General features: G+C 30.3%; 13 protein-coding genes across 16 annotated transcripts; 9 read left to right on the top strand and 4 right to left on the bottom strand.

Annotated features, from left to right (window-relative positions):
* The first annotated feature begins 16,803 nt into the window (after window positions 1-16,803).
* LOC130968671 (ubiquitin domain-containing protein 7SL RNA1-like) lies at window positions 16,804-17,646 on the top strand. The gene has a single exon (XM_057894066.1). The coding sequence runs from the start codon at window positions 16,804-16,806 to the stop codon at window positions 17,644-17,646; it is 843 nt and encodes a 280-aa protein (XP_057750049.1).
* Window positions 17,647-26,156: 8,510 nt separating this feature from the next.
* LOC130968670 (polyubiquitin) lies at window positions 26,157-27,877 on the top strand. The gene is made up of 2 exons (XM_057894065.1): window positions 26,157-26,341; window positions 26,735-27,877. The coding sequence occupies exon 2, from the start codon at window positions 26,735-26,737 to the stop codon at window positions 27,650-27,652; it is 918 nt and encodes a 305-aa protein (XP_057750048.1). The 5' UTR covers window positions 26,157-26,341; the 3' UTR covers window positions 27,653-27,877.
* Window positions 27,878-28,288: 411 nt separating this feature from the next.
* On the bottom strand, window positions 28,289-31,937 carry LOC130968669 (nucleobase-ascorbate transporter 6-like). The gene is made up of 14 exons (XM_057894064.1): window positions 31,489-31,937; window positions 31,207-31,304; window positions 30,912-31,088; window positions 30,730-30,830; window positions 30,438-30,513; window positions 30,272-30,331; window positions 29,973-30,157; window positions 29,777-29,873; window positions 29,477-29,563; window positions 29,321-29,379; window positions 29,153-29,244; window positions 28,973-29,050; window positions 28,721-28,881; window positions 28,289-28,638 (listed from the first exon to the last, which is right to left on the bottom strand). The coding sequence occupies exons 1-14, from the start codon at window positions 31,589-31,591 to the stop codon at window positions 28,420-28,422; spliced, it is 1,593 nt and encodes a 530-aa protein (XP_057750047.1). The 5' UTR covers window positions 31,592-31,937; the 3' UTR covers window positions 28,289-28,419.
* Window positions 31,938-36,430: 4,493 nt separating this feature from the next.
* LOC130967375 (uncharacterized) lies at window positions 36,431-41,130 on the bottom strand. Its single transcript, XM_057892201.1, has 4 exons — window positions 40,721-41,130; window positions 40,517-40,597; window positions 37,726-37,849; window positions 36,431-36,947 (listed from the first exon to the last, which is right to left on the bottom strand). The coding sequence occupies exons 1-4, from the start codon at window positions 41,029-41,031 to the stop codon at window positions 36,897-36,899; spliced, it is 567 nt and encodes a 188-aa protein (XP_057748184.1). The 5' UTR covers window positions 41,032-41,130; the 3' UTR covers window positions 36,431-36,896.
* Window positions 41,131-51,478: 10,348 nt separating this feature from the next.
* On the bottom strand, window positions 51,479-53,701 carry LOC130970301 (probable serine/threonine-protein kinase PBL28). Of its 2 annotated transcripts, none has more exons than XM_057896339.1 (7): window positions 53,229-53,701; window positions 52,967-53,154; window positions 52,655-52,853; window positions 52,416-52,579; window positions 52,223-52,327; window positions 52,022-52,144; window positions 51,479-51,943 (listed from the first exon to the last, which is right to left on the bottom strand). In XM_057896339.1, exons 1-7 carry the CDS (start codon window positions 53,296-53,298, stop codon window positions 51,707-51,709), a joined length of 1,086 nt encoding a protein of 361 aa, XP_057752322.1. In that variant the 5' UTR covers window positions 53,299-53,701; the 3' UTR covers window positions 51,479-51,706. The 2 variants fall into 2 exon arrangements, with proteins under 2 accessions (XP_057752322.1, XP_057752323.1); XM_057896340.1 differs by having other exon boundaries at window positions 52,967-53,144.
* A 539-nt stretch (window positions 53,702-54,240) lies between these two features.
* Window positions 54,241-61,649, top strand: LOC130965279 (cytochrome c-type biogenesis ccda-like chloroplastic protein 2). 3 transcript variants are annotated; one of them, XM_057890020.1, is made up of 15 exons: window positions 54,261-54,481; window positions 54,790-55,044; window positions 55,121-55,191; window positions 55,287-55,371; window positions 56,080-56,199; window positions 56,735-56,769; window positions 57,212-57,342; window positions 57,468-57,553; window positions 57,631-57,662; window positions 59,228-59,389; window positions 60,056-60,128; window positions 60,216-60,316; window positions 60,854-60,946; window positions 61,058-61,104; window positions 61,210-61,648. In XM_057890020.1, the coding sequence occupies exons 4-15, from the start codon at window positions 55,287-55,289 to the stop codon at window positions 61,280-61,282; spliced, it is 1,038 nt and encodes a 345-aa protein (XP_057746003.1). In that variant the 5' UTR covers window positions 54,261-54,481; window positions 54,790-55,044; window positions 55,121-55,191; the 3' UTR covers window positions 61,283-61,648. The 3 variants fall into 3 exon arrangements, with proteins under 3 accessions (XP_057746002.1, XP_057746003.1, XP_057746001.1); XM_057890018.1 differs by lacking the exon at window positions 54,261-54,481 and adding an exon at window positions 54,639-54,676 and having other exon boundaries at window positions 54,790-55,191; window positions 61,210-61,646; XM_057890019.1 differs by lacking the exons at window positions 54,790-55,044; window positions 55,121-55,191 and having other exon boundaries at window positions 54,241-54,481; window positions 61,210-61,649.
* Window positions 61,650-62,175: 526 nt separating this feature from the next.
* LOC130969578 (MLP-like protein 423) lies at window positions 62,176-63,829 on the top strand. Its single transcript, XM_057895364.1, has 2 exons — window positions 62,176-62,557; window positions 63,450-63,829. Exons 1-2 carry the CDS (start codon window positions 62,368-62,370, stop codon window positions 63,725-63,727), a joined length of 468 nt encoding a protein of 155 aa, XP_057751347.1. The 5' UTR covers window positions 62,176-62,367; the 3' UTR covers window positions 63,728-63,829.
* A 1,018-nt stretch (window positions 63,830-64,847) lies between these two features.
* On the top strand, window positions 64,848-67,218 carry LOC130967139 (uncharacterized). Its single transcript, XM_057891961.1, has 2 exons — window positions 64,848-65,487; window positions 65,600-67,218. The coding sequence occupies exons 1-2, from the start codon at window positions 64,848-64,850 to the stop codon at window positions 67,216-67,218; spliced, it is 2,259 nt and encodes a 752-aa protein (XP_057747944.1).
* Window positions 67,219-72,513: 5,295 nt separating this feature from the next.
* Window positions 72,514-73,813, top strand: LOC130967138 (MLP-like protein 423). Its single transcript, XM_057891960.1, has 2 exons — window positions 72,514-72,703; window positions 73,536-73,813. Exons 1-2 carry the CDS (start codon window positions 72,514-72,516, stop codon window positions 73,811-73,813), a joined length of 468 nt encoding a protein of 155 aa, XP_057747943.1.
* Window positions 73,814-77,590: 3,777 nt separating this feature from the next.
* Window positions 77,591-79,105, top strand: LOC130969406 (MLP-like protein 423). The gene is made up of 2 exons (XM_057895106.1): window positions 77,591-77,794; window positions 78,526-79,105. The coding sequence occupies exons 1-2, from the start codon at window positions 77,602-77,604 to the stop codon at window positions 78,801-78,803; spliced, it is 471 nt and encodes a 156-aa protein (XP_057751089.1). The 5' UTR covers window positions 77,591-77,601; the 3' UTR covers window positions 78,804-79,105.
* A 2,267-nt stretch (window positions 79,106-81,372) lies between these two features.
* Window positions 81,373-82,541, top strand: LOC130967137 (MLP-like protein 423). The gene is made up of 2 exons (XM_057891959.1): window positions 81,373-81,593; window positions 82,261-82,541. The coding sequence occupies exons 1-2, from the start codon at window positions 81,401-81,403 to the stop codon at window positions 82,539-82,541; spliced, it is 474 nt and encodes a 157-aa protein (XP_057747942.1). The 5' UTR covers window positions 81,373-81,400.
* Window positions 82,542-90,630: 8,089 nt separating this feature from the next.
* On the top strand, window positions 90,631-91,784 carry LOC130969407 (MLP-like protein 423). Its single transcript, XM_057895107.1, has 2 exons — window positions 90,631-90,868; window positions 91,316-91,784. Exons 1-2 carry the CDS (start codon window positions 90,679-90,681, stop codon window positions 91,591-91,593), a joined length of 468 nt encoding a protein of 155 aa, XP_057751090.1. The 5' UTR covers window positions 90,631-90,678; the 3' UTR covers window positions 91,594-91,784.
* A 1,105-nt stretch (window positions 91,785-92,889) lies between these two features.
* Window positions 92,890-98,061, bottom strand: LOC130969236 (transcription factor SRM1-like). The gene is made up of 3 exons (XM_057894880.1): window positions 97,815-98,061; window positions 95,590-96,257; window positions 92,890-93,811 (listed from the first exon to the last, which is right to left on the bottom strand). Exons 2-3 carry the CDS (start codon window positions 95,973-95,975, stop codon window positions 93,325-93,327), a joined length of 873 nt encoding a protein of 290 aa, XP_057750863.1. The 5' UTR covers window positions 95,976-96,257; window positions 97,815-98,061; the 3' UTR covers window positions 92,890-93,324.
* Between the last annotated feature and the right edge of the window lie 20,393 nt (window positions 98,062-118,454).

The raw sequence follows: 118,454 nt of genomic DNA, 5'->3' as shown, positions 1-118,454 counted from the left end.
ATATTTTAAAGAAAACATGCCACTAGTTTACAATATAAAGAATTGTCCTCGTACTGTTCCACTTGAACATTAGAAGATTCTTGTTCAATTTTGGAGCCTAAATATGATTAAGGTATATTAATTCTTAGCATGTAATTTCCATGACATTATAATTAGTTATACTATCTAATTTTGCTTGTTTGTGTATTTTTAGGCTTAATCATTCAATTATGTTTTTATGATTTTAAAGGAACAAAGCAAGAAGAATAAAGCTAGTAGAGCAAAGAATACAAGTCAGCATACAACAGGATCAAAAGCATTTGCTGATGAAATACGTGAAGAGGAGGTAGAATTAATCTGTTCACACTTATCTTATTTGTATTTATTTTTTTAGTTGATTGTGCTTTTTCTTAATAGGCAATGAAAAATTCTGATAGAAGAGAACCATCTCGGGTGAACATGTTCTTTTTAACACACAAGCCAAGAGATGGAAAATCAATGAGTGAGGGAACAAGCAAAATTTTTGTAAGATATGTATTTCTTTTAATATATATTTTTTGTGATATAGATTTTTTGTCATAGATTAATGTAGTTTGAATTTGGATTTTAGTCTGAGCTTGAGGATGCCATAGTTTCACATCCTGAAAAATTAGAAAGCACAAATCAAGATGATATACTTTCCCAAGTATTAGGAAAAGATCAACCCAGTCGTGTCCGTACTTATGGTAGAGGTGTTGTAGCTTCAGATTTGTGGGGATCTAGATCTCAAGTTGAGACGGAGAGGTTAATTAAAGAAGTTAAAGAGAATGCTCAAACAGAAATTCAGAATATACAACAAAAGATGCAAGAGGATATGGAAATAAAACTTCAAGAAAGAGTGGAGGACATGAAGTCACAGATGTTGTGTGGATTTAATGTGTTTTTGAATCAACTACAGAAAAATCTTCCAGGAGTAGAAATTCCAAATCTCTCTTTTCTGTCAACTACTTTAAATACGAAGGAAGTAGAAGCTACTGCAACAGCAAATCATGAAGTTTTTACTGCTGAAAAAGAAGTATTTATATCATTCTTTATATTTTTTCTTAATAATAATTTATAAAATTTACTTTTTATAGTGTTAAATGTATTCAATCATTTAATCTACAATGAACCAATCTTAGCGTGTATAGACTAATCGTATCATTTGCATTCATTCCGAATTCAAAGAATGATATTTAAGTCTATAATTTTCTGTTTTAGATTTAAGCTACCCTCAAAGTATTTGTACATCAGTACTCAAGCTATATTATATCTGTTTTATATTTAAATAAATATTAACTACTTCTTTTCTTACTAAAATATTGGTAACTAGTATTTTCTTATCATTTTATTTTGTTCAATAATTTTTAACTTGTTTGTAAATTTTCATTTTTCCATAGTGGGCTGATGCACGCCTTAGGACATGTCTTAAGATTTTTTAAACCTTTACATTTCTAATGCGTTTGTTCATTATATTTTGATTCTGGTTTAATATATCTCTTGTTTTTAATTCCTTTATTTTTTATCTTCACTTTACAAACACATGCAATTTGAATCAATATTATTATTTTCTATTTTATTTAATAACCAAAAACTATAACGATAAAACTTCTTAACAAATTAATATGTGAATTGAATATTAAAAAAATGTAGCCATAAAACAAACAGAGTCCTGCATGCACTTTTAAGTGCCCCTTTATTTTTTCTTTCCCTTTCTTATTATGAGTGGTTTAATAATATTTTATTTTTCTTATATTTTAGGTTCCAAGTAAATTATCTACTATAACAGAAGGTGTTTCTAAATCTCATACTAAGTCATTATCTCAAACAAGGGAGAAGAATGTGATTCTTTCACCTAAAAAGAAGCAGGTATATTTATACCTAAAATTGAAGAGTTTAAAATAGCATTTATAATTCATGCTTTATAATAATCATATTGAGATTTATTATAGAAATATTGGTATTAGTGTCTTAAAATAGTTATTTTTTTCTAGGCTTTTTGTTCTTCTCTTACTCAAGAGGTTCTTGACTTGAAATTGGAGAAAATGAAGCATGACCAGCATAAGAAAAGATCAAAAAAGAAGAAAGTGGTGTGCTTATAATATTGAGATGAATTTGTGAATTTGTGAATTTAATGAAAGAGACAAACTTATACAATGATTATTGATTAAAGAGGCTATAAAAATTTCATTTTGTGAATTTGTGTATTTAATGAAATATTTCATGTTGTAGTAATTAATTTTAGTATATTTATATTGTGTATAATATAAAATAAAAAATAGTATAATAGAACTAAAAAAATATTACGAAAGATCTATTGTAACATTTTATAAGTGTTAAAAGAAATATTATGGTAATATTTTTTTAAGTGTTACAAAAAATATCTATGGTAACATTTCTTTAAATGTTATAAAAAAATATTTATGGTAACATTTTTTAAGTATTACAAAAAACATCTACGATAATATTTTCCTAAGTGTTACAAAAAATATCTACTGTAACATTTTTCTAAATATTACAGAAAATATCTATGGTAACATTTTTTTAAGTGTTACAAAAAATATCTATTATAACATTTCTCTAAGTGTTATCAAGAAATGTCTATTGTAACATTTCTCAAAATATTACTATAGAATATCTTTTGTAACATTTTTACTAAATGTTATTAAATCTTTAAAAAAATGTTAGTAAAACTCTTTAGTAACATAGGGTATATTTAACATTTGTTAAAATATTACTAATATACATAGGTAACATTTTAATATGATTTGGTAACATTTTTTAAATATTAGTAAAAGTCAAGTATGTAGTAGTCACTACAACATTTCTTAGCTATTGCAACATATATTACAAATAACACTTGAAAAGTGTTGTCTAAACCAATTAAACACAACACTTAATATTTGTTACATAAAAATAAAGCTGTTGCAACTCTTTTTTAACAACACATCATAACTATTCCTTTTGATAAATTAAAAGTACAAGTAAGAAGTGTTGCTTTTGTAAATTAAATAAGCAACATTTATGATATTTATATATTATACTTTATAAGTGTTATTCTTAAATTTTTAATAAACTTCTTATTATAAATGTTGCCAAAAATAAATTAAAATTTTCTCCTTAAATTTTTGACCTACCTTCTAAATATTTTAACAAAAAATATTTTTTCCTTCTTTTAACTTAATACAAAATACATCTTTATAATTTATATATTATTTACTGATTTACTGATTCAAATTCTTATAGTTCAAAACAAAATTGGAAGTCCTATTTTCAATTAGAAACCCTAACTCCAACAATTAGAAACGAAGAAAGAAGAAAGGGGGGAATCCGAGGGAGAAGGGAGATCGGGAAGGGAGGAGGGACCGTGCTGCGTCCTGCCGCCGCCATCACCGGAGAGAGAGAGAGATCTGGGGAAAGCAGAGGAGAGCGGAGAAGAAGATCGCACCAGCGTGCTGTGCCTCACCGCCGCCGTCGCGTCGTTGTCGGACCGTGGAGAGAGAGAGAGAGCGCGTTCGCGGAGGGAGCCATGGGAGAGAGTGACGAGCGCAAGCCAGGACTGGGAGGGAGAAGGCACCGTCGTGCATCCTCGTTGCCGTCGCTGGAGATCTGGTCGTCGCCGCCGATCGTCCTTGAGCCGCGTCGGAAACAGAACTGCGAACGGAAGGGAGCGCGAACCATAGCCACGGTCGGAGAAGAAAGAGCGCGCGCGGAGGAGGTGAAGCCGTCGTTGTCACCGTCGCGTGTGGAGTCGCCGCCGCGCCTGGTCTCCGTTGCTGCTGAGCTTCAACCGCCGCCGTCAAGCCTCGGTTAGCACCGCCGAAGCTCCTGCCACCACTGTCGTTGAGGAAGCTCACTGGAGTTGCTGTAGGCTGCCGCCGCTCTATCTGGTTCTGTTTTGAGTTGCGCAGCCGTGTTCGTGGCCGCCGAGGACAGTGTTGTGGCTGCCAGGAGTACCAAGGACATTTGGTTAGTGATCTGCAGCGAACCACTTTAAAAATTTGTGCTGATTGTTCTGAGGTCAATTGTTATGCTATTGAGACTTACCCCCGCTTAAGGAAAACTTGGTTTCGCCTTCCCATTCTTGAAACTCATTTCAGTTTACTCCATAGAACATTTTCATCTGCTGCTTCGTGAGTTTCTTACTGTAACAATATTATCTCTTAATATCAACTGGTAACATACACATTGATTTTCGAGTTGAAATCACAGGTTGTTTTATCCTGCATTGAAGGCAGTCCAGCTGCTCGTGCTGGTATTCATCAAGGGGATGAGTTGGTTGAGATAAATGGTATCAAACAAATATCTGATTTGCATTCTTTTCTTTTTGATGAAGCTATTCATTTAAAGATGCCAGAATTAGCAAGCTTATAGCTTAGATGTTCCCTTATATAGAATCCTGGGGTTGTTTCTTTATGCTGCTAAACATTTTCTTTCTGATACGACATTTCATCAAATTTGGGCTTGTCTAAGTCTATTTTGGGGATTAAACTATGGGTCTGAAGAGAAACAACTGATTTGTACTAATAGGAGCTTCGGAAGATACTCTAATGCTTGCTGAACCTATGGCTGGTAGTTGTGCCTGCTCATACAAATTTGGTCTTTATGTGATGTGCTGCTGCTTGTTTCAAATAATATTATGTAGATAAATGTTATTTAAAAGTAGTTTGCCTCCTTGGCTTGCACAGCACAACTGATCCTACTACTGGATTCATATCCAAAGAGTTGCCAAGTGAATAGTGGCTATTTTATGTGCTGCTCCAAGGAAGCCTTTCAATATTATCATATTTGCAACAATTTATTCTTTTAGTTTTCTAATCAGTGAAACAAGTTTTTAACGTTATCATTTCAATTTAAGAACATCCCCCCGCCCCCCTTCCCAAAATTTCAAGAAATTTATAAATATACATTTTTTTATATTGTTGTATGATGCAACCAGTGAAAAATGAGTCAAGTTTGTTAATATTGCAATTTGAATTTTGAAGCTTATGATGAGAATTTTGTATCAACTTTATTGAGGTGAAGTTTGGCATGTTTTTTGTTTCTTCAGAGTACTGACCAGAAAGCTTTGAAGAAGATATTGGTAGCTGCACATGACAAGTCTCAAAAGAAGGTGAGATTTCCATTATTTCTTTAAAAAACAAATCAAATATAAATGTTGAGAGAGATTATGTCGGAGAGCAAAGTTAACTTGTGATGCCAGTATAATGAGTTATTCTTTCTTTTCCAATTTTCTGTGTTATTGAACTTAATCAAACCTATCTCTTTTCAAATTTTTCTGACTGTTTGTGTGTACACTTCTTTGATAGGTTGATAAAGCTATAGAGGACATACAAAAAGATGAAGGCAGGGATACAAAGTGAAGGAAGGCAAGCATGTGTTTCCACACATGTCAGAATTGTGGATTTGATTAAGCAGACATTGAAGCTGTTAACTCCCTTTGTTCTTCATGTTTATCGCATGCAGCTGTGTGAATCAGACATTGAAGCAGTAGAGGAAATTAACTTTTCAGTTTCTGAAGTGAAGAGCAACTACAAGGTAAGATTTTCCCTTTCTCTTGTTTATTTGATGACCTAGTAATGGCTTTAGTGTCTAATGGTGAAAAACTGAGAGTCTATCATGTTTATATTGTTATGGTCTTAATTCTTATCCTCTTAACTATTTCTATATTTCTCTATTTTTTTTGGCTCTTCCTAAAATTGCTGCATTTGATTTTGATGGGTGTCTTGCAAAAACTGCTGTGAATAAGTATGCTTGAATCTGAAGTCTAAGATTTGCTATTATATTTATTGATGCTGTTGGATTTAATATCTTTTATAAATTACAACCTTTAAGGTTTGTTTAAGGTCTTCTCTAACCAATATATCCAACGGGATTGGCTTTAGAATTAGTGTGGTGATAAAGATATGAGTAGTCCGCAGAAAGTTCCTATAAGTTTAATAAATCTGCTTCTTGTTGTTACATTAGAGAAGGTTAAAAAAAAAACAATGCATGAGTCCATGGTAATTTCTGTTCTTGTAGCTTCCCTTGTCCAATACAGATTATAGTATCTTATTAATTGAAGTTTTGAAGCTGCATGATATAGTGAACTCAATCATTCATGTTCAGTGTTTTAAAATATCGGTTATGGCGGCGCCATGGCGGTATGGCGTGGCGGAATTTGGCCTCGCCGCCATACAGAGGCCTCCGCAATGTGATTTTCACGGCGGATGAAAAGGCGGCCGCAATTGGATTTTTTGAAAAAAATTGGGGGTAATTGGGTAATTTAGGAAACCCTAAGTGATACCTGTAACCTTAATTAGCCTCTGTTGTTCAAAAACTTCTCTTCCTCTCTTATTCACGTAAAAAACGGCTCTCCGTCTCTCTTCACTCTTCTCTATGCCTGCCGTCGGCGCCGTTGGTAGTCGCCATCCGTCACCGCTGGTGGTTGCCGCCGCTCATCACCACAGTTCCCTCTTTTTCTGGTTCATAGTTACATACATTCCCTTTTTTTTCTTCGTTGTTCATTCAGTCCATCGTCTCTTTCTCTTCCCTCATAAACCTCTCTTCCTCCAATTTTTTTCTCGTTCAGTTTAGTTCACTATGTCAACTTCCAGACCAACCCCTGATTCTAATACCCCTGCCCCTGTCCCTGCCTCTGCCTCTACTGGTCATGCTGCTGGCACTGCTCCTGCTCATACTAGGAGAAGACAACAAAATAGAAAAAGAAAACAACCTGCAGCTCCAAAGGGGAAACCAAGTTGATGAGAGCTAGAATTTAGATGGTTTATTTCATCATTCTTTAGTTTAAAGACATGATGAGATAATGGCTTTGGTCTTTCTTTTAAGTTTTTAGTTTTTATGTTCTATGTCTTATGTTTATTTGCTGAATTTTCTATTATATTTGCTGCATTAATTGGATGTCTTATGACTAGAAAAATGATTATATAGATTAGATTTTATAGTTTATTATATTTGCAGTTTTTCTGCATGTTTTTTTGTACATATATATGCATTTTTTAGGTAATCCGCCATTTTCGCCATTTTCCGCAACGCCATCCGCCATTATTTTATGGCGGATTTTTGGCTCACTGCCATGAGCCGCCATCCGCAATCAAAAACTATGTTCATGTTTGCTTTCCACTGGATAATGACATTTTTATCTGGGAGTTAAGGCTGCGCGATGGGATGCCTTGGCCCTTGGGTTATTTCTCTTAACCGGAAAAAGATTTACAATATTAAGTTTTCAACTTATGTCTTAAATTATGTACTATTATAAATTCTCAGTGTTGATTACACTTGTTGTGGGTAGGAACCCTTTGTCAACATCCCAGAGGGTACTATTTGAGAAGCTTTAAAAGTAGTCCTAGGTATTACACACTCTTTAACTTCTTTACTACAATGTTAACCCTTAGCACAACCTGTTGAGTGATATATTAATCTAACGTTATTTGCTTGCATCAGATGTTAGAAACCACCCCGTGCTAATTCATTCATTGTAAACGAGGGAAAGTAATTTGATAATTATGGTCTCAAATGAGGTCAACAGGACTTCTCCGGAGATATTTTTAAGTTCACAACTATTTGAAACCTGTACTATTTGTTGTAATTTGTGTTTGAGTGGCATGTTTTAATTTGTTTTGCTAATTTTAAACATGTTTTAATTTGCTTCTCCTCTCGTATAAAGATCCTAAAGTATGAGCTGGTAATTTGCTTTTATATCTATAGTATTTAATATCATAAAAAAATTTATTATAATTTTTCAGTTTTAATACTATACTTTTTTGTTGTGTATTATTTGCAGATTTAGCATATGAGACAAGTCAAGCATGGATATAAAATATGCAAGTAAATTGATATTTTTTTGATAAATATTACTTACTATTTTGTTATGACAATTATTGTTAGACAAGAATTTTATTTTGTTGAGAATTATTGATGAACATGTATTTCAAATACTAATTAAACCTTTTAATATCTATTTTAATTAGAATTTTATTATTAGTTATTTTGTCTCTTTTATAAATTTTATTATTAGTTATTTTGTCTCTTATTTATTAAATAATTTATTTTTGTGTATTTTTATTAAAAAGTAACTTTTATTTTTACCAAAGAGGCAACCCTTCTATTAGTTGCATATTTTGAATATTAGACAACACTTGTATGGTTCCATATCCAAAAGAAAAAATAACACTTGTATAGGTTGCATATTCAAAAGAAAAGGCAACACTTGTATAGGTTGCATATCCAAAAGAAAAAGCAATGCTTTAAAGGGTTGCATATTCATAACTAATAGGCAACACTTTAAAGTATTGTGAATTCAAACTTATAAGCAACACGTAAAAGGGTTGCATTTTATTGCAAATAAGCAATACTTTTTAGAGTGGCCAAAATATAAGAGAAAAGACAACACTGAAAAAGTGTTGTCTCAAACACACCTTTGAAGTGTTGTTGCTTTTCAACCAAAGGCAACACTTACCAAGCGTTGCTCTCAAAAGCATTGCCTTTGAAACAAAAAAGTGTTGCCTTGATCTAAGGCAACGGCTGCATATGCAACGCCGCCCAAAAACGTTGCCTTAGGTCCAAAAGTGTTGTCATAGATCAAAAGTAACTTTTTATCAGCTTTTAGGCAACACTTTTTAAATGTTGCCTCAACCTTAAAATGTTGTAGTGAGTGTCATTATTATAAGAAAAAATTTCACTCTCTTTTTCAGAGAGATACTAAAATGACACTCCCCTCTATTTGTAAAATGTACACTTCTCTCTCTTATCACTTTTAAAAATCTCTTTTTTAATCTATTTTAAATTTTTTGTGTTAACTAATGTTAAGTTTACTCATTTTTTAAGAAAAATAAATTATGTTTTTACAAAAATATCCTTTAATAAAAATTTTATTTTTTATTAAATTTTATTTACCAAAATACTTTTTAACAAATTATTTTTTTTATTAATTAAATTATATTTTTACTAAAATATTCTTTAATTTTTTTAATAATTAAATTATTTTTTACTAAGATACTCTTCAATAATTTTTTAATTATTAAACTATGATTTTACCAATATTTTCGTTAAGAGTATTTTTGTTAAAAAATAATATATTTTTTCTTAAAAAATGAATATAGTTAATGTTAGTTAACAAAAAAAAATTAAAATGGATTAAGAGGAAGTGTTTTAAAAGTAACAAGAGAGGGAAATGTACATTTTATAAATAGAGGAGAAGAAAGTGTCATTTTAGTATCTCAAAGGAAGGAAGTAGAATTTTCTCATATTATAATAAACTGTGAATAACCTAAGAAATTTATTTATTCATTCATTCAATTCTCTTGACCAAGGTTTTATTTTTCCCAATCATTATAATTATAGAGTTTAAACTCTTTATCAAGAGTTGATAGATTTTTTATTGACTAATAATTAATTCTACAAGTATTTAAATCATATCCAATGTCCATTTAACTAGCACCCTAGGGTATTAGATATCCAGAATTAAAGTATATAAATATATTGTTAATTATTATGACAGTTATAGATAAAAAAAATTTATTATGATGTTCATCTTGAAAATATCCTATTGACAAATATGCAGTAATTATAACCATTAAAAATTGTCAAGGTGAGTCCGTTCATTGGTCATATCTCGATATGCATTATCTATATATATAATATAATAAATAAGATCTATTAATCTTTGGCTTAGTTTGGTAAAACTTTTCGAAGAGGTGCTTGTGCTTTTAAAAGCTCAAGTTCCTCATTTTGTATTTGGTAAATAAGAAAGACCATGTGCTTGTGCTTGCAGCTTTTAAAAAATTTGGATACTTTTGAAAGCACCTAAGATAGAGCTTTTTAAAGTTGGTTTGTGCTTTTTAAAATTTAAACGTCTAATATAACCTCATATGTTAACTAATTTTCAAATTTAATACTTGCATTTATGTCTATTATAATTTTTTTAAATTTTAAAAAGTATTTTACTAAATGTAATTGTTGTTATTTGTGTTTATTGAAAGCTATTTTTAATTTGATTTACCAAACATAAATGCTACAACTTTTAAAAAGCAATCTTTTAAAAATCTACTTAATATACTAAAATTGAATTTTTCCCCAGCTAATAAGGGTGATGTATCGATCTCTCGTGAGTCTGTTTTCCCTCCAAAACATATCTTCATTATAATTATATCAAATCAATATTTAATGCACTATTAAACTACTTATCAATTATAATGCGTAATTACTGTACATAATAAAAAATTGCCTTAATAATAAGTAATTTACATATTTATTTTTGTTTTACTAAGGTCTATAAATAGTGTTTTTCTGTGATACATGAATCTAAGTTTGAGAGTCAGCTCATAATTTTATATTTAGTATTTTTTTTACTACTTCATAGAATAAGAATATATTCTTCATTTTTTTATTGAAGTTGATCCTTTTAAGGTACAATTTACAATTTTTTATAATATTTTTCATATACTCATTCTATTATATTATTCTTTTAATAATTTATTAATTGTTATTACTCTAAGTTATTCTTATCGTCTAATGTTCCAGTTCGATTGTTTTTTACCACAATCGTTTACAATGCATCACATCCATGAAATACCTCATCGAGTTGTCTTCACTGATTCAAGTTCTAACTACATGGATGTAAGCGTTCAAAGAAGGGGTAATAATCTCTAATTTATCGAAGGATGGTTGGATCTACTCACCTATTATGATCAACCTAATGGAATGTGTTTAAAGTTAGCTTTCTTGGAAGGAGCTCGATTTTTGATTGAGGAATTGCATCTACGGAATTTTATAGGACAAATTCAAGTTCCATCCCCTCCACGCTTTTTACGTCTGCCCGAAAATCTTCAAAGTGGAGCACATAATGAGATTGAATTCTCTCAGTTTAAGTTCAGTTTTGCTAAATTCGTGACAAACTCGGATATGCAATTTCAACGATTGGTAATATATTTAAATTTTCTTATTTTAAGTTATTCATTATTAGAATAATTTTATAACATATTGTGATTTTTTTCACAAATTACCGGCTTTCTTTTGCATGCATGCAATGCCATTGAGAGGAATAAGAGTTAGTTTGGTTTCTCGGTGTGGCAATTCTATACCTTACCGCATTGCATGGATAGCGGATGATGAAGCTTATTTAACAAGAGAATGGTTTGAATTTGCATGAATTCTAAATGTTGATATTTACGATGTTATTTCAGTTGGTTATCGTTACGAGAATGACTCTATATTATACGTGAATAAGAACTAGAATAAATTCAATATTGTTTAAGTAATTTAGTTTTAATATTAGTATTTGATTAAATTATAATTAAAAAATTTTAAATTATTGTCTCAATTTATATATTATGAGTATTTTTCGTGGATGTACTATTTTTAAATAATTTAATAATTAATAAAATGAAGTGGTGTCAGATATATTATTTAAGTTTATTTTTATCCTTTTATTTCTTTATTTGTATTTTTATTATATTTGACAAAAAATCTCTACCTAAACATATAGTTTTCGTTGACCTAAACACAATTTAGTTGTCAATAAAAATCGATTTTATCTATAAAAAATAATGAAACATGTATCTTTTGATATTATATTAATATAGTAAGTAGACATTATGATATAATAATATCTTTAATTGTATTATAAGCAGCTCATAAATAATGTATGATTATATTATTTTAGAAAATTTTTTTCATTATAATTATATCAAATCAATATTTAATTATGATAAAATATGTTAATTATAATTATATTATAAAATTATACTAATTATGATAATTATGTTATATATTTTAATCATTTATGTAAGTAAATAAACTAGAAAACAATCAAATTAAATCATGACGGTAAATAAATAATATAGAATAATATTATACATTTAATTACATTATAATTAGCTCATGAATAATGTATGATTATATTATTTTAGGAAAATATTTTTATTATAATTATATCAAATTAATATTTAATATATTATTTAAATCTATTTTTTATATAACAATAATATTATATATATTTATATATCACTTTTTTAAACTCATTCTTATAAATATTGGCATATAATTAATATAGATAACATATATACTTAATAAATATCTTTATTAAATTAATTATAACGATTAATACAAGATAATCTCATAAGTATAACCTAATTATAGCAAGAATTTTCATAAAAATAATTGACTACTAATTTAAATATAATTGATATAGTTAAATTGATACAACCGATAAGATTGAGAATATGTAGTAATTATAGTAATTATTATATCAATTATAATAATAATTCACGTGACTTCATATACAGTAATTTTTGAATTATAATTGTCACATAATTATACTTGAATATTATTTAATTTTAGATGTTTTATAGGTAATATTCATTATCACATGAATTATCATCATTACTCAATAATAATAATAATAATAATAATAATAATAATAATAATAATAATAATAATAATAATAATTTTGAATTTATATAATTAATATAATTAATATAGTTCTAATTCTCATTTGTATGTAATAATTTTATTCGTATGTATTCACAATTTTAATCAATATATAATAATAATAATATTATATAGACATAAAATTAATTAGTTAACAAATTAAATTTAGTTTATGGATTTTTATTTTCTACTCAAATTTTTAATCATTAGTGATTTTATTTTTTATATTTACAATAAATTTTGACTATAAAAAAATTAGTTTTGATTGTTTCCTATTTTATTTATTTACAATCATAATTAAATTTAATATAATTATAGTAATATAAAACTGCTTCATATATAGCAATAATATTATAAAAAATATTATTGCACGATTGTAGAATAAAAAATAATCATATATATAAAATGAAATAATTATAACAAAAACAATTAATACATGTGATTTAAATGTTTTTAATATATATATATATATATATATAGAATTATTTAATAAAATTAATATATACGTATATATAAATAAAAAAATTATTATAATTTCTGAAAATTATACATGAATTTTTTTCTCAAATAAATTTATTTTAATTATATTACAATTAGCTCATGAATAATGCATGATTATATTAATTTAAGAAAATATTTTCATTATAATTATATCAAATTAATATTTAATGCGTTATTAAACTACTTATAAATCATCAATATTTTTAATCATTCTAATTATATCAATTGATATAGTTCTAATTCTCATTCAAGTGCAATAATTTTATTAGGAGATAATTGATGCACACATTAATAGTGACCCATTTAATTTGATATCAATTAGTGCATAATAATAATAATAATAATAATAATAATAATAATAATAATAATAATAATAATAATAATAATAATAATAATAATAATCATCATCATCATAAAGTCTACACGGTACATGTATTATATTTTAAAAAGGTAAAATATATTTTAAAAAATTAGAGTATTAATAATCAATTATGATTAATATCAATATCAATAATTAATTTTTATAATTATTTTTTGTACTACTAAAGGTTACATATAGTGTTTTTTTTTTGTAAAATAAAAAAGATTGTGATTCATAACATTTTTGTAAAGTTATGTCGTATGGATACAAGATTAATTAGATAACAAATTGAATTTTAATTAATATGTTTTATTTTCTGCTCATATTTTTTCATTAATTATTTTACTTTTTATATTTACAGTAATATTGAATGTAAAAAAGAAAAAAATAATATTGAATGTTATCTATTTTATTTATTTAGATTCATAATTAAATTTGATATAATTATAGCAAGTATCTAGGATTAATAATAATATAATAGTATAATTTTAAGTTGTATAACATAATAAAAAAATGTAGCAATTTATGTATGTTTCCTATATAGCAATAATATTATATATATTTATATATCTCCTCTTTAGCTCTTTCCTAAAAATATTGGCATATAATTAATGTCGATAACATATATATTGAGTAAGTATCTCCATTGAAAATATTTGTTAACTATTACCGTGTATAATTAGTGTGTGTATATATATATATAAGGATTAATAGTGAATTGTTACAATTATTTATCATCTAGAAAATTTGTATCTCAGACATAGAACTTCTTCTGTTTATTATTTTTGCATACTTAAAGGATACTAACTACGATTCTATCAACAGTATTACCTATGATAGATTATGTAATGAAAAAGTTTGAAAAATAAAGGCAAGAAATATAAGGTTATGAAAAGTCTCATCCAAATTTGACAAGAACAACCCTACTTACATAGAAATGGTTCTTATGGATGATAAGGTGAGTTGATTATTTTCCATGATTCTTTCAAGTGATGCTAGGTCCATTTTATAAATATTTTTTTGTTTATTTTTTAAGTTTATTTGATAAATAAACCCTTGCACGAATTAAAGACAGTGCGATTTTATAGATTTATAAGTGCGTGCTAATAGCATTTATATTTAATTTGTTTTAGAGTGTGATAATAGCCAATATGTTTGTGGGTAGATTTAACTATTACTATATTATTTATTATCACATTCAGTATATATGTCTGATTTATTGAAGAAAATAGATTATTAAAATCGATTAATAACTATTTTAGAGTTGATCTAATTAATACTAAATTTAAAAAAAAACAAACAATGCATAACATATTAATTTTTTATTAATCAAATTATGATAATTTAAATTAATTTTAAAAAATAATTTAAAATTATAATTTCAATCTTATCACGTGCATGGCACGGGTAATTATACTTGTTAGCTTTTATAAGTTACTTTTAAAAAATAAAAACTTTACCAATCATCCAATAAAAACCATTATATATATATTGATTTTTTTAAATTATTATTGTCCTTTTTAATAATTCTATAACTAAGAACAATTTAAGTTAAACTACAAAAAATTTATCTCTCAATATTATGATCACTATTACCATGATAAATCTCTATATTTAATCAAAGATTTTATTATAATAACAATAATATATTAAATTGTGGTCATACTATTTATTCTCAATAATTTCTCACTTGCACGAGAGCTAATAATAAATTAGTTTTTTGGCATACTATTATCTCAATATTTTTAGCTACAAAAAAAAAAAACGAATTGAAAATTGAAAATGGAGAACAATTTCAAACGTAACATAAATTTTTGTTTTTTTTTTATACCTAGGAGGAAATGTATATAGTTTGAATGACACCCCTGTATATTACATACACATGAGACCCAAGTGTATAAATATATTATAATTTTTTTTTGGTTGTTTATAAGATTATAATTAAACTTGTTATTGGAGAAGTATAAGCATTATATATACGAACGATATCTCTAATAAGATGTTCATCCCTAATTTCCTCATTCTTCTTTGAGTTTTCAATTTCTATTTTGATTTTTTTTACCTTTATTTTAGTTTTTTTTTTTTTGCTGGAACACGTTAAGGAAATTGGATACATTAAAAAATTTAAAAATTATAAAATTTATGACTTATATATCTTATTTTTATAAAATTTATGGACTACAACGTAATAAAATTTTCTTAAAAACAAAAATATTCCATATGAAATTTTTTAAGCCTATTTAAATATATACTCCATTAATAATTATACTAGTTAGCAAAAGCTTGGGGATCAAGAAGGATCGGCTATAGCTCTCAGTCTTTTTAAAAAAAAAAAAATTATTATTTTCTGTGGACCGAAGCCCAGCTAAATAATGATTTTTTTCCGTCATTAAAAAGAAAAAATTATCATCTTTAACTCAGATCCAAAATGAAGCCCAAACTGAAAAAGATCAGATAGAAAAGTAAAACAAAAAAGTGACCAAAAGCAACCATTTTTCCCTTTCAAAAATATAATTTTTTAATATTCTTTTAAGAACAATCTTTTATTAGAAAAATAAATTTTATATTTTTTTGGTATATAATTCATCATTTTTTAAAAATTTTATTTTTTCTAGAAAGTAATGTATTACATGCTTAAAATAGAATAAGGTTTTTATTGTTTAGTGAAAGTAATTTTCTTTTCAAAAGAATTGTATCCATATTAATTATATAAAAATATATTTTTAATAAAAAAATAGTTCTTTTCTTAAAAAGAAATATCAGTCCAAATCACCCAATATTTTAGGGTGTATTTGGTTTAGCATTGAGAGTTTTAAGCTTGCGTAGTAGCTCACATTCATCCAAAACTAAAAATTATAATTTTTTTATTCATTTTTGTAAGACTATTAGTTAGAAGATTTATTTTCTATCTACAAAATTTTTGCCCTTCATTTTTTATATGGTGAATTTTATTATTTTTTATAATATTTTTTTTAATATTCTCTCATGCATGTTATTATTTTTTCTAAACTTCTTATTATTTTAGTTTGTATGAAATTTTTTCCTTATATTATAATTTTATTAATCCCACTAAAAAGATTAAATTAAATAAAAAACTAACATAAAAAGAATATTATAATTATAAGTAGTGAAAAATTATATTTAAAAGAGTACTAAAAAGTATTAAGAATACTAAAAAAATATAAATTTAAATAATATTTAATTTATTACAATATATTTTAATATAAAAATTATTAAATATAAATTACTTTAATACTAATACACTTTTAATTAAAATCAAATTTACACAAATTTTTGTTTTTAAAATTTTAATCCAATCACATATTTAATTGTGTATTGTGTTAATCAGTAATCGTTGAATAACGCTTAAATATAGGAAACTGAATAAGTCACATCAGCATGAAGTTAGAGCATATCAAAATTCTGTTAGAGATTTATTCTATTGTCAATTTGACTCGGCCAAAAAAACAACACATTACCATTAACAAATTTCATTTACTCTTTCACCAAACAGTATGGATGTGTATTTTGATATCCAAAGAGGGAGAACCTTTTGCATTGAAATTGGATACTTCGATAGTGTTCTTGAGATCAAAGAAAAGGTGCACAAGTATCAAGGCATTCCCGTTGCAAAACAAACTCTCTTTTTCAACGGCCATATTCTCCAAGATGATGGCGACGTTTGGAAGTACGACATTCTTAACAATTCGCACATTCAACTCGTCGTTGCGGACTCAGACAAGTCGCCCGTTGCTGGTATGATCAAGATCGAAGATGTATCAGCAATAAGGAGCGACTTGTCTCCCACTGTCATCAAGGTCCATCTCAATTTGAAAATCGCTTCATTTAAAGCGCATGTTCCCGTGGAAATGAACGTAACGGACAGCGTTTTGAAACTGAAAGAAAAGATTCAAGAAATGGAAGGCGTATCGACAAACAAGATTCTCTTACATGCAATAGGAATAGAATTACACGATCATCAGCTACTGAAAGATTGTGACATTTCAGACAAGTCTGAAATCGACGTGAGTCTGAGACCATCGCCTACAACTTCAGCTGTGGCTAGTAGCCGCGGCAGCGGTAGTGGCAGTGCTTCGAAGAAGCTCAAGCTAATGGTGTTGCCAAATACAGAGACCAATAAGATACCTGTGGAAGTGAATGCATCAGATAACGTTAGAGAGTTAAGGAAAGAATTGCAAAAGTTGCATCAGAATTTGCAATTTCATTTACCACAAGAAGATTATTTCTTCATTTACAAGCAGAATGTTATGGATGACAATATGTCTTTTCGATCGCACGATGTTGTTCAAGGTGATACCATTGAAATTTTCAATGGTAGTGTCACGGGTGGTTCATGAAAAAAATACTCTTAATAATTTCGGAAGAGTATTCATCAATTTTGCATAGGCCTCAAATTTTTAGGACAAGTTTAAAGTAGGTATAAAATCATTAATAACAACTACTCTTCTTTTGCAATTTTAAATGTAACTACAAGACATAGTGACATACAATCATTCTGGTTCTTCGTAGAATATTTATTAAACTTATTTTTGCAACCCTCTTAATATACGTCATGATACTCATATTTTGTTAATAATTTATACATGTTTTTTTATTAATTAAAAAATTAATCTATCTACATTATTGTTAATTGATAATAACTAAACTTTTTATTCCAATGTCTAAATACATTATTAATTAATAATAACTAACTTTTTTTGCAATATCAAGAGTATTTTTTTGGCTAATATCAAGAGCATTTATTATACTAATAAAATTTCTTTTTTATTATTAATAAAATAATCATATTAAATATATATTAAAATTAATTATTAATATAAAATACATATTAAAATATAAAATATATATTAAAAATTAATTATTAATATATTATATTAGTGGCTAAAATTTTTTGTGTGCACATGAGATTTTTATTAATAAAATTGAAGGTATTAAGGTATTGAGTGTTGTTAAGATTAGATGCCTTGGATGGGAACTATGGTATTTTTTCCTGAGGTTTCCCATTTGTCAAGTTCTTATCTTAACAGAGAAGGAGGGACTTTTTAGTTTGACATGTTGCAATGTAATGTTTGTTTCTCTCTCATTTTCTTTAATCAACACCTACGAATCAATAGTCAAACTGATCCGTGAAAGATCATTCGATTTTTAAATTGATCTCTAGAAAATTAAATTAATCAAAATTATTTTTAAAAAATTTAAAATTAATTATGTTAGTTCTTTCATCTATTCTGTCACTAATAATATTAAATTTTACTGATGTGGCACGTTAGCTTGATAATCCAACCTGAATCCGGATTATACTCGCATCAAACCAAACCCAAATCGAACAAAGAATAGTATTTCTTTCTTCCCACATCCTGCAGCTTCTTCGTCTTCTACCTGATGCTCCACCATGCCGCCACCTTGCAAGGTGTCGCCGTCGGTCCCTGCACGTTCCTCTACCACAACACTGCCGGTCCTTGCCCGCAGTTGATCTTTGGCGTGAGTAGGTAGCTGCTGCTTCGCTAAACACCCTCTGCCCAATGTCGCAAAGATCGTCGTCGCTGTGCCGTCCAACTCCTCTCCACCCTCTTCTTCAGTCACCACCGCAGGATTCTGGTGGAACGTGGTCTCTTCTTCCGCTGCAACTTGCACTGATCTGCTCTGCTTGTATCGATCTTCCATGGATGCTGCCAAATTGGAACAAAGACCATTCAATCGAATCTTGCCAAATCAAGGGCACCCTGCCATTAAGTTAATAAATTTACAAATTTGAGCGTTTATTGTTATTGAACAAAATCTTCGCTCCAAAAAAAAAATCAAATTTTGATCGGTGGGTGATTCTATTTTTTAGCTATTACTATTACTGGTATCTGGATTGAAGTCTCTTAGAGGGTTTTATTGAGAATGAGCATCATAAAGTCATTGGATCATTGGAGGAGTTACTTCAGGTCTTGTTCATCTTCTTCTGACATGTTTGAGAGTGGCGGCTTTTGATTCCCCTAAGGAGTTTAGGTTGAGAAGGGACCGTATTGTTGAGATGCTCTTCTCTTGCAAGCAAACAAGGTGCGTGGGTTGTGACAGGGTTGAGCTCTCCTTGGTGATAGTGCTGATGGTGATGATGATGATGGTGTCTATAAGAGTAGTAGTTTTCATCACGATCGGGATGGTGTTGTTGAGTTTGAAGCTAGGACAAGTAAGGAGATTAAGGTGAATAGCTCAAGGGATGATATTGATGATCATGGTGACATGGATGTGATAGGGTCCTTAACAATTATAGCATTGATGAAGCTGAGGCATTGACTGATGAAATGGAAGAACAGTCGGATGCAATATTGTTTGAATCACTGAGGAGGCCGCAACTGATGGAGGCAGCAGCTGTTGGAACCGGCATAGAAGCTGAGATGCGTAGAGGAGAAGGAGACTAGGAGAGTATTTGACTGTCGGATCGAGTTGTTGGGTTAGGCTCCGATTTTCTAATGGTTTAGGCCCATCAGTGGGTCCCAATCAAAAACTAACATGTCACGTCAGTAATACTTAATAGCGTTAGTGACAAAATAGACGGAGGGACTAACGTGATTAAATTTAAATCTTTCAAGAATAGTTTTGATTAATTTAATTATTTACTCCAACTTCTATTAACACTCTAACAAAGTTTAATTACTAAATTAATTTTAATTTTTATTTTGTTATACAAATTAATTTTAATATTATGTTCTTTAAATTTATGGTCAATTTTAATTACTAAATGACTAAATAATTATGTTAAGGTATCAATTGAAGTATCTAATATTTTATTATAAAAGAGTCTTTGTAATTGAATTGAAAATATTTTTTTTAATATTTAAAATGTTGATAAGTATATCTACAAATAAATAAAATTACCATTTTTATTCATAAAAGATGGATTTTTGTTAATAAAATTACCCAAAATGTAAAAATTATTTAAAATCTCCAAAATACCCTCTAATATAATCTAACTCTAATTTCTCTTTTTACTCCACATCACCAATCCCACCAATCCTTTCTCACCACCACTTTCATCCTCAAATCCTTCTCTTTATCACCACCATCGAACAAGGGAGGAATAGTAAGAGAGAAAGCCGAAACAGAGAGAGTGAGAGAATGATTAAAAAGGAAGTTACTTATCATTGCTGAAAAAATTATTTTAAAGAGGAAGAGCATTCAGATTCAGAATTTCACATTTAAATTGAAATAACAATGTCTTAATAGAATTATATTATTATAGATTCAACAACAGAACCAACAAAACTACAAATACAAATTCAAATCCCAACAACAGAAGTGGATCATTCAAATTCAACAATCACAGATCTACAATTCAATAATAAGTCAAATTATGGAGATGCAAAATTAGAGAATGAAGCAACAAAAATTAAAAATTAAAAATTAAAAAAGACCATGACGACAACGTATTGCCAAATCTTTGAACCCCAGTCCCAGTCTTGAAGCTCCGTGAGCATTGCTTCAAGGTCGAAACGCCGACGCAAAGGCTGTTGTCGAAGATGGTCCCAATCAAAGCCCACGACATTTTTGTAAAAGGAAACACGAAGACTAAGGATTGGGTCATCGAAGCGGATCTCAAGGAATCAAGAGTGCCACCACCATGCAGGACCTCATGCGTGCTTGCGAAGAGGAAGCAGAGAACGTTCATAGCCTTCGTTAATGGAGCAGCAACGGTGGCAAACACAGAACTTCGGGAAAGGACGGCTATGATGCACAGATCTTGTCGCCATTAGGGGTGAGCACGGGTAGCGGGTACCCGATTATCCGTCTGAACCTGAACCGAACTAATTAAATTGGTTCTGAAACCAATGAATAATCGGGTCTAACCCGAACCAAACCAATTACTCTCTCTAGTAATTGGTTCAGATAACGGTTCTGGGGGTGCAAAACCCAAACCAACTTGTGGACCCGATTATGTATTAATTAAATAAAAAAATAAAAATTTAAAATATATATGTCTTGATTTTGAGTTTCTCTCTATTGCACTTTTGTATTTAGCTTTTAATGTGCTTGGTATTTAACATGTTTAGATTTTAATGTATATAATGTTTAATGTGTTTAGTTTTTAATGTGTTTGGTATTTAATATGTTTGGATTTTAATGTCTTTAGTGTTTGATATGTTGGGATTTTAATGTGTTTAATTTTTAATATATTTGGTGTTTAACATGTTTGGATTATTTCTATTGATTTTACATGTTTATTATACTTACATAATTTTTAAGATAAAAATTTGGTTTTTTTTTTATGAATTTTTGTTTCATCGGGTACCCAATTATCCGAACCGAACCAACCTGCTCTTAATCGGTTTGGTTTGGTTCAGGTACATACACAAAAAATGTAAATCCAAACCAAACCGAACCAATTATAACTCAATTGGTTCGGTTCTAATTTCACCCTAAACCCGAACCAATCTGACGCGTGCTCACTTCCTAGTCGCCATTGCTGCTGGAGGTCGCTGGAATTGATACTGCTAAGCCACCACTGTTGTCTTTCTATTTCTACCTTTGCCGAGGTATTAGAGAAGGAGGCGATGATGACAGTGGTGGTGATAGCGACAGTGATGGTGGTAGTTGGAGATGAAAGTGGTGGTGAGGAAGAATTTGGATGGTGGTGTGCTTAGCATTGGAAGAGTGGTTTTGTGGAATAAAAAAAAGAAGTTAGAATTAGATTATATTAGAGGCTATTTTAGAAATTTCAAATAACTTTTTAGGATTTAGGTAGTTTTATTAACAAAAGTCTATTTTTTATGAGTAGAAAAGATAATTTTATTTATGCGTAGATAATTTTATCAACGTTCTAAACTTTTATAGGTAAAAATGATAGTTTACTCTTTTTCTAAAGAGACAATAAAAATTGGGATTTTTTATTTTAATAAATAAAATAAATGTAATATTTACCAAAATAAATAATTTTAAAAGTATTTACCGATTCAAAGTCCCTTGCCTTATCTCATTTATAGTGAAAACGAGATAACAATGCATATATCTCGTTTACAGTATAAACGAGATAAGGCACGTCAGCGTGACACGTGTATATCTCGTTTACATTGTAAACGAGATAAGGCTTATCCGCGTCTATATATACAAGTCGTTTACATCTTAGTTCCGGACCCAAGTTTGACTTTGTCAACCTCTTTCTCCCCTCTTTTAACCTGATTCGACTATACCTTCGACTGAATCGGTGATGGCGCGGGAGGCGGCGAATGACGGAGATATCAACAAGCTGAACGAGATGACGCATTACGATGGGGTGGCCGACTTCGAGGTTAGTTTCCTTATGTTTGTTTAATTTAAGGATGTGGCCATTATTAGGGTAGTCATTAAGAACTAGAACGTAGTTATATGAGTTAGCAGTTAGGTTTCTAGGAGGAATTTAGAACTCTATTTGCTTATGCTAGGTTGGTATGACATAATTATTAATTTGAAACTCTGTTATTCTTGTGCTAGGTTGTTAGTATTTATAACGCTATAGTTAGGATTTGCCTATTATGAAAAATGTAATTTAGAGACATGTGTAGGCTAGAAACATGGAAGTACGTTCTTCAGTAGAAGTAGCTGTACGGTAGATGGAAATATTTGCTGAACTTTAATGTGTTGTGTACCTGTTAAGTCGGTCTAATTACTAAAAAAAAAGAGATAGAATCCAATAACCCATAAATTTAGAGTATTTTATTTGTAAGTCTAAATTCTTTTTTTTTTCATTCTTCAGAGGCCTCGCCTCCTACTGCCCCGACAAGTGAGCCATACTCTTCCTCCACCCGTCGCCATCGTCCCATATGTGGTTGAGGCCGGATTCGGCGACACAGTGCCCCTCAAGGATTTCAATTTTGACAACTCCCTGATTTCGGCACTCGTAGAGCGATGACGTCCAGAGACGCACACGTTTCATCTCCCGTGGGGTGAGGTCACTATCACCCTGCAGGACGTGGCATACCACCTAGGCCTACGCGCACATGGTAACCCCATCAGGGGGTGCCTTTGTGACTTTGGCAGGTGGTACTAGACGGAGACGTGGACGTTGGTGGAGCAGCTGCTCGGCGTCAGGCCTCCCGTGGTAGCACAACAGGCTGCGCATAGGAAGGAGTCTTTCACGCTGAAGCTTGTGTTGCTCTGGGATCGTGTCCGCTAGATGCTCCCGGTAGACGATCCCGAGACCCTCCAATAGTATGTCAGGTGCTATATTATGTTACTGATCGGAGGGTATCTGATGACCGACAAGTCCAACAATCTGGTGCACCTTCGTTGGCTACCGCTGCTCCGGGACTTTGAGGAGTGTAGGGTGTTTTCCTGGGGCTCGGCTGTGCTGGCCTGGACGTATCAGTCACTTTGTTTGGCGGCACAGTGAGGCGTCATGGATATCGCTGGCTGCACTCCACTTTTGATGTCCTGGATCTATCGGAGATTTTCTCAGTGGTGTCCACCAGATAGAGGGGTTTACCAGTATCCTCTGGTTGCCAGGTGAGAAATGTTTATTTATGTATTTGAATTAAATAATTGTCAATTCTTTTGGGATGTTACTTAACGAACTGTATATGTTCTCATGGAATTTATCAGGTTGGTAAGATTGCAGCAGCAGAGCAGAGATCAACATGAGGCCAGGGTCCTGCATTTGAGGGTTTCGATCGACTGGCTACGGTTTGATGAGGTTAGTTGTAAAATACTTATGTTTTTATTTTCGATAATTAGATATCTATCATATGGTTTAATTTGTTTGTTATCTGGATAATTAGATAGATTTCGTAAAATAATTATGTTTCTATTATGTCGGAAACTTTTTTTATTCAGTTTGCATGGAGAGTCTACGATGACCCTGCTATGCAGGCTTTGTGCCCGCCCTGGTTCCGTGAGGAGAAGGAGTGGGGGACATGGTTGTCAGCCGTCCCCCTATTGTGCTTCAACATCATCCAATTTCACCACGTTGATCGGGTGAAACGACAGTTCAATGGAGAGCAGCAGGTACCAGGCACTCCATTGAGATCCATTGTCGGCTTGACGACACTGCACATGGTACTTTAACCGGTCGGACTCGATCACCCGGTACTCAGCACTCCTGCAAATACTGTAGTTCTTCACACCCTGAAGCACCGCCTCTCGGCTTCTGAACCTGTGGCCGACTCGAAACTCTACCCCGCCGTCTAGGTTGTAATCCTCTTCACATGTGTCAGAAACCGGGGTTCTCTCTTGCATTGCGTCCAGATGTAGACTGTGATAGTGACTTGGGACTGCCGATAGCGCCAGAATCGGGTGAGGTGGAGGCAGCACATGGCGCGCCACAGCCCCGACAGGTGTCTCCGGCACAAACTCATCCATCCTTATCGCCACCATCGGACGACTCACTGTTCGCACTATCCGCCATGTAATCTTCGTGCGACTCTTCCTCACCCTCCTCTGCCTCATGCTCTGGAATGGCGACATGAATGGACGGTGGTGCGAGAGGTCGGTCGTCCTGCACATAGGTATCGTGTACGGAACCACCATTACCACCATGACCCACCTCGGTAGACAGCTCCATTACCTGTTCTACCATGATCCTCCCATGGATGTTGAACACCAGTCGCACATGTTCGTCCCCTTTAAGTCGGAATAGTTGAAACCGGAAGACTCCGTTTCCCATGGGTGCCAACAACTTATACCCCACCCTTCTTATCTCCCTTGTAGGAGTGTGTATGGCCCGACCCGAAGATCCGGCCCGGTCCCGAACACTTTAGGGGCTAATTTGGTGTGATTTCACCGGTTAAGGGTCTCAAAAATAGACGCGGTCATTATTTCGCGTCGGGTCCGGGCCATAGCTCGGGTCATCCGAACTCGACCCAGTAGCCCGGTCATCATACACAATTAATATTGTCTGTTATTAGTAATAAATGATGGCTATTCTTATGTGGAATTTAAGTATTGTAAACCTTAATATTTTGTGTTATTAGTCATTATAAGACTATAAGTTAATATTTTATGTTTAAAATGCATAAGACTTTAGACTAATGCATAATACTGTGTTATTTGTATTGATTTAAATATTTGGTGACTTAGGTATTATTAGACAATATTAGTATTGATTATGGTTATACTTTAATTTTAGAGAAGAGGTGGTTCTTGTTATATTTTTCTAAATGAATTTTACCATGTTAAATAATGGTTGGAGTATTGAAAATTTGGATATTTTTACATGCTAACTTACAAGAAGATATTAAGATAATGTAATGCTAACAACCCGGTTTCCACCCCGTTTTTACCCGGTATAATTGTGGCCCGAAAGTGTATAGGTTTCATCGGGTCTAGGGCCAGGTTTGGGTCTGACAAATAGACCGGTATATATTTTGGGTCGGGTCTGAGTCACATTAAACCCGGTTTCACCCGGTCCATGCACACCCCTACTCCCTCGCTTGTGTACCACCGAACTTGCTCAATATCAAACTCTTCAAATCCGACAACGTCTCCACACACTGAGTGCGAAATAATATCGGATCTTCACACTCAAATGTCACTTTGTTGTCGCCATTTCTCATATGACAATTTGGATAAACAAACACAACTATGAATGAACTGTTACATCATTTTGTTTTTGTGAGAAAAACGAGACAGAGAAAAAATTTAAAATGTGTGTAGGAATACTAAAAATTATACATCATTTTATAGCAGCTGGATATTTGTCTTTGTCTATCTGTAAACGGGATAAGACAATAAAATTTAAATCCATAAATACTTTTAAAATTATTTATTTTAGTAAATATTATATTTATTTTATTTATTAAAATAAAAAATCTTGACTAAAATCTTTAATAAAAAATTTAAATAAAAATAATTTATAATTAAAGTCTGTTCTAGAAGTGCGCACTGCCCAGCCCAACTCGGCAACTACTAAGACCCTTTTTTAGGATTGGTTTGTTTTTTTTTGTTTTTTTTTTTGTCACGTTGCCGTGAATAGGTGGTCACCGCCTTTCCTGCTGCTATAAAATATGCCCTTGCCCCCGCTCACCTTCATTCTAAGCTGATTTAATTCCTTTTTGTGCTTCCCCGAATTCCTTCAAGGTACTTTTCTCTTCTTTATCTTCTGTTCTCTTTGATTCCTTTGGTAAGGTTTCTAGGGTTTTAATTTTTTCTTCATTCCTCAGAAATTTTATCTCGCCTTTGATTTGTTTTGGTTTAAAAATTATCATTATCTCTTTTGTACTCGTAATTCTTAGATCGGATCCCTATTGATTGCGGTTCATAGCTGTATTTTCGCAACGCAAGAATCAATTGTTTTTGGTGCTTATTTTCTGAAATCGAATTTGTTGATTCTGATGATGAATTTTTCTGTTAACCCTAGCCGGAGAAATACATCGATTAATTCTTTCAATTTAGATTAGCATGGTTTATCCCTTTTTCTACCATGCATGAATGATTTCCGTTAAGATTTTCTTATTGCGGTTGTTGTTGTAGATGCAAATCTTCGTCAAGACCCTCACCGGAAAGACCATTACTCTCGAGGTCGAGAGTTCTGACACCATCGATAATGTGAAGGCGAAAATTCAAGATAAGGAAGGGATCCCTCCCGACCAGCAGCGTCTAATCTTCGCCGGAAAACAGCTGGAGGATGGCCGTACCCTTGCCGACTACAACATCCAGAAGGAGTCAACCCTTCACCTTGTCCTCCGTCTTCGCGGTGGCATGCAGATCTTCGTTAAGACCCTCACCGGCAAGACCATCACCCTCGAGGTTGAAAGTTCCGACACCATCGACAACGTGAAGGCCAAAATTCAGGATAAGGAGGGAATCCCACCGGACCAGCAGAGGTTGATCTTCGCCGGGAAGCAGCTTGAGGATGGCCGCACCTTGGCTGACTACAACATCCAAAAGGAGTCCACCCTTCACCTTGTCCTCCGACTGCGTGGTGGAATGCAGATTTTTGTCAAGACCCTCACCGGAAAGACAATCACCCTGGAAGTTGAGAGTTCGGACACCATCGATAATGTCAAAGCAAAGATCCAAGACAAGGAGGGAATTCCCCCGGATCAGCAGAGGTTGATCTTTGCTGGAAAGCAGCTCGAGGACGGTCGTACCTTGGCTGATTACAACATCCAAAAGGAATCCACTCTCCACCTTGTGTTGCGTCTCCGCGGTGGGATGCAGATATTTGTCAAGACTTTGACAGGAAAGACCATCACTCTTGAGGTTGAGAGCTCGGACACCATTGACAATGTGAAAGCCAAGATTCAGGATAAGGAGGGAATTCCCCCGGACCAGCAGAGGTTGATCTTTGCCGGAAAACAGCTCGAGGACGGCCGCACCTTAGCCGATTACAACATCCAGAAGGAATCCACCCTCCACCTTGTGCTGCGTCTTCGTGGTGGATTTTAAGTGAGAATGGCATTACAACTGGATGTTCTGTTGTAGTAGTTTCCAAATTTATGAACTAGTTGTTTGGTTATGGGTCCCTAGCGGCCCTTTAAAATAGGTTTAGTCTTTCATGTTTAAAAACTGGGTAATATTACTATATGCTGTGTTTGATTCTGTGATTCTACTTATATAGTTCGTCTTTATGTATTTGAATTACTGAATGTGGTGTTCTCAGTTGTTACTAGAGATGCTGCGTGTGGAGTGGGAGCTTTCTGGATCTATCTATCATCACGTCAGATATTTTACATTCCAATCTACCATGATTTGGATTTCAATTTAGGAAAGGGTAATGCTATTATTTTAGGTGTCCAAATAATTAATACGCAAACCTAAATTACAATCTTTAAGCTGCATTTTATAACGTCGTATTTCACAGAACTTATGTTGGCCGCATCCAATGAATTAATACGCAAACCTAAATTACAATCTTTAATCTGCATTTTATAACGTCGTATTTCACAGAACTTATGTTGGCCGCGTCCAATGAATTGCACAAAAATTATAGTAATCCAAGTGAGCTTAGCAGAGAAAACAGAATCTCCAAAAGACCAAAACTGCAGAATTATCTCTCAGATTCTCAACTAGAAAAAGCCTGCCTTAAATTGAACATATTCATATATTGCTAATTAATCTGAAGCTAAGAATAAAGAAATTATAATGATTCTTAACTCTTTTTAAGTTACAAATGTCGTGCATCAAACATCATAATTTAACCATGGTCGGAAATATTAGACAGATGGGAAAAACTTGTTGAGGTTGAAAGGGAGGGAGTAAAATTCTTCACTCCTTGTATCTCCTTTGAATGAACGGAATCTGTCCCACCAATGCATTCCTCTGTCTTTGCGAGTTTGATTGTCTTTCTTGTGCAGTGTCACGTCCAACAACATTGCCAATATACCAGCAACAAATGCTTCAGATGAGAATGGCACATTCATCATATCATTGAACTGTCACAACATATCAACAACACTATTACAAGTATTATACTAATTTTTTTATGTTAATATACCTAAATATAGCTTTATATACCCATCTTGCGCGAGTGTGGACAGGACCATAGCCCTTGAATGCTGTGTACTCATTGAAGTATTGTGGTATAGAGAATCCCATGAAAATTGAGAAGCCTAAGATGAATTTAGTTCTAAAGCTGTTCAGATTGCAGAACTGAAGGAAACCCAGACCTGCAGAGCCTGTGTTGTGGAACAACAAAATTGTAAGAATGAAAGCATCAAAGTGTTTATGATAATAGGAGCCCACATTCTTTAAATTGATGATACATACCCACATATGCAAAGAAAAGGCAGTACAAAGCTGCAAATATTGGTGCTGGAATTGAAGCAAAAACTGCTCCAAATTTCCCTATATAAAACAATTGTTTCATAATATAAGTATGTAGCTTCAGAAATGTGCTAGAATAATCACATCACATTAGAGTTGCTAATAGTAATGTTAGAAACTTACCAAGAATTGAGAAAAAGATCATGAATCCAGCTGATATTTGAACAACTCTTCGGCTACCGACACGTGTCAAAGCTAAGAGTCCTGCATTCTCTCTGGAGAACAGGCAACAATGAATTAATATTTGTCTAAGAACAAGGAATTGATTTACAGAATAAAAAAGAATCTTACACAGAAACTGATGATCCATTTCCAGTTCCAAAGATTCCAGATAACAAAATTCCCACTCCCTGATACCATAAGAAATTGCAATTATCATAAAAGCTGACAGATCCTAAAGCAGAAAAGGATCATGTAAAGTATTACTGATCCATAATTTGTGTTTACCTGCCAACCGATGCCACGGCTGAGAACTGAAGGGGGCATTGGTGTTGCACTTGCATACCTTGACACAGCAATGAAAGCACCAGTAGACTATTTACCAAAAAAAAAAATGTAAGACAATCATGAAGAAAGTATGCAAGAGTGGGAAATTATTTTTGTACTGATCTTTTCTTGGACATCAAGTCAACTCATTTTTTTCGTTGATTTGTGATCCGAGGGAAGATGGAGTACAAATAACACAAGAAACAGAGAAGGAAACTGCTACTGATATGTTAAAAAAGTGCATAAAGAGAAGAAAAAAACCTCAACAAGAGCAACAAAGGAAGCAGCCATCATAGCAAAAGATTCTCCAGCATCAAATGTAGGTGCTCCCCATTGAAAAGGGTATGGGATTCTGATCCTGAATTATAATATTAATACATTTTGTAAGCAACAAAGCTTACTGCTTCTGAAAAATGAAGATTTCTTGTTATTGGGGGAACCAAATTATTGTTCTTACCAAGGAGCACCACCTATGATTCCAGAACGATCTGTTCTACAAGTGATTTGAGTCTTAGGTGCTGAATTCTTATAAGCTCCACCAACAGTGAGAAGATGAGCATAGATCCATACAATTGCTATTGAGAATATAACTGCAAATCGATCAAAGATTGGTTTGTCTCCTTTCATCATATGGGGAATGTACTGCATCAACAAAGTCACCACTCAAAAGGTAAATTGGTTTTAAGAAGATAATTTAATTTTCATGCAGATAAATCAAATTGTATATTTTGATATCAGAAAAAGATTATAGATTACCTGCGAAAATATTACGAGGATGAAGATTTCTGGCAAACCAATCTCCACACATTTTGCAAGCTAGAAATTCAAAAGTCACACAATCAGGAGAGTTGGAATCACAGCTTATGATCATAAAGTACATGAAGGAAAAAAAAGAAGGACTAGTTGTTCAAGATGCACTCACCACTGGAAATCCCAATTCATAAAGTCCAAAGCCTGAGAGAGCAACCAATGGAACAGCAGAGAGAGGACTTAAGAACCTAAATAAAACAAGAAAGCAAATTATTCATTAAGATGATTTCAAGAGACTCAAGCAAATCAAAAACCTTAAGCATTTATTCAAAAAGATTGTGTAGTAAGTAATTAATCATGGCCTTGATAGAATGAAATAAAATTTGATAAACAATGAGTAGTATAGAATTTTTCCATTCTGTTTTATCTGTCATGGTCAAAATTAGATGAAGCAAAATATTAACCTGACTATATTGCGCCAAAGGCCACTGAAGCCGAAAACGATTTGAAGGGTTGAAGCAACAATAAGGGCACCTTGTGTTCCACGCATTATCCTCTCAAATTTCTGACATGTTTGTTTACAAATCAAGCAAGCAAGTATAATAATGACATAACAGAAACAGAACCAAAAAAAAAAACTTATAACCTCTTGAGGATTGACAATGTCACTGTATCTAGCAGCCAAAATGATTGAAATGGTTGTTGGAACAAAAGTGTAGGATCCACCAATAACTGCAGGTAAACGAGTTCCAAAGAATGTTTGGAAGAATGTGTTTATGCCTGCTACAAATTGTAGAGTCTGAATCACTCTTGCCTTCTCTTCCTATTCAAGCAAAAACAAGAAAAAGAATAAGCAAAAGTTTGCAGTGTTTGTTAGATTTATTATGAATTGGACCACATAAGATTGAAAATTTGAAAAGCATAATATTCATGAATCTTACATTTCCTCCTCCCATCTGTGGAACTAGAGAGCTAGGAATCAGAACAGTTGTGCCAAGCATCACCAGATAATGTTGGAAACCAAGTAGGATTGCCTCAGCTTCATTCACATCAGAATTTCACAACTCAATTATCATATTCAATACCAATACATATTGATTTTTCAATGTACTAGTCGAATCAGATTAGTAGAAATCAATAAAACGTTAACAAAGATAAGCAAAAGTCTATTGATTCCAAATGACATCAAGTAAGTATTTTTGAAAAAAATGGTTTAAACTTACGCCATGGAGGAGGACTTGTAATGCAGTAAGAAACATGTGGTAACTGATCTTTAACTGGATGTGGCTGCTCATCTTGCTTTGGTTGTGGTGCACCTCCTGCCATTCTTTTTCGATGAACTAAGAACTCACTACAACAACTCAAGTTTCTCAGAACTCAAAAGAGATTAATGTAGGATTCTCCAACTCAAAAGAATGTTATGCATGCCACAATGTGAAATGGACTCTAACAAAACCAGTTGGACTAAGGAAGCACAGAAAGTGTTCACCCCAGATGCAAAAATCAAAACTTTCTTTCTTGTTTGCTTGTTTGTTCTCTCTATTCTGATGAAACAAACAGAAGAAAGACAATGGAACTTGTCAGCAATGTATGATGCAAATGAAGAAAATATTGGTGTAAGGAAGGTTTGTTTCTTCTTTTTTGTTAGCCCAAGAAGACATAAAAGTGAGTGTGAAGATGTGAAAGAAATAAAAAGCAAAAGGGGAGAGTAATAGTAATAGTCTAATAGAGCCTCTTCCCCCTAAAGCAAGAAAGAAACCAAAAACCCAAAAGAATCTCTCAGTTCCATATTGCTTTTTTAACAATATTGTAATCAAAATATATTATTATTAATGGCGTAAACATGACTTGCCTTTCCTTTGTTCAACACGCAAAGATAAAGTTATGCAATAAAGCAGCTTCACCTTCACCTTTATTAACCAACCTCACATTTACTATATTTAATTTAATTTAACTAACACCAATATTTATTTGAACCATAACAATAATGAAGGTAACAAGAAGTGAGAACCTCTCTTGTTTAATTTCTTCACCCCTTTTAAGTAGAAATCCTTTTGTTCACAGCAAAAAAGGTTTACAATTTTCTTTTCTCTATGGCACTGAGTACTAGTACTACTACCAGTTCTGCAAGATCATGAAAAGCTGCTGTTATTATTTTTATTTTACCTTGATGGATGAGGCAGAATCTGATGATTAATTGGTTGAAAGTTGGAAGTAGCAAACAATAGCAACTTGTTTTGTGTGTGTGTGTGAGAGAGAGAGAGTGTGTTGTTATAGTCAGTTTCTTTTTGCATGAGAGTTGAACACTAAGCTGTCTCTCTTGGACTTATCTTCTGTCCTCTGCAATCTGAAAAACAACCCTCTCCAATTGACAAACTAATATTTAGAGTCTAATATTTACTCAATTTTATTGTTGCATTGGACTCAATCTTTGGTTACATATTCTTGGATTATTTCAATTAGACTTGTCTAAGTCCTTGTTCAGTTCTAAATGTGAGGATGTTAGAACTTTATGTTGTTTAGAAGGTTTTGATAATTTTATGAGTCTTAAAACTAAATCTCTTCTATTACTTAACAATAAAATAACTTTTAAGAACAAGTTTTTTAATGGCATTAAAAATTTGTAAGCATAGATAAACTTTTGACAAGGTTTAAAACAAATAATTAATTAATAGAATATTTAAAATATCAATAATATTAGGAAGACAAAAAATAACTAAAATTTGTTTTATTTAATATTTATTAATTGTTGTTAGAATTAATAAATACTAAATAAAATAATTTTTGACTGTTTTTGGTTATTTTTTTATTACAAATATTTTCGTTAAAATATTACCCGAGTCTAAATGGTATTATAACTACGTAAATATGACCTAATAATAATTGACCGTATTTAGAAATAGATATCCTTAATAATAATAATGTATTATATCAATTGTAATACAACATTTTCTATAATATATATGGTTGGAATGGTCATGGTAATTTCATATATACAATGCTATATGTACCAACGAATGAAACATCAATAGACAATAGCACAATGGATAGAGTTATTAAAAGGGTAAATATTGATCTACTTTTCACTGGTTCAGTGGAAAATGGCAATGGTTTGTTGCATATGAGTTGTTATTAGGCAATATTTAATTGAATCCATCTGCTGAATATTTTAATTTAGAAGTTTAGTACCTTAAGCTTGGGACATAATGAATGTACTATATTTCAAATTTTTATGATAAAATTAAGGTTTATTTACTGTGTGGTTCTATAGTTTTGCGAAATTTTCAGTTAGGTCTTTATATTTTTTTAATTGAATTTTTGCATTAACTTTTTTTTTTAATTAGGTCCTCTTAATAGTAATTGGTTTAATTGTATAGGGATCTAACTAAAAAAAATTAATACAGGGACTTAAATAAAAGAAAAAAAATGTAAGAACTCAATTAAAAAAATTAGTACAGGAATTAAATTAAAAAATATAAAAATTTAATTAAAAATTTTACAAAATTATAGAGACCAACAAAATAATTAAACCTAAAATTAATACAAGCTGGATTTAAAAAATGGGGGTAGATTGATATCCTTTTCTTTAGCAGGAAGAAATGGAAATTGTTCTTACTTACATTTACGCCTCACAAATCACACACTAGACAACTTGTAATCAGACTTTAGAATAAAAAATAAATAAAACAATAACAGAATGATACGGTTAAGGTCACAATCGTATATTTCAATTCATGGATTTGACCAAGGACACAATTTTTTTTTTTCTTGTGGGGCTCACTAGGACCTAGTGTCTCTCCATTTTTAATGTTTGCTTCAATTTGTTGTCCTATGGTGCAAAATTAAATTAGTGAATATTAATTGTTATAAATACTAAAGTCTAACTTGAGTTTGTCGAATAATCAGCTCATTCGTTTAGTTAAATAAGTGTTGGGAGTTCGAATCCCGCTTTGTGCATGCAGCAATCAAGTGGTCAGCGACAAACCCTTAAATGAAGCTCAGATCCGCGACGGATTAGTTTTTAACCTGTTGGGTTGAAAGATTCCGTAGACAACTAAAAAAAAAGAACATAGATAATGTTAATCAGAGTTATGTTAAATTATCTTGGAAGCTTTAATTATCATAGAATATATATTCAAATAGGTTCTTAAGGTATTTTGTATATGATATTTTTGTTTTTAAAAAAATTTATTATATTAAAATTTTTAGACTTTATAAATATATGTCTTTATTTTAGTTAAATTTATTGTTTTTACTTGAATAAAATTTTTTAAAAATATGACATAATGATTTATTAGTCTTATTTTTATAAAATTAAGAAATTTTTATGTAATAAATTTTTTTTGAAAATAAAAACGTTTGATGCAAAATTTTGTAAGGATCTATTTAAAATTTTGGATATATTCTCATTATTATACGGGAAGGAAAACTTTTGGTTTAGTTTCTATAGTGATTTGTACTTTATGGATTGTTATTATCTCTCTATGGAGTATAGGATATTCCTTCCACCAAGAAACATTGAAAGAATTTAGCCCCACTGGATCTAAGATATCATTTCATTGTCCTAACAAATGGAAAAAGAAACAACTTCTTTGACTATTACAGTTCTAATTACTAGCAAATAACAATGTTCCTGCTCCCTCAATTGGGAATCATTTGAACATAGATACTGAGTAGAATCGCTAATAACTTTTTACCTGTTTTTTTTCTTTTTTGGCTAAAACCTGTAGTATATACTGGTATTGTTCTTTTAACTTATATGACTACATGAGATATGAAATATGAGACGGTAAATATTTTGAGAACAAGTAAATAGTTTTCAAAAATAAAGATATAAGTTCGAATATCAGAATGTGTGTTTGTTGAGAAGAAAAAATAATTTTAAATGTTCAACTTTTCGAATACGAGAACACTATCTTCTATAGTTTTATTTTAAAAAAATTCAAGTTAGAAAAACCTTGATTCAACACTTAAAGTGGAATTAAGCCCCACTTTGGTCCTTGAGATTGGCGAATATAGTGATTTAATTTCTGACTTTCTAGTTGTTATAATTTAGTCTTTCAAATTGAAAAAAGTGCACCAATGTAGTCTCTCGTGTATTTTTTGTCATCGGAATTTAACGCTGTTAGTGACGTGACTCAAACCTTATCACGCTGGACATATTAAAACGGCGTCGTACACGTTTTGGCGCTAAAGAAGGCATTAAACGGCGTGGTACGCGTTTTGGCGCTAAAAAAGGCATTAAACGACGTTGTTTAAGGGTTTAAAGTTTAAACAATTTTGTCATAATCAAATTCCTTGTCAGAACCCTCAAACGACGTCGTTTAATGCCTTCTTTAGCGGCAAAATACGTACGATGTCATTTTAATATGTCTAATATGGCAAGACTTGAGCCATATTATTAATGATATTGAGCTCCGGTGACAAAAAATATACAAGAAACTATTGGTATACTCTTGAATCTGGAGGACCAAATTATAACAATTAGAAAACCAGATACTAAATCAGTGTAATTCACCGATCTCAGAAACTAAAATAGAACTAAACTCCTTAAAGGGTCATTTGACTTGTAGGTAGATAAAAACATTGAATTCATAGCCTTCTTATACCAACAAATGACATCTTTATACACCGGCACCTAGGAACAAGTCACACTTAGAAAAATGGTATTCATAGCCAGAGACATTGTTATGAAACACAAACTTAACCTGTGTCTATGCTTTGCTACTTTTACCAAAAGTGCCTTAAGTACCTTTCGGCTGTACATTGTTTTGAAAATATTAATTTTATGCTTGACTTTTGATTACTCCCTCATTTCTGTAAAGTGAAAGTGCCCTTTAGGACTTGAATAAGAAAAATGCCTTCTTGTACAAAATCATAGTAATATAGAGTAGATCATTAAAATAAATAAAAATATATATAAGGCTAGAAAACAGTGATTTAAGTGGCGAATTATCAGTTCCTATTTCATTAATGTAAAATGAAAATTTTGACAAGGTAGAGTTATATCCTTGAGTGAAAGTTAAGTAACTATCCTCTCTTATTTACTCTTCTCAAAAATGCAATCAAATTCTATCATTGATGTACCATTAAAGGCTTAAAACAACAGCAGCATCATACACCATAATTTTTCAAGGAATCATTTTTAAAATAGCAAATACACAATTAGAAGAAAAACTTCAGATAGAAAAAGTAATAATAAGAAAAAAGGTTAGCTCAACTTATCTTAAAGCATTTGCTTTATTAGATAAGGAACAAATTAGACTCATTGTAATTGGTTAAATAATCCCAACAACAAAACCAACATAGTAGTAAGAATAATAATAATAATAATACAAAATCTAGTCACCTATTTTGGGGTCCAAGTCCAACCCAACAACTAACAAACCACAAATTACATGCTTCAGCATTCACTCTTTTTAGTTATGAAGAATCTGGAGGAACTGCCTGAAATGAACTCCACAAGGAAGACAAAAACTTGAAAGCTCAAGACAACAGATATCTGGAGTCAGGAATGTGCCTTGGGAAACCCCTCTTGTGCAGGGGATTTCGCTAAAAGCAAAAATCCCCATTCATGTTTTACCCCTTGAAGGTGCTTTGCTAACCACAACTGGCTGCAAAATGTGTAAACTTACTGACCGCTGCTACTGCGAAGTTGTAACCTCTTCCTCTCGAAGTCAAGCTACAAAGAAGGTGGATGAAAATCAATAAAAGAAAAGTAAAACTAGCAGAATATATATACATGGCGCAGCAGGATAGGTTTTGTTTTGAGAAGAACACTCTGCTTAAATGATCTTCAAAAATCACTAAAATAGATCTACCTTGACGAGAGCCCCCCAAATATTCGACCTAAAATTAAGGTATGGAGGGTTGAACCTATTTGACCAACAAAACCCTATCCTCCTAGGTAAGATCGGCTACATGAATCAAATAGAAAACCATACTCGTGTTTGGCCCATATTCTAAACTTTCTTAGGTCTTTCCCTACCTCAACCTCTAGCCACAACAATATCATCCATCTAATTCACTCTGCTAATTAGAGCCTTTAAAAAGCTTCTCCAAATATGTTCACACCAACTTAAACAAGATTCTACCATCTTCTCTATAATCAATGTTCGACTATCTCTCTTCTATCTTCATTCTCTATAGTGTGTTCACCCATTCAACTCAACATCATCTCCGCCCTATTAAGTTTGTGTTCCTCTTTGAACCTTTGACATCCGGTAGAAATCCCCTCCTCATTCACAAACTCCAAACTAATTCGTTTAACAATGCTAAAATCATATTCGATTAATATAAAAGGAAAAACACAGTTTTCTTGCTTACATGTTCAATTCTATATATATTGTCAAACAGTTACAGAATATTTAATACTATTTTGATATACACACTTTTCATAAACTGATAGCATATAAAACGATGATAGAAGAACAAAAGAAGGATATTTATCAGTTCCATACCACTTTCTTCACCCGCTCATTTGCAGCAGGAGTACCTCCAACAACAGAATCAGGGTGATAAGGACTGCTGACACGCACCTCGTTCATCACAACGATGACGGTCTTGTCCCAACGAACAGGAAGCCTGATAACACGCTAATCTTGTCAGTTAAATGAAATACAAAAAAGGGAAAAATACTACTAGTTTATGAATGAAATCTCTACGACAGATAAAATTGAAAAAAAAAAAAAAAAGAAAGCTGAAGAGTCAAAGGCAAAGGGTTCGTAAAGCGTTTATTGCCTTGAGGCAAGATGCATCAATATCTCACTGAAGAAGATTGTGGATATTCTCCTTATAAATTGATTATTCATGCAAAGCACTCATAGTAAAACATTAAATGTTATATTTTAAAAAATAAAAATAACTCCCCTTACCAACTAGCTCCAAAGAGTACCAAAGACAGACAGCTTGCTAATTTTTTAACAATCCAACTATTCACCTCTTTTAGCATCACACAGTATGTTAGATAGCTGGGTTTTTGGTCTTTCAAAGTTATCAAAATTGAGCACCTTGAGATCTTGACCCAAAAGACAAAAACATGGATCTCAGAGAAGGGTAGCACCATAAATAGAAACTGGTGCTTATCCCTTCTAGTGGCTCACCACAGTACCTTCAACCTCCCCAAACATAATTAGACAACATAAACTAAGCACTACATCCTACATCCACACAGGATAAGTTCCAAACTAACAATTTTACTTTAATTTCTATTTTTTTTTGTGTAAAAAAAATTGTATTTTTTGTTATGGGAAAGGGTGATAGAACGGAGGTTGAAAAAAGAGACACAAGTAATAGAGAACCAATTTGGATTTATGCCAGGCAGATCTACCACTGAAGCGATATACCTATTAAGAAAGATGATGGAGAGGTATCGTAGTAATAAAAGGGATCTGCACATGGTGTTTATTGATTTGGAAAAAGCGTATGATAGGGTACCAAGGGAGGTCTTATGGAAGGTTTTAGAAGAGAGGAGAGTAAGGATCGCATATATTCGGGCAATCAAAGACATGTATGATGGGGCCACAACTAGTGTGAAGACTCAAGGTGGTGTGACAGAGGAATTCCCTATTGGTATAGGATTACACCAGGGATCATCCTTAAGTCCATACCTTTTCACATTAGTCTTGGAAGTACTCACAGAGCACATCCAAGAGCCTGTGCCATGGTGCATGCTTTTTGCCGATGATATCGTCCTTATGGGAGAGTCAAGGGAAGACCTAAATAAGAAGTTGGAGTTATGGAGAGAAGCTCTAGAAGTGTATGGTCTGCGCATAAGCCGTAACAAGACAGAATATATGGAATGTAAATTCAGTCTGAGAAGGGAAAACTCCAATATAGAGGTGAAGATTGGAGAAAACATCCTACGAAAAGTTAAAAGTTTTAAGTATCTTGGGTGCATCATACAGGATAATGGAGAGATTGAACAAGATGTAAATCATAGGATCCAAGCAGGTTGGTCAAAATGGCGGAGTGCATCTGGTTTTATATGCGACAAAAAAGTGCCTTTAAAACTTAAAGGTAAATTCTATCGCACCGCTATAAGACCGGCTATGCTATATGGTACGGAGTGTTGGGCGGCTAAAAGGGAGCACGAACATAAGCTGAGTGTGGCAGAGATGAAGATGTTGAGATGGATGAGTGGTCATACGCGATTGGATAAAATAAGGAATGAAGATATAAGGGAGAGAGTTGGAGTAGCACCCATTGTGGAAAAGATGGTTGAATCGCGTCTCAGATGGTTTGGACATGTGGGAAGAAGACCGATAGAACATCCAGTCAGGAGGGTGGATGAGATGGAAGATGGACAAAGAGCGAAAGGCAGAGGAAGACCTAAGAAGACCATCCGTGAGGTGGTCAAACGAGATCTACATGTAAACGGTCTCTCTGTAGACATGATACATGACAGAGCACAATGGCGTCGTTTGATTCATGTAGCCGACCCCACTTAGTGGGACAAGGCTTTGTTGTTGTTGTTTGTTGTTTGAGTTATTTATCCAAACACTACAACTTTAAAATAAGTACTTCTATAACAAAAAATCTAAACACAAAATAACTTATTTCTAAACTGCTATTAATAAAAGTTCTTATACTTTAAGCTCTTTTTCCAAAAGAACTTATTTAAATTGTTTATCCAAACTGGGCCTAAACCTAAGAAATATGGATGAGAGCATCTAGAATATATATTAACTCCAATCTAAATTCGCACTAGGTGGGTTTGACAATATTGATGAAACAATACCATTCAACTTCCATTTGATTGATTTCTGCCCCAGCCGCCAGGGCCTCCATTAGCCTCCTCACAATAGCAAAGAACCCTAGACAAGATTTTTCCTCTCACATCCAAGTATCCATCAACATTGTCTTTTTCAGTATACACATTACACCAGAGGAGGATACAAACTATGGAATCACAATAACTATTCTGATATAGTCACAAGAAGAGGCAGAAACCGCATCAAGCATAATATTCTAGTGTCCACGAGACTACGACAGTAGGTAGCAAAGTTCAAGCATTCAATTAACAGACAGAAGAACTAAACATTAGAAAACAACCTAGGAAGGATTGAAAAGCCTGATAGAAAACTAAACATTAGAATCCTGCGATAGTACTAATAAGCTACCAAACCAAGAAATGGAACTTATTTTTCATTGATAAAATAACAGTATAAAGGCAAAAATGGTTCAAAACCCAAACCACAATGTGATCCAAAAATAGCTTAATGGAATTCAATAACATCTAATGCAACTTACGTTTTGGACAAAGCATCAAAGATGCTCTGTGCCTCGCTGGTAACACCAACACCGATCCTCTCAGCATCCGCCTCAGCTTGTCTTAAAAAAAACAATGAAATTCAAATATCAAAATCAGACATTAAAAAAAAATAAAAAAAAAATAGCTAAAAACAACCGTTAATTAAAAGGGAAAAAATGAAATTAGGGGAATTAGAGAAATACCTGATTGCAAGGTCTTCCCTAGCTTGAAGAGCAGCGAGGTCAAGGAAGCAGTTAGTGGGGTCAAGAGGGTCCTCGGCGTGTCCGAGAAAGGTGAAGTCTTTGATGTAGTTTGCCTTCAGCAGCCTTATGTTCCGCCGTGGGCCTGGGCCTGGGCCGGGCTTCGAGGGAGCCTCCTGGAGTACGAGGATGTTTGAGGGGCGATCGAAGGTCACAACCTGACCTTCAAACTCGTCCCCCAGCGTTGTCCTGATCGAGAGCATGCACCCCACCGCCAGCTCCTCCGGGTTTCCGCCGCCATCCACCGTCGCCATTTGTTTTCGTTTGGTTTCCTTCTTGTTTCGGTCCTTCCCCTGCCCAGCTGCTACCCTTCTAAGACTCCAACTTCGCCATCTCCCAAAACATTAAACTCAAAACTTAAAGGTGAGTATGGGCTTGGATCAATTAGAGTTTCTGAACATCTTGTTCTTTATCTAGATTGGGCTCTTAGTTCATGATCTAAAAGAATATTGTGTGGGTTTTGGTCCCTCTTAGCTTACAATACTTTTTTTTTGCTGAAGCTATATATGTCTAGTTTGTTTTTTTATTAATAAAAAATAAAAATAAAAACAAGAAACAAAAAAAAAAATCTCTATGAAATATTCATGTTTTTAGAAGACATATTTTATTCTTTTCGGATCGATATAAATATTCTATGAAATAATAAATTTCTCATTTTGGCTTTTTAAGAAAGGTGAATTTTAGTATACAGAGTAAAAAGTCATACAGATTTAAAGATTTGCTTACACCACATTTTTTAAAGCCACACTTTTCACTTTAAACCGTAACTCTTCACAAAGAAAAGCGTCACCTAATGGAAAAAAGTAAATTAGAAGATTTAAGAGAAGAAATAATTAAGTTATCAAAATTAATAGATCAAAAATTAATGATTTTAACTAATGTTAACTGTAATGACACCGAATTCTTAAAATCAATACAAAATGATTTTTCTCAAAATCTTTATTTTACTATAAGTTTTATTGAAGGACTTCAAAAACCTGAAAAAACTTATTTTTCACACGAAATTTCTAAAAAATGTTACCATGGAAATGATTCCCCACATCTTTATCATACTTTTAACCCACAATTAAATTCTATAGTAGATATGCTTGAAGAAATATTAGTATTCATAAAATTTCAAAAAAATAAGAAAAAAGAGAATCCCAAAGAAGAAAATTTTCAAAATATAATCAACATAACAGATTTAAAAGTAAAACCACCACTAAAATTATGAATATTGAGGAAAAATTAGAAGAAGTTACAATGCTTTTTAAACAATTAAAAATGGCTCAAGAAAATAATATTATGGAACAAGGATTTCAAATAGAAGAAGAATTAGTAAATTCTGAAAATATAGAAAATGAAGAACACATCCTAGATTATTCAAGTGACGAAGAACCAGCAATTCCAATACAAGTAAAAAATGAAGCTGGAACATCTAAAGATAATCAATCTCAATTTAAATGGGAAACAGGTTTTGATAATTATGCTTTTAAAAAAGGGTTTATAAATAAAGATTCAAAATATACAAAAATACCATCAAAATACGTTTCTAAAATCCAGGAAATGGAAGGAGAAAGAATGCTTGATTTAGACTGTAAAAAGAATGAAAAAATAATTTTTGAAAATTGGTTGAATTCCTTTTTATTAGAAGTTTTTACTAATCCAAAGCTTAGTGATTTGTCTGGAAGAGATATTTGGAATTACATAGGGTTTCATACTAAAGGAACTATAAGAGATTATATGACATCAATAGAAAACCAAATAATAGAAGATTTAGCAACAAAACAACAGTTTATGATAAGATATTATATATAATGATGATTCTATATAAAGAATTTTTTGGAAAAAATATTATAGATTATAGACAAGAAGTCTATAATAAAGAATATCAAGAAGCAAAAAACCATTTAGCTAATATTCAGATATATGATCTATGTAATGTGGAATCTTATATATGTGAATATAGAATACATTATTACAAATTAAAAGAAGAAGATAAAAATCATTATCTTAGTATGTATATAACAAAACTTCCATATCCTGCTAATGAATTTATAATGGGAAGATTTATAAGAGAAATAAATAGAGGGACAATTGAAAATAATTTTGGTGGAGTAACCTCTGCAATAAGAGAGGAAATAAAAGAACGTTGTATGCAAGAAGCGACTCAAAAAAGATTTGCAAATATAATTAGAATTTGCTGTCAGGATAATGAAGAGATACCTCAAAAATATGGTCTTAATAAAAACCTTCAAAGAAAAAGAAAATATCAATTTAGAAAAAGAAAATACTATCCAAACTGGAGAAAAAAGAGGTATTTTAGGAAGAAAAATAACAATAAAAACAAAAGACAAAAAAAATAACTATTGCCCAAATAAAAAAGAAAATTGTAAGTGTTGGTATTGCCAAGAAGAAGGACACTATGCAAATGAATGTCCAAAAAAGAAGGATAAAAAGAATCTTACTAAACAAATAGAAATTGCTAAGTCTTGTTTCATGGAACCATTAGAGGAATCTGATGATAACTTAGACTATATTTTTGAATATGTCTCAGAAACAAACTCAGAGATTGAGTAATAATGCATATTTATTACTATAAAAATAACAAAAAAGTTTATAAATGCTTTCATAGATTCTGGAGCAACACAATGCTTTGCTAGTTCAAATATAAAACTTGATTGGAAAAAATTAAAGAAACCATTAAGAGTTAGAATAGCTGACAAATCAATACATAAAATTGACCAAAAAGCAGAGATGGCTGAAATTTTTATTCAAAATTATAGGTTCATTGTTCCATCTATATATATGTTAGATTCTGGAATGTATTTTATCATAGGAAATAACTTTTTAAAGCTATATCATCCATTCATTCAAGAATTAACATATATAGTTTTAAAAGCTCCACACGATTCTTCAATAAATCAAAAATCGAAACGTATAAAAATACCAACCACTACTATAGATAAGATTCTAAAATTTAAAATATTTTCTATATTAGAGACATGTTATTTAAATTTATACTTTCAGATAAAAATTCCAAAAAATAATCTTGAAACAAAAATAGAAGAACTTTTGGATGAAATTTGTGCTCAAAATCTTTTAGATATTAAAAATACAAATAACGAATTAGTAAGCATTAAATTAAAAGACCCTACAAAAGAGATAAATGTTCCAAATAAAATTCCTTATTCCGCAAGAGATAGAGAAGAGTTCTCATTAGAATGTAGAGATCTTTTGGAAAAAGGAATTATAAGATTAAGTAAAAGTCCTCATGCGGCTCCAGCCTTTTATGTCGAAAACAATAATGAAATTAAAAGGGGAAAACGAAGAATGGTTATTAACTATAAGAAGATGAATGAAGCAACTATTGGTGATGCTCATAAACTTCCAAGAAAAGATTCTATTTTAGAAAAAATCAAATGAGCAACTTGGTTTTCATCTCTTGATGCAAAATCAGGATATTGGCAACTTCGTTTAGACGAAGAAACAAAGAAATTAACTGCTTTTACTTGCTCAACAAAAGAATCAACAAGTGTGTTGCTATATGAATGGAATGTATTACCATTCGGATTAAAACAAGCCCCAGGTATTTATCAAAGATTTATGGAAAAAAATCTAAAAGAGTTAAATGAATTTGTTTTAGTGTACATTGATGATATACTAGTTTTTACAAAACAAGATAAAGAAGATCATCTTCAAAAATTATTAATAGTTTTAGAAAGATGTAAAGAAAAATGATTAGTTCTTAGCAAAAAGAAAGCAAGAATAGCAAAACAAGAAATAGAGTTTCTTGGATTAATTCTATCCACCCAAGGAAAGCTAAAACTTCAACCAAATGTTCTAGAAAAGGTAAATTTATTTCCTAATAAAATAGAAGATAGAAAACAATTACAAAGATTTTTGGGGTGTATAAATTATATTTCTGATCAAGGATTTTTAAAGAATATAACAGAATACACTAAAATCTTATTTCCAAAAATAAGTACTAAAAAAGAATGGAAATGGGATGAAAAAGATAGTATGCAAATTCAAAAAATTAAAGAATTATATGAAAAACTTCCAGAACTTTATATTCCAGAAGAAAATGACTACTTAATAGTAGAAACAGATGCCTCAGACATAACCTGGTCAGGATGTCTAAAAGCTAAGAAAGCTATAAAAAGCTTGGAACAAGAAAAAGAATCACTAGATTCTAAATATTCCCCAAAGGAATTACTTTGCAGGTATATTTCAGGGACTTTTACTCCAACAGAACAGAGATATACCACTCATGAAAAGGAAACTCTAGCAGCAATTAAATCTCTTAAGAAATGGAAAATTGATTTACTACCCAGAGAATTTACATTAAGAACAGATTCAAGTTACCTAACAGGTTTTATACGATATAATTTAAAAGTTGATTAAAATCATGGACGATTGGTAAGATGGCAATTATTTTTGTTACAATATCCAATAAAAATTGAATATATTAAGGGTGACAAAAATGTTATTGTAGATACATTAACGAGAGAATGGAGTTCGTCTACAACGCATTAGATCAAGAAATTCAAAAATATGAACAAGAACTCGAAAAATGCAAGCATTGTCAGCAAATAAGGATACAGATCCAATCCCTCAAGAAGGCCATTGAAGCAATGAAATCAACACAACAAGCAGCACCATTCACACATCAATCAAGGATAATTCATAAAGGAGGGTTTCTAACACTGGAAGAGGCAAAGGAATCCTTTAGGGAATATGAAGCTCTCCATCTAGAGCAAACCCTAAAAAGAGCAGATAAAGCTCCAATTCAAACCCAGAGAACAGGGATAATAAGAAACATTCCTACAAGGGCTGAAATCAAGGAAAAGAAAAGGGTCTGTAGATCAAATCTCAGAGAAACCCTTAACATAGTCCTGAATTGGATTGAAGAAAAAAGGGCAATTTTGGGATATTATCCTATTGCCAAAGAACAGCTAACAAAACTGGTTATATTTCCAGATGCTTCCCCATCGGACACCTATCAGTTTTTTCAGTATGGATTGATTGATACAATTTTAATTTTTAATGATCTAAAAATTATTAGTGAGTTTCCTGCAGGATTTGTTGATGCAGTAAAGAGATTTAAAAATATGATTGACAATGTAAATCCAAGGGATATATCCCTAAAATTTACAAACAGTCAACCTATTTTTAATGAAGAAGAAGAATGCTTGGTTCCAGCACACCAAGTAATGTTCATGTCCGTCTTTTTAGGAAATTTTCAACCAATTGATCAGATTCAAGACTTAACAATCTACAGTCATGAAGGAAGACTAGCCAGCACACTAGCAAGGGTCTTCGAAAGAACTCAAAAGATAACAAGGGAATCTCACACAAGAATCAATTATAAAAGCAGAAATACTCTGCTTGTGTCCAGTAAAAGAAATGAAATTGAAGAAAGAGAGATGAGACTCTTGGTAGAGTTTGAATCTGCATTCTACAATCTATCCGGACTCTTAGAAAAACTCCCTGAAGATGAGACTCTTAGAAAAAAGGAATCTCTGCTATTTGATAAAAAACAGAGAAGACCACAAGTGCCAGCTGTATGTCTTAGAAATATCTGAAGAAAGCAATAATGAAATAGGATCCACCCACATGATAAAAGAAGAAGACAGCTCATCCACCCACATAAAAGAAGAGGACAGTGCATCTGAAGTATCTCTCGACATTATTGCATAATGACGTAAGCGCTTAGGTCATAGAGCACCAACAATGTAGCTGGTGCAAGATAATAAACAATGACGTAAGCAATGACGTCATAAGAAGGGTAAGGATGGGAATTGTCCATCAGACCCAACCATTATAAATAGATTGCTTAGGCAATTGTAGAAGGCATCAGAAAACAGAAAGCAGGAGGCTAAGAGTACTCATATGCTAGGAGAGCAAGGAGGAAGCTGTCGAGGCGATTCTGTAGTCTGAAAAAGAATTCCCTTAGGAAAAAATAGTTTTAAACTCTTCTCTGGAGTTAATATCTATAATCTCCCCTCTGGAGATAAAAACATCTTATGTAAAATATACTAAATAAAGGAAGTTTTTCTCCAGAAAGGTACGCCTTTATCCTAATCTCTTAGTTATGAATTATTTAGAAAGTTTAGAATTAACGGAAGAATCTGATTATTATAGATTATCTGCCTTATTAGATAATGAAAAACAGGTTGTTCTAAAAACAGAATTAAATCTCAAATCAAATGAAAATTTTAATAAACAAAATCTTTTAAAAGAAGTTTTTAATAGAAAAAATATAATATACTATGAAAAAATTCAACTTGAAGTCCCTATAAAGATAAAATCTGCCAATGGAGAACTTGAAATAGCTTTGATAAATGATGAAGAATTGAGTAAACAGATTGAGAAAATTAAGGATCAACAAAAAAGATCTAAAATTGGATGGATTCATATTAGTATTATACAAGTCTTAATTAAATCTACATATATGAAAGGAATTAATTCACCAATAAGCTTAGCAATCTGTGATAAAAGAATTACTGATGACCCAATAGATCAAATAATTGGAATTGTTCATGGAAACTTGGCAAACGTAAATGTTAAATTCAATGCCCATCTTGGATACGCTATACCTTTATCAACTGAAAATCTTGGAAGATCTATAAGCTTAGCTTATAAATTTCACAGAAAGAATCTAATGGAACAAGATGATGAACCATTTTCAATTACATATGCAATAAATTATGCTTTAACAAATAGCCATCATAGTATAATATTTAAAAACAGAGAAAGAATTTATGTTGATGAATTATTTCAGAAAATTGTAAAAACAGAAATACCAAAATATAAAGCTATTGAAAACCTAGTTCTATTATTAAAAGAACCATAAGGCAAATTAGTTTCATCGAATTTTCAAATAAGAGAATCTAAAATTAATAGCCCTTTAAGTTTATCTAAGTTAAAAATTAAAGAAGAAAATTCTAAAATAAAAGAACTAACAAAAAAGGTCGAAAAATTAAATGAAACCCTAAACACTAAATTATGACAATAAATAAAGAAGAAATATATGTAACTTATCAAGACAAGAAACAAAAGCTATTTGAAAGAAAAAATCGTTTGAATTATTTACAGTTTTCTGAAATAAATCAAAGAGCATTTGAAGCCCAAAAAATAATCTGTGACAAGTTGAAAAGAGAAGTTGAAGAGCTAGAGAAATTAATAGAATCTTTAGAAAATAATGATGAATCAATGATAGAGTTTGCAGAAATTTTAAAATAAATAATGAAGCATAAAAAGATTGAAAAACCAGAAAATAAAATAAAAAGAAATAGGATGAGAAAATTAAAAGGTAAAATAAAGGAGTATAAAAGGGAATTAAACAATCTTCAGATTGAAATTGATGATCTTATAATAAAAAGGATAGAAATAAGAATAAATATAAATAAGTTGGAATTAAACTTAAAAAATTTATAAATGTCTGGAAAATCATATTATGACTTAAAAGAATTAAAGCTGTTGAAAGAAAAAATGGAGAATGAAATTGAAAAATTAAACAGATATTTAGAAACAGGAGAAAGTGTAGAAATAAAAGAAGTTATTGAAGATTTGAGAAATTATATTAAAGAAAAAGACAAACAGATAAAAAATTTTATATACAATAATCCATGCAAAAAAGAATATTAGAAATTTAAACAAGATTGAAAAATTATGAATCAAAACATCAAAGACTAGTAATAACTGTAAGAGAAATAGTAGAAATGGTCAATACTTTTTGTCAAAATCCTTTAAATAAAGCATCTATACAAATTATAAACTTATTCAAAGTAAAATATGAAGAATTAATAGAAATTTCGAAAAAGAAATTAAAAGAAAAGTCAGAATTTTAATTTCTTTAAGCAACACTTTTAGAAATTAAAAATTGGTATCAGAGCCAAGTTAACGATTAAGGGTAACACTTTTTCTTTAAGCAACACTTTTAATGATACACTTTTAAATCAATAAACAACTAAATAAAAATAAAAATCTGTAAATCTGTACCAAAACACATCTGTACACTAGATGGATCTTTTAAGAAAAAGTGTGTTCTGTCCGTTTTTACTATCACATTCAATATGCGGTGATATATCTTTTAATGAAATCCAATTAAATTAGTATAAATTTAATAAAAAAATACATACATGCATTACAATTTTTCTTTTTCTACATTTTTTTAGTACAAAATTTTTTGTTAAAAGCACATAAATTTATTAATTTAGCACCAAAACTTTTACCCATAGAATAAAAATTTTTGCACATAATGTAAGTTTATTGATAAAAACATATAAATTTTTATATATAACACAAAAAAATTATTCATAACACATAAATTTTTATTTGTTAGTTGAGTGAGTCAATTGTGATTTTTTAAAACTTTTTATACTATATATAAACAATTTCTGTGTTGCGCATAAAATTTTTTTATACTGTATATGTTTTGTTAATTAGGTGTGAATGTTTTAGATATGTAACATTTTCAAAAATTTTGTTGTGCACACCGAAATTTTTGTGTTGTGCACTAAATTTACTATGTTGTATATCAAAATTTTTGGATTTTGCATTTTTTTAGTTGAGTGTTAATATTTTTAATATGTGGTATTTTAAAAATTTTTATTATGCACTAAAATTTTTGTGTTATAAATCAAAATTGTTATATTCTAATTTTTTTAATATATAAAGAGAAAAAAAAAAGGTGAAAGAAATCAAACAAAAAAAAGACAATAACAAGAACGTTATTGAAAAAAAACACAAAAAAATTGTTGAAAACCACTGTATTTAAGAATCAAAAGCATTTCTAACTTGGTTGAGATTTGATTGGTAAAATTGCTTGGTTAAATAAAATTATTAGAATAATGCTATACACTTAAATTTTTTTATTAACAAAGTTTAATTAAGTTGATTTAATATAACAAAAATTAGTTATGTCTAGTATTATTTTAAATCTTATAATTTAACTTGATTATATTTAATTTATAAAAAGAACATGAATATATATATATATATATATATATATATATATATATATATTACATGATGAAAATGATTGTCAAGGATCTATCCTCCTATATAAAATTATTTGTCTCTTTTAATAAATTATGTACAATATCTTAAACATCATAGAATTTTCCATAATTTAAATGTTATAATAATAATAATAATAATGGGGTGGGTGATGCAGTGCTCCATAATGTTACACTACTATTTAAATGGTGGTGGCAGTTCTTAAAGGAGGAATGCCCTCTTTAGAAGAACATTGTGTGCTGTTGTAATAATTTGAATCCGAACCTCTTGCTTTCAACTCAGAAATTACCAGAAAGAGGTGGATCGTGGAGGGACATATGTCAAGTGCCAATAATAGAGCAATATGTAAAGTAGAAAATGATTGATGGCTTTGCTATAGAAGTAGGGGATGATAGATCCACCAGATTTTGGGAGGATACATGACTCCAAGTGAGAAAGTTGAAAAACTCCTTTTCGAGTCTCTTCTTGATTTCATACAAATAAGGATCAGTGATTGGAGACTGTGGGTTCTGGAATGGATGGGATAGAGTGGGTTTGACACTTTCAATGGAGAAGGGAACTACGTCAATGAGAAACAGATACCTTAGATCAGATGCTTCAAGTCTTGCAATCTGTTAAATTGATAGCGGAAGTGCAAGATAGAGTGGTGTGAAAATTTGATAAGGAATATGTTTATTCCACTAACTCATTTGTGCAAGTTATGCAGGAAAAGACTTTGGATGAGGAGCTTCTGAGTTATAAATTTACAAAGGAAATTTGGAAAGGACTAGTTCCGCCTCGAATAGAGCTATTCACTTGGTTTGTCTTAGTAGGCCGGGTCAATACAAAAGAACGGCTATGTAGGCTGGAAATTCTACAACAGAATGATAATTTGTACGTGTTGTGTAACAAAGAAGTAGAAAATTTTACAACACTTATTTGTTACTTGTGAGTTCTCTTGGCAGGTGTAGTGTGTCTGGATATCAGAGTTTGGACAGAACTGGACTGCACCTGATTCTTTAAAAGATCACTTTGAGAATTGGAGATTGACGCCGCTGAGAAAAGAGTTGCGCAAGAGTTGAATGGTTGGCTTTTTCTCAGTTATGTAGAATATTTGGCTACGACGGAATGATGTTATTTTTCAGAGTAAAATAACAGGAGTAAGAGATTGTGTGGCTCAATTATTTTCATATGCTACGGAATGATGTGGTTAATAACTCATGTTGTTGATGCTTGTGCCGAAAATGACATAAAAATTATTTGATTGTTTTATATTTTTCTGACTTCTATGCTCCATTTCGATGTTGAGCTTTTTTTTTTAAAAAGAAATAATAATCTTGAACTTCGTCTACTTCTGAACTCAACCAAAAACATCTCCCGCCGCAACTGCTGAGCTCATCTCAATTAATATTTTTCTTTTACATTAATTTAAATCCAGTCCACTCCAATCCTACTGCATCGTCTTACATTGTCAAGGAGGAAACACCACCATCCGAAGTCCGAACCGAAGGATGTTTTACCATGATCATAGATCCGAAAAAATATACATGTTTTTTCATTATAATAAAGTTTATATTAACCAACTTGCATTGTTTTAATAATTAACTTACTAATAGTTTGTTTAAGCAGGTGTCCATAATTCGAATTATGCATATAACAACTCATGAACTTATTAGCCGGCGAAAATTCTTAAATTAAGCTTCAATACCGTGGAAATGAAAAATAATAATAAAGTTTATATTGTGATAAATTTTCCACATTTGAATTAATAATGCGGGTGTGTGAATGGAATGAAAACTGTTGAACCAATAAGGCAATACAATTCCAAAACAGTTGAGAAAATAAGGATCGGATTTCTCGATGAAGAATAATCCTCATTGATCTCACATACGATAATCCAAAATATAATAAGTATTCTTATTAATCCTAAAGTCTAATATTTGACTACATCATTCTCAAGCTATGCATAACCATTCCCAAGCCTTTTGAATTTGTAAAGATGATGATTTGAAGTTCTTTAACACACTCTATCATGGAAGGCCTCTCATCACTGTCACTACGAACACATCTTGATGCTAAATTGGCAAACATGAATATAGACTCCAAAGTGTAAGAGTTCCGAGCCATCTCTGCATCTATCACCTTTCGAAGCTTCTTCCGGTCATTTAGTAGGTGTCTCACCTGCACAAAATACAGAAAGTAAATTCCAGCAACATTTTCAACATGTCACTTCATGTATAAGCTTCATACAATACAAACCTGGACCACAAGGTTTTGATCATTTGGACCTTGGTTTAGATCTACGGCTCTACGTCCAGTCAGAAGCTCCAGAAGGACAACGCCAAAAGAATAAACATCACTTTGTAGAGTGAGTTTTCCGGTCTGTTAGTTGTAACAACAAATTAGTTAAACAATCTTGGAAAACTGGATTCAAAAAAGAGATATGTTTTAAACTTATACCGATGTATACTCAGGATCAAAATAGCCAAAAGTACCAAACACTCTAGCAGTTACATGTGTCTCTTGTCCTTCTGGCATTAGTTTAGCTAGCCCGAAATCAGATATCTTTTTAGAAAGGGGAAAAAAATGTAAATGTGAGTTTTAACTAATTACACAAATTTTCCTAGGAAAAGACATGATATATAGAATGTACCTTTGCTTCAAAATTGGAGGTTAGAAGAACATTGGTGGATTTGAAATCTCTGTGAACAATAGGGATCCCAACACAAGAGCTTGAATGCAGATAAGCAAGTCCTTTTGCAGCTCCTAATGCCACTTTCAGCCTTAGAGGCCAATCCATTTTTCTTTCTCCAATTCCTAAAATATTAATTAGGCACTGGTTAACAAACAATATTGAGTGTGATTCTTAGTTACATGGCAGACTAATAATACCATTCAGATGATGTTGCAGGTTCCCATTTTGCATATACTCATATACTAAGAATCTGTGCTTTCCATCAGCACAGTAGCCAATCAAGGAAACAAGATTTGGGTGGTCTAGTCTGCTCAATATGTCCACTTCCACCCGGAATTCGCGCTCTCCTTCGGCTTCTCTAATAGCTGGCAGCTCCATCTTTTTTATTGCTACAACCTTCAGAGGTGTACATGTTATCATGCTTTGTTAATTTAGATCTATATCACAAAGTTTTCGAGTCATTCAATAATATCTGTAGAGTTTTTGATATAACAAATTCCATTTGTTACCTCTCCTGAACGCAGAGTTCCTCTGTATACCTTTCCAAATCCACCTTTTCCAAGAAGATTATCATCACTGAATGAACATGTTGCCTCTTCCATCTCCTTGAGTGTGAAAACAGACGATCCATGCCTCTTTTTTGGAGCTTGTGGCGATTGATCTTCCAGTTGCCAAAACTCTGCAGGCCTATAAATCCCTGAATGAAAGAGCAAACGTATATAAACATTCCAACATGAAAGAAACAAAGAAGAAGAGGAGGAGAATACATACAAGGGTCTGTATGATCTTGAGACTTGCTTCGACGGCGCTTGTTCCAGGCTGAGACCAAACCAAATGGCATGATGATTAGTATAATGGGTAGTTCTTAGATGTTGTTATATGACTGTAATCAAAATGGAATGTGATGAAGAACGTTTCAATTTGATTTAAATGATCATAATTCTCTTGAACATTATTGGTAGCTAGTATATGTACACTAGTACAAGTAAAAATCACATTGCAATAATGCAATAGTAGTTGGTATGTATGTATTTGAGATTAACAGAACTTTTGCCATATACTCTCTTTAGTAACAGTACATTATTAAGAGAGAATAATACTACTACTTAACACAAGGAGAGAACCTGGTTTTTATTGTTCTTGCTAATGAATGGAAAAAGAGAGAGACATGTACTTTAAGCAAAAGAGAAAGCTGATGAGGAAAAGAGAAGTAGGGACTTGTTGCTTCCCTTTGACAAGGAAATGGAAACTGCACTCCTCATTCTCCATTTTGGTTTCTTCAAAAAATAGTTTTTATTAGATTCATTGTATTTAACATTTTAAGTCTCTGTGAAAATCCAGTTCAATCGAGTAGAATATAAAGTATACATTATTTTCTACAAAATTACAATGTCATCCAAGAAATTTCCATCTTATATACTCATTGTAGGTTAGAAGGGCATTTTCCTTGGTTGTCAATGGTCTCCATCGCAAATGTAGTTTTTACCTTGTTCCTTAATATTTCTCTTGTATGGTGTAACCGTCATTGTTACCATTAAAGTTTGTCAAAATCACCAATTGACTATGATTATGATTTTCTTAAGTAACAATAGTAATCCATGACCATCAATCTTGGGACCCAACAACTAATGATATTTTTTCAGTAATTACCATTATGGTTAGGGCCTTAAAATTGTTGATTAATTTAACTAATTTAACTAAATTTTCATTTAACCACTTTCAATTATCAACTTTACCTAAAACTACCGTTTTTTCCCAGAGAATTCAAGCATTCAATAACGTTTATGTATTACAAGTGACATCTTCTAAAAAACCGGAGCAAACAAGACGGGCGAACCGAAAAATAGCTAATGTCCACGAAACGGTGAACCGGAATCGGACGGTTTACTCGGACTACTCAACCACCATGCTCCTCACTGAACTCCATCTCTTATCCTTCTTCTCTTCTGCTGATCTTCGTTCCCTCCTCCTGCAGTCTCTCGCCGAGACACGTCCCTCAGTCAGCCGGTGCCGTCCTTTCACTGGTTCGTGTTCGTCATTTCTTCTCTTCCTTGCTTCTGTTTTGTTATTTTCTTTTCTGCCTTGTAATGTCGCTGCTGTTGCTTACTTGCTTCTGCAATGACCTAATTTTCGTACCTTTCTTTGGTCGATTTTTTCCGCCTTGTACTTTTCCTGTTGCTGCAGATTAAATTTGCCGCCCGCTAGTTTTTTCTTTTTTGGTAATTTTTGTTTCTTTTGCTTCCGTTAATCTTTTTTCTTTTTCCTGGAAGTGTTAATTTGCACCGTATTTTTATTAAAAAATAATAAAATAAAATAAAATGGAACCTTGAAGGAGTACGTCGCAGAGGCAGAGGTAGAGGGAGAAGGACTGAAATTGGAGTCGGTGGTTATGAAGAGGAACAGAGTGGCGGCGGCAAAAGTGCGGTCCTGTAGCTGTGCCGCTTGAAGCAGTGGCGAAGAGAATTTCAATTGGACGGAAGCCATTTCTTTATTTTTATTTCCCTAAATAAAAAATAAACTTGTCACATCAAATCAACGTCAAGAATTCATTTTAATAAAGCAATCCAATTTCAGCAACGAAACATAGGTAAAAGCCACAAGCCGGATTGGATATTTTATTATTTTCAATTCTCTACACTTCCGTTCCGTATTCCGTGTTCCAGGAGAAGAAGTTGCTTGTGTTCCGTTTTTGAGCTGCGAGCTTCAAATTCACTTGAATACTGCCAAGTGCCAAGTACCAATTTAAAGTTTACTATATTGTAACTAATAATTAATCATTTGGTTCTTCTTCTTTTTCCCCCTCAAATTTTCTCTAAATTGAATCTCCAGATGAGTTTGAGTGCGAGCTATTGTGCAAGTTACGGTCTTCGTCTTCGACCTTGCGGAGTTGCAAACTGCAATCTTGAACGACATGGTTTGTCTCCTAAGTCTGAGTTCCTTTGTTCCATTACGGGTCCAAGTTCATCATAAATGAAAGATTTTGTTTTAAATTTTTTTAGTTAGTAGGATTTGCTTATTATTATTATTGGTTCAAAAAACGTGTTAAGAAGCCTCAGCTTTTTTTTCTCTTCATGGCTTTGTTAGCTTTGTATAGTTGCAAACTATCTTTGTGAAGGAAAAATGAGTTATTTTATTTTATTTTTTATTTAAGTTGGAGCAATGTCACTGTCAAATACTCAAAGGTGAATCTTACCATGGAGAGTGTAAAAGTGACATCCTGTTATGCATTTATTAAAAAATAGCATTTAACAAATTACACTCTGCATACCACTACTTTTGTCATGCCTACCTGACATTGCTTGGTTGGATATCAGCACACAATTTTTCTAGGGTTTAGTTAACATGTTTCTTAGGGCACTATGTTAAGGTTATTAACCGAGAAAATTTATAGAAAATATGTAAAATTTAAGTTTTCAATATATTTGTTATGTATTTATTAAAAAAATCTCAAATAGTAATCTTAGCATGTTTTCCTATTAAATACTAATAGTGTGAAGCAATTAAACTCTTGTATCAAATAGTGCTGCTATTTTGGTCATCTGTTTTCCAGCACACTTTAAGAGCATACCATGATTCCACGAAACACTAATAGTATGATATCTTTTTATTTTGTGTCTAAAAGGCAGGAATATTGTTCTTATCAACACATCGAAGGAACTTCCAAAATGTGACAATTGTCTTCAATCAAAGTTGAAGATTGGTACTAACAATAGTGTGAAGACATTAATGGGTGCCATGGCAGGTACTATCTTTCAACCTTTGCTGGATTCAATCGCTACATCATGTATTACTTTATATATATCCTTGTCACATTTCTAACAAGCTAAGACGTTATTATATGAACAAAATGAAAAATGCTTATGTAAATCTTGTTTTTATGGATGATTCTCCTAATAATCCAGTAAAAGTAAAACAATCACAGGTCTTGTGCACAGTTGTAAATTCATTTTAGTTGTTTTGGCAATGGTGAAACTTGTAAGCGACAAGATTTTTTGCACCTTATATTTGACACTTGGGTTGGATAACATATATGTAATTTTCCTCCAGGCTAAATCCAACATTGAGATGTGAAATAAAGAATGCAGTTCTGCTGGGGTTTTTTTTTTTTTTTTGGCAAATTGTAGATCTCATGTTGTCACTGCATAATAGGCATTCTCTCTGTCAAATCCTTACTCTTTTTTTCCCCCTTTGAAAACTGATTTGTGCTACTCCTATGACATGGATGATGAATTTGGTTGATTGTATTAGTGAGTGTTTCTTGTTTTATTCTTTTTCAGTGACACACTTGATTGCTCCAGTTGCTGCAAAAGCTGTAAGTAGGATAAATATATTGGTCAGAGGTTTTATGTTCTTTGCATCAATCACTACTAGAGCTATTAGGTCTTTACAGTCTCCCTTTTGATATGTGTTCATGTGTGTGCTTGAGCACACGTGTGCATGATATCTTAACTAATTCTACATGCATATGTTCAAGTAAACCTTGTTTATTGCACAACTGAGCGAGAGATTGAAGAGAGCAGTCAGTTGTTCTTTTTGCTTTGTTTTCTTTTATGCATGAGATTTTAGACTCAAGTTGCTTGCTTTTGTAAGCCAATGACAAATAGGAAAGCTTATTTATTACAGTTGTTCCTTGAATATCCCATCGCTAGATAATTTCTACAGATTAGTCATTATGTTGTAAATTATGATATTGTGTATATTATGCATTGAGTCCATAGTTAGGGTATATAACTCAAGGCTAATTTATTTTACAGGAAGTAGCTGCTTCTGTTTATTCTTTGGCTGATGCAAACTTAAGTGACTGGTTTGGAGGCTTATTGTATTCAGCTGGGCAACAGGCCAATGAAGCTGTTCAGAGTCAATTATCTTCTCCCAGTTTCACTAGGTGTACTTCAAATCCCTTTTATGTATTCTTTTGGCCTTTCTTTTACTTTATTTCCTTGTTATTTTCTAATACTGGATGCTCATGTTTATGGTTTTCATATGATGATTATTTCTATCTTTCTACAGTTTGGCAGTAATTTTTGGGGCAGGGCTTGTGACCAGTCTTTCTCCTTGTACACTCAGTGTCTTACCGTTGACCCTTGGTTACATTGGTATGCTTGCTACTGTGTGCATTCTCAAGTATTTCTTACCTTTCAGATGCCTAAAATTGTGAATGGGAATCTGGCAGGGGCATTTGGCTCTGGAAAAAGTAGAGCAGAGGTAATAATCTAACACACACTGTATGACGTTTCACGTTCGAAGGGGGGTGTGGATAAAAATTATTCTTTTGTTCCTGTCGTCTCATTTGGTATAGAAACCTTCAAGTCTCTACTTATAGTACAGTACACTTGTAGCCCCATTTTCCTTAATAAAAATTAAATTTCTTAAATGAAGTTAAGGTGGCATGTGTTTTCATTCAATCCCAATGGACTCTTGTATTGGAGAGGCATGTTAGATGTAATAATATTCAATCCCAAGAAACTTTTAGGAGATGGTTTATCATTTATGATATTGAAGTATAGCTTGTATTAACTCAAATAACCATCAAGGCTGTGGAATAAAACGTTTAAAATTATTGTATAGTGACCCTAGGATAACATAAAACCACTTATGACCCTTGTATCCTCTTTAAGAAATTCTCTGTTGACTTCATTATCCTCTTATAATAGTTGTTAACGACTTGTGGGTTGTCTGGCATGATATATTGAAAGTTTAGAACTTCAAAAGTAATTAAGCAAGTCCATTGCCATGAAGGACTTGATACTAGCAAAAACAAATCCTTGGTGTTGGTGTGATAATTTCCCGTGACAGAAAGAGCCTTGGATTTCGATTGTCCCTGATTTTGGTTGTCTATTGATTCCTAATTTGGAAGATTTCTCGAATTGGTCATGTGTTTTTTATTCCATCACATGGAGGGCTCTTCCATGCTAAAGCATTACTAAGTGTTAATTTGGTTTTGTTCAATTTAAATTGTCTTTGGTTGCTTATTTATATAATTTCTTGGAAAATTTGGCAACTTTATTTAATTTGAGAAGAGTTAGGAAAAGAATACTATTCCTCCAAGTACTCTCTTTTCCCACGAAAACATCAATAGGGAATATTGATAAGCTGAACCTTGGTTTGTAGTTTTTTGGGCTAGAGAGAAATGATGTCTTATGTTTCTGCATTTTAACATTCACATGGTCCTTGCAATTTTGTAGCAGCACTGAATTCAAATCCTTGGATCTCTTGTTGAGGCATTCTATTCTGATATTTTGTTCCATAAACTGCATATTTTGGCATTTCATGTATGAAAACTCTCAAAGTGGTATCATTTCCTCCTGGCTCTAGTAGTCTTTGACAACGATTATCGGAGTAAGATAGAAGAATGAAACAGTAATGGAAGGGAAAGAGCTGGAGTGATATCAGTGAGATATCACCAAATTTCCCAGTATGTGTTTGTATTATTTACTGAAAGAACAGCATAACAAAGTATCAGGTGTTTGAGGTACCTAATTCTCTCGTAGTCCTAGTCTAATCCAACCTTTCTTAATGACCTCTCACTACTTCCCCATAACAAAATGCACACTCTCACTCACTTGCCACTTGTCAGCTAGGAAAATTAGTTACAAAACCCACCCTAGCCAATAGTTTATTGAATTAAAATTAAGTCCCTAATTTCTAGTTGGCTGGGTACCTAACATGGTCTTATTTCTTTCTTGTTTCTACATGTTTTTGGATCAATTTGGCTAAGGTGTTCATACATGCATATATGCTGAATAATAATGATGCTTTCTCCCTGCTAGGTTATTGGGGATTCAATTGCATTCTCCTTGGGTCTTGCAACAACATTAGCCCTTTTGGGAGTCGCTGCATCCTTTGCTGGAAAGGCTTATGGACAGATAGGCCAAGGATTACCACTGGCTGCTTCTGGTTTGGCTGTAATTATGGGTCTGAACCTTCTTGAGGTACTGAAACAATTTTTTTCCCCTTAAAATTAAAAAATTTGTGCCCCTTGCCTTTTTTCTCATTTATTTCAGTTTTGCCTCGAAACTCTAATGATCTTAGTATCTTACTCTTACTTGGTAAGGTTATTCACTGAATATTAAAACCAGTTATTTATTATGTTTATTGTCCTGATAAAACCTTCAACTCTTCTGAAGAATTCTATTAGATTAGGCATTCTCAAGTGGAGAATTTCGGCTAAGCTTCTCTAAGCTCCATAAACGATACTTTGGACATATAGCTAGCCAATTTAGGATTCAACACATCCCCCTGCCTCCATTTTCTTTTTCTTTATTTCCTCTGTGAATCAGCTTTAGTACTATATAGGGAAGGATGGCCCAAACTGTTGTAAACCATATATTAGGCTTAGCACTAACCTGGCCTTTTACAAGCCTCAAGTCCTCAACTGTTTTATGGTAAACAACACCTAAGCACAAATTTGACCATTTACTATTAGTAAATTTGTTACATTCAAATTGTATATTTTAATTCAATTTAGTTTTTTACGGAATGAGTTTGATGTCTACTAACTTCTTGGACTCCCATTTTAAAACCAGTCAACCATAAAAAGTTCTGACAGGATCTTTTATTTTATTTAATTTTTCGATTAATCTTGAGCAATTTTGCAGATCATTGAATTGCAGCTCCCCTCGTTCTTCGACAGTTTTGATCCACGTGCAGCAGCTGCCAATTTCCCATCAAGTATGTTGGTTATCTTACACACACTGGTTTCTCCACTATAAATACGAATTCAGAGCAATGTTGCATAATGAGAAATTCTGCTATCAGGTGTGCAAGCATATCTGGCTGGGCTTACATTTGCTTTAGCTGCCTCGCCTTGCAGCACACCTGTACTGGCTACCCTTCTAGGTTATGTTGCTGCATCCAAGGTATTTTTCATTCTCTTTTACATGTTCACTATTGACTATAGCATTCAGAAACCATTATTACTTGCTCATTAGTTTATAGTTAATAAGTTGAAAAGCTTCTTGAGAGGCATTTTTATGTATCTTTTAACAGATGTTAATGTTATTTTGGTCTAAAGATTCATGGAAATGTAAGATCCTCCATATCTTGAGTTGAATTCTAAATGTACAGTAATCTTGAATTTCACTATATTTTATAGAGTTTATATCCAAATTACTTGGTAATAAATACTAGATTTTTAACACACACACAGACAGATATAAAAGGCACGATCCCTTTCCAAAAGAGCGCCACGGGATTCGTCTCACCGACTTTCTTAGTAAAATTTGCTTAGGACTGAACCTGCTTCTCTCAAGCTAACCCTGATTGAGTTGTTTCATCCTCTGGATAATCATTAAATTGATGCTTAATTAATTTACATTGGATTTGATTGTTTATTTTCTTACGTCTAATTTTTAATATCTGGTCATTCTGAATAAAGTAAATTGATATCTTGATAGGATCCAGTGATTGGAGGCAGCTTACTTTTGACATACACAACTGGTTATGTTGCTCCCTTACTCTTAGCTGCTTCTTTTGCTGGAGCATTACAGGTTCTTGCTATTTTTTTTCAATTCTCCTTCTCCACCACCCACACCCCGTCTTTTTTTTTAAGAGAACAACCCTAATACTCGGGATAATCTAACTCAAGTCTGTATTAACAGAGCTTGCTTTCATTTCGCAAGTTCTCAGCATGGATCAATCCCATAAGGTAATTCCTGAACGTCTACTTAGAACAACAATGGTACTCTCATTTGTTGCGAGTTTCAAAACTTTCTGCGTTTGTGATGCATGTTACAATTTGCTTGTCTCACAGTGGAGCAATGCTGCTAGGAGGTGGTGTGTATACTTTCTTAGATAGGCTGTTCCCTGCAACAATGGTGATGTAGAAAATTTCCATGCTCTCAACACATGGCTCTTACTCGAAACACCTCGTATATATCATACAATGATGCAAAATTCAAAAGAAATTGAAATTCAAGTGCAAGTGCAAGATTTACTGTATTCTACAGTTCCCTTTTTTTTTTTTTGGAAAATGCCCAAAGCTTAATGGAAGTTGACCAAAATTTGTCATAGATAGTGTTGTTAATTGAGTTAGTCAGTATATTGTACTTAGCGGATCCAAATCTATTATGTATTATTTAGATAATTATAATCTTTTATTTAAAAGAACTACTTCAAGTCTGTTGCAGTGTTGCTTGCATAGTTGGTTTTTGATTAGCATGGCTTCCCTTAAACGGATCGCCTCTATTGTCTTATTTGGAAATGGAAGGGGTGTGGTAAGCAGTTCATGAAAGAGATAACTTAAATAAAAAATCAGGGTCAAATCAAACTAGGCATAGATGACATTTTTCGTTAGTACAGTTGAACGAAAATTCTTAAACTTAATTGTTCAAATTTAAAATTATTATTATTATTATTATTATTATTATTGAATATTAAAATTAGTTATGAAAGATTATGTCATTGTGCAACAAAATTTCCTAGTATGTAAAAAAGAATTGGTTCGTTTAAAAAGAGTTATCTAGAAGATAGATAACTTCGTCAAAAATACCATGTACAGTTGTACACTTAAACACCAAATCAATTATTATATATTAATGTGGTATTTAATTTATTTTTAATTTATATTTTATATTTTAATATGTATTCTATATTATAGTTGAATTTTTGTGTATATAATTGAAATGTTGTTCAGGGAGTTTTAAATTGACTTTTGCTCTTCTATAAAATAAATAATTCCATAAATAACACAATTGCGTCTATAATTAATTAACCTCGCAAGTTGCAGCCCAGTTAGATCCATATGTTCCATCATATATAGTATGGTTGGTGAAGCAATCACTTCATTAATTTTTCCTCGAATCTTATCTTCTCTGTCTCTTCACATATCTGCAATTTTTTATAGCAATCTCATAAGTCACAGAACAATTCTCTCTCTCTCTCTCTCTCTGAACCAATAAGCGTATAAGGAATGGCTGGTGTTATTGGAAAGCTTGAGGCAGAAATTGAGGTGAAGTCAAATGCAGACAAGTTCTGGAATGCTATCAGGGATTTTGCAACCATATTTCCTAAGGCCTCACCATCTGTTTACAAAAGCATTCAGATTATTCAGGGTGATGGCAAGGCTCCTGGCTCTGTCTTCAAAACAACTTTAGGTGAAGGTATGTAATCTTTTCTTTTTTATAAATAAATAAATAAATAAATGATACATTTATAATATAAATAAGAGGAGTGTTAAGAGTCAGGAAATTTTATAATTTGTAGCCGTCAATTAGTCATTATTAATGTTTTTAACGGTATAAAATTATATTCAATGATGTGAAATTATTTTTTTTATAGTTAAATATTGTCCAAATTTTAATAAAAGTACTGGTCTAAACTTTTTCTATAAATAATTTTGCACTGTTTATTTTTATTAATATAATTATATACACTTACTCGGCCCCCCAAAAAGCTCCCAAAAAAGCTTTATGCTACTTCAAACCCACTCACTCACTCACTACAACGTATTCAATTATATGTCATCTTTGTCATGTGTCAATCCTCCACAGGCTACCACAACATATTTCCTTCCCCATTTTTCTTTGATTTGACCCAATTTCACTAACCAACAAAGATTTTACCAACTCTTGCTTATAGCTGTGTTTAATAAAAGTATTTTATGAATGTTTTTAATAAAAATATTTTTTATGGCGACATTTAATAGAAGTATTTTTGTAGATGTGTCTCCTAAATATATCTCTTTATATAGATGTCTTCTAACGAAAATATTTTTTATATTAATTATTGTTGACAATAAATTAGCTGGTACCCTATATTTTTCCTATTTGATCCAATTAATTTTTTACTCTACCAATATCTGGTTTTTAACCTATGTTGGGCGACGTTCCTTCTGTCTTGCATTTGAACTAATATTAATCAAGTATTACTCTGTCCTCACCTCAAAAAGTGATGGCCCATGTGATCAAAATAAACAATAAAATGAGCATCAATAATTTCAGTGTAAGAGATGATTTTGTTAGTACATTTTATGATTAAGTTGTTTTTCCCCAGGCTATGAACTTGTGAAGACAGTCACAGAAAGGATTGAAGATGTTGATGATGCAAAGAGGATAATAATTTATAGTGTGGTTGATGGTGAACTCCTTAAGTACTTGAAGAGTTACAAGGGATATATTAGTGTAACTCCAAAGGGGAATGATAATGGAAGCATTGTGAAATGGTCGTGTGAGTATGAAAAGGCTAGTCAAGAGGCTCCTGAACCTACTTTTATCAAAGAATTTGCAACCAACGTCTTCCCAAAGGTTGATGACTATCTTCTAAGTGCATAAATTTATAATGGGTTATAATATATATGCAACAATAATGTGATGTGTTCGTGTAAGAATAATGTTGCATTGACGTATATGCGTGTAAATTACTGTGTTGATTAACATCTCGTTCTTTTTTTTTTTCAAAAGATAATAAGTTATATTTTGTTAATTATTAAAAAATAAAATATAAAGATGTCTAAAAGTAGAATATCATAATAAAAGTTGAAGATTTTTTAGAATAATACACCAAATGTATTTATCTAACGGTACATAGTGGAAAAACGAAGAAAAATTAAAAAAAAAAAGAATAATAAGTCAATTAAATAAAACTAAGAATTTATCTTATAGAGATAACTATCTAAATTGAGAATTTTTTGCCAAATTGACTAGGTGAATGAAATAAAATGTAATATGGCATAATATGTTTTTTTTTTCGTTTTTTTATTTGTGGGGTATATACAATATTATCCGATACTCAGGCACGGACCCACCTTCATGAATGGGGGCAAGTACATTTGATATTTTTAAACCCAAAATATATATATATATATATATATATATATATATATATATATATAATATGTCCCCACTTTAAATTTTAAATGATCCCACTACAAATAAACTAAGTTCAACTATCAAAAGTCTAAGCCCATTTTATCTTTTTATGATTTTGACTATTAGTTAACCTAATTAAACTTAGTCTTCTTCTGTTTTTAAATCCTAGCTGTCACTCATTTATTCTCTTAAACCCTTTTCTTAGTTTCATATTTTTAATCTTCTTTTTCTATTCCTTGTCTAGTGGTCATCTTCTCTTCATCAAAAGGTAAATTTTAAATTCTCTATTTTATTTTATATAGCTCTCTATGACTCTATGTATCTTTCAATTTCATTGTTTCTCTTTTTGATATTTTCAATTGCAAATTTTAATTCAAACAATTATAGTTTAGGTATTAATCTATTTTTTATTCTTTTCATGAATTTATATATTTTATTTTATTCTCAATTTAGTGATCCTTATTATTTATTTGTTTATCTTTCGTTCTATTTTATTATATGTAATTAGATTGCATATAAATTTTTAAAGTGAATTGATCAATTTACTAATTTAGAATATATATTTTTATTTTTAGAAATAGTAATGGAGAAATATTTCAAAAGAAAGCTACCACTAGAATCTGAAGTCACTCCATTAGTCTCTTCTAATAAAAAGAAGTTCTTAGAATTCAATGTGGAAAGTCTGGTAGCTGATCCTGGACAACGACCCAAAATTTCAAATTATGATCCAAATGTCAGAGATGAAGTTAGACGAGCTTATTTGCAAAAAGGTCCTTGTCAACCAAGAGAACATGATTTTTCACAAACATATTTTGGAACTTCTCTCCGTAGATTTAATGCTGATTGGTTTGATGAATTTGGCAATTGGTTGGAATATAGTATTTTAAAAGATGCTGTATTTTGTCTCTGTTTCTATCTTATGAAACCTGATGGTGCGAGTGGTGATGCTTTTGTAAAAGAGGGCTTTTCAAATTGGAAAAAGAAGGAGCGATTACAAACACATGTTGGAAATCATGATAGTGCTCATAATCAAACTCGAAGAAAATGCGAAGCACTCATGAAGCAAAAACAACATATTGAAGTTGTTTTTCAAAAGCATTCAGACCAAGCTAAAAGAGATTACCGAACTCACTTAACAGCAACAATTGAGTGCATTAGGTTCTTATTGCGACAAGGATTGGCCTTTCGTGGTGATGATGAATCGCACAATTCAAATAATCAAGGTAATTTTTTGGAGCTTCTTGACTTTCTTGCTCAACATAATACAGAGATTGATCGTGTTTTCAAAAATGCTCGTGGAAACCTTAAGCTAGTAGCACCTAAAATTCAAAAAAGATATTGTTAGAGCTGCTGCAAGTGAAACTACTAAAGTTATTATTGATAATCTTGGAGATGATTTATTTGCTGTTTTAGTTGATGAAGCTCGAGACATTTCTGTTAAAGAGCAAATGGCTGTTTGTTTGCGGTATGTGAACAAAGAAGGGATTGTAATGGAGCGATTTCTTGGCCTTGTCCATGTTTCTAGCACAAATGCGTTGTCGTTAAAAGTAGCTTTGAAATCTTTATTAACAAAGCATAATTTAAGTTTAGCAAGAATACGTGGACAAGGTTACGATGGAGCTACTAATATGCAGGGAGAATTTAATGGCTTAAAAAGTTTGATCTTGAAAGAAAATGCTTGTGCTTTTTATGTTCATTGTTTTGCTCACCAACTTCAATTAGCACTTGTGGTTGTTGCAAAGAAACAGGTTGAAATTGCACTACTTTTTAATTTGCTTGCTAGTTTGTGCAATATTGTTGGAGCTTCTTGTAAACGTAAAGACATGCTTCGTGAAAGTCAAATACAAAAGACAATTGTTGCATTACAAAATGGAGATGTTTCTAGTGGGCGTGGCTTAAATCAAGAAACAACATTGAAAAGGGCAGGTGATACTCGATGGGGCTCACATTATGGTACAATACTTAGCTTGATTTCTATTTTTTCTTCCGTGGTAGAAGTTCTTGAAGTTATTGAGGAAGATGGAAATAATCCTGAACAAAGAGCTGAAGCATGCCAATTATTGAATCATATTCAATCTTTTGAATTTGTATTCAATTTACATTTGATGAAAAGTATATTAGGAGTTACTAATGAGTTGTCTCAAGCTCTACAAAGAAGTGATCAAGACATTATAAATGCTATGACATTGGTTAAAGTGTCCAAGCAACGATTGCAAAGTATAAGAGACGATGGTTGGTCCTCTTTGCTCAACGAAGTTTTACTATTTTGTGATAGTCACAATATTCTTGCTCCAAATATGAATGATATATTTGTAACACAAGGAAGATCAAGGCGCAAAATCCAAAAGGTCTCAAACTTGCATCCTTTTCAAGTTGAATTATTTTATCAAGTGATTGATAGACAACTTCAAGAGCTTAACAATCGTTTTACAGAGGTAAATACCGAGCTACTTCTTTGTATAGCTTGTTTGAATACAAGTGACTCATTTTTTGCATTTGATAAGGAGAAGTTGCTTCGTTTAGCTGAATTTTATCCATATGAATTCTCTTCTACTCAACTTTTGGCACTTGATAGTCAACTTGAGAATTTTATATTGGATATGCGTCTTGATGATCAATTCTCAAATATAAATGAAATCAGTGGACTATCTCAAAAGTTAGTTGAGACAAAAAAGCATATTGTTTATCCATTGGTATTTCTTCTGTTGAAATTAGCTTTGATTCTACCTGTGGCAACAGCATCAGTTGAGAGAACATTTTCTGCTATGAATATCATAAAGAGTCGACTTCGTAATCGAATGGGAGATGAGTGGTTGAATAATTGTTTGGTTACATATATAGAAAGAGAGACATTCAATCAAGTTGATAATGAAACAATTATTCAACATTTTCAAAATATGAAAATAAGAAGAGAAGTACCTTCAAGATTTGAAGCGAAGAAAGTTAGCAGCTAATGTAATTTTTGGTTTTTTTTGTATTTCAAATAATTAATGTGCACTTTTATATTTTTAAATTTAAATTAATATATATTTTGATAATAATGTGTATTATTTTTGCCCCCCACCATAAATTTTCTGGGCCCGTCACTGCCGATACTGTATATATTCACATAACTATAAGGTGCATGGCTGGTATAGTCTCGTTCAAAAGTTTTGATTTTGAGTCTAACTCCTAACTTCAAAAAAAAAAATTGTGTCTATTTTTTAAAAGGGAAAAAATATATTACTGTAATTTATTTTTTATATAGATGGACAATGAAAATACTAAATAATGTAAATAACGAATATATCGGATGTTCAATTCAATAGGTATGTAGATGATTATATTCATTATTTTTAATTGGATGGTTATTTCTTTTGATTCAAATTACTCATGCATAGTTAACAACGGTTGGATGCGGGACGGATCCAGAAATATTATCATGGGGCCAATAACATATATAATATTAAAAGATTATACAAAAAATTATATAATATAAAATGTATTACAAAAATATATGGATAGAGAATATATTTTAAAATACAAAAAATATGTATGTATTTTTTACTAACGAAGTGGTCGATTCTTCGTATCATAAAATTTATTAAAGAATGTGTCAAATTTTTCAACAATTTTCTTTTGAATATAATTAAAAGACAATTAGCAAAAAATTCATCTTTCATTTTATTTCTGAGTTATTCTTCACAATATTCATAGCCGAAATGATCTTTCAGTTGTAGTAGTTGAAACAGAGAGAATTAATACCAAATGAATCAAGAAGAACGCTCACAGGAAGAAAAAAAATTCACTTTATGGGATTTAAAAAATTTTTATTTAATTAAAAATATTAGTAATAATACTTTTTCAGATTTTTTTAATATTGTTACTTACTTTTTAGATATTAGAAATCATTGATATTTAGATTAGACTGAATTTTTATTTATAATAAATTAAATACTAAATAATTTTTTTTAAAAAACTAAATCGTATTTAATAACTTATTACTATTAATATTTTTTTAAAAAAGCTGAAAGAAAGGGGTCAAGACCTCCACTTACCCCCTAAAACATAAAATTAAATCATACTTAATAACTTATTACTATTAAATAATTAATTTTATTTTTTTCTTAATATATTATTCGCTTTTTAAATTTATTAGATCACTATTATTTTTTATTTTAATATTGACGTGATTTTATTTATATCATATTTTAGTATTGGTGTTAATATATCATTCACCCTTCAAATTTGTCAGATAAGTATTTTTTTTTCATCATTTCAAAATTAACATAGTTTTATTTATATGACATTTTGGTTTATAGGGATTGGAGTATCAAATCTTCTCCTATATTAAGAATATGAATCATCATCTCGTCATGTCTCTGCTATGAACTCTTTTGGGTAGTTGCGTTTACATTGACCATTTTTCATGTATGGTGAAGATTGATTAAGTGTTCCGCAAGGATTATGAACCATATATCTTAGCATTGCCTCATGTAAGTGTGATTTTTCTTGTTTCCATGGTATTTTCGCTCGGACTAAACTATCATATTGGTCAGGATCACTCAACTTGTCATTATTTTCTAAGATTAACAACATATGTACTGTGACAATCCTCTTTTCTAAAATTTAGTGACATAAATATAGCTTTTCACCCTTCCCAATACATCCTTGGTAATGTCATCCTCCTTTGATTGTTCGAATTTGGCTCTGAAAATTATAGTTGTTAGATCCGGACGATCTTGTGGAGTTTGAGTAGGGTTGAGTTTCCGAAGCTATTTCTGATCATGATGGATTGCATGTCATAGTAAAAAAAATATCCGGTTTGCCTTCTTAAGAATAATAGTCATTCCATCCTTGTACCGTTGGGTCATGTACCAGGCCAATGACTGCCCACGAACGACGATAGTAATATTGTTCTTCTGCCAACATTTTATGAAATCAATTATAGAGAAAAATATTATTAGTTTAAAATTTTAACTTTCGAAACACGTAATGATCAATCGTGTAGTTATTAAATTGAAAAATATTTACTAGCATTAGGCTCTTCTGTGTGCAAAACATCTTGTAAGTCTTGATATAGTTCAACTCGAAGTTTCTGTTGTCTTTATTGAACTCATCTTAATTTGCCTGTTTCTATTTTCAGTTTTTCACATAGTTATCAACAATATATTGTTGAAGAAGTCGTCCCATTTACAAAACTGTTGAGTGCTCATCGAGACGAATCTATAAATTTTAAGGATATTAAAAAATGGTTAAAAATGATAAAATGATGTATTAATTTAAATTATGATCTAAAAAAGTCTATAAATTATGTAACAAATATAAATTTGTACATAGAGTATATAACTATAATATGTCCAACATAATACTTAATTTATATTTTGAGTTCGAATATTCATATTCCATCCGTGGATTGTTTTAAATGAAAAAAAAATATGATATTGTAGTGGAGGCATATATTAATTCGAGTATGCATATAGCTATAATCATTATTAAAAAAAATTAAAAAATATTATATCTTCGTAATTCATCGCGTATATATATATCCTTATTTTATTATTATTTTATTTGCACCAGACCAAAAAATGGCTAACCGAAATCTAATTAGTTTCGGGCCATATTCAAAAGCTGGATTTGGATGCAAAATTTGAATAAGGGCTGTTTAAAAGCTTTAAAATAATTTTTTTGAAATTTTGACTTATAAAAAATAATAATATTAATATTTAATATAATTTTTAAAATTAAATTGTAATTTTTAAGAAATTATTTAGAAATTTATAAAAAAATTAAAAAAATAACTTCTCTCATAATACTATTAATTTTTATCATATTTTTATAAAATAAGTATTTTTAGGATTAAAAATTTAAAAATAAAATAATTTATTTATAAATTATTTTTAATATAATTATTTATTATTTAAATTATTTTATCAAAAGAAGTTTAATTATTGTTGTTGTTTACTTGCTTCTGTAATTTCCTAATTTCCGTCCCTTCAATTCCTAAGATGTTTGGATGTCCAGTTACGAAAATCCAAACAACACAATAATCTGTGTGTGTTCTACTTTGAGATGAAAAAAATTTAGAAATAAAAATAAAATATGTGGTCAAATTAGAGTTTTTATTAGTGTTGAGGTAAATGAATTTCCACCATCTTAATGGATTATAATAAATATTAAATAATGATTTTAGGTAATATCAAAATTAACAACACAGTTTGTCATTTTATGTCTTATCGTTTGTCAATTCAGTATTTTTTATTTGGTGAATGGTATAGTGCCTAAAAAATATTGTCTATTTACTAAAAAAAATTAAAAAAATAATATTTAATTTAAAAAATATAACAATAAATAATTTTTAAAAAATCAAAACTTACTACAAAAGGTAAATTAAGTAAAATTTAGGCACCAATTCATAGACAGTTAGACACCATAGAATTGGCCTTTTTATTAATAGAGATGTGAGCAGTTCATGTTTAGTTATTTGGTAAATTCTATGGTGTAGAAGGAGAAAATTTTCTACACTTATATATATTTGTTGTCAATAGAAAAAATTATCAAGTGTTTAGAGAGAGAAAATTTAAAAGACAATATCTATTATTATTTTAATAAGTTGCAGAGTTTTTTTTTGTTTTTTTTGCTATTCTTTGAAACACGTGAAAATATTTAGTAACTAAATATAATAAATATTTATTTAATTAGTGACTATAAAAATGATATTGGACTTTTTTTGTGAATTCTATTTATTTTGGATAATGATTACAGTTTAAAAGATTAAAACATTTTCATAAATAATAATTATAGTAAACAATATAAAATTTACAATATACGTAAATATAATCAAATTCAATACTTGATATAGTCACAAAAAAAAAATTCAATACTTAATACGTGAAATAATCAAATTCATCTCACAATTAAAAATTAACACATAATAAATTAAAAATAATTAATTATTCATTTATCAATTTAAAAATCAAAATACAATATAAAATACTGTTTAATATTTAAAATAGATAAATTTAAACTTAAATTAATATTCAAATCATATATATTAATTAAAAATTATATTTACGTATATCACAAATTTTATATTATTTACTAGAACTATTATTTATGAAAATTTTTTAACCTTTTAAACCGTAATCATATTGTTTTTCTAAATATATATTACTTTCTCAAATTTTTTAACCAAATTATTACTCTTTTTATATTTCTAATAAATTTTGATAGTTATTTTAAATAATTATTTAATTTAATTAGTATTTTAAAATAAATTTTGTTCATTATTATTCCAAAAAATGTATCTAATTACTATAGAATTTTTTTATGTATTTCTTGTGAACATTTTAAAAGGAGACTTTTTTTTCTCATACATATAAAAAATACTTTTTTCTATAAATCTTGTAATTTATAAAATTTAGGTCTGTATTTTCAATATTTATTTATAAATATGGTTTGATCCAAAATAAATAAAATTTTACAAAAACAAAAAAATTCAAATAAAGGTCCAATATTAATTTTATAATCACTAATTAAATAAATATTTATTATATTTAACTATTAAATTTCTTCACGTACATCAAAAAAAATTGAAAACATTTTGCAATTTAACAGAATAATGGTAGATATTTTTTTAAATTTTCTCTCTCTGAACACTTGGTATCTTTTTTTATTGACAATAAATATATATAGGTATAGAAGATTCTCTCCTTCTATACCATAGAATCCACCTAGTTATTTTTGTTAAATTTATAAGTTTTTTGAAGATTTTTTTTTGTTTTTTTTTTATGTCTTTTAAAACTATTTTTATCAGTATCAGAATTTTTTTAGTATTGATTTAATAATTAACTCTTATTATTATTAAATGTTAGTCAAACAATTAAATGTTAGTCAAACATCTTGCACATTTTTGGTCTTCTCATGGTTCCCATGTTGAATACTTTGAAGATAATAAGTCATCATACTAATTCTCATATACCGACTTTGAAAAGATTGTTGAATAAAAATGGATGAAAAGTGGTATAATAATTAATGTGTAAAATAATTAATATATGGATAAAACTTGAAGTAAAACGATTTCTAAATATGTTTATTAGATTCAGTGACATTTATTTTTTATAATATTCTACTCAAACAAAAAACTTGTTACTATTCTAAACCATTTCCATTATTATTATTATATATATATATGCAAATTTTGTAGCAGGTTCTCACAACTCACAAGTCACAACAACAAAAATTCTTCTTCTTCTTCGTAAAATCAAGCAATGGCTGGTGTTGTTGGAAGGCTTGAAGCAGAAATTAAGGTGAAATCAAATGCAGACAAGTTCTGGAATGCTATAAGGGATTTTGCAACCATACTCCCTAAGGTCTCACCATCTGTTTACAAAAGCATTCACATTATTCAGGGTGATGGCAAGGTGCCTGGCTCCATCATCAAATATACTTTAGACATGGGTATGTAACGCTTTTTCTTCTTAAATTCATTTTCATATATTTACATAACAAAGAATATTTTGCTGGTTAATTAAGTTCTTATTAATCAGTTAAAATAATTATTTTTATTTACATGAAAATATATAATTAGAACCACATATAGTTATATACTATTAGGGGTGTTCAGGGCCGAGTGAAACCGAATTTGTCATGATCTAGACTCGACCCTAAATATACACCTAAATAGACCCTAACTCAATGAAATCTAAACATTTTCAAGCCACAATTATACTGGTTTCAAATCGAGTGAAAACTGGGTATTTAAAATTTTAATAATAATTTATAAAGAAACTTAGTTATAATGCATTTGTTTATAAAGAAAAAAAATTGTTATCCAAAAGTTGATATCCATATTTGAATTTAAATTTATCCATAAATTCTAATTTGATGCTTGTTTGATCTATTTTCTAATTTAACAAGTGTAATTAAAAATAAAATAATAAATTTATAATTAATATAATATAATATTAAAATTAATTTAAAACATAAATATCTTTTTTAGTTCCCTTGTAGTGCGTATGAATTGAGTGAAGCTGAATTTGCTTGGACTCGAATCCGATCCAAAATAATGACCGGTCTATTTTTGAGACATTTACCATCCGGTAAAATCACATCCAATTAGCCCTTAAAATATTCAGGACAGGCCGAGTCTTTGAACCGGACTATATGCACCCCTGTATACAACATTTTCTAGATAAGTATTAATCAAAATAAGCAATAAAAATGAGTACCCATAACTATGGAATAAGACTATATATATTTTGTATTTTTCATAACTAAATTTTTTTTCCAGGCAATGAAGTTGTGACAGTCACAGAAAGGATTGAAGATGTTGATGATGGAAAGAGGACATTGATTTATAGTGTGATTGATGGTGACCTCCTTAAGTACTTTAAGAGTAATTACAAGGGATACATTAATGTAACACCAAAGGGGGATGATAATGGAAGCATTGTGAAATGGTCCTCTGAATATGAAAAGGTTAGCCAAGAAGTTCCTGAACCTATTTTCATCAAAGAATTTGCAACCAAGATGTTCCCAAAGATTGATGATTATCTTCTAAGCGCATAAATTTTTAATTTGTTTTATATATGCAACAATATAATAATGTGATTTGTTCGTGTAGGAATAATGTTGCATTTTCATATATGCATGTAAAATACTGTGTTGATTTACATCTTATTTAGAAGAATAAAAGGTTTATTATCCTCTATGTTATGTGTTACGGTTCTGCTACGTTACCAACAGCATATCTACCAACTTCTGCCAACTCTTATTTATAATTGTGTTTTATGGAAGTGTGTTCGTGGATGTGTCTAATAAAAATGTCTTTTTTATAATTGTATTTAATAAAACTGTCTTTATAGATATATTTTCTGGATGTGTCTCTTTATATATGTATTTAAAATATATTAATTATTAGACACATCTATGAACACACTTTCATGAAACACAAATATAAATAAGAGTTGGCAGAAGTCGGCAGATAATATGTTGGTACCCTATACTTTTCCTATGTGTTATGATTATTAGAGAAATTTATTGAGTCATCATAGTTAATAATATTAATCATCTCTCTTTAACTTTGAGTTTGAATAACCCAATCAATCAATTAGAAGAGAGAAATAATTTCCGTAAATCACAAGAATTTTTACAAAAATTCCGTTTTGCTATTTCACCATTTTCCAGTCCCAAAAACAAAAAGAATTGAAAAGAGGAGATTAACCATTGAATCAAATGTTCTTTGACCACACATGTGTATGATTAATCCTTTTAATTATTTATTAATGATTGCAAGGGAACATTAAAACCATAAATTTTCACTATAAATGAATTAATTTCAAAAAGAAAAAAAAAGTTTCCACTCTCCAAAATCTATTTCTCAATGATACATATAACTTATCCAACCAAATTAGCGGCTAAAAGATTTGTGGTGGTTTAACGTGACAAATTTGATTCAAACCCAACGTTGATTTGTTTGAATTAGAATTTTCCCTGATTCACACATTTTTCTGGCAGAATAGACTGATAATATTGTTTAAGCAATTAATGGTTAATTCTAAGCAATAAAATGAAGATAAAAATTTTACTCTAATTGGTTGTATGATTATCCGAATTGTGGTTATAAAAATGATTCATATATATTAGTTATGATAAATTAATAATTTTTGTTCAATAATTATAAAATATGTCATAAAAGATAATAAATTAAATCTTTTAATTTACGAAGAGGAAGTCGGTTAGAATTCACCTAAAATTAAATATAATAGGATATAATGTTTAATACAATATCTATTCACATATCCATTAGATGGTTCTTTCTTTTTTTACAAATTTAATTGGTTTTGTTTATTATTCATAATGACCTGAACTAGTAGGGCTGTATATGAATCGGATAATATCCTCATATTTGTGGTAATTATCCGTATTCGATCCAAATTTTGCGGATATTATCCGATCCGCACTATGATAGGATCGGATTGTGGATTTAGCGGTGATATCTGCGGATCCAATTCGCAAATTTGCATATCCGCACATCACATATAAATAGCATAGTTTAAGAAAATAAACCTTAATGTGATATGAATTTTAGTGTGTTGTTTTATAAATTTTATGATATCTTGTTTTTTATTTTTTATATTGTACTTCGACTTAGAATAATTAAACTTAAATCTTGTGTTATTCAAAAGAACTTTTATTAATAATATTTTAGAATTAAATATGCTTAAACGGGTGAAAAATAATTTTTCTTTTGTAAAAATAGCCAAATGAAATTTAAAAACATTTTTTCTTAAATTATGTGGATATACTCAATATCCGATCCGCATACTTGCGGGTCAGATCGGATTGGATTTCGACTGAAAATTGTGTATATCGTATCCGATCTATCCGATGAGTGTAGTCAGGGACGGATCTACCTTAGGAGATGTGGGGACAAGTGCCCCCACTAAAATTTTGTTAAGTTACATGTAGTATATGAAATAAAAATTTATTTGCCCCCATTTAATAAATAAATTTGACCCCATTATAATTTTTTTTAATCTATTTCTATTTTCATAATGTATAGAAAAAAAATCTCACTATTTTATAATAATACTATATTAATTATAAAAATAATTAAATAATAATAATAAAAATAATTAAAAATTAAGTCAGTTATTTAAATTTAAGTACTAAAAACAATTTTTGTATGCTCTCTAACATTCTAATTCTCTTCTTTTGTTATTCTTTTTTTATTCTATGGCTCCTAGGAAGACTCCTTAATTTCATTATTTAATTTCTTTTGACTCAATTAAAGATTTATTTTTATTTTTTTATTTTTAATTCATTCAATTATTTTGTATTTTATTTTGTAATTATATAATTATATATTTTTATTACATGGTTAAATATTATTGAATAATAAGATCCATTAATAATTTAAATTTTGAAATATAGTAATATTAATTAACAATAAATAACAGTTAAAATAAAAAGTAACATCTAAATATACGAATATCTATTGATTTTCTTCTTTTGAAGTTAGTTCTAATTTTTTTAGTAACGATATTAATTAAAAAAAATTAATTATGAATATTATAAAGAGTCAGTTTTGTAATCTTATAAGACATTAATTTTTAAATAATTATTTATTAATATATATAAAAAAATAAAATATTTAATTGTATTAATAATAAAAGAATTATCAATTTTTTAAATATCAAATTTAAAAGGATAAAATTCTAAGTTATATGTTATTATTTAAATTACTATATAAGTGTTTTAATTTATTAGTTAAATAACTAGAAGATTAATTATATTTTATAATAATAAAATATAATTATAAAATTATTATCATGTTATACATATTTTGCCCCCACTAATCAAATTTTCTGGATCCGTCACTGAGTGTAGTGCGAATCGAATAGAATTTTATTAGACAATAATCAATTCGATCCAATCCATGTGCAACCCTATGAACTAGAATTTAAATAGTTCGGCAAAGCACATTAAACTAGCTAAGCATATAACGGCTAAAGGCAAAGCAATATTGGTTATTACTACTGCATGTGTAAATCAAATAATGTTAATAAAGTTTGACAAATATCATTTTCTTATTTTGATTATTACATTTGAATGAATTTCTTTTCAAAATTAAAAGAATTGTTCAACAAGCTAGAGATTATTATTCATTATGGTTGAAATATAAATTACATAAAATAAAAATTCCTCTAGTACATACTCAAGATACTTGATTCATAGTCATTCTTTTTAAGGATTATTTAAATTCTTTGTTCTTCTATAAATAATCCTATAAGTGATGATATGATTTGGAATGAATAATTTTAGTACATCACTTAATAATTAATTAATCTCGCAAGCTAGAATTAAGAATTTCAACATAATTCTTATTAATTTGTGATGACATGGTGTATCTATGTGAGTGTATATATAAATGTAAAGTCAAACCTCTTACAAAAAATAAAAAAATGTTTGGTCATATTGAAATCCTTTGGAAAACTGAAACATCTCATATTTAGCGTTGAAAAAATAATTTATAGAAGAACAAAAATTTACTTGGTGCTATATACATTAAAAAATATTTATTTGAAAAATCTTCTATGGGTACTTTTTATAATAATTTATATTTTTTATAAATAATTGTACAAGTGACATAGTTTTGTATGATTAATATTTATATTTAACCCTATAAATTATAGTAACTAACCTTATCGCCCGGCTGCTAGCTCTTCAATTATGCGTCACATTATGTTTGGGAAAAGGAACTACTTCTTATTAATTTTAATTTTGTTCTGAATGCATGCATTTTTTCTCTTTATATATTTGCAACATTTTTGTACCATAATTCAATGTAAGCTATGGCTGCTAGCGTTGGAAAGCTTGAGGCAGAAACTGAGGTAAAGTCCAATGCAGACAAGTTTTGGGGTGCTATTAGGGATTTTGTAACCATATTCCCTAAGGCCTCACCAACTGATTACAAAAGCATTCAAATTCTTGAGGGTGATGGCAAGGTTGTTGGCTCTGTCTATAGAACAATTTCAGGAGATCAAGGTCCGTAAAGTTTTATTTTTCTTAGATTCATTTTTTACAAATAAATACTTATATTATTTCTTAAAAAAATTTAAATTGGATGTATTAGTTGTTAATAAATTTTTATTCTTTATATACCCATGTTGTTTCTTAAAAAATTTTAAATTGAACGTTTTGATTCTCAATAAGTCTTTAAAAATTATCCGAGTCGATTATTTTAGTCTCTTCATTACATTGTTTTGAAGGAAATTAATTTGTTTTATATAATTATTTTATAATAAAATTTATTATGAACTTATTTATCTAATATCCGTATTAAAAATTTAATTAAGGTATCCGTCCATGAATATCCACACAAAAAAATTATTTAAATGCTCTTATATTTATATATAAATCATATAAGTAATCCTGATTCATTTTATTTTAATTTATATGCTAAAAAATTTATATATATATATTATTATGTTAAATTTGTGTTTGTCTATTTAAATTGTGTTTGATTTGATATATTTAATTAAATTGTGTTAGAATTTGTTATAGTTGTATTGTGTTATTTTTTTATTTTTTAAAATTTAATATTCATGAATATCTTCGAATATCTCCCTCCTTGAGAGAAATAAATGATAAAATAGAGATGAAAACAAAAAAATATTTTATTAAAGAGTGATTGGTTCTCCCTTTAAAATATTTTTTCTTCTATTTAAACGGTGGATATAAAAAGAATAATTATCTAGGCTTTTTTGCTCTTGAAGGAAATGAAGCTGTGAAGACGGTGACAGAGAAGATTGAAAGTGTTGATGATGAAAAGAGGACGATAATTTATAGTGTGATTGATGGGGATCTTCTCAAGTACTATAAGCGTTACAAGGGATATGTGAATGTAACACCAAAGGGAGATGATAATGGAAGCTTGGTGAAATGGTGCTGTGAGTATGAAAAGGCTAGTCAAGACGTTCCTGAACCTAATTTCATGGGAGAAGCTGCAATCAACACCTTCCTAAAAGTTGATCACTACATTCTAAACGCATAATCCTTTGAAGGCCTTCTAGTTCTATGCATTATAGTAATTGGGTTATACATTAATGATGAATGATTAATGAAATAAAATAGAAAAGAGTTTGAAATATAAACAATGGATTCTAAAAGGTACATGGAGCTCCAAGCAAGAGATTTGAATAATTTCTTCTCTGTGAATTATTCATATTGAAAAAAATTGAAAAAAAGTTAGAGGAGTAAAAAGCGTTTATAGTAAAGAGTAGAAGCTCTCATAATTTTTTTTTTTTTTTAGTGAAGACTTGCTTGTTTATTAAAAATTAAAAAATGTATGAGGGATTTAGCACCATTATAATGCATAAAAGTATGAAATTAAAATTGCATGCCCATTATTATAGCAACGTATATACACCTTACCTCCTTCAGTAAAACAAGCAAATAAATTAAAAGACATGCATGGTCAGAAATAAAACCATTTTATTTACAATTTATGGTGATTTATTTTCCCTTTATATTTATATGAGAGTATAGAATCATTGGCACTAGGTCATAGATTTTTTAGAAAATCTATGAAGTTGGTTACTGGTTCGTCAAAATATTTTTTTTTTAAAATAATTTATTTTTACTTTAGACTTTCATCAACTATTGGCTTGTATTAAATATAAAATAAAATTAAAAAAATTAATAGTCAAATAGACTACTTAAAATTGTAGTTATTTTATTCAAAGAAAAAAATTATTTATGAACTATAATTTATAAATATAGTTATGATATATGACTAACAATTCATATATAAATAGGGGTGGCAATGGGTAGGGTAGGGTAGGGTTTGAACCCAACCCTAATCCTATTCGCGGGTTGAGTTTTTAACTAACACTCAATCCTACCCTACTCGCGGGTTGAAAAATACCCAACCCTAACCCTACCCGCGTTTAACCCGTGGATATCCGACCATATCTGCGGGTTGACAAAAAGAAACATTATAATGACACAAATATCAAATAGATAACAAAAGTATCCTTGGTTTAGTAATGGTTAGGAACCTTTTCCACATGCTTAAGGTCCTTGGTTCAACCTGCTCCGCAGGCCAACCCGCTCCGTGCCCAATCCTACTTACAGCGGATCGGATTGGCAACCCTACCCGACCGAATTGGATCGGGTTGAGTACCCGCGGATAAAATTCATACTGCCAGGTCTATATATAAATGAATTAAATTATACTTTATAAAATATAAATTTCTAGTTACAAAATGATCAGATTTAATATAATCAAAACTCGACTTTACTCGGCCTATTTTCATCTAACTACAACCTACAAAGTTTGTAAAAAAGATAATTTTACAAAAATCAAGGTGAAATCAAAATAGGTATAGAAGACATTTTTTATTTGCTAAATATCAATTTGGGGTTTGGAAGTCTTCCCCTTCTTCCCGATTTCCTAAATTTAATAAGGTTGGCAATCCACGTTAATTAAGCAGCGCCGAAGTGTACGTAAATCAAATCAAAAGTAAATAAAGTTTGGGGAAAATCATTTTCTTATTTTTGTTAGTACATTTGAACGAAAATGTTTAAACTTATTTGCTCAAATTTATAGCATCTGTATCTATTTAACACCAAGTATGTACATTACTGCATTTGATTAATTTAGATTGAATAAGTATTAAATACTTTGGACTTATTAATTGAAAAAATAAATAAAAATTATCTAAAAAGTAGTAGTTTCTTAAATTTTATTAGATTAAAATATTATGAAAAAGTAATAGTTTCTTAAATTTCAATAATTATTATATAATTTTTTATTAATGTAACAATATAGTATATATAAATTATTTGTATAATTTAGAATATATATTTTATTTTTTATTCTCTTAATGACATAAAATTATCAAATATTTACTTTTTTAATGAGAAAATAAAATGTGAAACATTTTTATTAATTATGATTCCACTTTTTAAGAAAATTGTTTGTATATGATTTTTTTTTAAATTATGTTATATTTTTTATAATGATGTGAAATTCAATTATTTTAAGTTATTTATTAGATATATTTTAATAAAAATTAAAGATAATAACTATAAATATAATGACCATTAAATATATTTTTTTCGTGAATTCAATGAATATATTAAATGCATTGTTTATTATATACTATTTATTAATTACATTTAATCTCAACCATTTAAATTAAGAATTTAGCTAATATGTGTCCTAAGACATATAATAAGTTAGCTTATCACTAATAAATATAAAATAAATTTATTGAAAACTTAAATTTTTTATATTTTTAATAAAATAATTTAATTTATAAATTATCCATACAATATGTAAAACATCCAAATTAAATGTGTCCGTACTTGGACGTGCCATTATTCATAAAAAAAATGAAACGAACATTTTATCCATAAAAAATGAATATAATATAATAAAAATACTCAAAAAATATAAAAAAACTAACTACAATATAAACCAACTAGACCTAATAATTTCCGATAAAAATCTTTTTATTGGTCACACTTGAACCGTTTCCATTGTTATATATGTGCAAATCTTTTAGTAGGTTCTCATAAGTCACAACAATTCTCTCCCCCGCTCTCTCTCTCTCTCTTATTTTTCTTCTTGAGTTGATATAAGCAATGGCGGCTGGTGTTGTTGGAAAGCTTGAGGCAGAAATGGAGGTGAAATCAAATGCAGACAAGTTCTGGAGTGCTATCAAGGATTTTGCAACCATATTCCCAAACACTTCACCATCTATTTACAAAGGCACTCGGATTATTCAGGGTGATGGCAAGGCTCAGGGCTCCCTCATGAAAGTAACTTTAGACATAGGCATGTAATGTCTTCCTTTTTTTAATTAATTTTCATATATTTACATAACAAAGAATATTTTGCTTATTAACTTCTTATAATCAGTCAAACAATTATTTTATTTACATCATAATGTATAATTATACGCATTAGAACCAGATATATACTATACCTTTTCTAGACAATTATTAATAAAAATTAAAATAAGCAATAAAATGAGTATCCATAAGTATGGAATATGACTAAGAGATTATGTTATTTGTATTTTGGTTTAATTACTGTCGGTCCCTATAGTTTTACTGAATTTTCAATTAGGTCTCCATATTTTTTTCTTTTAGATTAATTTTCTATAACATATCAAATTTTGCAATTAAGTCTCTACTGTGACAAAAATAATAGAATTAACAGAATATTTCGTTAAACAAACCGAATATGTCTAACACTTTACTGAATATTCTGTATAGTTTAACAGAATATTCCGTATAGTTTAACAGAATATTCCGTTAATTTCAATATTTTTATCACGGTAAGGACTTATTTATAAAATTTGATATAGTATAGGGGCCTAATTAAAAAGAAAAAAATATAGAGACCTAATTGAAATTTTAGTGAATTATAAGTACGACAGAATAATTAAATCTTGTATTTTTCATCAATAATTCTCTTTTTTTTTTTTTTCTCTTTCCAGGCCATGAACTTGATGTGAAGACAGTTACAGAAAGGATTGAAGATGTTGATGATGCAAAGAGGACAATAATTTATAGTGTGATTGATGGTGACCTCCTTAAGTACTTGAAGAGTTACAAGGGATATATTAGCGTAATACCAAAGGGGGATGATAATGGAAGCATTGTGAAATGGTCGTGTGAGTATGAAAAGGCTAGCCAAGAGGTTCCTGAACCTATTTTAATAAAAGAATTTGCTTACAAGATCTTCCCAAATGTTGATGACTATCTTCTTAGCAAATAAATTTATAACGGGTTATATATTATATGCAACAATAATGTGATGTGTTCCTGTAAGAATAATGTTGCATTTACATATATCATATATGCGTGTGAAATACTGTGTTGATTTACATCTCATTCATCTAATATATAGGATCTTCGAGAATAATTATGTAGATGAATGGAATGAAATGTAATACGGTATTATATCTAATACAATATCTATTCACATAATCATGTGTCTTTTTTTTTGTTGAACTTTGCTAGCTACTAAACTTAGAAAAAAAATTGGACTCGTTTTTTTTAAAATTTGCTGTTTTAAAGAAAATATAAATTTAAATTATCACGAGAAATATTAAAAATCAAATAAAAAAAATTCAAAATCTAAAAAATATATCCAAAATCTAGAAAAAGATTCTTTGCGGCATAACCGCTGCAGTTACTCTCTCGTGTGCTGTCAACCATAAAACACGTGCTATTTCTGCCGATAGACGTCTAATTAGTTGGTCGTAACTAATTAATTTGTAATTTTTTTTTAGTTGGTCGCAAATTCAGTTGTTAATAGCGACTGATTTAGTGACCAACTACTCTAATGCTAAGATTTTATAGTTAGTCGCTAAAATTGATCGCTATATTAACCGTTAACAATCGATTTAGTGACCGTTATCTTAGTGATCGAATTAGCCACCAACTATTTTATAAACATTTTTAAGTTGGTTGTTAATTCAGTCGCTAAATTATTAAATAGCAACCAATTTAACGACTGAATGCTTTAAAACCAGCATTTTATAGTTGGTTACTAAATCGATCGCTATCTTAACACTTAGCAACTAACTTCTTAGCGACCAACCACCATTAAGTTTGTTTTTATATTGGTCGCAAAATCGGTTGCTAACTTAAAAATAGCGACCGATTTAGCCACCAACATACCTTAAAAGCTTGTTTTTTGTTTTAGTTGCTAATTCGGTTTCTAAGTTAAAAAAATAACGACCAATTTAACTGATCGACTAGATTGACTTTGTCATTGGTAGCTAAATCGGTCACTAATTTTTATTTTAGCGACCAATTTAGCAACCAAAAGTGGATGGTCACTAAATCGGTCGCTAATTAAGATTTAGTGACCGATTTTTTTTAAATCCTAAAAAAAATTGATTGGTCGCAAAATCGATTGCTAATAGTGACCGATTTTATCGGTCGCTATTTTAATATTTTTTGTAGTGGACAACTGATGTGTGGGCGATGGGACATGGAAAAAGCAGAAGCCAACAGACAATTGGTGCACGGGTGATGAGCGGGGTGCCATGCGACGAACAGTGATGACTTTTATGAGGCGAATTTGACGAAGAGAAAGAAGAAGAGAAAGAAAAAAAAGAAAAAAGAAAGAAAAAAAAAAAGACAAATGTATGCAACACAAATATTAAAAAGGTTTTTTGAAATTTAAAAGTTGGCCTAAATCAGCTACATATATAATTGGTTACTTATATATTTTTTTTTTAACAAAGTCTGTTGGTTTAATTTATTATTAGACATAATTAGGGGCGGCAAACGGGCCTAAATCCACCGGATCGGCCCGCGTAACCCACCAAAAAAGACGGGTTGGGCTGAAAAATTGGGACCGCCAAATAGTAAAAGTCTGCCTATCCCGCAGCGCTTAAACCGCGGCTTTGGCGGGGCGGGGCGGGCTTCCCGCCGGGCTAGACTTTTTTTAGCAAGGGGTATTTTTACAATTTTTTTTTACCAAAATCCAACTTCCCCCAACCCAACTTACAAGAGAATGAAGATGAAAATTGAGTATTTTAGATTATATTTATTTTGTTTTAGAGACAATATTTATAATTATATTTTGGATTATGTTTATTTTGCTTTGGGACAATATTTATAATTATGTTTTAGATGAAAACTTGGTTTATAATTATATTTATTAGATATTTATAATTATAAAGACTTTAATGTTTGTGAATATAAAAATTATAATTTGTTTATACTTTTAGAAATTATAATAGTTAAAAATAAAAAATAGAAAAAAAAATTTATGCCTTTATATATATTATTTAATAGTTAAAAAAAAGAGGTTATTTGGCGGGATTAGCTCGTTGGCCCGCCAACTCGCTGTTAGAAGAGTTAATACTCAAATTGGCCCCTGAAATTTGACCTCCACCTCAATTTAGCCCTCAAGGTTTCAATTGACTCTAATTGTACCTTGAAATTTTGCCTCGAGCCTCAATTTGGCCCTTCCGACATTTTCCGTCACCGGAGAGCTGACCTGGCAAATTTGGTAGACACTTGGCACCCTAGCAGTTAGATGACATGGCAAAATGTTTGAAAGCTTCAATTTAACCCCTAAAAATTTCAAATAAAACCTAGAACTTCCAATTTCCCCAAATCGAAGAGTGTCTCAAAGAGGTGAGAAGAATGTTGCGAAGCAACAGCCAAAGCTCAGGTAGCTCTGGTAGAGCTTGTTCGCATAGTGGCTGGGTGAAGAACGCACACGGTGACAGAGGTGGGAAGGTTCCGCATTAGTGCGGTTGTGGGTTGCGTCCTATTCTTCGGTGGTCTGGGACGGATTCCAATCCAGAAAAACCATTTTATGGATGCTCTAACTATAATGTGAGTTGGTTGAATTATTGCAAGTTGATTGTATGTCTTATTTCTCAAATGCTAGTTGATTTTGTAGCTGTTCTTCCTCTCAATTTTTTTTGGATTTTTTGTGTTGTAGACTACCGGTAAGAGATGATGTGGCTTTTTTAAATGGGCAGATGTTGAAGAAAAAGAAGCCATAGTTGGCAGAAATGAAAATTCAGTTAGTGAAGACCATTGGAAAATATCTATGGGATGAAAAATTAGTGCAGTTGAAGCTGAAATTAGAATATTAAAAATGTGGAATATTATGTTGTATGTGTTTGTTATTATTTTTGGAATTGTGATTGTAGCTTGTGGATTAGGTGTGATGAAATATATGTAACTGTATATCAGTTATTTGAATGAAGCATTGTTATGTATTTAATGAGAAAATAGAAATGGAATTTTATGTTCTCTTTGCTAATGATATATCCTGTAAAATTTTTTAAAACTGGGATTATATATGAAGCTGCTATGAGTCTGTATATGAAGACAAGATTAGGAGCTGGCTCTAATAACTATATATGTAGTATGCACTTCCATTAGTGAATAAATTTAAGTGTATAGTTCATTTGTGAAAAAGATATAAATAGATGAGATGTTATGACAAAAGAAAATCTAATAGAACCTTGTGTGGTTCTTGCACTTGACATAAGACCCAGAAATAAGTAATTCATTAAGTAATTCATAGTCATTAATCATTATCAATATCACAGCATTAGCAACAGCAGTATCTGTATCATACCTTAGATACCCTAGATAACATAGTTTCAAATATCCTAAACCAAAACAGATTACTCTACATAACATAGTAACAAAATATCAAAAGAGCATAGTTTGATCAAATGCTCTCTACAAAATATGTTATACACAATTTCTAGTCAACATTGCAAAGCGGTTTCTATTTTGTTGTTGGTGGTTTGAAGCCTGAGGTGGGGACGAATGTCATAAACTCTGCCAAGCGTGCAGCTGTCCCAGAACTTGCTCCTTGCATTGGGTCCACATTGAAAGTTGTTTTCCTCTTAGATTGCAACTTTTGAGGCCTTGTCACCTGTTGTGGAGGTGGAGGTGGGTCTGATGGAGGGACCTAGTAAAATTGTGAACAGAAATAGTGACCAATACAACCCAACAAAAACCAATCAATATGTTATCAAATAGTATCAATCAGTTAGATCTACCCAACATTTACTCGTGTATTATAAATCAATATAAACCAGTTAACAGTTAATCAAATATTAGAAACCAAACACTACCTGTTCCTGATTTTCCGGCTGTGAGTAAGTGGGTTGGGTGAGTACAATCTCTGAAGCATTTGCATCAGCAATAGCTTGATGTGGTGCTAATGAAGCATTTTCATTAATCTCAACAGCTTGGGTGTTAGTAGTAGCAGCGTTTGCTGGATCTGTACCCTCTCCAGCCTTAGAACCTTTTTCTTTTGCAACAACAGCCGCTGCTGCATTAACAAAGGCACTAGCAAGGTCATCAACTTTCCTATGAGCGCAACTCCTCTTTCCTATGAAGCACCTACTAGGAGAAGATAATCATCATGATAAAATAAAATAAAATAAAAAGAAGAAATGGTAATGGAGAATAGTACTGAAATGATGTTAGAGAACATACATATTGATAATGTTATATTACATGGTAATGTGTCAAAATCACTACTTAATGCCAAGGATACAAAAAAAAAAAGAGTTTTTCATATGCATATAGGGGTTTAAGCTAAATAGAATAATTGACTTTGGTTGAATAATATTAATTGCAAAACTCCATCGGGCCTTCTATCAGCTTCAATAATTTACATAAAATTAATTTACATCAAATTCTTCAATGGTAATAAAATGACATTGACAGCAGATCCATTAAGTACCAACATAACTTAAATAAAGGAAATATTCTTTTGCTGCATTGAATGATTGCATATAAAGCATAATATATTATAAAAAGAAATTACGATTTGAAGGAGGATTTACAATAACCAGGTAATCTCCAATGAAATTCAGACTCAATTATACAACAGTGCTTGAAATATTATATGTACTCACATCTTTGTAGAAATTTTTATGTAAAACTGAAATCCAATTTCAGATCAGATTGTGTAAGTGAAAGAACCACTCGAGTTTTATGAGAGCCTGCCTCTTATGATCACTCGTTCACTTTACAAGTAGGAACAGTTGCTAGATTTATTGCAAAATAATCCCCTGGAGGGGGAATTGATCTTATGATCACTCGTTCACTCTACAAGTAGGAACAGTTGCTAGATTTATTGCAAAATAATCCCCTGGGGGGGGGGGGAAATTGATCCTGAAACCTGTTGTACAAAATAGTATGCATTAGAATTAGTCTAATATGTTAGACTATTGATACTTAACATAGCATAATCATCATAAAGCTAAAAAGAATGGTATTTAGAATCACAGAAATGGAAAAGGTATAATTATTCTAGAAATTTCTATAGTTTCACTAAATTTCAATTAATTTTCTATGGTTTAAAAGTTCGTAGTCAAGTTCTTAAATCAAAATTTTCAATTAGATACTTGCAGCTTAAACATTTCTAATTAAGTTCCTGTATTGTACAAATGTTTTAAGAATTGTCCTATATTAGCAATTTATGTGCTCTGCTACATTAGATGAAAATATGGAAACAAGCTCCTTTTTTAATGTGATAAGGATCCGTAGAAAACTATGCCAGGATAAGGGAAAAAAAGAATATCTAGAACAAGACGAACATAATGAAAAAAATTAGCATAAACTCTGTTAACGAAACAATAATCAAAAGTTAAATACACTGCAATGACTGGCCAAAATACAAAATCCTCAGTTCATGATTATCACTTAAACATTCATGGTGGTCATTGATGCATACAATGTTCAGTACAGAAAATATTTTATTTTTACAAGAAATTATCCAATCAACAATTAAATTAAAATAGGATATGAAGGAGTATAATTGTTATTTTAAAATAGAATATGAAGAATTAAAGTCTGCTCAAACGGATAAAGAATTGAACGCTTCGGTTGATCACAGTCATACACATGCAAAAAAATTAAACCCTAACATACAAAAATTCTATCATCATCAACAACCATAATCAACCACATTCTCCCAAAGTTTCACTATCAAGTAGGGTGAAAAAAATGAAAAACACCACACAACCAACATTTTCTTAAAAACAGAGCACGATAGTTGAGAGCATCGATTTTGTTACTAACCTGTTTTTCAAAAGATGACTCTCAGGTAATTAATCTTCACAATGGGGTAGAAAGAAGTAAGAAAAACTTCAAAGCTCCATTACTGTGACATCCATGGTACTTCTCTGACGGGAAGGAAAACGAGAGGAAGTGGAGGAAGAGAAAGAGTCAACTCAGTCTTACCTTTGGAGTGGTTAGTGTTTAGATTTTCATTTAACCCCTTCCTAAGGGATACGACGTCGTTTCTAACAATTTCGGCGCCAACAGTAAAACGGCGTCGTTTTGAGACTGCCAGGTGTCATTTAAATTTGCCAGGTCAGCTCTCCGGCGACAGAAAACGCTGGAAGGGCCAAATTGAGGCTCGAAGCAAAATTTCAGGATACATTTAGAGTCAATTGAAACTTTGAGGGCTAAATTAAAGCGGAGGTCAAATTTCAGGGGCCAATTTGAGTATTAACTCCTGTTAGAAGGAGCGGGCTAAAATTTTAGGACCGCCTCACTAGGTGGGGCGAGGCGGACCAGTCCATCAAAATACGAATTTCTGATGGGGCGGAGCGGACTTCCCCGCTTGCCACCCCTTAACATAATAACCTGAACTAACACTTAATTAGATCGGCAAAGTACATTAACTAGCTAAACACGTAACAGCTAGAAATCAAATAATTATGATTGTATGCGTGATGAATGATGACTGATGACCTGGTATCGTACGTGAGTGTATATATATAATATGTAAAGTCAAGCCTCTAATAAAAATGTTTGGCCTTACTTAACTCCTTTGGAAAAATTAAACATCTCATATTTTGCGTTGACCAAATAATTTATAGAAGTACAAAATTTTCGTGGGACTATATACAATTAAAATATTTTATTTATTTGACAAATATGCATAAGAAGGGAGTAACTTGAAGAGAGAAATGGTCTTCTATGGATTACTTTTATAATAATTTAAGTTTTTGTTTTTTTGTTTTTTATAAATAATTGTATAAGCTAAGTGAGATATAGGGCTGCACACGGATCGAATATAGTCTATAATTCTATTTAATCCGCACTGCACTCATCGAATCAGATCAGATACGATATCCGCATTTTTTCAAGTTGGATCCGATTCGATCAATATACTTGCGGATCGAATTGGATCGGATATCAGGTATATCCGTATCATTCAAAAGAATTGTTGTAAGGCCCTTTTTTGTTCTAGAAAATCTATTTTTTCACCTGTTTAAGCCTATTTACTCTTAAAATATTATTAATAAAATTTTTTTGAATAACAAAAAAAAAATAATAACACAAGATCTAAGTTTAATTATTTAAGTTAAAGTATAATATAAAAAATTAAAAATAAGATATCGTAAAATTCAAAAACAATACACTAAAATTCATATCACATTAGGATTTACTTTCTTAAACTATGCTATTTATATGAGACGTGCAGATATGCGGATATGCGGATTAGATCCGCAGATATCACTGTCAAATCCACAATCCAATCCTACCATAGTGCGGATCGGATTTGATAATATTACCGCGGATAATATCCGTAAAATTCGGATTGGATGCGGATAATTACCGCGGATATCTGAATATTATTATATCCATGTGTAGCCCTATGAGATAGCTTTGTATGATTAATTTTTATATTTAATCCTATAAATTATAGTAATTAACCTTGTCGTTCCGCAGCCAGGGGTGAAAACGGGGCGGGTTTTTGTTCTATCTGACCCCGTCCCGCCTTACAATAACCTGCATAAAATTTGTCTTCTCATCCGTGGGTAGTAAATGATTGAACCCTAATCCGCCTCTATAATTATTAAAATCTAATAAATAAAATTAAATTTCAAAATTTATATAACCATCATCAAATACATAACATAAATTAAAGTAAAATTTTAAATATGATACAATATTATCAATCATTTTACTAATTATTTTACATATATTACACATATTATATATTAAAATTATATATTATATATATACTGGGACAGATAGGGGTGGGTAGTACCTAAAATTCGGTCCCGCCCTGTCCTACTAAAAACCCGCCCCCGGTGCAGAGCGGGTGAGCGGGTAGGGACAGGGTAGGTACCTGCAAGTTCGGGTGGTGTTGCCATCCCTACCCGCAACTAGGTCTTCCATGATGTGTCACATTATGATTTGACAAAATAATTAACGATTTTCAATTATCAACTTCACATAAACCCACGTATATTTAAACTTATCCTAATGTTATTGGCACTAAAACTACTTTGACTTCTTGTATTAGCTAGTGATTGCAATACTATATATGTGCAAATTTTGTTGCAGGTTCTCATCCTAAGTCACAACAATTCTGTCTCTTGATATAAGGAATGGCTGGTGTTGTTGGAAAGCTTGAGGCAGAAATTGAGGTGAAGTCAAAAGCAGACAAGTTCTGGAGTGCTATCAGAAATTTTGCAACCATATTCCCTAAGGCCTCACCATCTCGTTACAAAAGCATTCACATTATTCAGGGTGATGGCAAGGCTCCTGGCTCCTCCATGAAAGTAACTTTAGACATAGGTATGTAATGTTTTCTTTTTTTTTTTAATTCGTTTCGATATATATACATATACATAACAACGAATATTTTGCTAATTAAGTTCTTATAATCAGTTAAAAAAATAATTATTTTTGTTTACATGATAATATATAATTATACCGCTTGTATAAAAACTTTTTACATCCTGACCACAGAATTTAAGTTCATTTTCTTACATTATTAGTATTATTATTATTGTTGTTGTTGTTACATGTCAATGAAATATAGGAGGCTCAAGAGCATTGGAACCATATATATATACACTACCTTTTCTAGACAAGTATTAATCAAAATAAGCAATAAATTAGAATGAGTATCCATAAGCATGTAATAATTAAGACTAATAAGAGATTATGTTATATTGTTATTTGTATTTTTCATGAATAATTTTCTTCTTTTTTTTTCCCCCCCTCTCTCTCTCTTTTCAGGCCATGAACTTGTGAACACAGCAACAGAAAGGATTGAAGATATTGATGATGAAAAGAGGACATTGATTTATAGTGTGATTGATGGTGACCTTCTTAAGTACTTGAAAAGTTACAAGGGATATATTAGTGTAACACCAAAGGGGGATGATAATGGAAGCATTGTGAAATGGGTGTGTGATTATGAAACGGTTAGCCAAGAGGTTCCTGAACCTATTTTTATCAAAGAATTTGCAACCAAGATCTTCCCAGAGGTTGATGACTATCTTCTAAAAGCATAAATTTTTAATGGGTTTTATGCAACAATAATGTGATGTGTTCGTGTAAGAATAATGTTGCATTTACATATATCATATATGCGTGTGAAATACTGCGTTGATTTACATCTTATTCACCTAATTAATAGGATTATTGTCAAGAATAATTATGCAGATGGATGGAATGTAATGAAATGTAATACGATACAATATCTAATACAATATCTATTACATAACCATGAGATGGTTCTGTCCCTTTTTTTTTTTCAATTTTGTTAGATAACTAACTAATGATGCAGTGAACTATAATCAACTAATAAAAAAAAGTCCATTAAAAAAATAGGGACTAATTAAATTTTTTTAAATTGTGAATAATAAATGTGTCTTTTGAACATATAGTTTAGAGATTGGAAATAATATTTATTCGTAATTTTGTATCTATCACTTATAAATATATGATAGATTATAGACTAGGATTATGCCAATAAATTACAAATCTAATTTATTAAGGATGAAGTCTAACCTTAATCTAAAATAAAAGCATTAGGGATTTTGTAACCATATTCCCCAATCCCCAAGGTAAATGCATTGAGATTCTTCGGGGTGATGGTAAGATGGTTCAAGGGGTTGCAATGAGTAGGATAAGATAAGGTTTGGAGTCAACTCTAATCTTATCTGCGGGTTGAAATTTTTATATAAACTCAATTTTATTTTATTCGCGAGTTGAGAATATCCTAATCCTAACTTTACCCGTTCTTAATTCGGGATATCCAATCTTACCCGTAGGTTATAAAAAAGATGCAATATTATTATAGAACTTGATGATAATTTAAAAAAATTGACTTTTATGTAAAAAAAAAAAGTATTAAATTATCAATTAATGATCTTTTTTTAGTGACTAAGAATTTTTTGTATTTAATGAAAGATATTTAGTTTAATATCCACTTGAAATATATTTTTATATAAAAATATTTTACCAATCATTTAGGTGGTAACCTGCATCCTACTCGACCTGTACAAAAACTCTACCCGCATCATATCCTACTCGTTGCGGATCGAATTGACAACCCTACACGATCGAATGAAATTAAATTAGGTACCCACGGGTAAGATGCATGTTACCACCTAAATGGTTGGCTTTGATTACAAAATAATTTTAGGAGGCGAAGGTCCTTTTTTCCGTTAGTTATTTGATATGATTATTTAAGCAGTGGATATAAAAAATAATTAAATTATTGATGTGATACTACATAATTATCTACGGTGAGTGACAGAAGATTGAGGGTGTTGATGATGGCAAGAGGACAATAATTTATAGCGTGATTGATGGGGATCTTCTTATATTATGTATTATTAAGTATAAGCGTTACAACATATTACAAGTGAAATACATTGTCGACTCACATCTCATTCATCCAGTGTGATCTATAAATTTAATTCAATGAATGAAATGTAAATTTGATCAAGAACATTATGTGGCAACTGTCAACTTATACACCTTACTGAAATACAAGACATATCCACAATTTTAATATATATTATGATTATGATTATGACTAAAAATAATAAGAAGTTAAAATTGTCTATGAAACCACTCTACTTCTATGCTGTCAACTGCTTCCAAAACAGAGAACATCAAATTGCTTCATCCACGGTGTTGCTTATTTCAAATAATTGTCAAATGAAAAGAACAATAAAATTCAGAAGCCATATCTATTTGCTGTTTTTCTGTACATTAGGCCTCACAACAGCACATCACCTATGAGATGTTGGGGGCATGGGGTATGCCACAGGACCCATGTTCATCGGAGCCCCGGGAACCGGAGCTCGGACACCATAAGCCATGTGTGCGGGAGGAGTAAGATTCACTGGCGTGCCAACTGCAGACACAAGGGGTCCTCCTCCTATCGGTTGTCCAATGGTCGGAGCACCAAATAGTCCTACAGTTGGAGGACCAGTTGGGGTTGGAGGGCCTTGTTTTGGTGACTTTCCCGTGGAGTTTCCAGCTGAACCATTCGTTTGACCGGTGATTGGTCCTTGAGGTGCCGACACGTCTCCATTGTTCACACTGGTGATATCGTGTATGCTTGATCGCCTTCGATCTTTGTTCATCGAGTTCAAACGAATGAAATATTTTTGGGCGTGGCTTGCTACTTGTGTAGGAGTTCTTGTCACCACAAAATTCCTCGATATACTTCGCCAGTCACCCTTTCCATACTTCTCCAATCCAAGAAGAAATAACCTGTTCAATCAAAATTGAAGATGTTCAAAGAATAAAGATTAGACAAGCGAATGTTAGCATATGGAATAAGAGGAATAAAAATCAGCAACCACTACTCTTGAGATCAATTGCAGCTTGAATAGAACCGAAACAATCCATCACAATTTTGAAGAATATAAGAACGCAATGACATTATAGAAGTGACAAAATGAATTTCTCTGAAGGAGGGGATGCAGCCTCATTAGCATTTTAGTAAGCAGAAGAATGACAACACAACCAACTTAGCTATTAGATTTTGGATTTAGTCTGATGACCCACTTTATGGTCCCTACACGTATTCGATATTTCCGTCTGGTTTCTATACCCAAATGATTTTTGGTTTATGCCCCAAAGAATGTAACTTTGGCATTGGCATACATAAACTTCAATTAATGTCTCCCTAATATATGTCAGTATTTTCCTCCAAGGATTGGTTTTGGAACAAAGTACTGATGACTAATGAGGCTATCATATCACTATCTTAAAGATCATTGGTTTTGCTGTTAGAACTTAAAATCCTCAAGGCTCAATACAAGCAAAATTTCTTAACCTCAGCGCAGAATCTGCTATCTAAGGTTGTAAAAGATGCTGGGTTGTGGGTGACAGTACTTTATTATTGAGCCACAACTCATAAACCATAAACCGGATAACAGATATTTGATACGGAAACATTTCATTGATCAGTAAATATGTAAGTTTTAAGCATGAAACTAATTTTGGTTGTACCATACTAAGGCTAGAATAGAATTTCTTGCTTCATGAGAATGTTACAAAACTGTTCCTCCTTATAGAATGAAATCCACAGTCCTGATTCTGATGAAAGCTAAAAAGTCCATAGCATCCAAGATGTGGTCGCATTTCGAAAACAAAAAACAATATGCAAAACATGTAGAACAAGAAAACATAACAGGAACCTACATCTTCTATCCCCACAAAGCATGCCTTGATGAGAGTTAGAGATCCAAGTTCAGAAATTTCAACGATCCATTAATTACATACACTATTCTTTGACAATTCCATGTCTAATGAAGATTTTGTACTAAGATTTAACTACATTTCTCTTATGTGTAGGCAAAGTAACCATGCTTATGATACACACGTATCACTTGACTGACTCCAGCCACCAAATAGCCTACATGCTAATTCACTAAATGATGCAAGAAACTAGTCTCCGTTATTAATTTCAGAGTGCTTTTGACATCTAAAAGAGTGTGAGAATGATTAATCGTTACTTTTTTACCGAAGAATGAATCCAGGGATAGGATTAAAATTGGAGGTTGTTCAACCCTATTAATTGAGCCAACCCAGAAGTAAAAAAAGAAATGACCTGTCAAAGAAGTACTCTAGCAAATACCTCAAAACACATCAGAAGAAATTACTATTCGAAAATAATTAATAATCAAAGTGCTATTGATTTCAACCTACTGGAAATCAATTATAACCAGAGCAATGGCAACCCTGCCAAAGGAGCACTACAAATTGCTCAACAATTAAGAGTGAATGGAAACTAAGCTAACAAGATTAGAAGAAACAATTTGTTATGGTGGAAAAGAACTTCTAAGCTGTCATGACACTCACAAAGATTGACCAGGATATGGAGACTACAATCAGATAAAGCTCTAAAATGATATGGTTTAACACAACAAAATTGAGATGAAACGGTAACAAATTAAGATGGATAAACTACCTTATGAAGTTTACTACAGCCATATATAACCGTACCCAGGTTCTCTAAATACTTAAGTAAACAATAAACTGACCTGTGTTCATCTTCTGTCCAAGCAATACCCTTACGCCGTTCCTGATCTGATCTTGAAGACTTAGATCCATTATTAGACTCGCTGTTCGAATTCCAAGGTTGGCCACCCTTCTTGCCACCTCCTTCATCACTAGCATTGCCTGTTGAGCCTTCTGAAGTAGAATTATAAGCCGGTAGAGTCACACGCCCAGATTCAATTAAGTTGACATCATCAACCAGAAGCTCATAGTGTTGTTTAACCTCTTCCAAAGTCTTCCCAGTTACATCGGCAGCAATCTTCTCCCATCGATCCGGATCGTCCTCAGGGTAAGTACCCAAGGCATTCTCAAATGCTTTATCCTGCTCAAAGCTCCACTCAGAGCTACTACCTACTTCATCACCAGCCATCTGGTTTTGTTAGATTCACAAAGGAGAGTAAAGGTCTGTATCCAACAGCTCCACAAATCTAGGTCAACACATGTTAAATGCCACAAACACTTTGGCTTGTTCTATCAATTGCTAAATTATTGGACCTTACATGTTGGCCTACACTGTAAAGTTCTGAACCAGAGCCAACAGAAAATGCCAGGAATCTGACAGTGTTAAAAACCAATAAAAACCCCCAATACTCTCTTGATGTATGTGAATTTCAAGGGTGATTTTGCTCCAAGATTTTGTGAATTGCTTACCCTATTGATGAAAGAAAAGGCAGGAAAGAGTAAAGTTAGAACACGAGAAAAATCTGACTAGTGACAAGAATAATAAATACATAGATGAAATATATGGTGTCTTAAAGCAAGTGGAAAATAATAATAATGAAAAAGGGGGAAAAAATCAGAAATTGATGTGAAGGTAATTAGGGTTGTAGAGTTATAAACTTATAATAGAGGACAGGGACCTCTCAGACACAAACAAACTAGAAAAACCGAGAAGACTGTAATGGATAACAATAGCATTCAATATTTGCCAATTTCCCCATTCCATAAAGGAAAAAAAAATTCAATTTATCCAATTGCCCTATTGATAGGAACAGGTTTAACAGCATAGGACCACAAAAAAAATAATTTTTTCAAATCATAACTGTGAGAGTATAACTGTTACAAAACTCTTTTTTCACATAACAGACATTCAGCATCCTCAAATCTTTGTTTTCCTATTCTTGTGATATATAAGAGACAGCATTCATGATTCAACACTCAAAAAGTTCAGAGTTTTCAACTAGAACATAAGAAACAAAGGCCAAAACAGCATCACTGACATAGCTAAGGTTGAATTCTTAGAAGAAGAAATAGATGGGTATGAATAAAACAGTGATGAAAAAAAAAATTTGTTTAAATGGGCCATACTTCACTTAGACACATTCAATCTCTTTAAAGATGCCTAATCTCAAAATCCTTTGATCAAACACCTATGAAGTACAGCTTAACATACCTCCAGAGTAAAACAACTGTAGGTTCAGTAGGTGAATGAGATTACATAGCTATGTATTATTCAGAGTGATTACTGATTAGCATGTAATCACCTGAAAGAATAAAGTGTTAAAGAAAAAGAATAGGTACAAAAGCTAATCTTTTTTTCAGATTTAAAAAAAAAATTAAAAACAGAATCCTCCATACTCCAAAACATGGAAATTTTTAATGGTCCTAACAAAATAGGAAGGGAAAAAATAGAAAAGGAAATACATTAAAATTAATAATCAACTCAATTAAACCAGATAAAAAGAGAATCTACCTGAATAAAGAAAAAAAAAAGTAAAATCCAAAAAAATCAATAGGGTTTAAGAGGAGGAAAAGCCCTAAACTTGAAATACACTTATGAGTGTAAAATCTTGAAAATAATCAGATTAGATGATTAGATGATGACATTGATGGTTATCCTGAAATATCCCCAAAGAGATGTTTAGAAGGGGTCACTCAAAATCGGTCCCATCAATACAAATAGGACAACTGGGGTTTGAAAAAGCCACAAACACCAACTTGGAAACACCACTGGAATCTGCAGTGCCCCATTAATATCTGACATATGATGCTACCTAATACAATATGAAGAGAGAGGAAACAGGGAAAAGGAATTGAGGAATAAACACACCGAAAAAAGAAAAAGAAAGGATTTTTATCTACCCCTTTTGCTTTATACTTTTCCAATTTTTTCCATACCCAACCAAGATTAAATCTTTTAAAGAATTTTGATTGTTGTTATCATGAATTGTAGGAGCAACGAAGCGTATGAAAATAAAGAAGTAATCACCTTTATCTTCTTTCTTTCTCCCAGAAGCTGTAATGCTTCTTCTTCTTCAATCTGCTTTTGGCCGCAAAAACAAACTTCAGTTGTCAGTCACAAAAAAAAGAGTCAAATAAAACTTGTGTGGGTCTATATATATGTGTTGAAATTGGATCAGTGACAATCTTGAATCTTCTCTCTCATGATTTGATCCACTTTTTTTGTTCTATTAAACAATCAAAACCATACCCTTATCGAAACCAAATCAAATCAACGCATTTGTATTACACAGTACTTAAGCTCTAATAAACTAATGATGAAATGTCTTATCATCGCCTATTTATGATTAATTCGAAATTTAGAACTGTATTTAAGTTTTAGATGTATAAAAAAAATTGATATTAAAAAATATAATTTATGTAAAACTTTTTACATCAAATAAATTAGAAATTTTCTGATAAATGGATAAAGCAATCATTGGTATAAAATTATCATATTAATTACTACCGCATAAAAGATTTTATTGATTTCAATAAAAAATATAAACGGTGAAGATTTAGAAATAATATTTTTTTAACTAAAAATAGGAAATTCGAACTCGTAATTTTTTAATTGAGTATGAAAAAACTATGCCATTTGAACTATTATTTATTGACAATAACTAGTGTATGAACCCGTGCTCAGCACGGAAAAATTTATAAAAGTAAAAAAAAATTATATGTTTAGATATTTTAAAAAAAACATAAAATAATTATTATGTTAAGAAATTTATAAAATTATTCTCAAAATTAAAGTTTAACTTAAAAATAGTGAGTAATAATTATTTTACACTTTTTTTAAGTAAAATAATTATACATTGGTACAGAATTTAAAATAAAATTAAAATATTTATATTAAAATCTTATTTTTTCAAAAACTTCTCCATAAACAACATTGATAGTTAAATTTATAGACATTTCTACGTAATTCATAAGTAAAACTTTTAAATATCTCTTACTCTTAATTCTTGAAAGTGCCACATATAGTTGGCCATGTGTAAAAACTGGTTTGGGCAAGTACAATCTAACATGAGATAAAGTTTGTCCCTGAGACTTATTAATTATCATGGCAAACGATACTATTATGAAAAACTGTCTTCGTTGGAATCTAACTGGGACGGTTTCATTTGTTGGTACCATATTCATTTTTGGAGTCAAAGCAATATGACCAACATTGTTATCCGTTAAGACTTCACATTCTATGACATGATTTCCAAACTTCCTAACTTGTAGCCATGTACCATTACAAATACCACTGGATTTGTCAATATTCCTCAATAACATCACCGGATCACCAACCTTGAGTATTAATTTATATGGAGGCAAACCAGAGCAATTTATGCTATTCAGTAATTCAAGATCTAAATTTTGTGCAGACATCCGATTTTTATCCCTAGTGTATGTTCCCGTGTTCTACACGGGATAATACATAAAATTATATAAAATTTTTTATTAAAATTTAAATAAAAAATATACATAGTAATTATTATTATAAATATTTTACAACTTAAAAATATTAAAAATAATTAATATTTATTTTAATCAATTTAAATTTATTGAATGGTCATCTCATTTGCCCGCTTAAGCAAGTATTTGGAGTTCGAATCTCGCCTTGTGTATCACAATCCATTAGTTAGCGACAGACCCTTAATAAATAGAATATCAATATGTGGTGGATTAATTCTCGACTTGCCAAGTTAAAAAATCTGTAGAAAAAATTGTATTTGTCTTTAAAATAGATTAATTTTTCATTAATAGAAATACTTATGAATTTTTGTCTTTGTTGAAATTTTCTTGGGACAATTTTATTTATTACTATCGTATTCATTCTTGAAATCAAAACAATATGATCAACATTGTTACTTGTTAAAACTTCACATTTTATGAAATAATTTTTAAATTTTCAAATTCATAAACTTATGTCATTACAAAAGTTATTAGATCGATTAATATTTTTTGGTAATATGGTGTATCGAAACACCATCGTTGAGTATTAGTTAGTGTGAAAAGAAACCGATAACAACTTTTGTTATTCAATATATAATTTATTCTATTGAAAAATAAATTAATATTTTCTAAACTTGTAAATACATTTTCTTCTAATTTCTTACACCATTTTATTTGCCAATATTTACTATTAAAAAATAACAAATGACCATACTATCTTACAATATATATGATGTACAAAGTAATTTCTTATCTTAAAATTAATTTTGGTTAGTGAGATAAAATGTAAAATATTTTTTTATTTTCTTACTCAAATTTAAATTTAAATTTAGAATTGATTAACAACTCATCATTTTTTTAATTTCAATAAAAATAAATTGGTTAGATACAAATATTCATCATTTAATAATTTCAATCATTTAAATTTTAATTACCAAAAATTAGATTAAAAATTAATTATAAACTTAATAATCGATTATATATATATATATATATATATATATATATATATGTATATATATATATATATATATATGTATATATATATTAGTACGTAAATAATAATATCCAATGTATTGATTATTTATTTTTTTGACAGAATTAATATATAATCTATTGAGGATTGATTTATTATCCAATTTTTTTTATAAATTTTGTAATATGTAAAAATAGTAATCTTATTTTTATTATTATTTAATAAATTCTTCTTAATTTTTTAATTATGTAATTAACTTAATTAATAATCTTTATTATTGCTTTATACTAAAAAAATATCAATTTATACTATTTATATATTTTTTACTACTAATAAATAAATAAATATTTGCACTATTATACTTATTGTGCTAGATGATAACTTAAGTTATTTATTTTGTATGTTAAATTTATTAAATATTAAGATGAAAAATTAAAATTGTTCAATAAATTATATAAATAGTCATTACAGAAAAGAAAAAAAATTATATATCATATAATAATCCTTGATATATATAGTGTCATGTATATATTAAAATTTTCTATTTTAATTATGTGAGTGATTATTGTTATTTTCACTTTTTTGTTACATTAAAAATAATATTTAAAACTAAAAAAGAGATAATTAATTTTTTTAATTTGAATTAAAAAATGTCTTGTAAATCTATCTAACTTTTATATACTAAGTGTTATAATATTAAATAGTATGGTATTTGCTATAACAATGACTCAAAATATTAATTTAAGATATATTTGAACCTGGTAAGACCTCAATGCAAGCAAGATCAACTAAAATCTATTGTTAGGGTCCCAAATCTGACTTGAGTTCGTTACCTTAAACACCCAATGCAGATGAAGTCTATGCGTTTCCTCTTAAATCGGCGCAAATTGGATCTCCGTTGCTAGTTAGATATGGTAATGAGAACTCAGGGGAGCGTGAGAAACCCACTTTTCATCCTTCATTCCTATTTAAAAAAAATGTCTCTGTTTCTTTCTCCGTCATTGTAAGTTCCTATTTAATTACTCCTAAGAGAACGTAGATCTCTTCGGGTATCTATTAATATTCTTTGAAAATTTTTTAAAAAATTAATACAAAAAGACATAATATAATAAATCATAAAATAATCAATTCAATATAATTCAACACAATTTATAACATATTCGTTATGAAAAATAACATTTCAAAAGGAGAAAACATAAAAAAAATCCAACATAATAACATAACATAATTTTTTAGGACAATACTGAGCGACATAGTGACGGACTTGATGAGAGGTAGAGAAAGTGAGTTAGAGAGAGAGGATCAAGGCTGAGAATGAGTCTGGAAGAAAAAGAAAAAATTCAAATTGGAGGCAGAAATTAAGGTTACTAAATTCAAGAAATAGATTTACATATATATAAAATAGGATAAATTAATAATTTTATATTCGCGTATATTTAATAAGTTTCATAGGGCGGGTACTTATGTCCGTGCCCCTATTAGGAGTGGCAAATGGGAAAGTCCGCCCTGTCTTGCCAAAAGCCCGCCCCGCCTAGTAAAACGGTTCTGAATTTTTTCTCCGCCTACCTAATGGTAGGCTAGCGGGATCTCCTTTTTTTTATGAACCATTAAATATTAAACAATATATATAATTTCACAACAATTTCAATAAATTTATAATTTCTAAAAACATAAAAATTATAATTTTTAAATTCACGCACATTAACGTCTTTATAATTATAAATATGTAATAAATATACTTATGAATCAATTTTTTTGAAACAAAATAATAAAACCAGCATTGTCCAAAGCAAAAAAATATTATCCAAAATATATAATTAAACATCTTCAAGTTTATAATCAATCAAACATAAACATAATCCAAAATATAACTTAAAACTTCTTCAATTATCATCTTCATCATCTTGTAGATCAATAACATTATAAAAATTTGTAAAAAAATGTCTCTACCAAAATAAAAGCTTGGCCCAGCGGGAAAGCCTGCCCCGTCCCGTCGAAGTCCGCCAAATCCCGTGGATTAGGCGGTGCAGGGTAGGCGGGATTTTTAAGTTTGGTGGTCATAAAATTTCAGCCCAACTCGCATTTTTTGGCGGGTTATGCGACCAGCTCGACAGGTTTCGACCCGTTTGCCACTCCTAGTCCCCATCCATTTTTGCATGGCAGGTCGTGAGAATTTCGGGAGTCCCCATCTAGCTCCAAAACGCGAGTAATTCCTGCAAATACCCGTTTCGGCTGTTTTTGTGATCATCCTTATTGCTAGCATTCATTGGTTCATGACGTGGAGCTATTCTAACCACTCAATAAATTCTCAGATAATCAAAGTCTAGGTTATATCATTTTTATAAAGTTACATGTATCCTTATTATAACAATATTAATAAAAGATAAATGGATAAACACTAAACTATTGTTTGGATATAAGATAAAAAAAATAAGAGGAAAGAAAATGAAAAGAAAAGTATATTTTTTGTGTGTGTTGTTTAGATGAAAAAAAAATGAATGAAAAGAAAATAGAGGAAAAAATTTCTTTTGCTTGAATGGAAGAAAAAGTAAGAAGAGAAAAAATCATAATAAAGAAAAATTATATTAATGTTTTTATATATTATATATAAATTATAATTCAAATGGTAACTCTGTATTTTTATCCATGTTTGCACTTTTGAATCAGTTTTTTTTGCAACTTTGAAGAAAAAAAATTTACGTGAGCTCCATATACACTTTTGTGTTTTTCATTCAATTTCTTTGTTGAACCAAATAATGAAAAATTAATTTTTCCATCTATTTTCTTCTCCAGCATGTTATTCCTCTACAAATTCTTCTAATCTAAACAATGCATAAATATGTCATCTATTCTATTATATATAACAATAACTAATATCACATATTAGGCTAATTTATGTTGATAAACCAAAGTCACCCTAAAATTACCTGAATCCCCTAAACCCAATAACGTTATCTAATTGTCTCCATTTACATTTCCATATAAATCGAATATAATGAATTCGAATTAGGATAATAAGTAGTAAATCTAATTTATATTTAATAATTTACTCTAACTTATGGTAAAAATGTAAAATTTGATGCCAAAAAAAAAATAAAATGACATACATTTTTTACTAACGAACAAAAAATATATTTTTTTATTTTTTAAACACGTATCTATCTTTTTAAGTTATACATTTTGATTTATATAAATTAATGATAATTAAATATACAAAAAAATACTAATTAATAAAAAAATAAAATTTAAGATAAACATGTCCTGAACAAATTGAAATAAAATAAAGACTTTTAATTATGATCATTAATTATAATTACATATATTTACTTCAAGATTTATACTTCAAAAACACATTTATTAATATTTTGTATTTTTATTTTTTAATTTTATACTATCACAAACATTAGTTACTCTACAATAATGACAATACTTTTAAAAAAATAAACATAACTAAATGATCTTAAAATTATATAATAATTTTTTAATATAACAAAAAAATATACAATTACCTAAAATATAATATTTGTGTAGTAACTGAAATTTAATTGTCAATATAAAATAATATATAATATCATTTCGTAATCAAATAAGTGTTTAATCAAAGAATTTAATATTTATATAATAATATGACAAAATAAATTAAAGTTTGAGTTTAATCATAGCAAGCGTTCAAGTTTAAATTTTTATAAATTAATTTATTTGTGTTAAAGTGAATTGCGTAATAAAAAATTCATAAAAATTTCATATATTGAAGTAGACAACAATTTATTTATAAATACAAAAAGTGTATTGAATAAGTAAGAAATTATTTTATTTTAATTTGGTCCATAATTCACATGATTCGAATTTAGTTCAATATATATGATTTGATTTGATTTGATTTAATAATTAGTTGAAAATATCTCAGTTGCCTATTTTATTCATAGATTTATTATTTTAATGACTAATAAATTAATCAAATTAATTAATTAGTACACACAATAAATTTGGATTAATAAATTAAAAGAAATAAATTAAAAATACTAACAAAATATTAAAATAAATAAATTAAAAAATACTACCAAATCAAATTGATATAAATTATAATAAATTATATAATATTTAAATATTTAATCAAATTAATTAGTTGATATAGTTAATTTATCGTAATAACTTATAGTTAATGAGTTAAAAGAAATAAATCGAAAAACATTCTCAGAAACATGCTATGTCAGCTTCATCATTAAGTACAAAAATCCAATTTTTATATAATAGAATAGATAAATTTAAATGTATAATATTATTCTTATTAAAATTATCTAATTATATTTATACAACTTAAACTTTTAGAGAAAATTATGAATGACATCTTATTGGTCAAAAAACTTATTAATGACTCTAGAGTCTAAATAATTTGATGTGAATTTCTTTTTATTTTTTACATTAACTTTAGATTAAAAAAATTAATTCTGACATATAATTGAAAATTTAAAATGCAATTAATAAAATTTTTTTTATCTATAATTATTAATGAGATGTAATCTAGATATAATGAGAAATAAATCATATAAATAGAGATTTTGCATAATAGATAGAGTTAAATTCAAGGATAACGATGTTTTTTAATTAATTTTTTTAATTTATTCAATTACAATAATAATAATAATAATAATAATATATTTGTCTAACTTAATTTAACTTTTTCGTACACAATTTTTAATCTATTTTATATTCATCTACATTAAAAAAAAAAAGAAAGAAATAAAGGATATACAATCTTTAACACGGTGCTCTTTTAGGTATTTAGAAATCTAGAACAAAAAAAAAAGCCTTGAAAAACTAAATAGCCACCTAACTTTTCTTGCCCTCAATTCTGTGACTTTACTCCCCAAAACCCAGAAGAATAGAATATTGCTTGACTTGCTTTCGAATGCAGTAGAGAAGAACATGCAACTTCCATCTCGTCGCCGTTATTCCACCTGCCCAGTCACTACCATTGTTGTGTCTATTCCGCCACCGTATGCGTTGCTATGCGTCATCCAATTTAATGAATTTAATTAGAATAAACAATAAATTATTTATTTTATTTTAGACTTCATAAATGAAAAAATTAATTCACTGATACAATGAATTACAATTAACGTAGTCTAATTAATTAAGTAATATAAATTATAATAAATTATATTAATATTTAAATATCCAATCAAATCAATTAGTTGATATAATTAAGTCATTGTAATAAATTGTATTGAATGAGTTAAAATAATTAAATCGGAAAACACTCTGTGGAGCATGCTATGTCAACTCCATCATTAAGTGTAGAAACTCAATTTTTATATAATAGAATAGATAAATAAAATAAATAAGTAAGTAAGTATTTGCACTATTATACTTCTTGTTCTACATAATGACTTAAGATATTTGTTTTGTATGTTAAATAATATAAATAATATTTTGTATCTTATATTCATTAAATATTGATATTAAGAGGAGAAAATTATGTAATAAATTTTATAAATAGTAATTATAAAAATAAATAATTATTTATTATAAAGATGTCAAAAGAATCTAATATATAAAGATGTGAATTGTAAAAATAGAGGAATACATATATAAAGAAGAATAGCATGTATGCATAAACGTTTTTTAACTATATCATAATTTGCTGTAGCTATACAATGAATTCAACGGCAGTGCTCCAAAAGTTTGCATCGGTGCACCTCGAGCACATGACTTGATTTCTTAAGCCGCAAGTATGCCGAGCACATTGTCATCCAATTCCATCAGCAACGATAAGGCTTAAATTGAGATATTTTGAGTTATAAACAAACAATCAACGAAATATTATTCATCTATACCTTTTCATTTATCCATAAAAGAAATTTTACATAAAAAAAAAGAAGAAAAGAAGAGTTGAAATAGCAAGAGCGATAAAAATGATGATTCTTATCACTTTGTTTGGTTGTCTATATATAGAAGATCAGAAAATCATAATTATCTAATAAAATTAATTTTTATTTATTGCATTTAATTTGAATAAGCAAGAAATGATCATATTTTAGTTTAGTATTTGATTCACATGATTTGAATTTGACTCAATACATATAATTTAATTTGATTTAATTATTAGTTAAAAATATCTCATTTGCGTATTTTATTTATAGATTTATTATTTTAATTATTAATAATTTAATCAAATCAATTAATTAATATACATAATTTATACCTAATTTAATTTAATAAATTAAAAAATACTACCAGAATATTAAAAGAAATAAATTAGGAAATACTATTAAAATAAATTGATATAAATTATAATAATTATGTAATATTTAAATATCTAATCAAATCAATTAGTTGATATAATTAATCTCATAATAGATTATATTTAATGAGTTAAAAGAAATAAATCGAAAAACACTCTCCGAAGCATGTTACGTCAACTCCACCATTAAGTGTAGAAATTCGATTTTTATATAATAGAATGGACGTTAATTCATATATAGTATATAAACAAATTTAATTAGAATAAATAACAATTTATTTATTTTATTTTAGACTTTATAAATGAAAAGATTAATTCACTAATATAACGAATTATAATTAATGTAGTATAATTAATTAAGTAATATAAATTATAATAAATTATATTAAGAAAAGAAATATTTAAATATCTAATCAAATCAATTAGTTGATATAATTAAGTCAGTGTAATAAATTGTATTGAATGAGTTAAAACAATTAAATCGGGAAACACTCTCCGAAGTATGCCACGTCAGCTTCATCATTAAATGCAGACATCCGATTTTTATATAATAGAATAGATAGATAATAATATTTTTAATAATTAATTAGTTATCAATATAATTAAACATATTATAATCCAAACTAATCAAATTGTTTTATGAACACCAAATACATATTTTTGTATAACAACTAACTTTTATGTTTACTTAGCATAATTATATTATAATAATCTAGTATATAATAGAAATTGAGAAAAAAAATTATAACAAATATCCTTCACAGTATATATTTAAAATAAAAAGTATTTATCATTTTAATTAATTTTATATTTATTATAATTATTCATGATAAATAAAACAGCAAATTAATAAGAGTAATAATAATACTAGGAATGGATGAATGATTGAATTGTAATTATTTTTAAGATAAGATCATATAAGAATAAATAATTAAAGGGTTGTTACCTTTTTATTTTGGCTGTTTTGGATAAAGTCCACTTTATGCTCCAAGTTGCCTGCCACGCTTGCCGTGAAGTGAATCAATGATTGCATACCACCTCAGATGCACTTCAAATTTTGCACATGCATTTGCCATGCATCCCTCCTCTTTTTCAACTAACTCATGCATATACCTTTTTACTCACCAGGATTCGATTGTTCCAAAATGTTTGCATCATTAAATAATTTCATAATAAAATATATTTTTTAAATTTTTTTAATAACGATTAAATAATTATTTTTTAATTTTAATTATAAATTAATTTTATATATTTTATTTAATTATAAAAATTATTTTTTATTTTATAAATTATTATTTTATTATTTATCTTATTATGTTTATTAACAATCAAAATAAAAAATAATAACGAATTAGATCTTTCATTAATGGTAATAAATTTTTTGGCCATTCCAATTAATTAAAAGTTTATATTTGATCTGTGACGTTTGTCCAGAGCTGTGAAATTGTGTTTCTTTGAAAATCAATCGATTGAATTTCAGGTTTTCCATAATAACTCAATCGATTGGACTACATGTTATCACAAAATAATCGATTGAAAATTATAAGGCAGCATGGTTTTCACAAAAATCAATCGATTGGTCATATTACCCAAGACTAAAATGTGGGTTTTTTAAAATTCAATCGATTGCTTATACTATCAATCGATTGAATGCTTCAAAACAACCTGAGATCTCACAATTTAATCGATTGGTTGTGTTACCCAAGTGATTGAAGTCATCAAAACAATATGAATTTTCCCAATTCAATCGATTGGTTGTGTTACCCAATCGATTCAAAGGTTCAAAGCAATATGGATTTGCCCAATTCAATCGATTGGTTATGTTACCCAATAGATTGAAAGCTTTTACAATTTTTCTCTATTTCTATGCACTATAGAGATATTTTAGTTTAAAAAACTCATATCTTTATGATGAAGTAATGTCATTTTCATTTATTATTTCAACAACAATGCCATACAAATTTTATGTCTTGTGAATTATATTTTATTTTATATAATTAATTTATTTAAAAAAATTCATATCTTTTTATTTGTTTGCATTCTATTTTGTTCTTTTTATTTGTTCAAGATTTGACCTCTCTATTAAATCTTGACTAGAAAAAAAACATCATGCAATATATATCAAAGCATTTTAATAATTTGTTCATATATTGCTAAAACATATATGAAGTATATATATTACAAATTTTTAATCAATTCTTCCCATATTAACAATGGAAGTCCCCTTCCCAATCTTCCATATATGGAAGTTCCCTTCCCATATATGTTCCTTTAAGTATAAAGAAATCTTAGGATGTGTGGTTCAAGTATTACTTTATTACAAATATTTTATTTTTACGGGAATTAAAAATATTTAAAGGAAAGGTGGAAATTGAAATGATGATATTTTGATTCCCTGAAATCAAATTTACTTAGAAATAGCTTTTCAAATTTTGAACCAAACATAAAAATATGATATTTCTATCTTAAAATTTCTAGAAATATAATTCTTCCAATCACACACATCCTTAGATCATTTGTATTTTAGTGTTCACTATGAACTTCAAGCCATGGCCAGCTACATCAAAAGTTTTCTCATTGTCATAGCATTGTCAATGGCAAGCATAAGCTTTTTTTTGTTTTTTGGTCAGAGGCAATTAAAAGTCATCAAATTCGAAAACCCATTTATAGCCCATTTAAACTACGTCCATTTTACTGTCACACATTTATTTGGACTTGCATTTCACTTTTAAAACATATCCAACCCGTTTAAACTGAGTTCTATTGGGCCCATACTCATACTCGGTCCAACTGTATCACCTCCAGAATCCACACCAACATATAAGATGTATTTGGAAGAGAGAGAAAGATAAAAATTGAATGACAAAAATTGAAATATATTGTATTTGATATAAAATATATTATTAGATTGAATTATGTTTAAATATTATATTTAGTTTAAGATAAATATAAAAATTGAATGATAAATTTAAAATTTAAAAAATTAAATAAAAATATCTTTAATTTTTTATAAAAAATATTATTAAAATTTTAGTTTTAAAAAAAATCAGCTTTTTTATTCTTCCTTTTTGAAAGTATTAAAATTTTGTATCGCAGTATCAAATACAATAGCAAATTTCAGTTCTCAGATTTTAACTTCAGTCTCTAAAACAGATATTATCATAGAGTATGGACAAAATTATACTCCGTTTCGGATTATATACCAAATAAATTACGATTATTCTATGATTTTAGAATATAAAATATAATTGTTCTTATTTCAAAATATATAATTATCTAATTTGAACCAATAATTAATCTGATTAAGATATTGAATGATTGAGTCACTAATTTAATTAGTAGATCAGAGTTGCACTATTTAAATTATAATTAATAAAATAATTTTTAAAAAATTAATTTAATTTCATATACGTTATATATTTAAAAGAAAGTTACATTTAATGACAAGTGACTTGGTCTAATAATTATCAAGCTGCTGAATAGCCCTAATATTCCTAATTTGATCGCACCGGTATTTTGGATTTGACCAATTTTTAAATTCGAACAATCAGAGCATAAAATTGAATTGGACAAGAGTCTCTCTTAATCTTAGACTTAGTTATTTTAATTATATAATATTATCACAAATCATGAATAAAGAAGACGATTTTATAATTTTCATCTTATGATATCTTTACTACATGTTTATTGCTTTGTTATTGTTGAAATAAGTTTTAAAGTGGTCTCTGAGGTTACCCTCGAGCCTCATAGTGATTCCTGAAATTAAAAATTACTCATATTCATCTCTGAAGTTGCACTCTGGAACTCAGACTCGTCCTTCCGGTCAAATTCGTTCAGCTGGTGCAACCGAAAAGCTGACTTGGACTCGTTGGTGACACGCTGTCAGCACAACAGTTAGCTGACGTGGTGACGTAAACTGTTTTGACTCAATTTGGTCTCGAAATTGAGGTTAAAAACCCTAACCCCCAATTGACTCTCTTCTCCATCGCACACTCTCTTCTTCTCTCTTATCCATCGTACCAGAGGTGACTCTACTCTATTGCTTCTCCTACAGTGTTTTCTCCATCTTCGAAAACCACACGTTATGGCTAGCGCGAGCAACGCAGCTAGGAGCTCGAACAATCCATGATCATTTGGAAGCATCATGAGGAGAATGAATAGAAACAGAGATGCACGTCTGCCAGAATGGTGTGAGTGCAGGTTGAGACCAGTGTTGTGATGGTCAGCGACGGATTCTAATCCAGGGAGACCGTTCGTGGGTTGCCCAAACTACAATATAAGTGTTTGATGCTGCTGTTTGCTGTAATTCTGGATGTAAACTTGGTTGAATTACTTTCCAGGGTGCAGACTGCAGGTAGAGGTGGTGTGGGTTATTTCTGTGGGTGGATAAAATTCTGGAAGAAGATGCGGTAACATGTGATGGTAGAACAAGCTCTTCAAATGACAACGAAGAATGTGATTATAAGCAAAACAAGATCTGTTTCATATTAGATATGTAGAGAATCATATGTATGTGATTGCATATGCAATTGTCTCGGTTGAAAATACTGAAAATTGGAGGTGGTTCTTGGAATTACTTCATGAAGACTTGGGAGATTATAAGCAAAACAAACTCTGTTTCATATCAGATAAGCAGAAGATACGTTTTAGAAATTTATTTTTTGTTGTATAATTAGTATTGGCTACTGTGATAATAGAATAAGTGAGAAGATATTCATTACAGGGTGGTTAGATCATTGCTTATATAATGAACTGCTGTGTATATAATGAACTACTGCTTTACTTAGTAAATGGACTAATGTTTGATGAACTGCTGTGTATATAATGAACTGATTTGTATGTAAAGAATAGGGACCATTTTGATGTCAATTATAAAACTGAAGGGACCATTCTGATGTCACTTATGTAACTCTAGAGCTGCTAATGAGGATGCTGTTGTTGCTGCAGAGGCTGCTGCTGCCCAACCCCTTGCTGCTAATGGTGGTGAAGCCACCTTTGTCCCAAAAGCCCCACCGAAATTCAGCTTGAACTCAGTCAGCCACCCTTATCACAAACCGATGACTCTCAATAGGTTCAAAAAATTAGATGACATTCATTTTATTATGTGCATATTCTTATGCACTTTTACTAACTATTTTACATGTCTTCATTAATAGGTTTTGCCTTCTCCTATGAGGCCACCAAAATTCCCTCCCAAAAGGAAGTCCTCCAAACAAGAAAAGGCCTCCAGGAAGCAACAATCAAGCAGCAACCACCCAACCAGCAACCAGTTAACCCGCAACAAATCATCTGTCTCATCCTATGCAAGGTGCATCACAGGGGATCGTTACAAGGCTTGCTAACTTCATGAAGTTTGTTCCCAACCTTGGATTCAGACCACCCAGAAACAAAAAAATGAAGACTAGGATTATTACGTTTAGGAGAAGATTATTTTATTTATCTATTTTGATGAAGTAGCGTGCTTTCTGAATTTTGAACCGAGTGTTGAGGATTTTAATATTCAAAATTTGTGTTCTCAATATGTTGAGAACTTTGATATACTTGTTGAATATTGCCCTGACTTTGTAATGCTTATTTTAAATATGTTTTCTGCATTATGAATATATGAATATGGATTATGACTCCCTTGAATTGAGCTGTGGCAGATTTTTTTTTTCTTGGTCTCTGATATACAATTCAGATTAATTCCATTAGATAAATTCATTAATAGTGCAAGAACAATTATTTATATATAACCTCTTGTTTATTCAAATTCCAAATTATTCTTACACAGTCATGTCAAACAGTTTAATCTTCCTTTCTTTCAACCAAAAGAACAGGTATAAGTACATAAACAGAACAACATATGCATATTCTATGTCACATATTTTTTTGCTAAATACAATTGACTTTGTTGCCTATCTAACCTTAAGACAAGCACAACAACTATAATCAGTAGCAGCAGCATACATGTAAACAGCAAAATTCCCCCTCATTTTGAGAACACTAACTTCAGAATCTAATCTTCATCCTCCATTCTTTGTTGTCATTTGAAGAGCTTGTTCTACCATCACATGTTACCGCATCTTCTTCCAGAATTTTATCCATCCACAGAAATAACCTACACCACCTCTTACCTACAATCTGCACCCAGAAAAGTGAATCAACCAAGTTTACATCCAGAATTACAGCAAACAATAGCATCAAACACTTACATTGTAGTTTGGACAACTCACGAACGGTCTCCCTGGATTAGAATCTGTCGTTGACCATCGCAACACTGGTCTCGACCCGCACCTGCACCATTCTGGCAGACGCGCATCTTTGTTTCTATTCATTCTCCTCATGATGCTTCCAAATGATCGTGGGTTGTTCGAACTCCCAGCTGCGTTGCTCGCGCTAGCCATAACGTGTGGTTTTCGAAGATGGAGAAGACACTGTAGAGGAGATCAGAGTCACCTCTGGTGCGATGAAAAAGAGAGGAGAAGAGAGTCAATTGGGGGTTAGGATTTTTAACCTCAATTTAGGGACCAAATTGAGTCAAAACAGTTTATGTCGCCACGTCAACTAGCCGTTGTGCTGACAGCGTGTCACCAACGAGTCCATGTCAGCTTTCCGGTTGTGCCAGCTGGACGAAATTGATCGGAAGGACGAGTCTGAGTTCTGGAGTGCAACTTCAGGGATGAATATGAGTAATTTTCAACTTCAGGGATCATTATGAGGCTCGATGGTAACTTCATGGACCACTTTGAGGCTTATCTCGTTATTGCTAGCACAATTTATGTGAGAGAACTGCGTGAAGAATTATTATGAATATGAATTATAATATTGAATAAAAATTGAAAAATAATATTAGAGGATTAATATTTTTTTATGTTATTAAAATTTAAATTTAAAATTTAATATTTAAAATTTAAAATATTAATTAAAAAAATAAATGATTCTTGATAATTACTTCGAAAGACCACGAGATTTTTAATAAAAAAAATTTATTTTTGGTCATTGATTTTTACTTCTACGAGACTTGTTAGCTTTTCTATTATTTTTTTTTGTATTAACGTAATTAACTTATATGGCATGTTAAACTATTAATTTATTCATTAAGAGCTAATTAGGATTGACAAATTTTTTTTATAAGGAATTTCATTGTCTTTTAAGAATAATTATAAGGATTGTTTGAGTTAATACTTAGTTTGACCCTTCAAATTTGAAGTGAGACTCAAATTGATCCCTAAAATTACAATTGACTCAATTTGACCCCTAAAATTTATAATAGTAACTCACATTAGCCTCTGAGTTGATTTCCATAAATAATGTATTGATTTTGTACGTTAACTTGCTAAGATTTGGACTTTTCACCTAGATTTTATGTGACTAAGACCTATTAGACCTCCTAGAAGTTTGATTGGCTCCATAACACTTCTTGAAGAGGATAATAATAACAAGTTCAAATTGAAAATTTTGCGGCTTTGGGACAACAATCAAGGTTTTGAAGCTCTAATAAATGTTGATCACATGAAACTTAGGTGAGAAATTCAAATCACAATAAGTTAATGTACCAAATCAACATGTCGCTAACGGAAATTAGTTCAAGGGTTAATGTGAGTTACGATTATAAATTTCAGGGTTTAACTTGAGTCCATTAAAATTTGAAGAATCAAATTGAATCCGACTTTAAATTTCAGGACCAAATTGAATGTTAAGTCGAATTGTTTAGTTATTTTTTATTTTTTATTATTTTTTTTAAATATATTGACTAAATTTATTATATAAAACTAAAAAATATTAATAATTTTTAAATTATTTTTATTTATAAAAATAAAATAAAATATATATTAATAATTAATATTTTACATAAACACATTTAAAAAAAATAATTAATAGAAGAACTAATCAGTTTCACAAAATTAAATATCAAAAATCAAAATAAATATTTTTTTTATTAAAAACTTCGTAATTCTTTAAAAAAATAATCGGGGTGAAGATGGTATATACTCTTAATTAAATATTATTAAAAAATAAATAATTTTATTAGTCATGTAATGTTAATCATAAAAGATTATTGGTAGTATGGTGAGTGTTAGAAACTTCTATGTCATTTGTATTTAACTATGGTTTTGTCGCATTATTTTGATATAATAGTTTAAAGGAATGGTCTTATAGAAAAATAGTTAGGTATACGTTTCTAAAGCAGATTTCATGTGCGGGTTGTAAAAGTAATTATAAACAGCAGAAATTTTTGGTGGCTTCGAATTTTTAGCAATTTTAGAGAATATTTTGTTAGTATAAATATTAAATTATTTTTAATAAATAAATTTTATTAATTTATATATGTAAATTCTAATAAATATAAGTTTAAATTATATTAATTTATGTATGTAAATTTTAATAAATATAAATACAAATTTTATATTTTTGTGTGGAAATTAAATTTTTATAAATATAATATATAAATTATTATTGATAAAATACTAATCTAAAGTAATAATATTTGTTGATCATATAACATTGATTTTATAGCTTTGTATAATTTTTTATGATGTTAAATGAACATAAGTGATTGTATTTGCTCAGGAAACACACATAAATATATATGTTCTAAGATTATTCAATGAAATAGTTTAGGCAATTAATTTACAATGGAATAACAAAGTTACTTATAGATTTAGGGTAATTCTGTGAAAAGAAAGAAAAAGATAAAGAAGAGAAACTATGGATAATAAAGGCCTATGTATAACTCTCTAGCCGCCTTCTCATTTTGTTTTAGGATTTAACAAAACTCATTTTGTTTAGCAGTTCTAATTAACAGCGCGGAGTGTTTTTAAGGTAGCGTTTGTTTTGAGATATTGGAAGAGAAATTGGGAGACTGAGACATAATATCATGTTTGTTGGCTTAAAGATCGGTACTAAAATTTTTGTTTTTATCTTTAAAATTTCAGTATTTCAGTACCTCCAAAAAGTAAGGACACAGGGAACTAAAATCTTTAGAGACGAAAACTGAAATTTTAATAATATTTTATACCTAAAATACCTTCATTTCAATTAATTAATTTCAATTTTATTCTTTGTGCAAATTAAATTAAAATTTTATTTTTGTTTCAATTTCTGTCTCTCACTTTGCACCAAACAAAATATTAAAATTTATTTTAGTCTCTATCTCTTAATCCTTGTCTCTCAGTCTCAATCTTTCTGTCTCTGTCTCTATAACAAACGCTACCTAAGGCAATTCTTACAAATGAAATTAAGAGAAGAGTCACTTAGTTTAGTTCAATTTCAACTATAAGACTGTTTTACAATTTTTATCAAGTTATTAGTTTTCATTTAAAAAAGTAGGTTCAACTTATTGGGAGCTCATTCCTTTAGCCTAACACCTGAGAACCTCAGTCCTCACACTCCTTTTAATCATACTTTAAAAAAAATACATAATATATATGAAATTACCTTTAATTAAACAAGAAAATATATAGAACTATATGTTATTTATCTATCACAACTAAATTAAGAATGTCATTATATAAATTCACTGATGTTCTTTTGAGATTAAAAGAATAAACAATTATTCCGAAACTTCATTTAAAAAAAATTATGAATATTAAAAGGGATGAAATATTTTTTTTTAAAAAATTTATTGTACTATTAGAATTTATTATTTTTTATCATCACTTAACCATTACTTAATTCTTTTATTATAGTTATTTTAGTTTAATAATTTAATAATATATTTTATCTCAGAATTTTAAATATTAATAATTAAAAATAATAAATTCTGATGATTTTATAATTTTTCTCTTTTTTAAATATAGAATCTCAAATCGATGAAAGGGTGTGATGACTCTTCAAGTTCTCCAGAACCACATGGGCACTTCACATGCGTTTAACATCTATTTGGAGTATTACTGTATTAGTTTTTCATTTTTTTTTTTAAATAAGATCAAGTACTATATATATATATATCACATCCCTTCACTTCTCATACAATTTATCTTAAAACATATAGACTCCTCCTTTGCACCTTAACCAAAACTCTTGGATACATATATATATATATATATATATATATATATATATATATATATATATATATATCAAACCATGGCATATGGTCAATCCTTCATCAAAATTTTCTTAATTGTCATAACATTGTCAAGCATGAGCTTGAGCCTAGCACATCCTCACTTTGGGCCAAAAAAGCCCATCTCAATTAGAGAACTTCGTAGACCCAAGGTGTACTATTACAAACCCAACATGTACTATGGACAGAACCATATTCCACTCCCACTCATTCCTGTTATTCCGGTTGGAGACTCAAAATTGGTTGAAGACCCAAGAAGAATTGGACCCACTATTTCAAAAGAATACTATGGTCCTATTCCAAGGGGCTTCCCTTCTCATCTGAATTAGGGTTCAGTAATTAACATATCCTCCACACAGAAACAACCTCGGTTAATTAATATTAACTTATAAATAAACTAAATAAAAAAGAGCTTGAGGTGTGCATCATCTGCTATATGCCTATATCTCTAGTTTGCCACATCCCTATAATCCATAGTCTTGCACTCTAGCTAGTGCATGGGGGTAAATGTGACCATGTGAGAAAGTTCCATGGCGTGGGGGATATTATACTAGTGTCAGAATTTTTTTGTGGTTTGTATTTTTGTTTTCTATCATGACTTTGTTGTTGTTGCTTGTGTTTTTATAATAATAATAATAATAATAATAATAATAATAATAATAATAGTAACCCATATTAATGTACATATAAGGTATATATTAAGGTTTGTGTGCATGACATATAATATAATTAATAGAACAATTTAATTAAATCATTTAAGGGTGTGTTTCGAAACGCAATGAAATCAAAATTATTTTTATTTCAACATGAAATTATTTGTATTATTTAGGATGAAAATAATTTGGTGCGTTAAAAAAGTTAAAAAAAATATTTTCATTGTTTAAATATTAATATAAAAAAAGAAGTCATTGGAGATGCGACGCGATTCGATGCCTTGCAGCCTTGGTGAATGGTGGTCCAGTTATTTACAATGTGCGGTAGTGGCATAAGTATAAATGTATTTATTAAAATAGAGGTAGAAAACTTAGTCTTCTTTATTAGAAGTTATTGTTCGAAGATGGTGAGTAGTTATCCCTCCATTATATAGGCAATTACTAAATAATGAAGTATTTTCCCCTTTCTATATTATTAGGGGTGAGCATGGATGATTTGATTCGAGTTTATGGTAAAATTAGAATCGAATCAATTAAAATATAATTGGTTCGATTTGGTTTAGATTTGTATTTTTTGTATATGTATCCAAATCAAACCAAACTGATTAAGAATGAATTTGTTCGGTTTAGATAATTGGGTACCCGATAACTTTGAAATTCATAAAAAAAAAACCAAATTTTTATCTTAAAAATTCAACAAGTACAATAAACATGTAATATCAATAGAAATAATCCAAACATGTTAAACACTAAATACATTAAAAACTAAACTCATTAAAATCCAAAGATATTAATAATGAATAATCATTCTCTAATAGAAAAATCATATATTTTTTTATTTAATTAATATATGATCGAGTTCGCGGGTTGGTTCAGGTTCCGCACCCCCAAAATCGATATTCGAACCAATCACTAACAAAAGTCATCGGTTTGGACCCGATTATCCGTTAATTTCAGAACCAATTTAATTGGTTCGGTTCGAATTCGGACGGGTAGTCGGGTACCCACTCCCCGTGCTCACCCCTATATACTATATAGGGGTGTACATGGGCCAGGCTACACCGGGTTTGGCTTGACCCAGATCCGACCCGAAATATAGACTGGGTCTAATTTTTAGACCATAACCCGATCATAGACCTGATGAAACTTACGCACCTTCGGGTCGGGTGAAAAACCAGATTTTTAGCATGTAAAAATCACCTAATCTCCAACTATTATTTCACAATTCACATAGTAAAATTCACTTAAAAAATATAACA

This window comes from Arachis stenosperma, chromosome 3 (assembly GCF_014773155.1).
Source record: "Arachis stenosperma cultivar V10309 chromosome 3, arast.V10309.gnm1.PFL2, whole genome shotgun sequence".
Classification (NCBI taxonomy): Eukaryota; Viridiplantae; Streptophyta; class Magnoliopsida; order Fabales; family Fabaceae; genus Arachis; species Arachis stenosperma.
This window is presented reverse-complemented; position numbering and strand designations above follow the sequence as displayed.

What these genes read in the sequence shown, in the direction of transcription:
- LOC130970301 (XM_057896339.1), bottom strand. Translation starts at nt 53,298, where the DNA reads ATGCCATTTGGTTTGGTCTCAGCCTGGAACAAGCGCCGTCGAAGCAAG. An exon ending in TCAAGATCATACAGACCCTT is followed by an intron (nt 53,155 to 53,228) that starts GTATGTATTCTC and finishes TCTTTCATTCAG; the next exon opens with GGATTTATAGGCCTGCAGAG. An exon ending in TTGATCCTGAGTATACATCG is followed by an intron (nt 52,145 to 52,222) that starts GTATAAGTTTAA and finishes TACAACTAACAG; the next exon opens with ACCGGAAAACTCACTCTACA.
- LOC130968671 (XM_057894066.1), top strand. Translation starts at nt 16,804, where the DNA reads ATGGATGTGTATTTTGATATCCAAAGAGGGAGAACCTTTTGCATTGAA.
- LOC130965279 (XM_057890019.1), top strand. Translation starts at nt 55,287, where the DNA reads ATGAGTTTGAGTGCGAGCTATTGTGCAAGTTACGGTCTTCGTCTTCGA. An exon ending in CTCCAGTTGCTGCAAAAGCT is followed by an intron (nt 56,770 to 57,211) that starts GTAAGTAGGATA and finishes TTTATTTTACAG; the next exon opens with GAAGTAGCTGCTTCTGTTTA. An exon ending in GTTATGTTGCTGCATCCAAG is followed by an intron (nt 60,317 to 60,853) that starts GTATTTTTCATT and finishes ATATCTTGATAG; the next exon opens with GATCCAGTGATTGGAGGCAG.
- LOC130969578 (XM_057895364.1), top strand. Translation starts at nt 62,368, where the DNA reads ATGGCTGGTGTTATTGGAAAGCTTGAGGCAGAAATTGAGGTGAAGTCA. An exon ending in CAAAACAACTTTAGGTGAAG is followed by an intron (nt 62,558 to 63,449) that starts GTATGTAATCTT and finishes GTTTTTCCCCAG; the next exon opens with GCTATGAACTTGTGAAGACA.
- LOC130967137 (XM_057891959.1), top strand. Translation starts at nt 81,401, where the DNA reads ATGGCGGCTGGTGTTGTTGGAAAGCTTGAGGCAGAAATGGAGGTGAAA. An exon ending in GAAAGTAACTTTAGACATAG is followed by an intron (nt 81,594 to 82,260) that starts GCATGTAATGTC and finishes TTCTCTTTCCAG; the next exon opens with GCCATGAACTTGATGTGAAG.
- LOC130969406 (XM_057895106.1), top strand. Translation starts at nt 77,602, where the DNA reads ATGGCTGCTAGCGTTGGAAAGCTTGAGGCAGAAACTGAGGTAAAGTCC. An exon ending in AACAATTTCAGGAGATCAAG is followed by an intron (nt 77,795 to 78,525) that starts GTCCGTAAAGTT and finishes TTGCTCTTGAAG; the next exon opens with GAAATGAAGCTGTGAAGACG.
- LOC130969236 (XM_057894880.1), bottom strand. Translation starts at nt 95,975, where the DNA reads ATGGCTGGTGATGAAGTAGGTAGTAGCTCTGAGTGGAGCTTTGAGCAG. An exon ending in TGGACAGAAGATGAACACAG is followed by an intron (nt 93,812 to 95,589) that starts GTCAGTTTATTG and finishes TTGATTGAACAG; the next exon opens with GTTATTTCTTCTTGGATTGG.
- LOC130968670 (XM_057894065.1), top strand. Translation starts at nt 26,735, where the DNA reads ATGCAAATCTTCGTCAAGACCCTCACCGGAAAGACCATTACTCTCGAG.
- LOC130967138 (XM_057891960.1), top strand. Translation starts at nt 72,514, where the DNA reads ATGGCTGGTGTTGTTGGAAGGCTTGAAGCAGAAATTAAGGTGAAATCA. An exon ending in CAAATATACTTTAGACATGG is followed by an intron (nt 72,704 to 73,535) that starts GTATGTAACGCT and finishes TTTTTTTTCCAG; the next exon opens with GCAATGAAGTTGTGACAGTC.
- LOC130967139 (XM_057891961.1), top strand. Translation starts at nt 64,848, where the DNA reads ATGGAGAAATATTTCAAAAGAAAGCTACCACTAGAATCTGAAGTCACT. An exon ending in GCACAATTCAAATAATCAAG is followed by an intron (nt 65,488 to 65,599) that starts GTAATTTTTTGG and finishes AATTCAAAAAAG; the next exon opens with ATATTGTTAGAGCTGCTGCA.
- LOC130969407 (XM_057895107.1), top strand. Translation starts at nt 90,679, where the DNA reads ATGGCTGGTGTTGTTGGAAAGCTTGAGGCAGAAATTGAGGTGAAGTCA. An exon ending in GAAAGTAACTTTAGACATAG is followed by an intron (nt 90,869 to 91,315) that starts GTATGTAATGTT and finishes CTCTCTTTTCAG; the next exon opens with GCCATGAACTTGTGAACACA.
- LOC130968669 (XM_057894064.1), bottom strand. Translation starts at nt 31,591, where the DNA reads ATGGCAGGAGGTGCACCACAACCAAAGCAAGATGAGCAGCCACATCCA. An exon ending in CACAGATGGGAGGAGGAAAT is followed by an intron (nt 31,089 to 31,206) that starts GTAAGATTCATG and finishes TTGCTTGAATAG; the next exon opens with GAAGAGAAGGCAAGAGTGAT. An exon ending in TCCACACTCGCGCAAGATGG is followed by an intron (nt 28,639 to 28,720) that starts GTATATAAAGCT and finishes ATGTTGTGACAG; the next exon opens with TTCAATGATATGATGAATGT.
- LOC130967375 (XM_057892201.1), bottom strand. Translation starts at nt 41,031, where the DNA reads ATGGCGACGGTGGATGGCGGCGGAAACCCGGAGGAGCTGGCGGTGGGG. An exon ending in TTTGATGCTTTGTCCAAAAC is followed by an intron (nt 37,850 to 40,516) that starts GTAAGTTGCATT and finishes GCGTGTTATCAG; the next exon opens with GCTTCCTGTTCGTTGGGACA. An exon ending in ATGAGCGGGTGAAGAAAGTG is followed by an intron (nt 36,948 to 37,725) that starts GTATGGAACTGA and finishes CCTTCTTTGTAG; the next exon opens with CTTGACTTCGAGAGGAAGAG.